At 45.2% G+C, this 143,554-nt stretch overlaps 5 protein-coding genes across 10 annotated transcripts; 1 reads left to right on the top strand and 4 right to left on the bottom strand.

Moving 5' to 3' along the window:
• Positions 1-16,579: 16,579 nt before the first annotated feature.
• Positions 16,580-21,172, bottom strand: LOC115502279 (zinc finger protein OZF-like). Its single transcript, XM_030297519.1, has 2 exons — positions 20,412-21,172; positions 16,580-19,115 (listed from the first exon to the last, which is right to left on the bottom strand). Exons 1-2 carry the CDS (start codon positions 20,596-20,598, stop codon positions 17,632-17,634), a joined length of 1,671 nt encoding a protein of 556 aa, XP_030153379.1. The 5' UTR covers positions 20,599-21,172; the 3' UTR covers positions 16,580-17,631.
• Positions 21,173-33,310: 12,138 nt separating this feature from the next.
• Positions 33,311-39,964, top strand: LOC115502286 (zinc finger protein 154-like). 2 transcript variants are annotated; one of them, XM_030297538.1, is made up of 3 exons: positions 33,311-33,477; positions 36,352-36,473; positions 37,797-39,964. In XM_030297538.1, the coding sequence occupies exons 2-3, from the start codon at positions 36,440-36,442 to the stop codon at positions 39,182-39,184; spliced, it is 1,422 nt and encodes a 473-aa protein (XP_030153398.1). In that variant the 5' UTR covers positions 33,311-33,477; positions 36,352-36,439; the 3' UTR covers positions 39,185-39,964. The 2 variants fall into 2 exon arrangements, with proteins under 2 accessions (XP_030153398.1, XP_030153397.1); XM_030297537.1 differs by having other exon boundaries at positions 36,347-36,473.
• A 13,049-nt stretch (positions 39,965-53,013) lies between these two features.
• On the bottom strand, positions 53,014-92,433 carry LOC115502274 (zinc finger protein 154-like). Of its 5 annotated transcripts, XM_030297504.1 has the most exons (5): positions 92,429-92,433; positions 86,629-86,665; positions 83,642-83,768; positions 80,827-82,318; positions 79,941-80,616 (listed from the first exon to the last, which is right to left on the bottom strand). In XM_030297504.1, the coding sequence occupies exons 2-4, from the start codon at positions 86,659-86,661 to the stop codon at positions 80,931-80,933; spliced, it is 1,548 nt and encodes a 515-aa protein (XP_030153364.1). In that variant the 5' UTR covers positions 86,662-86,665; positions 92,429-92,433; the 3' UTR covers positions 79,941-80,616; positions 80,827-80,930. The 5 variants fall into 5 exon arrangements, with proteins under 5 accessions (XP_030153361.1, XP_030153364.1, XP_030153363.1 ...); XM_030297503.2 differs by lacking the exon at positions 92,429-92,433 and having other exon boundaries at positions 86,629-86,888; XM_030297505.1 differs by lacking the exon at positions 92,429-92,433 and having other exon boundaries at positions 83,642-83,763; positions 86,629-86,873.
• Positions 92,434-97,077: 4,644 nt separating this feature from the next.
• LOC115502298 (zinc finger and SCAN domain-containing protein 4-like) lies at positions 97,078-99,280 on the bottom strand. Its single transcript, XM_030297564.1, has 3 exons — positions 98,821-99,280; positions 98,135-98,300; positions 97,078-98,043 (listed from the first exon to the last, which is right to left on the bottom strand). The coding sequence occupies exons 1-3, from the start codon at positions 99,211-99,213 to the stop codon at positions 97,301-97,303; spliced, it is 1,302 nt and encodes a 433-aa protein (XP_030153424.1). The 5' UTR covers positions 99,214-99,280; the 3' UTR covers positions 97,078-97,300.
• Positions 99,281-116,928: 17,648 nt separating this feature from the next.
• Positions 116,929-128,182, bottom strand: LOC115502280 (zinc finger protein 211-like). The gene is made up of 4 exons (XM_030297522.2): positions 127,892-128,182; positions 127,311-127,349; positions 126,584-126,710; positions 116,929-119,142 (listed from the first exon to the last, which is right to left on the bottom strand). Exons 1-4 carry the CDS (start codon positions 127,922-127,924, stop codon positions 117,674-117,676), a joined length of 1,668 nt encoding a protein of 555 aa, XP_030153382.1. The 5' UTR covers positions 127,925-128,182; the 3' UTR covers positions 116,929-117,673.
• Between the last annotated feature and the right edge of the window lie 15,372 nt (positions 128,183-143,554).

The raw sequence follows: 143,554 nt of genomic DNA, 5'->3' as shown, positions 1-143,554 counted from the left end.
AGAGGAAGTGGGAGACAGACAGGGTGGGGAGTGGGGAGAGGGAGACAGGTAAATTTATTACGGCATTCAGAGCACATTGCCAGAGGAAATCTAAACCAGAAGTAACTCAAAATGGCAGCTCAAATTCCAGCTTCTATAGCATCAACAAAGAATGAAAATGCTGTAGTGAAATGGTGAGAGAAAAAGGAGCAGTCTTAGGGTTCCAGGGCTGGCATTTGTGAGAAAGGAAACATGGGAGGAGACTAATGTAGTGAAGTCTTGTGGGTAGGTGTTCTGGTGCCTTCTCTAGGTCGATGAGAACGTCTTCTTTCTTCCTGGTCCAGAGAGGGCACCTTCTGCGTGGGAGTTTTACCTTCTTTCAGGGAATTAACAGAAGGGTCAGTGTCCTTGTGCCCATTGTTTCTTAAGTGCTTTGAATGAAAAATAATCAATATACCAGGGCGCCTGGGTGGCTTGGTCGGTTAAGTGTCAGACTTCAGCTCATGTCATGATCTCATGGTTCATGGGTCTGAGCCCCACTTCAGGCTCTGTGCTGACAACCTGCTTCGGATTCTGTGTCTCCCTCTCTCTCTGCCCCTCCCCCACTCACACTTTGTCTCTTCCCTCAAAAATAAAGAAAACGTTAGAAGAATTTTAAAAAATTCAATATGCCAAAGTGGCTTGTTTTAGGGTGAAACACTTTGGTTCCCTCCTTCGACAGGGAAAATGGTTCTTTCCTTATTATATAAAAATACATTATGTGTTCATGCTCTGCTTCATTGATGTTGTGTCTTTGGGTCTCATGGCCTGGGCTAGTGGCTCCATGGCGAGCCCCACTATCGGCACAAGAGGCAAGAATAAAGTATTCATGCCACCTGACACTCCCCTGACACCACAGCCAACCAAACCATCTGGATGCTGGCGTGCATCTCTGTCACCTTCCCCCTTTCTTCCATCTTGGTAGTTTATAAGGGGCTATTTGATAACCCAAAGTTTGGTTGAAAAACACCACTGCACTTAAGGAAACATGTTCCTCCACATGGTTAGCCTCTTTGTGCTCATCAGGAACAACAACCCTGGCTGTTCCCTGCTGGGGCAAAAGGCAATTTCTCTACATTTCTCATGAGGTCCGGTGGTTTGGATTCTCTGCAACACATGCATATGTCCATTCACCCATTATGTAAGGCTAAGTCTCTACTGTGAACAGGGACTTCTAGGTAATTCAATGGTGCAATACATTTGACTGACCAGGGGCCCCAGTCTTTCCAGGGGTTGACATACATTGCAATGATCTTAGGACACACACATAGTCTAACAACTCAGAAATTGGGCTGCATCATATACCAAATAGCATCTTGCACTTGTGGCTGAGTTTTGACTCAGTCCTTTGCTTCATGTGAGACACATGACAAAGGGAGAAATTGTCAAGTCCTTAAAAAAGTAAGCAATCTGAAAGTAACGTTAGACTGTAGCTGATTTCTGCATTAGTAAAACTATCATGAAGACACCTCATCACAGCAATTTTCTTTCTGAGTTTCCTATAAAATAATGGTCTCTTTTATAATTGGTGGCATCTGAGCCCCGGATTAATTAAAACAATTTTTTAGCAATCCCTATCAAAATAACACCAGCATTCTTCACAGAGCTAAAAGGAACAATCCTAAAATTTGTATGGAATTACAAAAGACCCCAAATAGCCAAAGTAATCTTGAAAAAGAAAACCAAAGCAGGAGGCATCACAATCCGGAACTTCAAGCTGTAGTACAAAGCTATGATCATCAAGACAGTATGGTACAGGCACAAAAAAAGACAGATCAACGGAACAGAATAGAGAACCCAGAATTGGACCCACAATTGGATGGCCAACTCATCTTTGACAAAGCACGAAAGAATATCCAATAGAATAAAGACAGTCTCTTCAGCAAATGGTGCTGGGAAAACTGGACAGTGACATGCAGAAAAATGAACACGGACCGTTTTCTTATACCACACACACACACACACACACACACACCCCTCAAAATCAATGAAAGACCTAAACATAAGACAGGAAGCCATCAAAATCCTAGAGGAGAAAACAGGCAACAACCTCTTTGATCTTGGCCACAGCAATTTCTTACTCAACACATCTCTGGAGGCAAGGGAAACAAAAGCAAAAATCAACTATTGGGACCTCATCAAGATAAAATTTTCTGCACAGCAAAGAAAACAATCAGCACAACTAAAGGGCAACAGACAGAGTGGGAGAAGATACTTGCAAATGACATATCAGATAAAGGGTTAATCTCCAAAATCTATAAAGAACTTATCAAACTCAACACCCAAAAAACAAATAATCCAGTGAATAAATGGGCAAAAGACATGAATAGACACTTCTCCAAAGAAGACATCCAGATAGTCAACAGACACATGAAAAATGCTCAACATCACTCATCATCCAGGAAATACAAATCAAAACCACAATGAAATACCACCTTACACCTGTAAGAATGGCTAACATTAACAACTCAGGCAACAACAAATGTTGGTGAGGATGCGGAGAAAAAGGATCTCATTTGCACTGCTGGTGAGAATGCAAACAGGTGCAGCCACTCTGCAAAACAGTATGGAGGTTCCTCAAAAAATTAAAAATAGAACTATCCTACAACCCAGCAATTGCACTACTAGATATTTATCCACAGGATACAAGTGTGCTGTTTCAAAGGGGCACATACACCCCCATGTTTATAGCAGCATTATCAACAATAGCCAAAGTATGGAAAGAACCCATATATCCATCGACAAATGAGTGAATAAAGAAGATGTAGTATATATATACAATGGAGTATTACACGGCAATCAAAAAGGATGAAATCTTGCCATTTGCAACCACATGGATGGAGGTGGAGGTATTATGCTAAGCTAAATTAGTCAGAGAAAGACTAATATCATATGATTTCATTCACATGAGGAGTTTAAGATACAAAACAGGTGAACATAAGGGAAGCGAAGCAAAAATAATATAAAAACAGGGAGGGGGACAAAACATAAGAGAGTCTTAAATATAGAGAACAAACAGAGGGTTACTGGAGGGGTTGCGGGAGGGGGAATGGGCTAAGTGGGTAAGGGGCATTAAGGAATCTACTCCTGAAATCATTGCTGTACTATACGCTAACTAACTCGGATGTATATTAGTAGATAAATTAAAAATAAATACATTAAAAAATTTTTAAACATTTTCTTCATTTATTTTAAGTAATTTATACACCCAATATGGGGCTCGAACTCACAACCCTGATATCAAGAGTCACATGCTCCACTGACTGAGCCAGCATGGCATCCCTGTATTAATTTTTAAAATGATAGTTTAAATCTTAACCAAGTATGAAAGTGCAACACGAGTGGGCCAAGATGGCGGAGCAGTGTGGAACTTGTTTTTGCATCTCTCCTCCCCGAAATGCAACTAGATCCACACCAAACCATCTTGCACACCTACAAAACTGATGTGAGGATTAACACAACTTGCACAACTTGAATTCAACAGGTACGTGGTGTGGAGAGGTGAACTGGGGGAGAGAGAAGCCGCGGAGGGTAGGGAGCTATTTTTGTGGAGAGAGGACAGAGACAGGGAGGGAGTACAGGAAAAGCACTCCCCCCCCAAAAAAGCAGGTGGACGGAAAGAGAAAGAGTGGACTGAAAAAAAAAAAAAAGAGAGAGAGAGAAAGGAGAAAGGGACTGCAAGGGACTGAAGCAAAAAAGGAGAAAGGAGAGGGCTTAAATTCCATTAAGATGCTATAAACAGGGGAGCAGAGTGAAACTCATCAGCTCGTTACCTGGCGGTGTTCTGGTGGGAAGGGTGAATCCCCAGGAGCAGAGTGAGATCCAGGAGGGTCCTCAGGCCACATGGGAGACGTTTCCCCTGCTGGAAGCACTCCCCACAGGCAAAGGTGCCTGCAGACCGGGGAGAACAGCCACATTTGCTGGTGCTGCAACAAGGCCGTTAAGGGTGAATGAAGCCTGGTGCCAGGTGTGTGTTGTAAGTTCCCATAGTCCCTGAAACGTTGCTGCTGCACAAGCACGGCAACTTTTTCTGGGGTGGCCTGGCACCAGGCCACAGTCTCTGGGCATTGGCAGTGGCACGGTCCCCCGAATGTTCTTGGGTGTGGCCGGCACTGGCCATTGCTCGGTGAGACGCTCCCCCAGAAGGTTTGAGCGGTCAAAGCCACAGTCCCTCAGAAGTGAGGGGTCGGGAAAAAGCTGCATCTGAGATAAAACTCAGGAGGGAAGTACCGCCTGGCAGCCTGATGGCTTGGTCACGGACAACGTAAAAGCGGGCAGCGGACGGATGCAGGAAACAAAGGAGTACTTAATTGCCAGGAGGCGAAAGCACAGACTTCTGATACTAGAGACTGGAAATCTGGTAATGCCATTTTCGCCCCTCCCGGGCATGCGCGCGGATGCGCGCACGCACACGCCTAGGTCCGCCACAAAAATCAGCTAAGCAGCGCCATCTAGTGGGGAGAATGAAGCTGTTACACTCAGCCCCACCCAATTGGGCCAACCGAGCTCTTCAAGAACACGAGTCTCGGGGCGCCTGGGTGGCGCAGTCGGTTAAGCGTCCGACTTCAGCCAGGTCACGATCTCACAGTCTGTGAGTTCGAGCCCCGCGCCGGGATCTGGGCTGATGGCTCAGAGCCTGGAGCCTGTTTCCGATTCTGTGTCTCCCTCTCTCTCTGCCCCTCCCCCGTTCATGCTCTGTCTCTCTCTGTCCCAAAAATAAATAAAAACGTTGAAAAAAAAAATTTAAAAAAAAAAGAACACGAGTCTCTCCACCTGCTTAGTTTACAGACTATAAAGTACTTCACAGTTTGACTTCTAGGAGAAATCGATGTAATTTCAATGGTATTTCAGTCTGTTCACTGGTCCATCTATTCAATTTTTTTCTTTTCCTTTTCTTATTCTTGAATACATAAAGAGAAAAATTTTATTTTCATCGTCTATTTTTATTTAAAAAAGACATAATTTTTCCTACTATATTTTTAAACTTGTTTGTAAATGTTTTAAATTCTATTTTAGTTTCATAATTACATTTTATTGTTTTTATTGTATTCATTTTTAAAATTTTTCAAACCTTTTCCTTTTTTTCCTCTTTTCCACCCTTTTCTTTTCTTTCCCTTTTTTCTCTACTCTATCAAGCTTCCTTCAACAACCAGACCAAAACACACCTGAGAGCTAGTATCCTTTATTTGATTTTTTTTGTGTGTTTTGTTTTTAACTTTCATTTTTTAAAAATTCTTTATCTTCCTTCAAAATGATGAAATGATGGAATTCACCCCAAAAGAAACAATAGGAAGAAATCACAGCCAGGGACTTAATCAAAACAGATACATGCAAGGTGTCTGAACCAGAATTTAGAATCATGATAATAAGAATACTAGCTGGGGTTGGAAAAAAAAGCATAGAATCCCTCTCTGTGGATATATGAGAAGTAAAATCTACTCAGGATAAAATTAAAAATACTATAATGGCATGGCGGCTTGATCGATGAAGCAGGGCAGTCAATCAGTGACATAGAGGACAAAATTATGGAGAATAATGAAGCAGAAAAAAGAAGCAAAAGAGCACAATATAAGAATTGGAGATGGGGCGCCTGGGTGGCGCAGTCGGTTAAGCGTCTGACTTCAGCCAGGTCACGATCTCGCGGTCCGTGAGTTCGAGCCCCGCGTCGGGCTCTGGGCTGATGGCTCAGAGCCTGGAGCCTGTTTCTGATTCTGTGTCTCCCTCTCTCTCTGCCCCTCCCCCGTTCATGCTCTGTCTCTCTCTGTCCCAAAAATAAATAAACGTTGAAAAAAAAAATTAAAAAAAAAAAGAATTGGAGAACTCGGTGACTCATTAAAAAAGGAATAACATCCAAATCATAGGGGTCCCAGAAGATGAAAAGAGAGAAAAAGGGGTAGAAGGTTTATGTGAGCAAATCATAGCAGAAAACTTTCCTAACCTGGGGAAAGACACAGACATCAAAATCCAGGAAGCACAGACAACTCCCATTAGATTCAACAAAACCCAACCACCAACAAGGCATATCATAGTCAAATTCACAAAATACTCAGGCAAGGAAAGAATCATGAAAGCAGCAAGGGGAAAAAAAGTCCTTAAACTACAAGGGAAGACAGATCAGGTTCAGAGCAGACATACCCACAGACACTTGCAGGCCAGAAAGGGAGTGGCAGGATATATTAAAGGTGTTGAATTGGAAAAATCTGCAGTCAAGAATTCTTTATCCAGCAAGGCTGTTATTCAAAATAGGAGAGATTAAAATTTTCCCAAACAAAAACTAAAGGAGTTCATGACCACTAAACCAGCCCTGCAAGAAATGTTAAGGGGAACTCTCAGAGGGGAGAAAAGAAAAAGAATTAAAAGACCAAAAGCAACGAAGACTAGAAAGGACCAGAAAACACCACCAGAAACTCCAACTCTACAAGGATCATAATGGCAATAAATTCTTATCTTTCAGTACTCACTATATGTGTTAATGGACTAAACATTCTAATAAAAAGACACAGCATAACAGAATGGACAAGAAAACAAGACCCAGCTATATGCTGTTTACAAGAGACCTATTTTAGACCTAAAGACACCTTTAGATTGAAAGTAAGGGGATGGAGGACCATCTATCATGCTAATAGTCATCAAAGAAAGCTGGAGTAGACATATCAGACAACCTAGATGTTAAAATATAGACTGTAACAAGAGATGAAGAATGGCATTATATCACACTTAAGGGGTCTATCCACCAAAAAGATCTAACAACTGTAAACATTTATGCTCCAAACGTGTAACACCCAAATATATAAATCAATTAGTCACAAACATACAGAAACTCATTGACAATAATATCATGATAGTGGGGGACTTCAACACCCCACTTACAGCAATAGACAGATCATCTAAACAGAAAATCGACAAGGAAACAACGGCCTTGAATGACACACAGGACCGGATGGACTTAATAGATACATTCAGAACATTTCACCCTAAAGCAGCAGAATACACATTCTTCTCCAGTGCATATGGAACATTCTCCAGAACTGATCACATAGTGGGACACAAATTGAGTGAGTGGCCCTCAACAAGTACAAAAAGAATGAGATCATACCGTGCACGTTTTCAGACCACAATGCTATGAAACTCAGAATTAACCAGAAGAAAAACTTTGCAAAGATAACAAATACTTGGAAACTAAAGAACATCCTATTAGAAAACGAATGGGCTAACCAAGAGTTAAAGAGGAAATTAAAAAGTCCATGGAAGCTAATGAAAATGATAAAACCACAGCCCCAAACCTCTGGGACACAGCAAAGGCAGTCATAAGACAGAAGTATATAGCAATCCAGGCCTTCCTAAACAAAGAAAAAAGATCTCAGATACACAACCCAACCTTACATCTTAAAGAACTGGAAAAAAAAAACAGCAAATAAAACCCAAACCAGCAGAAGACAGGAAATAATAAAGATTAGAGCAGAAATCAATGTGATCGAAAATAAGCAAGCAAACAAACAAAAACAAGAACAGTATGACATATCAATGAAACCAGGAGCTGGTTCTTTGAAAGAATTAACAAAATTGATGACCCCCCTAGCCAGTTTGATCAAAAAGAAGAAGGAAAGGACCCAAATAAATAAAATCAAGAATGAAAGTGGAGAGATCACAACCAACACTGCAGAAATACAAACAATAATAAGAGAATATTATGAGCAATTACATGCCAATAAATTGGGCAATCTGGAAGAAATGGACAAATTCCTAGAAACAAATAAACTACCAGAACTGAGACAATAAGACATAGAAAATTTGAACAGACCCATAACCAGTAAAGAAATCACATTAGTAATGAAAAAATCTCCCAAAAAACAAGAATCCAGGGTTGGATGGCTTTCTGGGGGAATTCTACCAGACATTTAAAGAAGATTTAACACCTATGTTTTGAAGCTGTTCCAAAAAATAGAAATGGAAGGAAAACTTCCAAACTCACTCTATGAGGCCAGCCTAACCTTGATTCCAAAACTAGACAAAGACCCCACTGAAAAAGAGAACTACAGACCAATTTCCCTGATGAACATGGATGTAAAAATCCTCAACAAGATACTAGCCAACCGAATCCAACAATACATTAAAAGAATTATTCACCATGACCAAGTGGGATTTATACTCAGGATGCAGGATTGTTTCAATATCCATAAAATAATCAATGTGATACATCACATCAATAAAAGAAAGGAAAAGAATCACAAGATCCTCTCAATAGATGAGAGAAATCATTTGACAAAATACAGCATCGTTTTTGGTTAAAAACCCTCAAGCAAGTAGGCATAGAAGGATCGTAGCTCAAGATGATAAAAGCCATATATGAAAGACCCACCGCTCATATCATCCTCAAGGGGGAAAAACTGAGAGCTTTCCTCCTAGTTCAGGAAGACGACAGGGATGTCCACTCTCACCACTGTTGTTTAACATAGTATTGGAAGTCCTAGCCTCAGCAATCAGAGAACACAAGGGAATAAAAGGCATCCAAATTGTCAAGTTGAAAGGCAAACTTTGACTCTTTGCAGACAACATGATACTTTATATGGAAAACCCAAAACATTCATCCCAAACGACTCCTAGAACTGATCCATGAACTCAGCAAAGTCACAGGATATCCAGTCAATGCACAGAAATCAGTTGCATTCCTATACACCAGTAATAAAGCAACAGAAAAAGAAATCAAGGAATTGATCGCATTTACAATTGCACCAAAAACCACAAAATACCTAGGAATGAACCTAACCAAAGAGGTGAAAAATCTATGTACTGAAAACTACAGAAACTTATGAAAGAAATTGAAGAAGACACAAAAAAATGGAAAAATATCCCATCCTCATGGGTGCGAAGAACAAATATTGTTAAAATGTCGATACTACCCAAAGCAATCTACATATTCAATGCACTCCCTATCAAAATAACACCAGCATTCTTTACAGAGCTAGAACAAATAATCTGAAAATTTGTATAGAACCAGAAATGACCCCAAATAGCCAAAGCAATCTTGAAAAAGAAAACCAAAGCAGGAGGCATCAGATTCCTGGACTTCAAGCTATACTACAAAGCTGTAATCATCAAGACGGTATGGTACTGGCACAAGAACAGACACTCAGATCAGTGGAACAGAATAGAGAACCCAGAAATGGACCTACAGCCATATGGCCAACTCATCTTTGACAAAACAGGAAAGAATATCCGGTGGAATAAAGACAGTCCCTTCAGCAAGTGGTGCTGGGAAAACTGGACAGTGACATGCAGAAGAATGAACCCGGACCACTTTCTTACACCATACACAAAAATAAACTCAAAATGGATGAAAGACCTAAATGGAAGACAGGAAGCCATCAAAATCCTAGAGGAGAAAACAGGCAACAACCTCAATGACCTCGGCTGCAGCAACTTCTTACTCAACACATTTCCTAAGACAAGGGAAACAAAAGCAAAAATTAACTATTGGGACCTCACCAAGACAAAAAGCTTCTGCACAGTGAAGGAAACAATCAGCAAAACTAAAAGGCAACCAATAGAATGGGAGAAGATATTTACAAATGGCATATCAGATAGAGGGTTAGTATCCAAAATCTATAAAGAATTTATCAAACTCAACACCCAAAAACCAAGTAATCCAGTGACGAAATGGGCTAAAGACATGAATAGACACTTCTCCAAAGAAGACATCCATATGGCCAACTGACACATGAAAAAATGCTCAACATTACTCATCATCAGGGAAATACAAATCAAAACCACAGTGAGATATCACCTCACACCTGTCAGAATGGCTAACATTAACAACTCAGGCAACAACAGATGTTGGTGAGGATGCAGAGAGAGAGGATCTCTTTTGCATTGCTGGTGGGAATGCAAACGGGTGCAGCCACTCTGGAAAACAGTATGGAGGTTCCTCAAAAAACTAAAAATAGAACTACCCTACGACCCAGCAATTGCTGTACTAGGCATTTATCCACGGGATACAGGTGTGCTGTTTTGAAGGGGCACATACACCCCATGTTTTATAGCAGCACTATCAACAATAGCCAAAGTATGGAAAGAGCCCAAATGTCCATCAATGGATGAATGGATAAAGAAGATGTGATATATATATACACACACACACACACACACACACACACACACAATGGAGTATTACTCGGCAATCGAAAGGAATGAAAGATTGCCTTTTGCAACTACATGGATGGAACTAGAGGGTATTATGCTAACGAAATTAGTCAGAGAAAGACAATGTCATATGACTTCACTCATATGAGGAATTTAAGATACAAAACAGATGAACATAAGGGAAGCGAAGCAAAAATAATATAAAAACAGGGAGGGGGACAAAACATAAGAGACTCTTAAATACAGAGAACAAAGTGAGGGTTGCTGGAGGGGTTTTCAGTGGGGGATTGGCTAAATGGGTAAGGGCCTTAGGGAGGACACTTGTTGGGATGAGCACTGAGTATTATACATAGGGGATGAATCACTGGAATGTACTCCTGAAGTCATTATAGCACTATATGCTAACTAATTTGGATGTAAATTAAAAAATAAAACAAACAAAAAAGATAGTTTAGCTAGTACACAGTCTATACGCATACATCAATACAAAATTTAAATTACTATGAATGCTGGAAGGTCAACTAGGTGAATATGATAAAGTACAACCGGTGTACTCGACTTAGTCTGAGGGCTCAAGGAAACATTCCTTGAGGATATATTTTTATGACTGGAATGATTATTATGCAGTGATTTACTAAGTGTAGAGTGTTGGGAAGAGTATTCCAGGAGTGTCTGACCAGGAATGGTCCTGGGAATCCATGTGAGGAAATGTTTTCCATGTTTTCCATTCAGGAAACAGAAAAGCCTGAACAGAATGAAGTATACTTCATCTGCAGACACTGAACTGGAAGGATAGAATACTTTGTGAGAATGATAACTTATTGACTCCTAAACCCAGTGGATGTAATTTATATATTTGAAATCATTAGGAATTAAACTTTATCTTATTATAGATTGCAATACAGTGACACTTTTTACCTGGTAAAAATCAGTGAAAAGATGTAGTTCCTTTTCTTTTTTTTTTTAAGTTTATTTATTTTTAAAGAGAGAGAACATGGGGGAGAAGCAGAGAGAATGAGAGAGAGAACCCCAACCAAGCTCCATTGTCAGCACAGAGCCCAATGTGGGGCTTGAATTCATGAACCGTGAGATCATGACCCAAGCCAAAGTCAGATGCTTAACCGACTGAGCCATCTAGGCGCCCCATGTAGTTCCTTTTCTAAAAATAAAAATTTTAAATCAGTTTAATTGATTCAAAAAGTCAAATTGATATGGATATATGAACTTTAAAAAAAAATTTTTTTAACATTTATTTATTTTTTGAGAGACAGAGAGAGACAGAGCACGAGCAGGGGAGGTGCAGAGAGAGGGGGAGACCCAGAATCGAAAGCAGACTCCAGGCTCTGAGCTGTCAGCACAGAGCCCGATGCAGGGCTCGAACTTAGGAATCGTGAGATCATAGCTGAGCCGAAGTTGGTCGCTTAACCGACTGAGCCACCCAGGCGCCCCTGAACTTTTAAAAATATATAATTTGTAAACATCTACATACATTAACCAATGTATAAAATCACTTGATATTATACAAAGGCTCTTAGGGTCTCCTGTTTCTTATTTGGTAACTTAGGGGTCAAGGTCATTATTCAAAATCACAATTTAGCAATTTTTTTTTAAAAACTGCTTTGAGCATGGTTATGTTTAGTAATATAAAGAGCCAACCATTTTCAAAACATTAGAAGATTAATATTTATCTTTCCTTTATGCTACATTTGCACAATAATTTTCTCTTACATTATCAAGTATCCTTTGTAAAGGTTTCAAAACATTTTCAGTTCTTTTGTTTTTTAAACAATAAAATTTCATTAATCTTGAAATATTTTTAACTCAGGTCTACTGGCCTCTTTCCAACCAGTTTTTGCATCTCTTGGCTCAATCAAAAGATAGTCTGATTCCTGGAGAATGTTTACACAGGAGAAGAATAAATGACTTAGAAACTTTTCTTTTCCCATCTGGGATTTGGGAAGTCTTTGCCAATGCCACAGATTTCAACACAACCAGGTCGAATGTATTTTCCAGAAACGTCTCTCCTCTACAAGGAAGTTACAAACTCCAGGGATACAAAGGCATTTCAGCCAACTCAGAATACTGTGGAGGGAAGGAAAAGAAAGGAAAGAAGGGCTAAAAATAGGGCAAAGAGGGACAGGGTTAAGGAGGATTCACCAGTGAGGAAGTTTTAAGCTTATCATAAATTACCCAATGCCGGAGTTCTTAAGGGGACCCTGCAGTACTGTTTATTTGCAGGACAAAAAGGAAGTACAGTTCTGATTTACCAATGACCCTCTTTCTATACTTGATATGGAGAGGCTCTAAAGTGATTTAGACTGGAACTTGCTTCCCTGAGAGGTGTTTAGATATGGGTATCTTCTTAGGCAAACCCATCAATTGCTGTAATGTCAATAACCTAAGATGGGAAATGAAATGCAACAAGTAAACTTAACACTAGAACTAATAAATCCTTGTAAAATCACACAAAATTATTTCAAATCAATTTAAAACACAGCAGTTTAAAGAAGACATCCTAAGAGCTGTGGAAATAGATGAAGACCAGCCAAATGAGAATACTCAAAGGTCGTCTATTCAGATCTTGCTGCAACAAGGTTGTCAGACACCATCACTCACATTTTGGCATATTCTCAAAGGCAGGCAGAGGAGTTGTAAAGCCTTACAGTCTAAAAAGGCAAGACTTCAGCATGGCCCAGAGGTTTTATCATGATGGGATGGTGATGAATGCCAAATCCGGCAGTAAAACTGAGGACAGTAGCTACTTTTAGGGATAATCTATTATCGGTGTTAGAATGAGTATGTTCTGGCCTAACGCTTATAATAGGAAGGAAGAAATGAGTAAAAGGGCCATTAATGGTGATGACAACAAGGGTCTGTAGAAAATGAGAAGTGGAACAATTACAGGCAAGCAGATTAAAAAAACAAAACAGGAATTTGGCAGATATCTTGCTCTGAGGTCTTGAGTGGAAGATGTCATTTGTTTGTTCTGAAGGTCTTGGGTCACCTGTCTGCTTCTGAAGATCAGCTTAAAATCCTGTTTGAGGTCGCAGATTGTAGTAGCCTTCCAATTGTGTGGAATTCTGGATTTCTTCTTTAGTTGTGAAACTTAAACCAGAGTGACTCCCTGGAGTTTCACTGCTCTATTTTTTTTTAAGTTTATTTATTTGAGAGAGAAAGAGAGAGAATGTGCATGTGTGTGTGGGGGCGGGGGGAAGGGCAGAAAGAGAGGGAGAGAGAATCCCAAGCAGGCACTATGCTGTCAGCATGGAGCCCGACCCGGGGCTTGAACCCACAAACTGTAAGATCATGACCTGAACTGAAACCAAGAATCAGATGCTTAATGGACTGAGCCATCCAATCACCCCTAATTGCTGTATTTGTTGCTAACAGCACCTGATAGGTTCCTTCCAATGAGATTCAAGAACTGTTACTCTCTGAGGTCTATTCCAATAGATGGAATCTATTAGTTGAAGATCATGAAAAAGCTGTTTAAAACATATCTTCAGATGGTGGCCTTAATGAGTTGGTGATAAGTCTGGATATAGTACCTGAGTCCCTGGTAATATTTTGGCGTGTCTGCAAATAGCAGAGCGGCAACCAGTGATGGAAGTGAAATCCCTAAACATATGGGTCTTCTAGTTAGTCATTCATAGGGAGATAAGTGAGTGAGCGGACTACATGGCCCTAAGGGCTACAGGGAATACCTCTGGCAAGGGAGCTCAAAGGTTCTGAAAGTTTTGCTGACGTTAACAATGCTAGTGGTCCTTTAACTTTTCCAGATTGTGAGTGATAAAGACTGTTGTTTCTGAGTCAGGGTTGCCTTACAGAGTTCTTGTATAATGGTTCCTGTAAAGTGTGTGACATGATCCAGGGTTGGAAACAAAATCTATCAGCTTTTCAGCAAAGAAATGCTTTAACCCACCCTGCAAATAGACAGAATAACTAAAACATATTCAAGTCCCACAGAGGGTAGAAGCTGACTAAAATCCACTTGAAGGTGTTCAAAGGGCCCTTCAGGTGTGGCTACCACTTATCTAGGACCCCACGGTGATGTTTGCGTGTCCCTATTTGTCCCCAGTGGCTTAGGACCATCTAGTAGGGATCAGAGCTTCAAGGAGAGCCAGGTGGGAACCTCACCTACTCCTTCACCTCAACCTCAGCCCCTGCAAGGCCCCTCAGTTATAAATTGCCCAACTTTCTCCCGCAGTGGTCTGCTGCCCCTCTCTCCAAAGGCACTGTTGCCTCTGCTCCCCACCCCTTAGGACAGTCATCACTCTAACAGATTCTCCATCTGAGCCCTTTCCCTAGGCCATGAGTTCTCTACATCCTCAAATAGCCCCTGAGGCAGGTCTGCTCACTGTTCCCATTTTACCTGGCTGGAAACTGAACCTAGGGGGAGGCTGGACAGAAAGTTTCTCTTTATGACCTCCAGTGAAAGGTGGGGATGGAGGAATTCGCAGCCCATGGCACAGCGTCTCAGGAAGTCTGGCCGCCGGCACCCTCCTTGCTTCCTGGCCTAGTTCCAACCCAAGCACACCCCTCCCTCTGGTTCCAACCACTCTAAGGATCCTAATCCACCTCCTCCCTCTGTCCTTAGGGCACAGAACTGCAGACCCTTTCCTTCTGAGATGCTGATGGACCCCATAAGACTTTTCTAAAGCCTCCATAACACATTACTTCAGACTGAGTGGCTTAAACAATAGAAATGTATTTTTTCACAAATCTGGAGGCTAGATATCTGAGATCAAGGTGTCAGCAGCATTGATTTCTCCTGAGACCTCTCTCCTTAGCTTAGAGGTGGCATTTTCTCCGTGTCTTCACATGGTATTCCCCCTGTGTACTAATTACACCAGTCTTAATGACACCATCGCACTGAATTAGTGTCCACGTATTGCCTTTATTTTACCTTTTTTTAAAAGACCTATTTCCAAACACAATGACATTCTGAGGTACTGGAAGTTAGGACTTCAACATGAACTTCGGAGCATACAATTCAGCCCATAACTAACACATCTTTTCATCGGGAGCTAACACTTAGGAGTTCTCCTGAGAATGACCACATTTAACAGCCCCAAAATCACAGCCCTGTAACTCACACATTGCATTCTGAGGTATTATCACAAGAGAAATGAAACATACTGTATAAAGAATCATAACTGTAAGAATCAAACAAATGTCTATAACAACCGATAAAGCCAAAAACTGGAAACAACTCAAATATCTAAAACAGATGAATGAATAAAGAAATAGTGGTTTGTCCACTGAACATTACATTTCTTGACCCTTAAAAGAAAAAACTAATTACACAGACCCACTGACAAATCTCAAAATAAATATACCAAATGAGGACACCCAGAGGAAAAAATGTAAACATTTTATTCTCAATCACATAAAATACAGAAAATACAAATGAATCTATTGTAAAAGAAAGTAAAAACCAATGTTTGCCTGGAGGAGAGAGAGAGATAATTAAAGGACATGAATGAATATGGGGTGATGCATATGTACAATGTTATGATTGTGATGATGGTTTCATGGGTACCAAGTGGTACCCTTTAAATATGGACAATTGTTTATTAACCATAACTAAAAGGCATTAACAGTATAATAAAAAAATTCCTTTCTGTTTTCCAAAAATAAAATTTGGCCAACCTATACTGACCCCATCATATCCCTTGTAATGCCTTGGGATCAGCACCTTGTCTCAGTGGCAACATATATAAGTGAGCAATGAAAGCCATTTCCACCTGAGTGATCGGGAATGCAGGCTGGGTACCAAAGCCCACAATGCTGGACTGAGATCTTCCTTCTTTCTATTCTTGTTTTCCCTCCTGTGCAGCAATGGCCTTAAGGTGAACAATGCAGACAAACTACAGGAATCTGTAAAACCATTAGATTATTTTCTGACAAGGCCCTCAGCTACACAAGACTCATAGTTCAGGAGGATCTGAGAATTTTTTTTCTTTTTCTTTCTTTCTTTTTCTTTTCTTTTTTTTTTTTTTAAGTTTATCTATTTTGAGGGAGCACAGAAGGGCAGAGAGAGAGAGAGGAGAGAGAATCTCAAACAGGCTCTGCACCAGCAACACAGAGCCCAGTGTGGAGCTTGAACCCACGAACCACGAGATCATGACCTAAGCGGAAACCAAGAGTTGGACGCTTAACTGACTGAGCCACCCAGGTGCTCCTACCCGGGGAGGATCTGAGAATTTCTGTTCCTGTTCATCCTTCACAGCCTTACCAACTGGAATGATGGCAGGCACCCTTTTATTTTTTCATGTTTTTGTTTTTGAGAGAGAGAGAGAGAGAGAGAGAGAGAGAGAGAGAGAGAGAGAGAGAGAGAGAATCACAAGCAGGCTCCCTGCTGTCAGCACACAGCCTGACACGGGGCTCAATCTCATGAACCATGAAATCATGACCTGAGCCGAAATCAAGAGTCAGACGCTTAACTGAGTGAGCCACCCAGGCGCCCCTGGAACAATGGCAGGTGCCCTTTTAAAAGAGGCTCATTCCAACCAGATGTTGCAGTCTCTTGCACTCTTCTATTTACCCACTGTTCGTATACAATGATAATTTCCCCATAGTCTTTCAGCCAGTGACACTACCACACAGAATTCTGGACATCAGCGTACATCACTCGTTTGCAGGACCTGGGTACAGAATTCCTGCACCAGTGCTGAGCACGATACAGTATCCCCTGCAAAGCAGAGAAGAATTTTATGTGGTTCCAAGAAGTACCAGAGGTTGTCACAACTGCCCCCTCTTCAGGGTGAGCTCCAACGCCACAAAATGTCCTGTATCTAGGCTACAATTCAGCCACAAAACCTGACATAATTTCCCTACAGGCCTTGGGCAGCAATGCAAACAAGGACCAAACTAGAGAGAGGACTACCATCATCCCATCCCCCTGAAGTGCACAAACATTCCACTGTTCTGAAACCACCCCATAAGAGTGAGTCTAACCCTCAAGATAAAGGCGACTCAAACAATAAGGCCTTTGTTATAGCACAAACCAGAATGACGGAGGCAGGCTGTTCCTGGGTTGGTGACTTGGAGGCTAAAAATTCCACAAGAGTCCCCAGACCAACAACATCCCTAAAAAGGTGACTTGGAAAGTCAGATGGAGTCCTCTGGGCCACAACTGGGTCATCAGACAGAAAGGAATGAGTACTTTGGCTTCTCACATATTTACCACAAATGGGAAAACAGGAAGGTTTACTTCTCTGAACGTGTCAAGATGGAGAAATGATACACGTGTGGCACCTGCCATGTGGCAGAGGTGAATGGCTGCTGCTACAGAATCAACAGTAATAAAAACCTGACACGGGCCTACGCTGAAACATGCAATGCAGCTCCCACACACCTGCCATTTATTCTGATGTCTGGATGCATGAGGCTCAACAGGCAGATGGCCCCCTCCAAAGAGATCGCCTCGAGTGCTGTTACACTGAACAAGGAAACACATTTGCTACACAACTAAGTTGTCTTTGCCATGTGCACTTTGTGGTAATCAATGAGGTAAGGCCTTTGGCTAATGGCTTTCTCATTCAAGACACTCATAAGGCCCAATCCAGTATGAACTCTCTGGTGTCGAGTGAGGCCAGAGCTTTTACTAAAGGATTTCTCACACTGGTTGCACTTATATGGCCTTTCTCCAGTGTGAACCCTTCGATGGTCACTGAAGTTGGAGCTTCGCCTAAAGGACTTCCCACATTCACGGCACTCATATGGCCTTTCTCCAGTGTGAACTCTCTGGTGTTTAAGGAGCGCAGAGCTTTGGCTAAAAGATTTCCCACATTTGCTGCACTCATAAGGCCTTTCTCCAGTGTGAACTCTCAGATGTAGAACAAGGCTGCAATTTTGGCTAAAAGATTTCCTACATTCACTACACTCATAAGGCTTTGATCCAGTGTGGACCTTCTGGTGTTTTAAGAGACTGGAACTGTAGGTAAAGGATTTCCCACATTCACTGCACTCATAGGGTCTTTCTCCAGTGTGAACAGTATGGTGTTGCAAGAGTGCAGAGCTTTGATTAAAGGACTTCCCACATTCACTGCACTCATAAGGCTTTTCTCCAGTGTGAATTCTCCGATGCTGAATGAGGTTGGATCTTTGACTAAATGATTTGCCACATTCTCCACACTCAAAAGGCCTTTCTCCGGTGTGAACTTTCCGATGGTTATTCAGGCTGTAACTTTGGCTAAAAGATTTCCCACATTCACTGCACTCATAGGGCCTTTCTCCAGTGTGAACTCTCCGATGTTGAAAGAGGTTGGAGCTTTGACTAAAGGATTTCCCACATTCCCCACACGCATAAGGCCTTTCTCCGGTGTGAACTCTCTGGTGTTTAATGAGGCTAGAGTTATGGCTAAAAGATTTCCCACACTCACTGCACATGTAACATCTTTCCCCGGGGAGGACTCTCTGGTGATGAACAAATGTGTGTTGGTTGCTGAGAGCTTCTGTGCAGTCTCCCCAGTGGTGTTGAGTTTTTCCCTTGTGGAAGGCTGCCCCACACTCAGTTCCATTGTTTGACTTCTCCCCAGTGTGTGTGGCCTGTTGCTGGAGGAATCCCGAGCTGACCAGGAAGTCCTTCTCAGTCTCCCCACAGATGAAGGCCTTCCCTGACACATGCCGTCTGCAGCTCTTTGCCACCGAAGCTCCACTCGCGCTGCTTCTGAAGGGCTGATCTCCAGTGTGCTCCTTCTGCTGCTGCTGAAGGTTTCCGCTGAAATAGACTCTTTTCCCATGTGTCCCACCAGTGTACACTTTCTCATCGAACTGGGTTTCCTGGTGCTCAGCCAACTGGAAACTGTCTTTCAAGACTGGAGCACACACCTCACAGGGGCTGGCCTTCTGGGGAGAAAGACCTGCCTTGGGAGTCCTGACATGTGACGCTCCTTCTACAGAAACGCCCTGCTCAGAAGGTGCCTCCTCATTCTCTGCTCCATGCTGACAACCTGAAAGCAGGAAATGCTGGTGAAGCGCACAGTGACTTTTGTGGGTGGGCAGCCCCACACATGTGTGTGTCTAACAAACCCAGACACGAGCCCATGAGATTGCTTATAGGACAAGAGGTTCAAGTGCAGGCTGAGGATGAGGCCGCTTAGCAGTACCGGGCCACTAATGATCACAAAATGGGGGTGGGGGGGGGGCCTCATGAGGTGACATAAACAACACTGAGGACAGGCAGGGTCTACAAATAACTTTCAACAGGACCTAGTCTGCTGGGCAAAAGGGTGTGTTCAGGCCCAGGAAAATTCAACAGTGAAAGAGAAGCTGGTATGCAAGGGCTGTTGAAGAATCTATGTGCACCTCAGGACACGGTACACAGGAATCGATATGGAAAGCACCCCAAATAGAGCAGTGACAAAACCGGTCAAGATGAGGAGTCTAGAGAGGAACAGATGAGCCCAGGGTGGGAAGCAAGAGTATAGTGCTGAGTAGCAGTTGACCAGTCACCTCAGTGTGAAGAATGGGGAAGAAAAGGCACATATGAAGTGTGGGTGCCACTGTCATTACCAACGAAAGACCAGTCCCACGGAATAAGTTTCTGGTATGACATGTACACAGCCCTGGGGTCCTGTCCTTTCCCAGGTGTGTCACTGTTCACAGCCAGGCTCCCTCTGAGCCCATCCTGCTTTAGTTGGGTTCATATCTCTTCTGTGAACCACAACAGGCTCTCCCACCCCTCCCCCGCCCCGAGATGGGCAACTATGTGGCACCTGGATGATGCAAGTACTGAGGGGAAGACAGGAGGTGAGCAGCCGGCGCTGACCAAGCACAGCTCAGTGCACAGCAGCACAAGGGAAAGAAAAGTTAAGTGTCATAAAGAGAACCTCCAAGGAGGGTCCTGCAAGAACAGACCGTGGTCTACGTAACAGTGATGAGGTCAGTGATGGCAACCTCTGGCCCAAGCAGGAATGAGGAAATGTTAGCCAGAAGAAAAAGGCAGAACCTGGGATTCTCAGGTGCTTTGTAACTAGAAGAGTCACCTGGCAGGGAGAGGGCAAGCAAAGTGACTGGAACACTCCTGACCCTGGTTCTTTCCCTGAGAGGCTTGGCAGTAGCAGGTGTTGGGGCTGCTCAAGGAGTAGGCAGTGCACATACCTCAGCCCAGCCAACCACACTGCCTACTCAAGAAAGTGGGGAAGGAAGCAGCGGTCATGGTCCTGATGGGAGGGCAGACCTGCCCTTGGGGGAAAAAGGGAAAGGGAGAGGCTAGCTCAGGGCAGAGGTGGGTGTGCAGACCTTACCCAGGGAGGTTACAAGTGCCAAGTTCTCCAGCATCACATCCTGGTACAGGCGTCTCTGAGCCTCCTCAAGGAGACCCCATTCCTCCCTGGAGAAGTACACGGCCACATCCTCAAAGGTCACAGTGCCCTGGCAAGATGGAGACAGATGAAACCATGAACAGCCTCTCCCCCAAAGATGGCAATCCATCCCCTACACATCTACCCCTCACCCATCTTCCTCCCAAGCATCCAACACAGAAGAGAAGCCAGGCCCCAGCACCGCTGGTGCCACTGTCTCCTCACAGGCCCAGTGATTACAGGCACCAGCGATGAGCAGATGAGGATAAAAAAGTAGCAAACAAGGGTCTGGCACAGAAGCATTCACTCATTTCTGCTAAGCAGTCCCCTGATACGGACAAATCATGTAATTCTCAATACCAGGGCCCCGGGGCACCAGGCATACACGCTCTGCAAGTACACATCACTCTCGAGGCTGCACATCCCTCACATTCCCAGACACAGCCACCACCAGCTTGCTGCCCCACACACCTTAGGCATCTCTTTGGCCTCACTACTGTGTGTTACGGTATCTCCACCACCTCTTCCTCACCCCGCTGGTGAGAGTGGGGTTGTGTGCTAGGGTTATGGGGATGGCAAACACAGGGCGCCTACCACCGGACAGATGACATCTACAGTTTTCTAACCATATACAGTCACAGTCTGGGAGAGGGGGACGCCACACGCTGTAAGGGTTAAATTGTACTGTAGGGCTAATGCTTAGCTTGAAAAATAACAGCTTTGTGTTGACACTGAAGGTTAAGAGATAACAGCCTTGCTTTGCTCTGGTAAACTACGCCTCATACTCTTGTAAATTAGGCTTCACCAATTAAGGAAACAAAAGTTCAAAGAAAAGAGCATCAGAGGCAGGGTCAAGGAGATCCACCGGTTGCAACTTAGAGGCAGAAAGTCTAAAGTAAACACCTCATTAGGCAACTGTTTCTAACTCATCTGGAACCTGTTTCTTCGTTCTGTTCCCAGGTGATGATAAAACGATGTGATCGGTTATAAAAACTCTGTACCCCGGCTGTTCGGGGCCGCACTCTTAGCAAGAGTGTTGGTCCCGATCGGTCGGCCTTGCCTCTCATTGCAGTAAACTTTGTTGTGACTGTCGCTGGTGCCCGTAGCATTCTGTTTCAGGAGTCGTGTGAATGCAACAACGCGACACAGGGCCACACGGGGGCTGCACTCTGGGAAAGAGCCAACAGCCAGTGGTTGTGAGATCCAAGCTTTGTTACAGCAGTAGAAAGAGGTGCCCTGTTTCCTGCGGGAAGAGGTCACTGACTGATTTGAGTGACTCCACGGGCAGGTAGGGAACTGAAACCAACTAGAGGGCTACACAGGAACTGCTCCTGATCCCTGGATAAAAAGGCTGTTTGGTTGGGAGATCTTACTTGTGGGAGCAGAGTGGGGAGGGGAAGCAGCACGCTGGCCGTCTGAGGCCCCCATGGTTCCCGGACATGGGTGCAGCACACAGTATTGGATCCTAGATTCAGGCCTTGCACCACAGCCGACGACAGCATCCACGGGATGTTCTGCAAATTCAAACAGGACTGAATACTGCTATTGACTTCCCAGGACCCGCACAAAGTCACAGGCCCTAATCCTCCTATGACGGCTTCACTGCTTGGGTCTGTTCCTGGCCTCAGACTTGGGGATCTCAGATACCCACAGCCCCATTCCACTAGGTGCTGCACTTCCTGTCCCCAAAGCAACCACAACCTTCCTGGGTCCACCTAACCCTCATCCAAAGCCCAGCTCCATCAGTGGCCCACCTTACTGACCCTCACAAATGACCACATTTGCCCTTGACCTTATCCTCCGGGCTGAATGAAGCACCCCAGGCCCCAACAAAGTCCTCACAAAACCCTGGCGAGTGCACAGAGTGGTGAATGAACACCTGCTCTAGTCTGCGTGACATCTTGCCTCGCTTATCTATCCCTTGTCTCTGCATCCACCTCATGTCCACCATTGCCTTGGAAGCCTTAGCCACCTGCCAGACTATCCTGTCCCCGACATGTACTGCTCCCAGGACCACTTACCTGCCTCATTTGTGTTTGTGAAGCCTTAACCTATCGCCCAGGTACCCAAGCAAGAGACTCACCCATGGCCCCCACCCTCCTCTACCTGGTCCCCTAGCAGCTTTGCAGTCATAACCTGAAGATTACCCGTCCTTTTATTTCTTATTTTTTGAGGCGGGGGGCATATGCGTGCATGTGCACGAGGGGGGCGGGGCAGGGGCAGAAAGAGAGAGAGAACCCTAAGCAGGCTCCACACCCAGCACAGAGCCCAACAGGGGGCTCGATCCCACGACCCTGAGACCATGACCTGAGCTGAAATCAAGAGTTGGACGCTCAACCGACTGACCCACCCAGGTCGACCGAAGATCACTCCCCTTAAACGTGACCATGGCTCACACACCTGTACCCACCTCATTTTGGATGCCTCCATCCTGAACCCTTCCCCTGATTTTTAGACCTATGCGCACATCTGCCCACATCACGCATCCATTCGGTGGGCTCTGAAACACCCCAGACTCTCAACATACCTAAATCAAATACTTCCTGATACTCCCCTCCCCGCAGCGAATATTACTTCTGCTGCATTCTTCATCTTAGACCATGGACCTTCCACTCCTACAGCTGCTAAGGCCTAAAACACTGGGTCATCCCCGAGTCCTGTATTTCACTCCTTCTCCCTCATTAGAGAATTCAGTTGCCCCTTTTCAAACATGCATCCAGAGTCCAACCACTTTTCCTAAGCCACAACCCTGGTCTGTTAACCTTCACCTGGACGTTGGCATATCCTGCAGCCCCATCTTCCCTCCTGCTCCTTCGGTCCCACAGTCCGCTCTCCACTCTGCAGCCAGATGGAGTCTGGGAAGGCCTTATTAAGATCGCTTTCGGGGCGCCTGGGTGGCGCAGTCGGTTAAGCGTCCGACTTCAGTCAGGTCACGATCTCGCGGTCCGTGCGTTCGAGCCCCGCGTCGGGCTCTGGGCTGACGGCTCGGAGCCTGGAGCCTGCTTCCGATTCTGTGTCTCCCTCTCTCTCTGCCCCTCCCCCGTTCATGCTCTGTCTCTCTCTGTCCCAAAAATAAACGTTGAAAAAAAAATTAAAAAAAAAAGATCGCTTTCTGCCTCTGATTCACACCTCCTCATCACCTCCAGAATATACACCCAACTTCTCCGTTGTTCCAGCCGTGACTCCTGTCCCCCTGCTCTTGTTCCCACTTAGAAGGACAGCTGTGGTTTTCTGAACACCCTCAGCCGGTTAGACCCCTAAGCGCCTGCATATCTTAGAACCGGTTCCTGGCAGAACTCTCCACACCTGTTTAGGTCAGGTGCCACAGATGGAAACGCTTCTACATAAAGGCCGACAAGGACTTAGGATCCTCTGCTGGGGGTTTCCCCAGGGCCCCCAGACCCAAGCCTGGGGGAATGACACTTGAGAGCCCCAGGACACCACATCCAGAGAATATGGAGGTGGGGGGTCAGGGCCAGCGAAGGGCTGAAATACCCCCCAGTGACCTGCGTAAGGTCCACAGCGCTTCTGCCGCAACGGGAAACTGTGCAGAGAGGCTGGAAATAGAGGAAAGAGAAATACAGAAAAATAGAATCCACGGCTGGGTTCGACGGGCTCACTCTTCCCGTACACGCTGGCCCTGAAGTCGACTGACTTCATGCTGGCTGTCTAACGTCTGTGCCTCAATGCTGTGTCCCCTCTTGCCAGCTGTGTCACCTGAACTAAGATCCAACCTCCCGATGCCTCGATGTCCTCATCACTCCCGTCCGGCCCGCTCTTCCTTTGAACCGCCTTTGGGAAACTGTTAAATCCCAAACGGAGGTTGTGTCCCTCCTTTGGCCAGAACTCTCCTTGGCGTCTAGGGCAACCCTCCAGACCGCCAGTACCCCCGTGACCCCGCCGCACACCCTCTGTTCCCAGAGAGCAGAAGGCGGACCCCACATCCCCGATTCCACCCCCTTGAGACCCCCCTGCAGCCCTGCACCATCCGACCCCTCCTCTGCAGCCCGCTCCCGCACCCCGTCATGCCGGCGCTCAGATACGGGGTCCCCACCCGCGAGCGCCTCCCCGGCCTGGACACCGGGACCTGGGCCGCAGGGACGTGAGCAGGCGCCCCGCGCTCGGGCCTCGAGGGTCTGGGTGGCGGAGGGCGGGGAGGGCCCTTGGGGCCGCGCGTTTACCTCACTCGGGTCCCTGCGCGCGGCCGCCGCCATCGGACCCCCTGGGAGAACGGACACCCGGGCCCGCGGTCCTTGTCCCGACCCCGGAACGGGGCAGCCCGGACGGCGTCGCCGACTCGTGGAGCCGTCTGCGAGGCGGGGACACCGCTTCTCCTCGGGCTTTGTCAGCTAGTCGCCTCGGTCCCGAACATTAGCGGGTGAAGACTAATGAAAAGAGGCAAAAATACCGCCAGGGGGATGAAACCGGAAGTCCCGCCCCGACGTTAGGCGCACACCCAGAAACGACTCTCTTTTCTGTCTTCATTGGTCAGAGATGCCGTCCATCGACGCGCGCTCTTCTGGGTAATGTAGTTCACAGGCACCCAGCGCCAGGATTAAAACACTCCTGTGGACCTCCCAGAGGAAAGGCCGCTCCCCGTCGAGGGCTCAGGAAATCGGGGTCTTACGTCCCAGGCCAGAGGGGCTCCGCTGCTTCTTAAAGGGTCCATACCCAGATTTCTGGAGAGTGACGTCTGCAACTGATCACCCAAGTGTTTGGAGACGTTATTTCAGATTCCCTGATGCTCCGCATGGTCCCAAAACTAAAAACAATATTTCATATGTTCCCAAAGGCTACAGATCCAAATGCACGTAATATTCCCTAGAGTCAGTTAGATGCAAAATACGTCGCTGGAAGCAGAACCTAGTAAACCTTATCATCCTACAAGTCAAATACTTACACCCGGAACCATTACAGACAGTTTTGTCAATCTGTATGTTTGGTCATGGACAAGGTAAAAATATTCCATATAGGGCCATGACAGAGAAGACACAGGATGGATGTGAGGCCACTGTGAAGTAAGAGATTTTTTTGTTTGTTTGTTTTGAGAGAGAGACAGAGAGCGCGAGCTTGAGCGGGAGTGAGCAGGGGAGGTGCAGAGGGAGAGAGAGAACCTTAAGCAGGCTCCACACTCAGCAGGGAGTCCCACACAGGATCCACTGAACAACCATGAGGTCATGACCTGAGCCAAAATCAAGAGACTGTTGCTCAACGGAATCAGCCACCCAGGCGCCCTGAAATAAGAGTTTTTTGTTTTGTTTTGGTTTGGTTTGGTTTTTTGTTTTTAATGCATCCATAGAAAACACCTCTCTAGTCTGATCATTAATTTTTTTGTGTCCAATTCATTGAACAATACTTTTATCATTTAATATCTTCATATCCGGGCATAAACCCAGTTCCTTTTAGGAATCTAACATCTTCAAAAGAGGACAATGTAATAAATGTTATTTTGGGAGGGGACAGTGGCTGCAGTCCTCAAAGATGGAGCATGTAGGCAAAGGCTGTTCTCCACCATGAGGTACCTGGGTACTTAAAACCACGATTTCACCTCGTTGTTGGGAAGTGATTATCATTTCTCTTGCAGAGATTGTTCTGTATGGGGATTTGGTATTATCTCAGAATCATAGCTGCAAAATGCAAATTACAAAAAGTTTTTAACCAATGACTATGTAGTAATTAGGGGTGGTGGCAGACAGAACTCTGGTGAAACATCAGTGGATGGGGAAAAAGTTAAGCCCTCAGAGAAGATTTTTTTTTTTTTTAATTAGAGAGAGAGAGCATGCGCGTGAGTGGGGCAGAGGAGAGAGAGAGAGAGCGTGAGAATTCCAAGCGGGCTCCATGCCCAGTGTGGAGCCCAATGTGGAGATCCATCTCACGACTGCGGGATCATGACCTGAGCCAAAATCAAGAGTCAGATGCTTACCCGACTGAGCCACTCAGGCGCCCCAAGACCTTAGGGAAGATTCAGCATTTGTGTCTGAGAACAGGAATAATTAGGTTGAAAACATAACCAGAATGGTCACTCTGAAGGTTTTCTCCAAAATGAACTCTTTCTTCATTCTTGAAAACATTGTACATTATCAGTGCAAGAAAGAGACAATGTAGACAGAATTGTAAAAATGACCAGAGAAGCTGAGGCTCACTGTATAGTGTTATCCTTTTAGAATTGTGTCTGCTCATATGTGTGTCATTCTGTTGGCATCCGTGGATTCAAAGTGGTTTCTATAAACGGTGTTTGTTGTGGTAAAACTAAAAATATATTTTACAGTCAAATGCTCTACCCCTGAGCTCCACCCCCCTAAAAACATATTTTGTATACACATTTGCACTATGCTTTTCTCACTTAACTAAATATCTTGGACAACCTAAAGCCACTTCCTCATTTGACACCCACTGCTTCTTATTTCCACATTTACTAGACCTAAGCCTGATTCTTTTTTTTAATGTTTCTTTATTTTTGACACACACACACACACACACAAACAGAGTGGGTGAGGGGCAGAGAGAGAGGGAGACACAGAACCGAAGCAGGCCCCAGGCTCTCAGCTGTCAGCACAGAGCCCGACGCGGGGCTCAAACTCACAAACTGTGAGGTCATGCCCTAAGCTGAAGTCAGACGCTTAACCACCTGAGCCACCCAGGTGCCCTGTAAACCTGATTCTTTTTAAAGATTGCTGTGCACTTCATTGTCCTCCTGCTCCATGGCTGACTGGCTGGCCCAGCCTACAGATCTCTCCTATGTGCCCCCAGTGCCCTTCCTCCAAGCCCACAGAAAACTGTAGAGACTTCTAGGGCAGTCCCTTGTCCGCCCGGCCACTCTCAGGAGTCCCCTGTACTGAGAACTGGTCCCGGGCATTAAGGCCAGGAGGCTGGTGACACTGACACAGACTTAGGGTCCAGATCCCTGTGGTTGGGGTGCTGTGGGGTCTTGGCGCCCTCCTCAGAGTCCAGAAGGCAGAAGCAAGGGCCACATCATGCTGGCTGCCTCCTGTCCGTAAGAGGGTGTAGCTGAACCACGGGAGGGTTCGTCTGCCAGATGCACAGCAAGCCAGAGAGGACTAGCACCCGGCTTTCAAAGTGAAGAAAGATGGGCTGTTTATTGGTGTGGCAGCGCCCAGAAACACAGGGAGCTACTGCTCAAAGTCCTGCACTTCCTAACGGGGCAAGGGACCTCTGGAAAAGGTGGATGCTATTGATTGAGAGTCCACGAAGTCATGTTAACAGCGGTTACTTCCTTCCGGTGCCCTTTCATCCGGTCCCACGGAGGCCTGTTCTATCTCATGAGATTTAAAATCTAGAAAATGGATTCATTTCTTACGTTACAGATTTCATCAGGTACATCCGGTGATTACGTGTTTAGGATAGTGCTGATCAGCTGCTCGTACTTGCCTGAACTAACTACTTGTTCGTGCGTAAGCTAGTGTGGTTGCATCCCCTTGTGTTCCTTTGAGTGGTAAGCAGACGTTCCTATGTCTTGGGCCTGCATCTATGTGTTCCATGGCCAGTCCAGCTGCGCACGGGCACAATATGAGCTGCACCATTCCTTCTTTCGTCAGAAAGATGGATGCTGACTTCAACCAAGATTGTCCCCCTACATGCAGGGTCATTGTCCAGGTGGCAAAGGTTGGGAGTTAGCCTCGAGTGAGAAGTGAGGACTCAGCCTCTGGAAGAGGAGCATGGGATTCAGTGGATGGTATCACCTGTCTGCACCTGACCTCTGCTGGGAAAGAGTGATGCTCTCTGCTTCTGGGGTGACGGGGACCTAAAGAGCCCAGACTGAGGCCATAGATCAGCCTTGTCCAGGGAGATCCCCTCCCCTAAGGTCTAAGCAGCAGGATTTCCTGTTGCCTTCATATCCTTCGGCCTAGACCTCTGTTTCCTCCACCCTCTGCTCTCTGGGCTCCACATCCATGTGTAGCTTTGGGTAGTGCCCTGAAAGGAAGATGGAAGGATGTGCAACCTCATGTTCCATGCTTCCCCTCTGCCAGAGCCCTCTCTTTTAATTACATTTTAGCTATTACCCACAGCAATAAACAAGGGATTGCATATTTTTATTTTTTTTAATTTGTTTCCACTTTTTTGTACCTCTACAAAACCAAGTTTCCAAGAGTTGGACCCATTTTTTTTAAAACGTTTATATATTTTTGAGAGACAGAGATAGAGCACAAGTCTCTGTGCAGGGAGGGGGAGACACAGAACCCGAAGCAGCCTTCAGGCTCTGAGCCGTCAGCACAGAGCCCGACATGGAGCTCGAACTCACAAACTATGAGATCATGACCTGAGCCGAAGTTGGACGCTTAAGTGACTGAGCCACCCAGGCGCCCCTAGAGTTGGATCCATTTGTCAATTCCACTGGTAGCTTTTACGCTTAGTTATTGAGCAGAACACGGCTGCTGCCCCATACCATGGGTAACCAGGTGGCCCCGAGGAATCAGTTTCCTGACCTCTGCCCTTACATCTTTGATTTCCCCAAACCACATGTTTCTGTGAGCCAGAGCTATTCTCACAAATCCCACTTCTCTAGCAACAAGGAACGACCCTAAGCGCCTGCACAAAGTTTTCCATGGCCTTTGAGGAGGGACTTTGGAAGGACCGAGGGGCGATCAGTAGGTAGGCCCAGCTCCTCCAGTGCAGCTGGCCAGCCACGGAGCGTGCAGACAATGAAAGGCAACCGGTTTTTTAAGAGGCAGCTTCAGGTCTACTAAGTGTGGCCTTTAGGAGGTATCAGGTATAAAAGCCTGAAGTAGCTTTAGGTTGTCCAAGATACATTGTTTTTTTTTTTTTTTTAAGCGATTATTTTTTTTAAACTTTTTAAATGTTTTTATTATTTTTGAGACAGAGAGAGACTGAGCATGAGCAGGGGAGGGGCAGAGAGAGGGGGAGACACACAGAATCTGAAGTGGGCTCCAGGCTCTGAGCTGTCAGCACAGAGCCCGACGCAGGGCTCGAACTCACAGAGGGTGAGATCATGACCTGAGCTGAAGTCAGACGCTCAACCGACTAAGCCACCCAGGCACCCTAAAAGCAATTATTTTTTTAATTTTATTTATTTTTGAGAGAGACAGACCATGAGCAAGTGAAGGGCAGGGAGAGAGGGAGACACAGAATGCAAAGCAGGCTCCAGGCTCTGAGCTGTCAGCACAGAGCCAGACACGGGACTCAAATTCACAGACTGTGAGATCATGACCTGAGCCGAAGTCGGACCCTTCACTGACTAAGCAACCCAGGCGCCCCAATCCAAGATACATTGTTAAGGGAGACAACAAAGTACTGATCTATCACAAAACATGACTTTATTTTTACTAAGGAAAGCAGCTTGTACATATTTTAACATACAGACATACACAGAGGAATCCATGTGCACAAGCCATTCTAAAAGGATACTATACTTCAAACATTTTTCGCTCCGGAAGATTTAATTATCTGAGACTTTTGACATACTACTTTATAATTATATATGGTATAGGGCTCCTTCAATAAAAGATAGAAAATATTTTATGCTTTCTTGTATTAGGAAAACAAATATGTACATATCCGGTTTTTTGTTTTTTTTTTCTCTTTGTTTTTGCCAGCTTCAGTTTCTTTTTTTTAAGTTTTTGTAATGTTTACTTATTTTGAGAAAGAGAGAGACTGTGCGTGACTGGGGGAGGGGCAGAGAGAGGGACACAGAGGATCCAAAGCAGGCTCTTTGCGCTGTCAGCGCAGAGCCCGATGTGGGGCTTGAATTCATGAACCATGAGATCATGGCCTGTGCCAGAGTCAGATGCTTTACCGACTGAGCCATCCAGGCACCCCACCAACTTCAGTTTAAAAGGCCTACAGATGTAGACAGAATGTCTGTTAATGAGGAGAAATGTAGGTACATATTCTGGCAGAACACACAGCAGAATGGTGGAAATGTCTTCAATATGTATCAGAATCACTTGGAAGCTTGTTAAAACACACATTCCTGGGGCACCTGGGTGCCTCAGTCGGTAAAGCATCTAATTCTTGGTTTCCGCTCAGGTCATGATCTCGTGGTTTCGTGAGTTCAAGCCCAGCTGCTTGGGATTCTCTCTCTCTCCCCCTCTCTATTCTCCCCACTTCTGTTTTGCTGTTTCTCACAAAATAAATAAATAAACTTAAAAAAAAAACAACAACCCATCAACACACACACACACACACACACACACACATTCTTGAGCCTGATCCACAGGGTGCCTGATTCAGTAGATGTGGATTCAGGATTCAGAATGTGCATTTCAAACGAGATCGTAGGTGACACTGTGGGTGAAGTCCAGGGATCAAACTCTGAAAACCAGAGGTCTAGGAAAAGTGGCATTGACTGGTTCCAGGCCCCAGTCCACCACGATGGAGATTTGCAGGTTCGGAGAGGGAGAGCCAAGATTTCTCACCCACACGCCCTGAGTGTGTCTGTAGTGAGCCAAGTAAAGGAATGGCCAGCTGGGCATGAGTCCCAGGCCCTCCACTGCTGAGATCTACGAAGCCTGCACTGACTGAACTATCCAACAACTGCTTATTCTGCCTAGAACTGATCGCAAACATATCCATACAGTTCATCCCTCACAATTCCAAGTGTTTTCTCCTCTTATTAAGGAAGCCTCCCTTACTGGGCTGAGTAATATTACATTCTACATTCTAACGTAGTACCTATTTCCAAAGTTACTCGTTTTGTTCCTGGTCTTTCTTTCTTGAATACAACACGGCTCCCGTGACTGCAAGGGTCTTTATCTATCTTACGACGTAATATCTCCCATGAAACTAAAATAAGTGCCTAAAACCAAATATTTGTTCACAGATCATGAAGGAGACAAGGGAATAAACATGACATCTCAATTTCCCTGTATATTTGTTACAGTTCTGGTTACTCTAAATGCCCCCCTTTAACTTTTTTCCATGCTTGGTACTGCTCAAATTTTTCAAGAGCGGAGATTTCTATTTTGGAGACAAAATTTCAGAGTGACCATCCTGATCCCATGCTCAGCTTGATTCGTTCGGTTTTGAGACATCACTGCTAAAATTTCTCTGAGACATTACCTTTTCTGACCTTCAACGGATGTTTCAACAGGGCTATTTCTGCCACCCCTGTTGAGTCACTACACACACATTAATAATAGCTCTTTGTAATTTGAATTTTATAAATGTTCTCCTGAGATCATATCAATTCTTCAAACAAAACAGTCCTCGCATCACAAAAGATATGATCACACTTTTCAGCAGTGAAATCATGGATTTAAGGTACTCCCAGTATCTTCAGGTTTGCATACAAGCTCCAGCTTGGAACACTGCAGCCACTGTACCAAATCAAAGTAGCATTTTCTCTCATGGATCTCTGTTTGAGATTGATGTTAGACTCCTAAAAGGAAGTGAATGTATTCAGGATATCAAATAAGACATATGAAGTGGATAAAAGTGTTTCTCAGTGAATGGGACAGAACAGTTGATTCTACAGGCAGGAGAGATGCTTTCTTGGGAATACACAGATCTGTTAAAGAAGAATTATTCAGACACTTGTTGAAACAGTAATATAAACTTCAGTCAGGACAATTCCCACAGGTGTAGGGACAATGGGAACTTGCAGTAAAGGCAAGAGAGATTGGACTCAACTTCACATTTTTTAAAAAGTTGGTATTTACGCCAAAGAGCATGGTTCAGGTGTGTGTGGGAGGGTGAGTGATAGAAAATCACTAGATTAAGGGGCGCCTTGGTGGCTCAGTCGATTAAGCGCCCGACTTTGGCTCAGGTCATGATCTCGTGGTCCGTGAGTTTGAGCCCCGCGTCGGGCTCTGTGCTGACAGCTCAGAGCCTGGAGCCTGTTCAGATTCTGTGTCTCCTTCTCTCTCTGACCCTCCCCCGTTCATGCTCTGTCTCTCTCCGTCTCAAAAATAAAATAAACATTTAAAAAAAAATCACTAGATTAGGGAAATTCCTCCTAAACTGACCTAAAAGATACTAGCTGAAAGCAGGTCACTATAATGAGAGATCACCTGTGTGATGCCGAGGATCGAGGAAATTTAATCAGGTATCAATGGTGATCAGATATTCAGGAGGGAGATTCTTGCCAAACCAACTGAAGAGGATTCTCGTTCCTGCCAAGGCCTGGATCTAGTAAAAAAAAAAAAAAAAAAAAAAAAAAAAAAAAAAAAGTGTACAGTGTCCTAACTAAATACTATGCAACGAGAGACAGTCACATCTGTGTACTTGGGATTCCGGCGGCTCAACATCCTTCCTCTTATCTTTACTAATGTGGCACAATCTGGAGTATTTTCTCTCTTGACCAAGGGAACTTAATGCTCTGGAGCGCACACAATTGAACTAAGATACTGTTTACTACCTTCCACTAGGCGTGGACACATTTTGTGTCTAAAACACTCAATAGAACGATGTGTTTCTTTGCTTTGTAGCCTTTGGGAGCATCACCAACAATATTCTCAGCCTCAGGGAGCATGCTGCCCTTTTCTGGGTCTGAAATAAGTCTCCAAGCACTTGGGTGATCAGCGGCAAAGAGCCATGCACACGTACATGGTTACATTCTGTCAAATGGGAGGGGAGCCTGCCCGTGTGTGCCTTTTCCCTTCGGCCCTCCAAGCAGACCTTGGCTCCTTACTGCAAGAGGCCCCTGTCCGCCGCAACGGAATTGTGGAGACTACTTGATCCAGAAAGCCCTGAGCCGAGGGGCTGCGTCGTCCTCCAGTGAGAGCTAGAGGACAACCTTCCGTGTAGACAATACCGAGGGGCGACACGTGGCGACTGTCTCCTGAGGGCGGCCATGTTGGCGCTCTTAGTTTTGCTCACCTGGTAACAGGTTCCGGAGTTCCGCTTCCGCACTGACATAACGGGACCGAGAAGGTGCGAGGGGAGGCGCCAACCCTGCTGAACCGTTAGGGGTCGGGGTCGCCACGTCTCCCGGGCTGCCCCGACCCGAGACGGACAGGGACCGCCCGTCCGGGTGACCACCGCCCACCCACAGAGTCCGATGGCGGTGGCCGCGCCCAGGGACCCGGCTGAGGTAACCGCGCGGCCCCAAGGGCCCTCCCCGCCCTCCCCCACCCAGACCCTCGAGGCCCGAGCGCGGGGCGCCTGCTCGCGTCCCTGCGGCCCAGGTCCGGTGTCCGGGCCGGGGAAGCGCTCGCGGGCGGGGGCCCCGTGTCTCAGCGCCGGCGTGACGGGGTGCGGGAGCGGGCTGCAGGGGAGGGGCACGTGGTGAGGGGCGATGCAGAGCACGGAGGCACAGGGGCTGAACTGCCAGCCGAGTCGAGTCGTAGTCTTCAGGGCCGGCAAGAGTTCGGGGAGCCTTGATCCCTGGAACCCGCCGTGGCCTCCCGCGTCCACGGCTGGACACGCCCCCACTTCCCGGGGCTGCAGGGGCGTTTTTGGAACCGACACGAACAGGTGGGCGGGGCCCCAGTCCCTCATTGGCCCCGACCCCCACCCCCTTGTCCTGCATTGTTGTGTCCCCGGGACTCTTAGGTGCCATTCCGCAAGTTTGGGGTCTGGAGACCCTGGAGAAACCCCAGGCCCGTGCCAGGAGTTACATGAAGGTGTTTCCGTTTGTGGTAATCGGTGTGGGGACGGTTGTCCCAGGACCTGGTAGCGAGGTGTGCACACGCTGGAGTTAACACCCAGCCGGAACTATTCAGGAAACGAGCGGTGCCTTTGTTTCGGTTGGGAACAAGGAGCAGGGGCACAGCAGTCAGGACCGGAACGACTGCCTGAGAAGTTGGGTGTCTCTTGTGGTGGGAGTGGGAAGCTTGGATGTGAGCAGGGACGTGACATTACCAAGGGCCTCATGGGATCCACCCCGCTATAGCATGAAGTGTAGACTGCAGGCTCAGGGAGGAGGCTACTGTCATAGTCTCGGTGAGGGTTATTGGACCAGGGCCCTGGCTTACAGGTCGTTGGAGTCGGGATGTGTGTTTTAAGAAGTGACAACTCTATTTTCTAATGTTTCACCCTGTCACGGGGTGAAACGAGGATTCAGGGATACTTCCAGGGTTTTGTTCACACGCACATGGGGATGAAGCTCAGTCAACGGAGATGAGGAAGTTGGTGGTTTGAGTGATGTGTGGGCAGGAGATGTTTTGGGAGCACTGAGTGGACGCATTAAGTAGGCAGCCAACACACAGCTCCGGAAATCTGGGGAGGGGTTCAGAAGGGAGACCTCTAAAAATATCGTGGCTGCTGTGTGGCCCAGGCGAGTGAGCTGGGGGTCACATCTGCGAGGAGCAGTCTTCTGGTTATGCTGGTAAAGCGATTATGGTGCCAGGAAGAAGGGGGGAGAAAGGGAGTTCGGGCTCGATACTTGGGTGATGGTGTGACTTGAGAGATGAGGGATGTAATGGCCATGAAGGGAGAGTGTGTGGGGACAGGATGTGCGGGCAGGTGGCCACGGTTTCTGGCAGAACAGTAGACGCGAGAGGGATGCAGAGGCTGAGGAGTGACAAGAGCAAGAGGACGACAGTCAGGCCAGAGCCTGTGGAGCTTCTCCACTCTGCGAACCCTGCCAGGATGTGTGAGGACTTTGGTGCAGCCGGGGCGAGGGGGGAGGGTTCGTTCATGCTGGAGGGTAAGGTCGCCTGTGACCTGCTGACCTGGTCACCTGTGACAGACACTAGGTCCTGCCGGTCTGAGGCAGGGTGGCCTGCACAGAAGGATCTTGGGGCTGCCACCACTAGTGGAAACCACGGCAGGTCTAGAGTGGCGTTGGATCCTGTTTGTCTCTACCGAGCACACTCTGGAAGCTGGTGCTCACTGTGGTGTGAGGCCAAGAGCGAAGACCCCTGTGGTGCCCTATCTCTGTGTGTGCCACACAGCCTTCCGGGCCACACGGCCTTCTCCTCGAAGGTGCGTGTGCTGCTTAGCCCTTCGTGTGGGTTTCAGTTCCCTGCCAGCCCGTGGAGTGACTCAGACGGGCCGATCACATCCTCTGACAAAGCAGGAGACACCCCACCCTCTCTATCCAATGAAGCCTGCATCCTCCGGCTCCTGGTTGTTCGCTCTTTTTTCTTTTTTTTTTTTTAACTTTTTTTAACGTTTTTTATTTTATTTTTGAGACAGGGAGGGACAGAGCATGAACAGGGGAGGGTCAGAGAGAGGGAGACACAGAATCTGAAACAGGCTCCAGACTCTGAGCTGTCAGCACAGAGCCCGGCGCGGGGCTCGAACTCAGGAACCGCGAGATCATGACCTGAGCCGAAGTCGGCCGCTCACCTGACTGAGCCACCCAGGCGCCCCATGTTCGCTCTTTCAGAACACAACAACCACACTCTCGGCCTTTCTGGGTGCAGTGTCCTCCTCTCCCAGGTGGTGAATACCTGTGGGTAATAAAGTGCTGTCCGTCTCCTCTGTACGGGGTCGGGTGCCATGTGTTTAGTCATCCCATTGCCCTAAGATGGGACGCCCGCCCTCACCAGTGGGATGAAGAGGAAGTGATTACAGTACAAGTCACATATGGGGAGGCCGGAGACCTTTCTGCCGCGTGGGACAGTGAGGCAGTGTTGACCATAGGCATGTGGTTGTGAGATCGAGTTTCCAGAATTGTGTGTAGTTAGGGAGGGAATGTGCCTGATGGCCTGGGGACCTGGTACTGAGACTTATGTGACCGTGGCCGCCACAGAAGAATAGCCTGGCATGAGTGGGTGGAACCTCTGTGCCAGGTCCACAACTTGGATACGTACTTGTCCACGTGCCTCTTGTGTCGGCAGAACCCTGTGATCAGTGGGCCCATGAGGAGGGAAGAGCGCCTTGGCTCCCAGCACTGGGGCCTGGTTCCTCCTCTGAGTCGGGAGGATGGGCATGGATTAGGGGTGGGTGGGGGAAGGGATTGTGGATCTTGGGAAAGGGGCTTTTTGTGGTTTCATCTGTCACCATCATGCCAGGGCAGGGTGACCTTCGAAGACGTGGCCGTGTACTTCTCCGGGGAGGAATGGGGTCTCCTGGACGAGGCCCAGAGATGTCTGTACCAGGATGTGATGCTGGAGACCTTGGCCCATATAACCTCCTTGGGTAAGCCCCTCCAACCCACCCCTGTGCCCTGGGCTAGTCTCTGCCCTCCCCATGTCCCCAGCAGCAGTCTGTCTTTACTTTGGGAGCACGAGCACTGCTTCCTTCCCCAGTTCCCCGGGTGGGTGCTGTCGTAGGTAAGGCTGGGGTCTGTGCACTGCCCTCCTTCCTGGAGTGGGACCGGCTTTCCTGCTGACGTGCAGGGAAGAGGGTGGAGTCTCGCGGTGGACCTAACGGACACCAGCTTCACTACCCTCTTCCTGCCCGGGTGACTTCGTCCACGCGCAAGGCATCTGCATGCTCCAGGTCAGCTGCCTTCTCTAGCAGACGCTTCGCCGTGCCTGCCCGTGCCCGCAATTGCTTTCTCCGCCAGAGTTACTGCTTCCGCGGACCATGGGCTGTTCTCACGAGACCCCCTTCCAGAGTTGTCCGGGGACTCTTTAGTTCTCTTTCCCATAGGCTGTCATGCGCTGGGCTGTTCTAGGCTGCCGGTGGCCACTCGTCTGTCCGCTCCTTCTCCTTAGTGCCTGTATCACGAAGGTGCCATATCCTTGCTCGTGGTGGGAGTGGGGCTGGATCGGGGAGCCTGTGGTGGTTCACAGTAGGTCCGGTGACCCACCCAGAGGATGGCTCAGAGGCAGCCAGGCCCTGCAGAGTGGCACCTGGAGGAAGACGACGTCAGTGTTGGCTTCAGATTGCCCCCAAAGCCTATTCTCTTTGACTAGTACTTTGAAGCCAGTGGCCGTACTTCATTTCTGTCCTTCCTTGCCCTTTTATGGCGCTTTGCCGAATGTCATCCCTGTTACTTGTCAGTTCTACTCTACCTTCCGGCCCGGGGTGAGCGTCACAGCTCTGGGCTCCATATGGCACCGGTTTTTCTCACCACTCCACCTGCAGCACTCTGCACAGTGGCCGCTGTGTATCCTGTCATGAGGTGTGGCCGTGTTCTTAAGCCGTCCCTGAACACCACCTGCCCTGTCACGGTCCTGTTTCCTTGAGCCTTGACACACCCTTCTGCACGGCATTCGTGTCACCACGATAAGTTCCTTTGGAAAGCTGTTTGCAGAGGACTGAATTGTAGACCTTTTGCCTCCTCTCTGTCCCGCCTCATGCTTGGCCTTCACCTCGGAAGGCCTCTCTCATGCAGTGTTCTTTGTACCCCACTACTGCTGAGCAGCCCCATCCTCAACCTCAGCCAACTCTCTGGTCCTGCAGACAGGCCCGTGCACGGGTTCCCGGGTTTGTTGGCCACACATTTGTAGCTCGTGTACTAGCCTCCCTCCCGTCAAAGTCAGCCCGCGCTTCACCAGCATTTCCTGCTTTCAGGCTGCTGGCATGGAGCAGGGGACGAGGAGGCACCCGAGCAGAGCGTGTCTGTACAAGGAGTGTCACGGGGCAGGACTTCCAAGGCGGCTGTGTCCTCCCAGAAGGCCCCCCCTCGTGAGGTGTGTGTCCCGGACTTGAGGGAACTTTTACATTCGACCGAGCACCACGCGACACCTGGTGGACAGAAACTGCACAAGATGGGGGCGTGTGACAAGCAGGTGTATTTCGACACAGACCTTGCGCACCAGCAGCAGCGCACTGGAGAGAAATGCTTCGGGAGCAACAGGGGCGGAGCCTCTTCTTGGAAGGACTACACATTCTGTGTGTCCGGGAAGCCCTTTTCCTGTGGCGAGGTTGTGAGGGACTTGTTGGCGAGCTCGAGATTCCTCCAGGATCGGCCCACACACGCCAGGGAGAAGTCAGACAGGAGAGCTGAGTGCGGGGCGGCCTCTCACGGAAGGAGAACTCCGTGCACCTCGGGAGAGGGCGCCAAGGACCTCACTTGCAGACACACCCTTGTTCGTCACCAGAGACACCTCAGCAGAGAGAGATGCTTCATGTGCAGTGAATGTGGGAAATCTTTTAGCAAAAGCTACAGCCTCAGTGACCACTGGAGAGTGCACACTGGGGAAAAGCCTTATGAGTGTGGGCAATGTGGGAAGTCCTTTAGGCAAAGCTCCAGCCTCATTCAACACCGGAGGGTTCACACTGGAGCAAGGCCTCACGAGTGTGACGAATGTGGGAAATTATTTAGCAACAAGTCCAACCTCATTAAACATCGGAGAATTCACACTGGAGAACGGCCGTACGAGTGCAGCGAATGCGGGAAGTCCTTCAGCGAGAGCTCTGCGCTCCTTCAACACCGGGGTGTGCACACTGGAGAGAGGCCTTATGAGTGCAGCGAATGCGGGAAGTTCTTTACCTACCACTCCAGCCTCATAAAACACCAGAGAGTTCACTCAGGATCAAGGCCCTACGAGTGCAGCGAATGCGGAAAATCCTTTACTCAGAATTCCAGCCTCATCGAACACCGAAGAGTCCACAGCGGAGAAAGGCCTTATAAGTGCAGCGAATGTGAGAAATCCTTTAGCCAAAGCTCTGCGCTTCTTCAACATCGGAGGGTTCACACTGGAGAGAGGCCTTATGAGTGCAGCGAATGTGGGAAATTCTTTACTTACAGTTCCAGTCTCCTAAAACACCAGAGAGTACACACTGGATCGAGGCCTTACGAGTGCGCCGAATGTGGAAAATCCTTTACTCAGAACTCTAGCCTCATTAAACACAGGAGAGTGCACACTGGAGAAAGGCCTTATGAGTGCAGCGAATGTGGGAAGTCCTTTAGCCATAGCTCCAGCCTCATTAAGCACCGGAAAGTGCACACCGGGTAAGGGCTTGAGGAGTACGGTGAATTTGGGAAATGTTTACCCGTGTCTGCCATTTCAGTGACCGTTCAAATATTCACACCAGGAAAAAGGCTTTATGAGTTTTGAAGGTGGGAAATATTAACGTCCGTGTCCAAGCTCCTAAAACACCACAATGTCACATCAGAAGAAGGCTCGGGAATGTGGCCTATGGGAGAAGGGGCTGACTGAAGTCTAGCCTCGGTGCACTCCAGAGAACTCACACTGAAGAATGGCCTTAGAAATGCAGTGACTGTGAGGAAGCCTTCAGCCAAAGGACTTACCTCATCGGAGATGACAAATTTCAAATGGGAGACCTACCTGAAATGTGCAGGTATACAGCATTTAGGTGTTCAGTGTGACAGCGCTGGAGGAGAGCCTTTCGGAAGGTGCCATTTGCCTGTGTTGAACCTCATACATCTTAACATCCCCAGAAACCCCAGGGATGTGGCAGCTGCAGTGCACTTTGTGAACCTGCCCAGGGCCATGCTCCAGTGTCAGGGCAGGTCCCAGATGACCATGAACAGCCCCAGTATTGCTCCTTCCCCACTTTTCCTCCCTGAGGAGGTAGGGCATGGATCTCACCCAGTTTTGGCCTAGAGGACTGTTGGTGCATTGAAAAGGTGGACTGCATGTCTCAGGGCTGTTATTGTCTTCGTGACTCTAGAGATGGAAATCCCAGCCTCCCAAGTCACCAACCCAGCAGTCACCCTCCCATTGCTCTTGTTTGTACCATAATAAAGGTCTTACTGTTTAAGTCACTGTTAATCGTGGGGATTCCATTCACTGTGTGCGTGCATGAAGTTAACTGTGTTTGCTAGCATGAGCATGTGAACAGATTCGTGTGCCTTAGAAGGGACAGTGTGACGGCAGAAGGTAGCTCTCCAGTCAGAGTTTAGTTTGTATGGCTGCTTGAAGACTTTAAGGGAAGGCTGAAAGGCTCTGTGATCCTAATTTATAGTTGGATGCCAGGATATTTTGTAGGGTCAGAGTTTCAACCCGAAGAGCGGCAGTTGTTGGCTGTTAGGACAACCTTCAGGGCTTCTAAGCAACATAAAGTTGTTGTCTTGTTCACAAGGGATATTGATGGTATAGTGAGTGCCCGGTGCTCTTGAAGGAAACCTATTCCCCAGGCCTGGCAGCACAGCCACAGGCCTTGACGTCCTGAATTCTGTAGGTAGCATCACTGGTTTTAAGACTATAAGGGCCATGGGCATGATCACTGGACACAAATTGGATTAATAGAGAGTGCGAGAGACCAACAAACTGGAGTGATCCTCTCTGAAAAGGGCATCCACAGTATTTAGGCACTATGACCTTGAAGGATGAGCAGGTACAGAAAATCTCAGGACCTCCAGAAGGGTCTGTCTTGTGTAGCTGAGGGCCTGTCAGAAAAAATAAACTCAAGGTTTTGTGGATTCCTGGGTCCCCTCTGGGCTGTTCACCAAAGTCTGGTATAGATGGCAGCAAAATGAGGACAGAGACAGGAGAGAGCTCTTAGTTCAACAGTGAGGCCTTTTTGACCCAGCCAGTGTCTTTGTTGAATGACACGGAAACACCTTCATTGCTCACCTAGTTTTCCTGCCGCTGACACCTATGTCTTCTGATGAGGACACACATGGTGGAGTCAGTATGGTGGCCCAACGTGATATCTGAAGTGTAGGCCATCCAGACTTTTTTTTTTCTTTTCTTTCCTCTACTTTATTTTTTTAATTTTATTTTTATTTTTGAAAATATACATCCAAATTAGGTAGCACATAGTGCAACAATGATTTCAGGAGTAGATTCCTTAGTGCCCCTTACCCATCTAACCCATCCCCTTTCCCACAACCTCTCCAGCAACCCTCCGTTTGTTCTCCATATTTAGGAGTCTCTTCTGTTTTGCCCCGCTCCCTGTTTTTATATTATTTTTGTTTCCCTTCCCTTATGTTCATGTGTTTTGTCTCTTAAAGTTCTCATATGAGTGAACTCATATGATTTTTGTCTTTCTCTGACTAATTTCACTTAGCATAATACCCTCCAGTTTCATCCACGTAGTTGCAAATGGCAAGATTTCATTCCTTTTGATTGCCAAGTAATACTCCATTGTGTATATACACCACATCTTCTTTATCCATTCATCCATCGATGGACATTTGGGCTCTTTCCATACTTTGGCTATTGTTGATAGTGCTGCTATAAACATGGGGGTGCATGTGCCCCCTTCGAAACAGCACACCTGTATCCCGTGGATAAATGCCTAGTAGGGCAATCGCTGGGTCATAGGGTAGTTCTATTTTTATTTTTTTGAGGAACCTCCATACTGTTTTCCAGAGTGGCTGCACCCGTTTGCATTCCCACCAGCAGCGCAAAAGAGATCCTCTTTCTCTGCATCCTCGCCAACATCTGTCATTGCCTGAGTTGTTAATGTTAGCCATTCTGACAGGTGTGAGGTGGTATCTCATGGTGGTTTTGCTTTGTATTTCCCTGATGATGAGTGATGTTGAGCATTTTTTCATGTGTCGGTTGGCCATCTGGATGTCTTCCTTGGAGAAGTGTCTATTCATGTCTTTTGCCCATTTCTTCACTGGATTATTTGTTTTTGGGTGTTGAGTTTGATAAGTTCTTTGTAGATTTTGGATACTAACCCTTTATCTGATATGTCATTTCCAAATATCTTCTCCCATTCTGTCAGTTGCCTTTCAGTTTTGCTGACTGTTTCCTTCACTGTGCAGAAGCTTTTTATTTTCATGAGGTCCCAGTAGTTCGTGGCAATCCAGACTTTTAATGTGAACCTTATTGTTAAAGCTTCAGTCAGGTACAAATGACATGCAGTTTCCATCATTAAATTATGCAGTTTGATGTTTTGACATTCATGTAACCCATGAAGCCATCGATCATGACCATAAACCTTCCCACACCCCCATATTTATTTGTGTTCCCTGATAATCCATCCTCGAGGCAGCCATTGACTTGTCATTATAATAGATGAGTTTGCATTTTCTAGAATTTGTATGATTGAAGTCTTAGAGTCTTTAGTCCATTTCCTCGGGTGCCCTCATGTGGCACTTATTTTGGAATTCATCAGTGGTGCCTGTACGAGCAGTTCATTTTTATATCGCTGAGAAGAGTGTCCTATCGATACGACGCTATTTACTTATTTATTCCTGTTAATGGATATTTGTTTCCAGGTTCAGCTGCTGCAAGTAAAAATGCTGCAGAAATTGGATACAGTTCTTCGTACTGACAGGGTCCTCTCTGTTGTGTTAATCCTGGAGTCAGCGTGTGGGTGAATGTAGGGCCTCTAAGGAACCCCAGATTGTCATCTAAAATGATCCTTCCTCTTGTATTCCCACTAGCAGTGTATGAGAGTTCCATTTCTCTGGTATCTCTGATAGGAGTGGGTACGGTTAGTCTTTTTAAATGTGAACCCAGTTGGTACACGTGTAGCAGTATCTCACCGTGGTATAGGTACGTTTCCCTCATGTTGCATGATGTTGAGCAAAGCTCTTGGACTCGAAATACAAAATACGGGAGGAGGCTGGGCATGGAGTCAAAAAGCCGCATCTACACTGTAGCAAATTCGAATAGACAAAAGGCCGAGCACTTTATCAAGTGAACAATAAAAGCTAACAAATGGTCGTGGTACATATAGGTTAGAAGCCTTGCAGATTTACCTAATACTTGCCTAAGGCTAAATTTTCCATCCTGATTGGAACCAATCTGCATTAAATAAGGAGCACAACTGACAAAACCCAGCACTTAAAATGATATATCATAGGTTCAAATATTTTGAATGTGTGTAATAAAGTTTTTGGAGTCATACAAGAGCATTTCCATCTTAGAAACACATTCTGAAGGGATTAGGTGAGTAACGACATCACGTCTGGGATCAAATTTAAACTCCTAAGTGGATGGGGGTAGATGAGTGAAGAATGACCATAAAATGATAGCCTTCTCCGTTTGGGGAATATATTTGGAAATGCCATTATAATGGGTAGAATATGTCATGTGATGAGTAATATCATATGGTGAGGAGGATAAACTCAAAAGGACAGAGGAAGCTTTTAATACCGTAAGCATGAAAAGGACAAAACATACGTTCTAGATATGAGCAGTTGAGGACAGTTATGCCTGAATTAAATTGTTTAAAAGATATTTAAAACATAAAACTTTCTTGCCTTTTTAAGTAGCCATTATTAATGTGTGTGTTATTCCATTTTATTTGATCTAGTAGACAAATCCTACAAAGATTGAGATAGCCCTTTGTAGCTTTAAAGAAACAATTGGTATTACCACAGAAAGAGGGAACGCAAAAAAGCCTTGAAAAAAACACAAGGCCCACTTCCTTCCTTTGCAGATAATTAAATTAGGGCCCAAGAAGCGGAAGTGACTTGCAGGATGGGAAGTAAAATCCAGGGCTACTAACTCTCACTTCAATGTTTTGTTTCATGTTTACTTGTTTTTGTTTTTGTTTTTAATGTAAAAACTTTAGGGGCACCTGGGTGGCTCAGTCAGTTAACTGTCTGACTCTTGATTTCGGCTCCAGTCATGACCTCACTGTCGTGAGACTGAGCCTTGCCTCCGGCTCCGTGCTCGGGGTGGAGCCTGCTTAAGATTCTCTCCCTCTGTCCCTCTCCCCTGCTCACGTGCTCTTTCTCTCAAAATAAGTAAATGCAAACACATAACTGTATTTTTACTGGTGCCTGGCTGGCTCAGTTGGAAGAGCACGTGACTAGATTTCAGGTTCCTGTATTTGAGCCTCACATTGAGTGTAGAGATTACTTAAAAACATAAGTAACTTCCAAAAAAGCTTTAATTTGTTTAGAGCGCTTCTAGGTTTATAGGAAAATTAGGAGGAGGGTAGGCACCTCCCGCGTATCCCCTGCCCCCACACACACGCAGCGCCTTTCCTCCTCCATTATCAAGGTCCCCCACCAGAGTGATACATTTGTTATCTTTGATTATCATTATCACCCAGAGTCCATTGTGCATATGAGGGTTCACTCTTGGTGTGTACATTGGAGTCTGAACAACTCGTAATATATAACACAGTATCACATAGAATATTTTCACTGCCCTAAAAATTCTCTGATTCCTTCTATCCATCCCTCTCTTGCTCACACATTGCCCAGGAACCACTGATCCTTTATTCTGTCAATAATGTTGCCCTTTTCACAATGCCATATAGCTAGAATCCTACAGTATGAATCCTCTTTAATTATTTTTAATGTTTTTTAAATTTATTTTTGAGAGAGAGAGAGAGCGCGTGTGCGTGAACGGGGGAGGGGCAGAAAGAGAGTGAGACACAGAATCTGAAGCAGGCTCCAGGCTCTGAGCTGTCAGCACGGAGTCTCACAGTGGGGCTTGAACCCACGAACTGTGAGATCATGACCTGAGCTGAAATCAGACTCTCCATCAACTCAGCCACCCAGGCGCCCCCAGTATGAAGCCTCTTCAGATGTCTGTTTTCACTTACGCACTTAATATGCACTTTAAGATCCCTCCATGTCTTTTCATGGCATGATAGTTTATTGCTTTTCATAACTAGATAATATCCTTGTCTGCACATATCAATGTGATCCATTCACCCACTAAGGAGACATCTTGATTGCTTCCAAGTTTTGGCAATTTTGAATAAGATGCTAGAAACCATTACTGGCAGATATTTGAGTGGCCCTGTTTTCTTTTTTTTTTCTTTAATTTATTTAAATGTTTATTTATTTTTGAGACCGAGAAAGACAGAGCGTGAACGGGGGAGGGGCAGAGAGAGAGGGAGACACAGAATCCGAAGCAGCTCCAGGCTCTGAGCTGTCAGCACAGAGCCCCACATGGGGCCCGAACTCACGGACTGCGAGATCATGACCTGAGCTGAAGTCGGAAGCTCAACCAACTGAGCTACCCAGGCGCCCCGAGTGGTCCTGTTCTCAACTCCATTGGGTAAATACGAAGGAGCACAGTTGCCAGGTTGTATGGTAAGAGTAACTTTAGTTCTGAAAGAAACCGCCCAAGTGTCTTACAAAGTGGCTGTGCCGTTGTCACCAGCAAGAAATGAGAGCTCACGGTGTCCCCCATCCTCACCGGCATGTGCTGTCATCAGCATTCCCGTTCCTCACTCTAACAGGTGTGTGGTGGCATCCCGGTGAGGATTTTTGCATCTGTCCTCATGAGAGACTGGGTCTATAGTTTTCTTCGTTGTCACAGCTTTGTTTGGTTTGGGTACTGGGGCAATGCTAGCCTCTGAGGAGTTGGGGCTCATTCCCTCTGCCTCTCCCTCTGAAGAGATTGTAGAGAATTGGTACAATTTCTTCTTTAAATACTGAGGAGAGAGCATCAGTGAAGCCATTTTAGGGTGCTACGTTCTGTTTTGGAAAAAATTCCAAAAGGAGACTGATTCAGTTTCAAGACTGATGCAATTTGGATTCAATTGAAATTCTTGATTCAGTTTCTTCTGTCCTGTATCTCTTTGTTCTATTATTCCTGGAACTGGTAATTGACAGCTTCTGTGGTTGTCCTACAGCTGTGTCATCTGTTTTCTCTTCCAGGCTTTTCTGTTTGTTTTTTCCCAGTTTTGGAGGTTTTTCTGAGATATCTTCAAGTCAGATTCTTGGTGAGCTACGTGCAGTCTACTGATAAGCCCACCAGAGCATTCTTCATTTCTGTTACACTTTTGATCTCTAGTATTTGTTTTTGGGGGTGGGGGTGGGAGGGTTGTTCGTTTGGAATTTCCATCTCAGTTTACATAACCCATCTGTTCTTGCATGCTGTCTAATTTATCCAGTACAGCCCTTAGCATCTTAATCACAATTGTTTTAAACTCCTAGTCTCCTGGGGCGCCTGGGTGGCTCAGTCGGTTAAGTGTCCGACTTTGGCTCAGGTCATGATCTCGCGGTTTGTGAGTTGGGGTCCCGCGTCGGGCTCTGCGCTGACAGCTCAGAGCCTGGAGCCTGCTTCGGATTCTGTGTGTCCCTCTCTCTCTGCCCCTCCCCTGCTCATGCTCTGTCTCTCTCTGTCTCAACAACAACAACAACAACAACAACAACAACAACATTAAATTCCTAGTCTCCCACTTCCACATCCCTGTCTAGTGTGAGCCTGGTTCGAAGGCTTGCTTGGTCTCTGCAGACTTTTTACATTCATCACGCCTTGTGATATTGTCTTGAGGTCTATATGTGAAGTACTCCATGAACGGGACTGGTGTAGACAGGAGCGGCGTTAGTGTGGGGAGAAGGGGACTGTTACGTCGTCTGTGACTAGGGGTCTGTTTGGTTTTGTCTTGTTTTATGCCTGGAACAGTGTTGTGATTTGTTTGGTACAGAAATTTCCTCTTTAACCTTTGAGTTCCTTATGAGTGGATCGTCACAGTTTCTGAGATTAAGAGGTTTTGTTTGTAGGTTAAAGATTTATTTTATTATTTTTAAAAAATTTTTAATGTTTATTTATTTTTGAGAAACAGAGAGACACAGCATGAGCATGGAACGAGCAGAGAGAGCGTAGAAGCAGTCTCCAGGCTCTGAGCTGTCAGCCCAGAGCCTGACGTGGGGCTCGAACTCACAAGCCATGAGATACTGACCTGAGCCAAAGTCAGAGGCTTAACAACTGAGCCCTCCAAGTGCCCCAAAGATTTATTTTCTTTTATGGAATGAATTACTGACATAAAATAGAGGTCTCAATCATATAGTGAGTTTGTGCTTCCGCACTGTGCCTTGTCAGTGTCCCCCCACACCTTGGCTGGGACAGGATGGATCAAGTGGCCTGGAGGTAGGTATATTTCCCTTCCCTCTGTTCACCTAGGCTCTGGTACATCCTGAGCAACTTAGGCTCTGCTCAAATAGTGTGCATATTGGTTTGGTATGATTGAGAGCCATTCGTTGATGACGAAAATGAATCTGTTTTTAGAAGTAACATGTTTTGACAAAAGAATGAGGCTACTTGCATCAAGACGTCATCAACTCATCTCTTCTCACCAATAATAACTCAGTAGCCCAGGTGCTGAGGGTTCCTGCCGGGACTTCGCAATAAAAACATAGGAAGGAGCAAATATGGCTAAGGGCCATTTAGACCAAAACTCCTGAGAGTTGGAGAAGACCATCCCAGAGTGCTGGGTTGGGCAAGGCTAACTGCTCATCTGAATAGCTCTCCAAAGACCTTAGGGCATTAGCTCCTGCCACAGTAAAGGCCACTCTTTTACACCAGTGGGGAAGACCACAGTGGCCCTGGAAGGAGATCCGCTAGCCCATCAACACTGGCATCATCGTTCCCGAGCAACATGTTCTAGGAACAGGGGACTTCCCTTTGCGCTGGCGGCTGGACATCAGCTATGGGTTTGCCGTCTCTCCATAGAACTAACTCAGAACAAGTTTTGCCTCCACTCCATGTGGACGTTACTCCTTTCATCTCCTTCTGCCTGCTACAATAGTGTGATTAATTGACTTGATTTGGATATGTTATTTTCTTCCTTGGCTTATTAAGAGATTACCTCGTATGTCACTAGCTTGTGAAATTCCCACCGTGAACCTCTGTTAAATAAAGACAAATTCAGTCTCGGAGCATTAATTTGCCTCAAATCAAAACAAACAGTTTTTTCTGCAAGCAGACTTTGCAGAGAACCATGCTTTGGCATATTTGAAAATGGTTTCTTTGGGGGAATCTGGCTGGCTTCGTCAGTAGAGCACGTGGCTCTCGATCTCAGGCTCATGAGCTCAAGCCCACCTGGGACACAGGGCTTACTTAAAAAAGCAAACAAACAAACAAACAAAGAAAACAGGTAACATTCAAAGAAAAAGAAGAAGAAAATGGTTTCTTTTCCTTTCTGCTGTTGGAGCACAGGATCTTCTCCTGTCACAGAAGATCACAGAACATCACGGGATGCTCACTGCGAGAATCAGGTAGAACTCTACAAGTGTGTGGGAGCTCTCCACAGGGCTGGGTTCCCCAGGAAGCCCTGGCCCCACCATGCTGGCACCGTGGTCTCCAACATCCAGTCTCCAAGACTGTGAGAAATAAATTATGTTGTGTATAAGCTACCCCGTCTGTGAAAATTTCTTACAGCAGTCTGAACAGACCAAGCCACATTTTATCATTTCTTCTGGCGATATGCAACCATACACCAAACAGGAAAACACTGTGTAATGAAGCAAAATGAAGCTTCCCCAGTCTTCCACCATTACTTATCATTTCATAGCCCTTTTTGTATGATCTGTCCTCACATACACCGGTACGTTACTTAGACATTACACTTAATGCAGAAGAACTCATGGAGGATGTATTTTCAACAGGTTCATAGTCCCAACAGCCATCAGACAACACATTTTTTTAAATCTGGCAAATATGTTCTTGGGGCGCCTGGGTGGGTCAGTCAGTTAAGCGTCTGACTTTGGCTCAGGTCGTGATCTCACAGTTCATGAGTTCAAGCCCCACATCGGGCTCTGTGCTGACAGCTCGGAGCCAGAGCCTGCTTCGGATTCTGTGTGTGTGTCTCTCTCTCCCTGCCCCTCCCCCGCTCACACTCTGTCTCTCTCTCTGTCTCTCTCAAAAATAAATAAAACATTTTTAAAAATCTGACATATTCCTAATGGTCAATTTCCTCAATTGCGTCACAAATATTGTTTCTTAAGCCATATTTATTGTAGCTAGGACCCAGAACGTATCCTGATGCCCTGCAGTCGCTCTCTCAAAAGTTATGTTAACCCACAGGTCCCACTTGCCTTCTTATTAATTGTTGAAGTTGCTGAGGGATTTGTTCATTAGAGTTTGCCATCTCCTGGGTGCAGCCTAGTGAGTCTCTGACGCTGTCCAACCGGTCACACTGGCCCATAATCGTGCACACTAGCTAGATAGTGGTGACACAGGTGATGAGGCTTTTCTCCTGCAGGCATGTGTGATGGTGACTGGTGGGGACATACAACAATCTTCCCCCGCCTACAGATCCACTCCGCACTCGTATTTGATATGTGTATTCATCAACACTGCCAAGGAATTAATTCTGTCTCTATCTAGCTGAAGATTTTACCAGATCCCACAGGACTGTGCCTTTCAGATGCCAGTCTCAAATCCAGGTTGTCACCTGTGCTTCACAGTGACTGGCTGTAAATGAGCAGATCCCCTGACCCCTCCTCTTGCTGGATTGTCTTGCCAGGGTGGCTCACAGAACTCAGGGAAATATGTTTAGAGGCAGATGAAGAACATAGGGGGACCCAGAACGTATCCCGATGTCCTATAGTCGCTCTAGGGGGACTCATAGGGGAGGTGCAGTAGGGTCCCCAGTGCAGGAGCTTTTGTCCTCATGGAACTGAGGTGTGCCCCCCTCCAGGCATGTTTACAGACCTGGAGGCTCCTCACGTCTCCTTTTCAAGAGTTTTTACAGACCTCTATATGGAAAAGGATATACAGATCTTTTTTATCCTCCAGCACACTCTCCTGGAGATTGGTGGGTGGGGCTGCAAGTTCTAACCCTCTAATTCTCGTTTCTGATGACCATTCCCCATCCTGACTGTATTTAGGGCCCCCACCCCAAGTCTTTAGCATAAATTAAGGGGTGTTCACAAGGGGGCTCCGTTATGAATGACACAAGATACTTGTATTACTAAGGAGATAACAAGTGTTGTAGGAGCTCTGTGTCAGGAACAGTGTGCAGGGAACCAAGACCAAATAGATTTCTTCATATACCACATTACTGAGTAATGTGTTTAATACTTTAAACTGGAATGTGATGTGCACCAGGAGTAATCAGCTACAAAATATGCAAAGACTTGCAGAAAAAATCTCAATGTCATACGGAGAAGCAGACAGAACCCATTACATACATGTTTTCAAGGTAAATAGAACTCGTCTTCACGTAAGGGCACTTGACAGCACCATTTGTTACATATAGTTTGTCCTAACTTTACCTTTGTAGTTGGGGTAAACATCTGTGTTTGTTTCTTGACTTCACCAGAGGAAAAACAAACTTGTTTGTATGACAGGAAGTTCTTTTTAAAATTAAATAATATAAGTCAGGAATGCAGGTATGAGGGAGTCCAGGTGGTAAAAGGCCTGTGTGGTCCTCAAAGGGATGGGTTGTTGGGATGACGTAGTTCTTACAAGTTCTCTAAGCTAGATGCTATGAGAAAAGGGAAGGGGAGAGTGTCTCCACATTTTCAACAGGGAGAATTATGCCTCTTCTATCTAATCTGTATTTCAGACACCTGAAATCACAAGAATTCTAGCAACTGATGGATCTACCTAAAAAAGATACCGTACCTAAATAATCATTCAGGGAGGCAACATAAGAGTCTAAATTGTACTAGGATATTTGTTCATAATAAGTATAGAAAGGTTATTCACTAAGCAATATTTTATTTCCTTTCTGTCTTGTATATAAACAGTTTTGAAAGGTCCCCTTTGAACTCTGACATTAGGTACTTTATGATAAGCTTAAAACTTCCTCCCTGGCATATCCTTCTCAACCCTGTCCCTCAGTATCCTATTTGTAGACCTCCTTTCTTTACTTTTTCTTCCATCAGCAGAATTCTAAGCTGGCTAAAATTCCTCAGTGTTCCTGGAGTTTATAGATTTTTGTGCAGGAGATACACTTCTGGAAAATAGACATTCAACCTGGCTTTGTTAAAGTCTGTGGCACTGTCAGGGCGCCTGGGTGGCTCAGTCGGTTGAGCCTCTGACTTCGGCTCAGGTCATGATCTCACAGTTCATAAGTTCGACCCTGACACTGGGCTCGCTGCTGTCAGCACCAAAGGTGTCAGTGTGGAGCCAGCTTCAGATCCTCTGTTCCCCCCGCCCCCCTGCAAAATAAACGAACATTAGGAGAAAGCAGAACCCTATTGAAGTGTTGGTTGGAATGAAAACTAGTGCAGCCACTCTGGAAAACTGTGGATGTTCCTCAAAAAATAAAACCAGAACCACCCTACAACCCAGAAACTGCGCTACTAGGGATTTATCCAAAGGATATAAAAATGCTGATTTGAAGGGGCACATACACTATATCCTTTATAGCAGCAGTATCAACAACAGCCAAAGTATGGAAAGAGCCCAACTGTCCATCAACCGATGACAGTTTTGTCTACTCTGTGACAAAAAAGAAAGAAATCTTGCCATTTGCAATGTGGATGGAAGTGGAGGGTATTATACTAAGTGAAATAAGTCAATCAGAGAAAGACAAATATCATATGATTTCACTCATGTAGAATTTGAGAAACTTAACAGATGAACATAAGGGAAGGGAAGGAAGGAAAAATAAAAAAAGAGGGAGGCAAACCATAAAACTCTTAAATACAGAGAAGAAACAGGGGTGATGGGGTGGGTGGACTGGATTAAATGGGTAATGAGCATTAAGAAGGGCACTTGCTGGGATGAGCACTGGGTGTTATATGTAAGTGTTGAATCACTGGTTTCTACTCCTGAAGCCAAAACTACACTGTATGTTAACTAACTTGAGAATAAAAAATAAATAGGGGTGCCTGGGAAGTGGCCGACATCAGCTCAGGTCATGACCTCGCAGTTCACGTGTTCAAGCCCTGTGCTAACAGCTCAGAGCCTGGAGCCCACTTCGGATTCTGTGTCTCCCTCTCTCTCTGCCCCTCCCCTGCTTGTGCTGTGTCTCTCTTACTCTCAAAAATAAATAAAACATTTTAAAATAATAATAATAAAAAAAACATTAAAAGAAATCTGTGGCATTGTCAATGACTTCTCAAATACCAGTTTGTAAATCATTCATTCTTGTGCTCTACACACATACTACAGAATCAATCTCTGCATCTTAGATTGAACCAAGAGATGCAAAAACATGGTTGGAATAAATTTAAAGACCTGATCTGAAAAGGATATAAAAATATGGAAAATTTAAGGCTTAAGAAGAAATGAAGACTATAATACATTTCAAAAGTCTGCTTACTGATACTATAGGATATAAAAGAAATGATTTGTCTTAACATAGCGTAACAGAAAGGGAAGTATTAATTTTGTCATGCTTTACAAGGGATGAGCTCTTTACCCTGACAAACAGAATCATGCTCATAGTTGTTTTACCAAAAACAAACCAACAAACAAACAAACAAACAAAACCCCAAAATTGTTAAACTGTGATTCTGAACCATGGCCTTGACCTTGACTTCTAGGTCTAGACAAGCATGATCCCTTCTCACCTACTTTCTCTTTGGAATATTCTTCCCAACACTCTACACTTAGTAAGTCACTGCACAGTATTCATTCCAGACATAAAAATATATTCTCAAGGAATGTTTCCTTGAGCTTTGAGACCTGGTCTTCCACTGGGTGTACTTTATCATATTCACCCAGTCGACCTTCCAGCAGTTATATTAATTTACATTTTGTAATAATTTGTATAGATGTATGCTTACAGGCTCTGTACTAGATAAACTATTTTTTCAAATTATGCCAAAGCTACGATGTACCTGGGATAGATTTTTAAATTTTTTAACGTTTATTTATTTTTGAGAGACAGAGAGTGACAGAGAACGAGCAGGGGAGGGGCAGAGAGAGAGGGAGACACAGAATCTAAAGCATGCTCGAGGCTCTGAGCTGTCAGCACAGAGCCTGACACGGGGCTTGACCCCATGAACTGTGAGATCATGACCTGGGCCAAAGTTGGACGCTTAACCGACTGAGTCACCCAAGTGCCCCTTATCTTTTTTTTTTTTTAATGTTTATTTACTTTTGAGAGACAGAGACAGAGTGCGAGCGGGGGAGGGGCAGAGAGAGAGGGAGACACAGAATCCGAAACAGGCTCCAGGCTCCAAGCTGTCAGCACAGAGCCTGGCACAGGGCTCGAACTCATGAACCAGGAGATCATGACCTGAGCTGAAGTCAGAGGCTTAGCCGACTGAGTCACCCAGGTGTCCCTACAACATGCACTTTTTTAATGTGGTGACATTCTGTATTTTGTGACTGGGATTCCAGTAGGAACTGGCATAACTTCAGTGAATGTATTCATTGGTGAAGCTGAGTTAGCAGGAAATCCAAAAGGCTGTATTATAACACTGGCAATAGTTTAACCCATCAAGATGAACGGCCCACTTTCTTTGATGGTCATGAAAATTATAAAAAGACAATGGCTACACTTCAAATTAAGGCCAAAAGGATTGGACTATAGTTAAAAGAGCTGGTAAGATTAGTGTGTTCCTGATGGTCCCTGGCAGCAATATCTGACCCTTATATTCTAAAGGAATATAGAAACTCACAATAATCTTTTATGTCTCCAAACACAGTGTGTTGTCTTCAGAGAAAAATTAATAAACATATTCTGTATTTTTGTTCCATGTGATGAATTAAAAGATCCTCTTCCATTGCTCTATTTCTCAATGTTAGTTCAGATAAGGCTTTTTGCATGATTTCAATCTTTTATTATTTTTTTTTTTACCTGTATAGAAGTACAACTGGCAAATAAAATTATATTTAAAGTGATGATCTGATATATGTACACACTGACAAGGGAAGACTGAGGCTTTTGATTTGCAGATTTCAACTTCCTATTAGAAAAGTTAAAAATTTTTAAAAACAGAGACATGTGAATTTGTAAACTGCTGAAGAAATAACTTTGAAACAATGTTTTGACAGATGGAAGTTAGAGAAGTCTAATTGTGTTAAGCATCAAGAAGTATAGTTTATATACATGTCTGTACTGTACACATCTGGATTATTCAAGGGCAACTCATGATTTTTAATTATAGAAGTAATATTAAACTATATAAAAATATTAACACCGTGACTAATTTTTCAGCAAACAAAAGAGGTTAAGTGAACAGACTTAAAAAAACACATGTAATAAAAGCCATAATATCCTAACTGCATTCAAACTGCCTTCAATAACTCAATTAATAAAATTCAGTATTAACATATATATTCAAAAATATGTTTTGTGTATTCAAGTTATCAGAGTCATGAGAGTCCTTAGATTTGGGAAATTCTTAAGAGGTTATGCACTGACTTGTTAGGATTACAAGTAAAATAACCCACTAGTATGCATGGGGATAAATAGAAGAACGACCATGAAAATGATAAATAATGATGGAGGATTGTGACAGGTTTAATGGGACTTAACAGTCTTATCCATGGACATATTGTAAACAGCCATTTACAATGGGATGTAAGTACGTATGAAAATATCAAAATGTACATTTAAAATATGTGCAGTTTAAGTTAATCATACTTAAACTCTTTTTGCAAAACATGTGTTTAAAACTTGCCACTTACTAGTCATTCTTATTGTTTTATTACCTATGTTCCTGAAGAGATTAGTGGGTACTGTATCAGTACTTTGGGAACAGAATATAATGAGAGGTTACTAGGAATATCTTACCAACTCCATGTTCAGTGACACCACTTTGGCGATTTGCATTTACCATAACGGGAGTGTCTATGCCAGGGATTGCCAAAGACTAAAACCTAGGCTTGATTTAATGTGTCGCTGAGTTAAGAAAGCAGAGATGTATTAATGCAGATTAAACGTATAAATCTAGTGCATGTGGCTTTTCAATTATGAGGACAAAAAGTTGAGGGAGAAAAATCTGGTATTCAAAAACAATTGTTCCATGTAATAAATACATAAGTACATGAAAAGAAAATAGGTTAAGAGGTTACAAGCACACATTTTACCAAAGAAGATAAACAGATGATAAAAAGAATGCATGACAAATGTTCAACATCATGAAATACTTTGGGAAATGGAATTAAAACCAAAGTGGCTTATGGCTACACACTTATCTCAAGGGCTAAAATTTAAAAAGATAGACCATATCTAGTGTCAAGGTTCCCAGAGAACTAGAATTCTCATGTACTACTGGCGGGAAGGCAAAAGAGAGTAACCATTACAGATCACGGTTTCACATTTCTTAAAACACGAAGCGTTCACCTACACGGTAACAGTTTTAGTTACTATAACAAGAGTTATAACAAGAGAAAACATATATCCACATAAAGAACTGAATGTAAATATTCATAGCAGCGTTTTTTGTAAACACCCCACGCCCAGAAATAACCTATCTGTCCAGAACAGATAAATGGATAAAGTCATTATTCATAGAACAGAACGCTACTCAACAATAAGAAATAAGCATCATTGTTGAATTTCCATAAGTATGCAGAATGAAGGAAACTAGTACAAAAAATATGCATATACTTAATAATGCCTATTTAAATTATAGAAAATACAAACTAACCTAATGTAAAGGAAAGAGAATTGATGGTTGCCTGGAAGGCTGGATAAGGCAGGGAGAGACACTATATGAGCACAAAGTAAATATATCATGACAAATATGTGCATTTTCATGAGTAATATGGTTTCATTACTTTATACATATGTCAGAGTTTACCAAATTGATAACATTAGATAAGTGTATTTTTTTGAGTGTCAACTATACAAATTATACCTTAACAGAGCTTTAAGAAGTGGTCCAAAATACAAGCCCAGATATCCTTTTTTAGGAAATTAGGTTGGCAACCCTATATGGACTCCACCATCTGTACCCTCATGCCTGGGGAGGGGCAGCCTTCCCTCAGTGGTAGCAAATATTGGCAGCATGAAGACTGCTCCCACCTGAATCTACAAGAATGATGGCTGGGTCACGAAAGACACATCCTTGGACAGCAGGTTCAGCCTTCTCTCTATCCTTGTTTTTCTGACTCTAGAGCAATGACCTGTTGAACAGCCCAGAGAGGCTATGAGAATCCACAAAACCTTTAGAATATTTAGTTCATCAATGACCTTGGCTACAAGAAATAGTTATGGAGGTCCTGAGAATTTCTGTACACATCAATCATATAAGTCACAGTTCTGGAATGTTTAGAAATGAACTTTTAGGTAAGGCACATTCCATCTAATTTACTGCAGTCTCCTTTATGCCCTATGAATCCATGTTTTTGTTCCAATTACAGTTCCACCTGTATTTCTAGTCTTACAGCAAATGACACTGAAATTTTGTACATCGTGGCACATGGCTCCTTTGCAGGACCTGAGGAAGAAGTCCCCTGAATATTGGTGGGAATTATGTGATATATACAGCAAACAAGAGAATATAATTTATGTTGTTCAAAGAAGCACAGGGAGGTTGTTACCACAAAGGTCTCCTCTTTCAGGTGACCCCTGACCTCCCCCCAAATCTCGGCACCAAGTTGCTAAGCACCACAAAGTCCTGCAGTCTTTCTTTCAAAGCACTGGGCACCAATGCAAACTAGACCAATATTGGACAACTGCTATTTTCCACCATCATACCGTCCTTCCTGAAACACAGGAAGTATGGGATCCCCACAAAATTTGCTGGTCTCTACCTGCTGATAGATCACAATTCTGCTTTCAAATCACCTCACACAGTGAATACAACCACCAAAATCAAAGGTGCAGAAACAAAGACCTTGACCAAAAGAACATAAACCAACCCAATGTGTAGCAAGCAGTTCCCATGCTGGTGAATTAGAACCGGGAAGAATTCATCACAAGCATAATGTGAGAACAGCGTTCCTGAAAAGAAATAGGTCCTTCTTAACAAGGTGAGGATGGGTCCTCTGGACCAAAACTGGGTCAGGTCCACTCCTTAAAGTCAGAGAGAAAGGAATGAGGCTCTCCCTAAGCGCTCAGGCTATTCACAGTTTCCTCAGGCAAATGGGAAAACGGAAGAGGCTAGCTTCTCTGCGTACTCTGGATGATGACTGACCTACATTGTGCAGATGGGCCAGGTAGTAGAGGTGAATGCCCTCGGCCACAGAAGCTGGCGGTGACATAAATACGGCAGTAGCGCTGGACAGGTGAAACCGTACAATGCATCCTCCTAAAGTCTTGCATGTACCTTAGACTTAGGAATCTCACAAAGTTTATGTTGAGATAAAAGATGTTTAAATTCAGGAAAATGTCTCTCACACACAGTCTCCTTTAGTGTTGTACACTGAATGAAGAAATAAAACATAACCAGCACAATTAAGGGTTTTCTCCAGTATGCACTCTCCGGTGTCTAAGGAGGTTAGATTTGCGGCTAAATGATTTCCCACATTCATTGCATTCATAAGGCCTTTCTCCAGTGTGAACTCTCTGATGTTGAATGAGGTCAGATTTGTGGGTAAAGGGTTTCCTACATTCATTGCACTCATAAGGCCTTTCACCAGTGTGACCTCTCTGGTGTTGAATGAGGCTAGAGCTTTGGCTAAAGGTTTTCCCACATTCGATACACACATAAGGCTTCTCTCCAGTGTGAACTCTCTGGTGCTGAATAAGGCTTGCACTTTGGCTAAAGGATTTCCCACATTCCCCACACTCATATGGCTTTTCTCCAGAATGAACTCTCCGGTGTTGAATAAGACCAGAGCGTTGCCTAAAAGATTTCTCACATTCATTGCACTCGTAAGGTCTTGTGCCAGTATGAATCCTCTGATGTTGAATGAGGTCAGATTTGCGGGTAAAGGATTTTCCACATTCACTGCACTCATAAGGTCTTTCTCCAGTGTGAACTCTCTGATGTTGAATAAGGATAAATTTGCGGCTAAAGGATTTCCCACAAACACTGCACCCATAAGGCCTTTCTCCAGTATGAACACTCCGGTGTCGAATGAGGTTAGAAAACTGTCTAAAGGACTTCCCACATTCACTGCACTCATAAGGTCTTTCTCCACTGTGAATTCTCTGATGTTGAACGAGTTCAGATTTGCAGCTAAAAGATTTCCCACAGTCACTACACTCATAAGGCATTTCTCTAGTGTGAACTCTCCTATGCCGAATGAGGTTAAAGATTTGTCTAAAGGATTTCCCGCATTTGCTGCAATTATATGGTTTTTCTCCAGTGTGAACTCTCTGGTGTCGGAAAAGGCTAGAGCTTTGTCTAAAGGATTTCCCACATTCACTGCATTTATAAGGCCTTTCTCTAGTGTGAACTCTATGGTGCTCGATGAAGTTGGATTTGTAGCTAAACGATTTCCCACATTCACCACACCCATAATGTATTCCTCTAGTGTGCAGTCTCTGGTGGTGAATGAGTTTGGATTTGTGGATAAAGACTTTTCCACATTCACTGCATTCATAAGTCCTTTCTCCAGTGTGAATTCTCCAGTGTTTCCTGAGACTGAAGTTATGGGTAATTAGTTGTCCACATTCTCTGCATCCATAAGGCTTTGTACCACTGTGAATTCTCCAGTCTTTAATGAGGTCAGAAGTCTGGCTAAAGCATTTCCCACATTCACCACACTCATATGGCCTTTGTCCACTGTCAATTTGTTGGTGCCGCACCAATCTGTAGTTGCAGCTGAAGGTTTTCCCACATCTGCCACACTCATACAGCCCTTCTCCAGAGCAGACACTCTGATGCTGACCCAGTGCATGGTTGTGGCGGACAGCTTTTTCACATTCACAACAGCTGTAGTGACTTTTTCCACTGTGAAAGGCCTGCCCGCTCTGGTTGCCCCTGTGTGGCTCCTCACTGTTGGGAGTGGTCTGGTGCTGCAGAAGTCCCGAGGTGGCTGGGAAGTCCTCGCCCACCTTCCTACAGGTGAAAGGCTGTCTTGACACAAAGATGTTGCAGCTCTTCAAACACGAGGCTCTGTCCACATCCCTTTTCCAGGGCTTCTCCCCACTGCCATGCCTCTGTTGCTGGTGAAGGTCTGCATGGAAAGAGAAACATCTCACACACGTGCCACCCAAGCATGGCTTCTGCCAAGGACATCTTGCTTGGGGCTCAGCATGGTGCAAGATATCCTTCGAGGCTGGGATACACATCTCACGGGGGTGGATCTTCTGGGTGGACGGACCTGCCTGAGAAGCCCTGAACTGGGACTCTCCTACAGACACAGTCTGCTCAGAAGGGGCCCCTTCATCTTCCGTCCCATGCCGACAACCTGAAAGCACAGAGGTGCTGACGAGATGCTGACTTGGTGAGAGGAGAGAGCTCCATTACCAAGGTGTACCAGACACAACTTGGGTCCATGAAATTGCTGTGAGAACAAGGGAGCTGGAGGCAGGCCGAGGTAGGGGCGGCTTGACAGTACTGGGCCTCTGAAGAAACCTGAACAGAAGAAACCTCAACAGACAAAGCACAGAAGCATAGGGTGCACCACATGGAGGAGAAACTCCTGCCTCCTCACTCCTCCTTCAGTAGGACCTTGTCTGCTCGAGACGTGGGCATGCTGTGTGGGAAGGCTGGTTGTGTCCTGTCCCCCGCAAAATTCAACTGGAACTAAGTAGCTGGTTCAAGGACTATGTAAGGATATGTGCACACCTCATGACACCATGTGCAGGTCAATGTTGGAGAATATTGTAGAGGGAGCAGTGCAGAGGAACTGGTGGCCCATGGAGGCCACAAAGGTGGAAGGAGCCACGAGCCAGAAGTCTCAGATGAAATGACAAGTCAGCAAAGTGTTAAGTATGTAGAAGAAAAGGTAGAAACAATATGTGGCTAGTGGTACTTGCACCAAAACACCATTGAACACATGGCAGGTTCCTGATATGATCTGAACACAGCCCTGAGGTCATGCCCACCTCCGGATGCCACACACCAGGGCCAGGCCTCTTGTGAGACCATCTTGCCATGTCCACCCTGTGAAACAAGCAGTGTTTTTCCTGCACTCTCCACTGTATAACTCCTTAGAACCTGAATGATGCAAGTCTTAATGAAAGACACACGGTGGGTGGCCACCACTGGCCCCAGGCAACTTGTCATGCAGTAATATTCAGGAGAAAAATACTACAAAATACAGCTGAAGGAGGGTCTTAGCCCATGGTTCATGTAACCAAGAATAGCCCATGGTTCATGTAACGGCCATGACCTGGCACAGGCAGTCACACAGAACTGTTAGCTAGAGAAAGGGGGCAAAACTGGAGGCCATGGATCTGGAAACAGTCACCTGCCAGGGACAGGACAAGCAAGGTGGAATCCATTAAGTTAACTGCAAGACTCCAGACTCCCAGACCCTCCTCTGCACTTTCTGAGGCAACAGGTGTGAGGGATGATTAGGGAGTCCATTGCTCTGGTCACTATACACAGCTCAGCGCTGGCACCCACCACACACATAACAAGAAAGTGTGGAAATCAGATCCCATGATCCAGCTGTGGGAAAGACAGAGCTAACTCTGGCGGGGGGGGGGGGGGGGGAGGCACGACATCACCTCAGAACACCAGGAGCAACGTAACAGTCTTACCCAGAGATGCTACAAGTGCAAAGGTCTCCAGCATCACGTCGCAGTACAGGAGTCTCTGAGTCTCGTCAAGGAGCCCCCATTCCTCCTGGGAGAAGTCAATGGCCACATCCTCAAAGTTCACATCCTGTCATAATGTGGACAGTTCACTCAATGATCAACATCTCTCCTAGGAGTCCAAGTTCATCATGCCCCCTGCCCTCCACATCCATCCTTGGCTCACTCTACTCCACGCCTCAGAGGAAGTATCAGGCCTCTCCTCACGTTCCCACTGATACTATGTCTTCTCACGACAACAGGCAGATGGGCAGAGGGAGGATATCTGAACTGTGGACCTGGCATCGTAGCCACCTTGCCTCTTGTCAAAGTAGTTGGTGTCAAATGAACACAGGTCAGGGAGAGGAGTTGGCTATACAAGGAGGGTGTGAATGCTGTGACTCTGGTCTTATCAGGCAATACCGCTAAAGTCCTCTGGATCATCCCTCCAAGACAGAAAAATTGTGGCATTATCCTTCATCCTTACGACCTCAATTCCAGGCCCTGGGGTCATGCGTCCACACTCCCTCTCCATGTGCACGTCACTCTTGGCACACCTCTCACAACTGCACTCCCACAACTCCTACCCATCACTATAGTCATCTCCTTGGCCTCTACTTGTCACTCAGCATATGTGGGCCAGTTTCAAACAGGATCAAATACTACTCCAGACTCTGATGGTCCCCACTGACAGACACAGCCTTGAGTCCTACTGCGAAGGCCTCCCTCCCTGTTCCTTGCTCCAACCCCACTACCTAAAAATGAAAGCAGATTTCAGATACCCATGGCTCTCCCCCACTTGTCCTGCATGCGCTTTATGTCCCCTCTCCAGTCACATGTTTCTTCTCTCCGTCTAACCTGCGTTCAAGACTCAGCTGCCCAGTGAGTCTCATAAATGACCACTTGTGCTCCTAAGCAAATACACCAGCCTCACCTGAACACCTAAGCCCCCACCAGACACAACAAAATCCTGGTGAGTCTGCAGACGTGAATAAGCACCAGCCCCCATCTCAATGTCACCTTGTTTGAATTACTCCTATGCCTCCACATCTATCTCATGTCCACTTTTCCCCTGGAGTCCCTGGCCACATCCCAAACCATGCAGTCTCCCCTGCCCTCTCTATGATCGCTTCTCTCCCCATCTGTGTTGTGGCACCCACATCCCACAACCAGTGAGCCAGGCAGGAAACCTGGTCCTCAGGCCTACCCTCTGCTTCCTGGGCTCCTATTACCACTGTCATCCTGACCAGGAATCCCCATATTTTTTTTTAATGATTTTTAAATTTATTTTTGAGAGAGAGACAGAGACAGAGCGCTGGGGGGGAGGGGCAGAGAGAGAGGGAGACACAGAATGCGAAGCAGGCTCCAGGCTCTGAGCCATCAGCACAGAGCCCGACACAGAGCTTGAACCCACGAACCGTGAGATCATGACCTGAGCCGAAGTCAGGTGCTTAACCGACTGAGTCACCCGGGTGCCCCAGGATTCCTCCTATTAAGTAACCTACAGCTCCTCCCTGGTCCGCACTCTCCACCACCTTTTGGAGAAGCCTACATCCTGACCTGTCCTGAAACATCTCATACCCTTAACAGACCGAAAAGAAATCTTCTGATGTCCCCAATGAAAATTACTCTTCCTAGCTTCCCCATCTCAGCCGACGGAGCTTCCATTCTCCCAGCTGCCAAAGCCAAAACTTCATCACCTCTGAGCCCTACCTCTCTGTCCGTACCTCAAAATTAGAAAACCCAGGCAGCCACACCTCAAACACTGACACAGAATCCAACCACTTCTCCCACCTCCACAGCCACCACCCTGCTCTGGCTACCATCACACCGGCCCAGACTACTGCAGTAGCCTCCTCCCTTACCTTCCCAGCACCACCATCACAACTGCACTCCTCTCCACGCTGCAGCCGCAGGGAGATCACCTGCCTTCACTGCTCCAATCCCTCCCACAGCATCGGACACCTGGCTGTCCAGACCTGACTCCTCCCAGCTCCCCTGAGGAACAAAGGTTACCCGCAGGTTCCCGAACTCTCCAAGCCTTTGCACGTCCTAGTACCTATGCCCGGGACCCCTTCCATATCTCACTGCACTGGTTGCCAAAAATAGGAACCACTCTGTAACTCTGGGCCTGGAGTTAGGACCCTGCGCTTGATGTCTCCTCCAAGTTCCCAGACCCGGCGACCGGAGGACTGGCAGAAGAGTCACAGCACACCATTATCCCAAAGCACGTGCGGGGGTGGGGTCTAGGGACGCCCTAGAATAAGCTCCACAACCCAGCACGCCTAAGCCAGGATCCAGGGGCTCAGGCGGCTAAGTACCTTGGCCCAGCGCAGGACCCGGAGACAAGACGAACGCGCTACTTCTGGGCTCCTGTTCTCAGTGCACTGTCGCCACTTAGGCGATCTTTACAGAACTCAACTTTCCTGCTCCTATCATCACCCCTCTTCCCGTCTGTCCCTCCTGTGAGCAGTTGCAGGAAACCTGTTAGAACCCGATCTCGGGCACCGTCCCTCTATTGTCCCCAACTCTTCGTGGCTCCCAGCGTCCCGAGAAAGAAGGTACAACTCCTAAGGCCTTCGCCTCACACTCTGTTGCCTGTAGACACAAAACAGAGCCTGGGCTTCCCCAGTGCTCCCGGCCCGGTCGCACCTCTAAGTCTCTGCACCGAGCGGCCCCTCCCCTTCAGCCCGCTCCCGCACCCCGTCACGCAGGCGCTCAGACCGACCCGGGGTCCCCGCCCGCGAGAGCCTCCCGGCGCGGACACCGGGACCTGGGCCGCTGGGACGCGACCAGGCGCCCCGCGCTCGGTGGGGGAGGGCGGAGAGGGCCCGGGGATCGCGCGTTTACCTCAGCCGGGTCCCTACGCGCGGCCGCCGCCATCGGACTCTGTAGGCGGAGCGCAGCTGTGGGGCGCGGAGATCTCGATCCCAGGCCGTTGCGGGTCACCCCGTGGCCGCCGCCTCCAAGGCTCAGAGCCGCGTCTCTGCAGCCGGGAGAACGTCTTCCTTGCCTCATGGGGCGCCGACCCAGTTCTCCGGAGCCTCTGAGTGAACTGACTCGAAGGAACCCAAAATGACCGCCAAGAGGCAGACGCCGGAAGTCCCGCCCTAATCTGATGCGTCGCACGGAAATGCACCTGTTCTGGGCTTTCATTGGGTCAACTCCGCAACTCTTGTGCGCATTGCCGTTTGGGTAATGGAGTTTCCTCAGCTCGAGGGTCTAGTTCTTGACCTCCGCCAGTAAAGTTTTCCCGGTACCACGAGTGTCTCAGAAATAAGAGGACTTTAGCCTTCAGGGAACGGAAGCTGTTTATTCCTTTAAATTTTTGTTTTGTTTTGTTGTTTGTTTCTTTTGAGAGAGAGCAGAAGAGGGGCAGAGAGAGGGAAAGAGAGAATCCCAAGGAGGCTCTGCACTGTGAGGGCAGAGCCCGAGAAGAGGCTTCAACCCACCAACCCTGAGATCCTGACCTGATCTCAACCTTTCAATTATTCTCAAATGCTACAGATTTAAATATACACAGTCTCTTTCAGACTCAAAATGCATCCACTCTTAGCAACAATGTAATAAACATTTTCTTGCTATTCAAACGCATGTAGTCAGAAGGATTAGGCGATTTTGTAACTATGTATCTATAGTCAGGGCCATGACTTAGAAAGAAACAGTGATGTTTAGGCCGCCCTGGAAGTAGGGGACAAGGAGTTATTTCTGCAACTGGTTCCCACAGAGAACATCTTTCCTGCCTGTATTTTCAGTGATTGTGTGCAAATCACAAAGCAACAGTGTTTATCCATTTAGTATTTCTTCATTTCTTAAGATATAGTCAAATCCTTTACTACTCTGACATCTATCTCAAAGGGAGTGTAACTTATTTTTTTTTCCTTTTGTTATTCACATTTTTATTTATTTATTTATTTATTGAAATTAGAAATTGCTTTTATTAGAAATTTCTTTTTTTTATATATATATATGAAATTTATTGACAAATTGGTGGGAGTGTAACTTATTAAATTCTGTTTTGTTATGTGACAGTTGTTATAGCATTCTCAGAGTGCATATGCAAAGGAAGGATCTGATTAAAAAAAAAAAAAAGAGTTAAGCTGAACCCAATCTTGGCATCATGATTCTTTTTAATCAGTTTTGTCTTGGTGGACTGTAGTCTTTCTCATTGTAGTTTTAAATTATAATTTCATAATGACTAGAGTTGCATAACTTTTCTAGGCTTAATGACCATTGATATATGTTCTTTAATGAATATGTTGTTCAAATATGTTGCCTATTTTATTTTTTGTCTTTTTTTCTAATTAATTTCTATGATTTCTTTTGTGTATAGTCCTTCAGGTTAGATATTCACAAACTTGTTTCTACCACTCTGTGTTGCATTTTTTAAATTTGCATCCAAGTTAGTTAGCATATGGTGCAATAATGATTTTAGGAGTAGAATCCAATGATTCATCCCCTGCATACAACACCCAGTGCTCATCCGAACAAGTGTCTTCCTTAATGCCCCTTGGCCATTTAGCCCATCCCTCCACCCACAATCCCTCCAGCAACCCTCAGTTTGTTGTCTATATTTAAGAGTCTCTTATATTTTGTTCCCCTCCCTGTTTTTTATATATATTTTTGCTTCCTTTCCCTTCAGTTCATTTGTTTTGTATCTTAAATTCCACATATATGTCATATGATACTTGTCTTTCTCTGACTAATTTCGTTTTGCATAATACACTCTAGTTCCATCCACATTTTTGCAAATGGCAAAATTTCATTCTTTTTGATTGCCGAGTAATACTCCATTGTGTATATACACTACATCTTCTTTATCCATTCATCTGTCAATGGACATTTGGGCTCTTTCCATACTTTGCCTATTGTTGATAGTGCTACCATAAACATTGGGGTGCATGTGCCCCTTTGAAACAGCATTCCTGTATCCTTTGGGTAAATACCTAGTAGTGCAATTACTGGGATGTAGGGTAGTTCTATTTTTAATTATTTGAGGAAGTTCCATACTGTTTTCCAGAGTGACTGCACCAGTTTGAATTCTCACAAGCAATGCAAAAGGGTTCCTCTTTGGGGCGCCTGGGCAGCTTAGTCGGTTAAGCATTCAACTTTGGCTCAGGTCATGATCTCGCAGTTCATGAGTTCGGGCCCTGCCTCGGGCTCTGTGCTGATGGCTCAGAGCCTGGAGCCTGCTTCGGATTGTGTCTCCCTTTCTCTCTGCCCCTCCCCAGCTCGCTCTCTCTCAAAAATAAATAAACGTTTAAAAAAAAAAATGTTCCTCTTTCTCTGCATCCTCACCAGCATCTCTCATTACCTGTGTTGTTAATGTTAGCCGTTCTGACAGCTGTGAGGTGGTATCTAATTGTGGTTTTGATTTGTATTTCCCTGATGATGAGTGATGTTGAGCATTTTTATTTTGAATTATTCCAGTGTTTTTAGGGTTGTCTTTACTTTTCCTAGCAATTCCTCAATACTCCAATGTCTTGGTTAATAATCCTTTTATTAAATTTTCCCTATTCAAATTAATGTGGAGGTTATTTCCCTTGATTGAATCCTAACTATTAATGAATTGGTTCTGTCAGTAGCCCTAGTAGATAAACCCATGAGGATGCAATTTGGGAGTTGGTTTGGCCAAGCCCTTGGGCTTGAATGAAGTGCTGAACACCTAGCCAGTAGGAAATGGGATGCTAATGACCCGTGGTGTGCAGTGACATCATCATGAATCCATTACCTAGTGTTGATTATGACGAAGAGGCAGCACATGCCTTGCAGCACATGCCTTGAGATCAAGTGGGTGCTGCAATGAGTATTAAGGCAGTGATCGTAACTACAAAGACTATGATCTGGGAAGGATTCAAGTTCATGTTATTGCTTACAAAGAGAAAATGGTAAACTCAAGACCATTATCTCTCAACTCAATTCCCAATATGAGAAAGAGAAAATTTTTAGGGTAGCCCGAAAAGAAGCCCCGATTTCTGTAGCTGCAGCATTCCTATTGCTGAAAATCAAAGTATTAAATTAAGGGCTTGCTGAATTACAATGACTTTTGAATACACAGTTTCACAATGTTTCTCATGTGAAAGTTAGGTCATTGATTGATAAAGTGGGATTCTGACTCTTGGAACGGGGCCATCTGGTTGGATGCAAAGAAACCAACAATTTGGAACTCTAAGTCAATCTGAGTCTCTTTTACCAGGTGTGTGAAGAGACTAGCCTTCCTCTGTTAATATCACCTGGGCAGATGCCTATAAAGGAATGCCAAATCTCTACAAGACTCACCACAACAACCTAAAACTAGTATCAACTGAGCACGATCCAGGGAAATAAGAGGAAATAATGGACCAAGATGGATTGTGATATTTTGCTAGTATATACTATCAGAAACCTGGGGATCAAGTGTGGGTATGGGTTCTAGGACTATTTGACCAAGGGGGGTAGAATATATGAACAGATTGGACCAAAGTCATTGATATGGTGCAGTTACTAGAGATTCTGGATTTAGTGTGCTACCTCTTGCAGCTGGAGGTGACTCTAATATCCTACTTGTTGGATTGACTGGCTTGGATTCAGTGGTAGCCTATAGTTAAGGAGGCTGAGATGCTTGAGTTAGTCTGGCATGATATACAAGACAAAATTGAAAGGTTTAGGGATAGGACTGGATAGATCATGTGGAAGATATACATCTACATCTATATTAATCATGTTCTTTTTATTTTCTGTGTTTTATAATGTCGACAACTTAAGAGCCCTACACACTTGGAAGAGACTGCCTCTCCTAAGGATAGCTAATTCCTAGAGATACGAGAAACAACCTGTTCGAGAGCATGCCTTTCATATGCAAACCAACCAGTCCAAAGTCATAGCCCCAACCACTTCCTTTATCTAACTCTCAAACATCACACCAATACTTCCCTTGCTCTGTATCAATGCAAGGCCAGGTAACAGACAATTAGGGACTACCCCTGTGCCCCAAAGCCTGATAGAATTATTCAAACTAGCCAATCCTAAGTGATTCACCGTATCCTGCCTTGCCTTTCGCATGGAAACCAAAGGAGAGGTTTGCGCCCATGTTCTGTCTTCACGCCTTTGTTCCTTTTGACCAACACTGTTGCTACCCCATGTGGCCATGTGTGGCATGGCATGTTCCTGCTCTTGAGAATTTCTTTTTCAAGTAGGCTTCAGGCCCAGCGCGGAGCCCAATGTGGGGCTTGAACTCATGGCCCTGAGATAATGACGTGAGCTGAAATCAACAGCCATACGCTTAATCGACTGAGCCACCCAAGTGCCCCTCCTGCTCGAGAATTATAACTTCTTACAGAGGCATTAACCTATGTGTGTCACCATCCCATCACTCCTATAAATTAAAACCCTGTGGGTATAATGGAACAGTGTGGGGAGAGTGGTGACTGATTCAGTGTTTCACAGAGGAGCACACCAAGGAGTAATTGTCCTTGGGTTACTAACTGGACCATCAAACAGCCTGCAGTGCCTGGAAAGGAATGTCTGGCTGGTGACCCACTTGCACTTTGGCTGCCAGTTCTTTTTTTCATCATTCTACTCTCAAATTTGATTAATGCTTTAGTTTGTGCATCATTGAAAACAAAGTAAATAATTTAATTTTTTCTTTCGTTTTTAAAAAATGTTTATTTTTGAGAGAGAGAGAGTGCAGGAGCAGGGGAGGGGAGGATACACAGGGGGACAGAGGATCTGAAGTGGGCTCTGAGTTAACAGCAGAGAGCCTGATGTGGGGCTCGAGCCCACGAACTGTGAGATCATGACCTGAGCCGAAATCAAGAGTCAGATACTCAACCCACTGAACCACCCAGGCGCTCCCCTTCCTTCCTTCTTTTAAATCTGTTTTGCTGGAACTTTTTGTAAAGAATTTTAGATTGGAATTTTAATAGCCTTTCTAAAGTCAAGAACCAAGCCAAATATTTGCCATCAGATTCACCTGCAATACCTGTAGGTTTGGGTGAATTCCTCTCTTCTTGAGGTCACCCAAATTTCTTGAGGTCCCTGCATCTGCCAGGAAGTGGCATTCTTTACTCATCTGGTAAGGCTGTTAGGAATTCTATAAGCAAGGTATCAGACCAACATTCCCAAGAAGATTCATTGGCTCCATAAGGCCAATCTGAGTTTCTTAAAGCTGTCTGGTCATACTTGAGTCTATGTGTGTCTCTCTTAAAGATGACATTCCCGGAGCACCTGGCTGGTTCAGTCAGTAGAGCACACCAGTCTTGATCTCGGGGTTATGAGTGCGAACCCCACATTGGTTGTAGAGATGACTTAAAAACAATAGCTTAAAAAACTGACATTCCAGTCAAGGCTTTGACATTCCAGTCCAAGCCTTGGTAATATAACCAATCTTTCCAATGGTGTCTTGTTACAAGAACAGATTCTCATTGAACTTACGCAAATAATTTATAATTGCCATAAAAGAAAGAATACTCACTGAGAGCTTCTGAATTCTGGAGGGTTACAGGTAGGGAGGAAAAGATAAATATGTTAATTTGATTACAAATTTCTGTAAGTTGTGGATCTCTTAAGAGAAAAAGTTTCCTTAAATCTGGGAAAGCAAACATTAGAGAACCAGCAATGCTTTGAGCAAGAGTCATTAAAAAAGATCATCATTTTCCTTAATTGATTAAGTTCCATGCTGTTACTTTTTGTTCTGTTTAAAAGTAGCTTTTTCATTAGTTCTGGAAATTCATAGTTTAGTCTGATGATCTTAAGGTTACCAGAAACCTGTATTTCTCAAAAGTCCTTTTCCTGAATCTCCTTGAAGCTGAAACATATTTTGCAAGAGCGTCAGAACAACAACTGTAAATGACACGAGGCAAAAATGGACATGGCTAAAGACCTGATGAGAGCTCAGGTATAATGTAGTTGATAAGAAATTTTGATTATTTTTGTGACACACAGCATTTTAACAATTTGAACGTCAGGTGATGACAATGTACCAAGACATATTAAAACTTTAGGAATTGCCTATAATTTCCTTGAACACTTACAGTTATATTACCCACATAATATTACCTAAAGAGGTTTATCATTAGTTGTTTGACAATGCTTATAAACCAAATAAACCAAATAAACTAGATTAGTCAGTCAAAACACTTTATTTGGGATTTGAATTTCTGAGAATCTGTTAAAAATAAATGAATGAAGGAATGAACACACAGAAAGCCCCAGGATTGTCTTTCCTCAGCATGTGGGAGCCATTTCTTTAAAATGGAAAGATCTTGGAGCTCCTGGCTGCCTCAGTCAGTAGAGCGTGCAACTCTATATCTTGGGGTCATGAGTTCGGGCCCCACCTTGGGCATGGAGCCTACTTAAAAAAAAAAAAGGAAAGATCTTGAGAGCTGTCATTTTGAAATGCAGACATCAAGGGAGATATTTGGCCTATCTCTCAGTTCCCGGAAAAAAGAGGACCCTAACCTTGGTGGGTGCCTTGTTACATTTCAAAAACTACTTCTTGTCATACAGATAAAACAAAGTTTGTTTTTCCTCTGCATAAACTCAACAAACTAACATACACGGTCACTCAAACTACAAAGGCAAAGTTGGGATAAACTATGGGCCAAATGATGCTGTCAAGTGCCCTTACTTGAGGACCAGAACTGTTTATCTTGAAAACATGCATGTGATGACAACATGCAATGATCAGAGGGGTTCTGTCTGCTTGTCGCTATAACAGAGTAAGATTTTTTCTACATGTCTTTGCAATTCTTAAGCTGATTTCTTGTGGTGCACATCACATTCCAGTTTAATACTTATTCAATAATGTGGTATATGAAGAAATCTATTTGGTCTTGGTTCCCTGCGCACTGTTCCTGGCACAGAGCTCCTACAACACTTGTTATCTCCTTAGTAATAGAACTATCTTGTGTCATTCATAACGGAGCCCCCTTGTGAACACCCCTTAATTTATGCTAAAGACTTGTGTTGGGGTGGGGGCCCTAAATACAGTCAGAATGGGGAATGGTCATCAGAAACGAGAATTAGAGGGATAGAACTTGCAGCCCCACCCACCAATCTCCAGGAGAGTGTGCTGGAGGATAAAAAAGATCTATATATCCTTTTCGACATAGAGGTCTGTAAAAACTCTTGAAAAGGAGACGTGAGGAGCCATCCATGAGGACAAAAGCTCCTGCACTGGGGACCCTACTGCACCTCCCCTATGAGTCCCCCTAGAGCGACTATAGCACATCGGGATACGTTCTGGGTCCCCCTATGTTCTTCATCTGCCTCTAAACATATTTCCCTGAGTTCTGTGAGCCACCCTGGCAAGACAATCCAGCAAGAGGAGGGGTCAGGGGATCTGCTCATTTACAGCCAGTCACTGTGAAGCACAGGTGACAACCTGGATTTGAGACTGGCATCTGAAAGGCACAGTCCTGTGGGATCTGGTAAAATCTTCAGCTAGATAGAGACAGAATTAATTCCTTGGCAGTGTTGATGAATACACATATCAAATACGAGTGCGGAGTGGATCTGTAGGCGGGGGAAGATTGTTGTATGTCCCCACCAGTCACCATCACACATGCCTGCAGGAGAAAAGCCTCATCACCTGTGTCACCACTATCTAGCTAGTGTGCATGATTATGGGTCAGTGTGACCAGTTGGACAGCGTCAGAGACTCACTAGGCTGCACCCAGGAGATGGCAAACTCTAATGAACAAACCCCTCAGCAACTTCAACAATTAATAAGAAGGCAAGTGGGACCTGTGGGTTAACATAACTTTTGAGAGAGCGACTGTAGGGCATCAGGATACGTTCTGGGTCCTAGCTACAATAAATATGGCTTAAGAAACAACATTTGTGACGCAATTGAGGAAATTGACCATTAGGAATATGTCAGATTTTTAAAAATGTTTTATTTATTTTTGAGAGAGACAGAGAGAGAGAGAGACACACACACAGAATCCGAAGCAGGCTCTGGCTCCGAGCTGTCAGCACAGAGCCCGATGTGGGGCTTGAACTCATGAACTGTGAGATCACGACCTGAGCCAAAGTCAGACGCTTAACTGACTGACCCACCCAGGCGCCCCAAGAACATATTTGCCAGATTTAAAAAAATGTGTTGTCTGATGGCTGTTGGGACTATGAACCTGTTGAAAATACATCCTCCATGAGTTCTTCTGCATTAAGTGTAATGTCTAAGTAACGTACCGGTGTATGTGAGGACAGATCATACAAAAAGGGCTATGAAATGATAAGTAATGGTGGAAGACTGGGGAAGCTTCATTTTGCTTCATTACACAGTGTTTTCCTGTTTGGTGTATGGTTGCATATCGCCAGAAGAAATGATAAAATGTGGCTTGGTCTGTTCAGACTGCTGTAAGAAATTTTCACAGACGGGGTAGCTTATACACAACATAATTTATTTCTCACAGTCTTGGAGACTGGATGTTGGAGACCACGGTGCCAGCATGGTGGGGCCAGGGCTTCCTGGGGAACCCAGCCCTGTGGAGAGCTCCCACACACTTGTAGAGTTCTACCTGATTCTCGCAGTGAGCATCCCGTGATGTTCTGTGATCTTCTGTGACAGGAGAAGATCCTGTGCTCCAACAGCAGAAAGGAAAAGAAACCATTTTCTTCTTCTTTTTCTTTGAATGTTACCTGTTTTCTTTGTTTGTTTGTTTGTTTGCTTTTTTAAGTAAGCCCTGTGTCCCAGGTGGGCTTGAGCTCATGAGCCTGAGATCGAGAGCCACGTGCTCTACTGACGAAGCCAGCCAGATTCCCCCAAAGAAACCATTTTCAAATATGCCAAAGCATGGTTCTCTGCAAAGTCTGCTTGCAGAAAAAACTGTTTGTTTTGATTTGAGGCAAATTAATGCTCCGAGACTGAATTTGTCTTTATTTAACAGAGGTTCACGGTGGGAATTTCACAAGCTAGTGACATACGAGGTAATCTCTTAATAAGCCAAGGAAGAAAATAACATATCCAAATCAATAGTCAATTAATCACACTATTGTAGCAGGCAGAAGGAGATGAAAGGAGTAACGTCCACATGGAGTGGAGGCAAAACTTGTTCTGAGTTAGTTCTATGGAGAGACGGCAAACCCATAGCTGATGTCCAGCCGCCAGCGCAAAGGGAAGTCCCCTGTTCCTAGAACATGTTGCTCGGGAACGATGATGCCAGTGTTGATGGGCTAGCGGATCTCCTTCCAGGGCCACTGTGGTCTTCCCCACTGGTGTAAAAGAGTGGCCTTTACTATGGCAGGAGCTAATGCCCTAAGGTCTTTGGAGAGCTATTCAGATGAGCAGTTAGCCTTGCCCAACCCAGCACTCTGGGATGGTCTTCTCCAACTCTCAGGAGTTTTGGTCTAAATGGCCCTTAGCCATATTTGCTCCTTCCTATGTTTTTATTGCGAAGTCCCGGCAGGAACCCTCAGCACCTGGGCTACTGAGTTGTTATTGGTGAGAAGAGATGAGTTGATGACGTCTTGATGCAAGTAACCTCATTCTTTTGTCAAAACACGTTACTTCTAAAAACAGATTCATTTTCGTCATCAACGAATGGCTCTCAATCATACCAAACCAATATGCACACTATTTGAGCAGAGCCTAAGTTGCTCAGGATGTACCAGAGCCTAGGTGAACAGAGGGAAGGGAAATATACCTACCTCCAGGCCACTTGATCCATCCTGTCCCAGCCAAGGTGTGGGGGGACACTGACAAGGCACAGTGCGGAAGCACAAACTCACTATATGATTGAGACCTCTATTTTATGTCAGTAATTCATTCCATAAAAGAAAATAAATCTTTGGGGCACTTGGGTGGCTCAGTAGTTAAGCTTCCGACTTCAGCTCAGGTCAGTATCTCATAGCTTGTGAGTTCGAGCCCCATGTCAGGCTCTGGGCTGACAGCTCAGAGCCAGGAGACTGCTTCTAAATCTGTGTCCTCCGCTCTCTCTGCTCGTTCCATGCTCATGCTGTGTCTCTCTGTTTCTCAAAAATAAATAAGCATTAAACATTTTTTAAAAATAATAAAATGAATCTTTAACCTACAAACAAAACCTCTTAATCTCAGAAACTGTGACGATCCACTCATAAGGAACTCAAAGGTTAAAGAGGAAATTTCTGTACCAAACAAATCACAACACTGTTCCAGGCATAAAACAAGACAAAACCAAACAGACCCCTAGTCACAGACGACGTAACAGTCCCCTTCTCCCCACACTAGCGCCGCTCCTGTCTACACCAGTCCCGTTCATGGAGTACTTCACATATAGACCTCAAGACAATATCACAAGGCGTGATGAATGTAAAAAGTCTGCAGAGACCAAGCAAGCCTTCGAACCAGGCTCACACTAGACAGGGATGTGGAAGTGGGAGACTAGGAATTTAATGTTGTTGTTGTTGTTGTTGTTGTTGAGACAGAGAGACAGAGCATGAGCAGGGGAGGGGCAGAGAGAGAGGGACACACAGAATCCGAAGCAGGCTCCAGGCTCTGAGCTGTCAGCGCAGAGCCCGACGCGGGACCCCAACTCACAAACCGCGAGATCATGACCTGAGCCGAAGTCGGACACTTAACCGACTGAGCCACCCAGGCGCCCCAGGAGACTAGGAGTTTAAAACAATTGTGATTAAGATGCTAAGGGCTGTACTGGATAAATTAGACAGCATGCAAGAACAGAAGGGTTATGTAAACTGAGATGGAAATTCCAAACGAACAACCCTCCCACCCCCACCCCCAAAAACAAATACTAGAGATCAAAAGTGTAACAGAAATGAAGAATGCTCTGGTGGGCTTATCAGTAGACTGCACGTAGCTCACCAAGAATCTGACTTGAAGATATCTCAGAAAAACCTCCAAAACTGGGAAAAAACAAACAGAAAAGCCTGGAAGAGAAAACAGATGACACAGCTGTAGGACAACCACAGAAGCTGTCAATTACCAGTTCCAGGAATAATAGAACAAAGAGATACAGGACAGAAGAAACTGAATCAAGAATTTCAATTGAATCCAAATTGCATCAGTCTTGAAACTGAATCAGTCTCCTTTTGGAATTTTTTCCAAAACAGAACGTAGCACCCTAAAATGGCTTCACTGATGCTCTCTCCTCAGTATTTAAAGAAGAAATTGTACCAATTCTCTACAATCTCTTCAGAGGGAGAGGCAGAGGGAATGAGCCCCAACTCCTCAGAGGCTAGCATTGCCCCAGTACCCAAACCAAACAAAGCTGTGACAACGAAGAAAACTATAGACCCAGTCTCTCATGAGGACAGATGCAAAAATCCTCACCGGGATGCCACCACACACCTGTTAGAGTGAGGAACGGGAATGCTGATGACAGCACATGCCGGTGAGGATGGGGGACACCGTGAGCTCTCATTTCTTGCTGGTGACAACGGCACAGCCACTTTGTAAGACACTTGGGCGGTTTCTTTCAGAACTAAAGTTACTCTTACCATACAACCTGGCAACTGTGCTCCTTCGTATTTACCCAATGGAGTTGAGAACAGGACCACTCGGGGCGCCTGGGTAGCTCAGTTGGTTGAGCTTCCGACTTCAGCTCAGGTCATGATCTCGCAGTCCGTGAGTTCGGGCCCCATGTGGGGCTCTGTGCTGACAGCTCAGAGCCTGGAGCTGCTTCGGATTCTGTGTCTCCCTCTCTCTCTGCCCCTCCCCCGTTCACGCTCTGTCTTTCTCGGTCTCAAAAATAAATAAACATTTAAATAAATTAAAGAAAAAAAAAAAGAAAACAGGGCCACTCAAATATCTGCCAGTAATGGTTTCTAGCATCTTATTCAAAATTGCCAAAACTTGGAAGCAATCAAGATGTCTCCTTAGTGGGTGAATGGATCACATTGATATGTGCAGACAAGGATATTATCTAGTTATGAAAAGCAATAAACTATCATGCCATGAAAAGACATGGAGGGATCTTAAAGTGCATATTAAGTGCGTAAGTGAAAACAGACATCTGAAGAGGCTTCATACTGGGGGTGCCTGGGTGGCTGAGTTGATGGAGAGTCTGATTTCAGCTCAGGTCATGATCTCACAGTTCGTGGGTTCAAGCCCCACTGTGAGGCTCCGTGCTGACAGCTCAGAGCCTGGAGCCTGCTTCAGATTCTGTGTCTCACTCTCTTTCTGCCCCTCCCCCGTTCACGCACACGCGCTCTCTCTCTCTCTCAAAAATAAATTTAAAAAACATTAAAAATAATTAAAGAGGATTCATACTGTAGGATTCTAGCTATATGGCATTGTGAAAAGGGCAACATTATTGACAGAATAAAGGATCAGTGGTTCCTGGGCAATGTGTGAGCAAGAGAGGGATGGATAGAAGGAATCAGAGAATTTTTAGGGCAGTGAAAATATTCTATGTGATACTGTTATATATTACGAGTTGTTCAGACTCCAATGTACACACCAAGAGTGAACCCTCATATGCACAATGGACTCTGGGTGATAATGATAATCAAAGATAACAAATGTATCACTCTGGTGGGGGACCTTGATAATGGAGGAGGAAAGGCGCTGCGTGTGTGTGGGGGCAGGGGATACGCGGGAGGTGCCTACCCTCCTCCTAATTTTCCTATAAACCTAGAAGCGCTCTAAACAAATTAAAGCTTTTTTGGAAGTTACTTATGTTTTTAAGTAATCTCTACACTCAATGTGAGGCTCAAATACAGGAACCTGAAATCTAGTCACGTGCTCTTCCAACTGAGCCAGCCAGGCACCAGTAAAAATACAGTTATGTGTTTGCATTTACTTATTTTGAGAGAAAGAGCACGTGAGCAGGGGAGAGGGACAGAGGGAGAGAATCTTAAGCAGGCTCCACCCCGAGCACGGAGCCGGAGGCAAGGCTCAGTCTCACGACAGTGAGGTCATGACTGGAGCCGAAATCAAGAGTCAGACAGTTAACTGACTGAGCCACCCAGGTGCCCCTAAAGTTTTTACATTAAAAACAAAAACAAAAACAAGTAAACATGAAACAAAACATTGAAGTGAGAGTTAGTAGCCCTGGATTTTACTTCCCATCCTGCAAGTCACTTCCGCTTCTTGGGCCCTAATTTAATTATCTGCAAAGGAAGGAAGTGGGCCTTGTGTTTTTTTCAAGGCTTTTTTGCGTTCCCTCTTTCTGTGGTAATACCAATTGTTTCTTTAAAGCTACAAAGGGCTATCTCAATCTTTGTAGGATTTGTCTACTAGATCAAATAAAATGGAATAACACACACATTAATAATGGCTACTTAAAAAGGCAAGAAAGTTTTATGTTTTAAATATCTTTTAAACAATTTAATTCAGGCATAACTGTCCTCAACTGCTCATATCTAGAACGTATGTTTTGTCCTTTTCATGCTTACGGTATTAAAAGCTTCCTCTGTCCTTTTGAGTTTATCCTCCTCACCATATGATATTACTCATCACATGACATATTCTACCCATTATAATGGCATTTCCAAATATATTCCCCAAACGGAGAAGGCTATCATTTTATGGTCATTCTTCACTCATCTACCCCCATCCACTTAGGAGTTTAAATTTGATCCCAGACGTGATGTCGTTACTCACCTAATCCCTTCAGAATGTGTTTCTAAGATGGAAATGCTCTTGTATGACTCCAAAAACTTTATTACACACATTCAAAATATTTGAACCTATGATATATCATTTTAAGTGCTGGGTTTTGTCAGTTGTGCTCCTTATTTAATGCAGATTGGTTCCAATCAGGATGGAAAATTTAGCCTTAGGCAAGTATTAGGTAAATCTGCAAGGCTTCTAACCTATATGTACCACGACCATTTGTTAGCTTTTATTGTTCACTTGATAAAGTGCTCGGCCTTTTGTCTATTCGAATTTGCTACAGTGTAGATGCGGCTTTTTGACTCCATGCCCAGCCTCCTCCCGTATTTTGTATTTCGAGTCCAAGAGCTTTGCTCAACATCATGCAACATGAGGGAAACGTACCTATACCACGGTGAGATACTGCTACACGTGTACCAACTGGGTTCACATTTAAAAAGACTAACCGTACCCACTCCTATCAGAGATACCAGAGAAATGGAACTCTCATACACTGCTAGTGGGAATACAAGAGGAAGGATCATTTTAGATGACAATCTGGGGTTCCTTAGAGGCCCTACATTCACCCACACGCTGACTCCAGGATTAACACAACAGAGAGGACCCTGTCAGTACGAAGAACTGTATCCAATTTCTGCAGCATTTTTACTTGCAGCAGCTGAACCTGGAAACAAATATCCATTAACAGGAATAAATAAGTAAATAGCGTCGTATCGATAGGACACTCTTCTCAGCGATATAAAAATGGACTGCTCGTACAGGCACCACTGATGAATTCCAAAATAAGTGCCACATGAGGGCACCCGAGGAAATGGACTAAAGACTCTAAGACTTCAATCATACAAATTCTAGAAAATGCAAACTCATCTATTATAATGACAAGTCAATGGCTGCCTCGAGGATGGATTATCAGGGAACACAAATAAATATGGGGGTGTGGGAAGGTTTATGGTCATGATTGATGGCTTCATGGGTTACATGAATGTCAAAACATCAAACTGCATAATTTAATGATGGAAACTGCATGTCATTTGTACCTGACTGAAGCTTTAACAATAAGGTTCACATTAAAAGTCTGGATTGCCACGAACTACTGGGACCTCATGAAAATAAAAAGCTTCTGCACAGTGAAGGAAACAGTCAGCAAAACTGAAAGGCAACTGACAGAATGGGAGAAGATATTTGGAAATGACATATCAGATAAAGGGTTAGTATCCAAAATCTACAAAGAACTTATCAAACTCAACACCCAAAAACAAATAATCCAGTGAAGAAATGGGCAAAAGACATGAATAGACACTTCTCCAAGGAAGACATCCAGATGGCCAACCGACACATGAAAAAATGCTCAACATCACTCATCATCAGGGAAATACAAAGCAAAACCACCATGAGATACCACCTCACACCTGCCAGAATGGCTAACATTAACAACGCAGGCAATGACAGATGTTGGCGAGGATGCAGAGAAAGAGGATCTCTTTTGCATTGCTGGTGGGAATGCAAACGGGTGCAGCCACTCTGGAAAACAGTATGGAGGTTCCTCAAAAAAATAAAAATAGAACTACCCTATGACCCAGCAATGGCCCTACTAGGCATTTATCCACGGGATACAGGTGTGCTGTTTCGAAGGGGCACATACACCCCATGGTTTATAGCATCACTATCAACAATAGCCAAAGTATGGAAAGAGCCCAAATGTCCATCGATGGATGAATGGATAAAGAAGATGTGGTGTATATATACAATGGAGTATTACTTGGCAATCAAAAGGAATGAAATCTTGCCATTTGCAACTACGTGGATGAAACTGGAGGGTATTATGCTAAGTGAAATTAGTCAGAGAAAGACAAAAATCATATGAGTTCACTCATATGAGAACTTTAAGAGACAAAACACATGAACATAAGGGAAGGGAAACAAAAATAATATAAAAACAGGGAGGGGGCAAAACAGAAGAGAGTCCTAAATATGGAGAACAAACGGAGGGTTCCTGGAGAGGTTGTGGGAGGGAGGGTGGGCTAGATAGGTAAGGGGCACTAAGGAATCTACTCCTGAAATCATTGTTGCACTATGTGCTACCTAATTTGGATGTAAATTTTTAAAAATAAAAATAAAACTAAAAAAATAAAATAAAGAAGAGGAAAGAAAGAAAAAAAAAAGTCTGGATGGCCTACACTTCAGATATCAAGTTGGGCCACCATACTGACTCCACCATGTGTGTCCTCATCAGAAGACATAGGTGTCAGCGGCAGGAAAACTAGGTGAGCAATGAAGGTGTTTCCGTGTCATTCAACAAAGACACTGGCTGGGTCAAAAAGGCCTCACTGTTGAACTAAGAGTTCTCTCCTGTCTCTGTCCATGTTTTGCTGCCATCTATACCAGACTTTGGTGAACAGCCCAGAGGGGACCCAGGAATCCACAAAACCTTGAGTTTATTTTTTCTGACAGGCCCTCAGCTACACAAGACAGACCCTTCTGGAGGTCCTGAGATTTTCTGTACCTGCTCATCCTTCAAGGTCATAGTGCCTAAATACTGTGGATGCCCTTTTCAGAGAGGATCACTCCAGTTTGTTGGTCTCCTGCACTCTCTATTAATCCAATTTGTGTCCAGTGATCATGCCCATGGCCCTTATAGTCTTAAAACCAGTGATGCTACCTACAGAATTCAGGACGTCAAGGCCTGTGGCTGTGCTGCCAGGCCTGGGGAATAGGTTTCCTTCAAGAGCACTGGGCACTCACTATACCATCAATATCCCTTGTGAACAAGACAACAACTTTATGTTGCTTAGAAGCCCTGAAGGTTGTCCTAACAGCCAACAACTGCCGCTCTTCGGGTTGAAACTCTGACCCTACAAAATATCCTGGCATCCAACTATAAATTAGGATCACAGAGCCTTTCAGCCTTCCCTTAAAGTCTTCAAGCAGCCATACAAACTAAACTCTGACTGGAGAGCTACCTTCTGCCGTCACACTGTCCCTTCTAAGGCACACGAATCTGTTCACATGCTCATGCTAGCAAACACAGTTAACTTCATGCACGCACACAGTGAATGGAATCCCCACGATTAACAGTGACTTAAACAGTAAGACCTTTATTATGGTACAAACAAGAGCAATGGGAGGGTGACTGCTGGGTTGGTGACTTGGGAGGCTGGGATTTCCATCTCTAGAGTCACGAGGACAATAACAGCCCTGAGACATGCAGTCCACCTTTTCAATGCACCAACAGTGCTCTAGGCCAAAACTGGGTGAGATCCATGCCCTACCTCCTCAGGGAGGAAAAGTGGGGAAGGAGCAATACTGGGGCTGTTCATGGTCATCTGGGACCTGCCCTGACACTGGAGCATGGCCCTGGGCAGGTTCACAAAGTGCACTGCAGCTGCCACATCCCTGGGGTTTCTGGGGATGTTAAGATGTATGAGGTTCAACACAGGCAAATGGCACCTTCCGAAAGGCTCTCCTCCAGCGCTGTCACACTGAACACCTAAATGCTGTATACCTGCACATTTCAGGTAGGTCTCCCATTTGAAATTTGTCATCTCCGATGAGGTAAGTCCTTTGGCTGAAGGCTTCCTCACAGTCACTGCATTTCTAAGGCCATTCTTCAGTGTGAGTTCTCTGGAGTGCACCGAGGCTAGACTTCAGTCAGCCCCTTCTCCCATAGGCCACAATCCCGAGCCTTCTTCTGATGTGACATTGTGGTGTTTTAGGAGCTTGGACACGGACGTTAATATTTCCCACCTTCCGACTTCAGCCAGGTCACGATCTCGCGGTCCGTGAGTTCGAGCCCCGCGTCAGGCTCTGGGCTGATGGCTCGGAGCCTGGAGCCTGTTTCCGATTCTGTGTCTCCCTCTCTCTTTGCCCCTCCCCTATTCATGCTCTGTCTCTCTCTGTCCCAAAAATAAATAAACGTTGAAAAAAAAAAATATTAAAAAAAAAAATATTTCCCACCTTCAAAACTCATAAAGCCTTTTTCCTGGTGTGAATATTTGAACGGTCACTGAAATGGCAGACACGGGTAAACATTTCCCAAATTCACCGTACTCCTCAAGCCCTTACCCGGTGTGCACTTTCCGGTGCTTAATGAGGCTGGAGCTATGGCTAAAGGACTTCCCACATTCGCTGCACTCATAAGGCCTTTCTCCAGTGTGCACTCTCCTGTGTTTAATGAGGCTAGAGTTCTGAGTAAAGGATTTTCCACATTCGGCGCACTCGTAAGGCCTCGATCCAGTGTGTACTCTCTGGTGTTTTAGGAGACTGGAACTGTAAGTAAAGAATTTCCCACATTCGCTGCACTCATAAGGCCTCTCTCCAGTGTGAACCCTCCGATGTTGAAGAAGCGCAGAGCTTTGGCTAAAGGATTTCTCACATTCGCTGCACTTATAAGGCCTTTCTCCGCTGTGGACTCTTCGGTGTTCGATGAGGCTGGAATTCTGAGTAAAGGATTTTCCGCATTCGCTGCACTCGTAGGGCCTTGATCCTGAGTGAACTCTCTGGTGTTTTATGAGGCTGGAGTGGTAGGTAAAGAACTTCCCACATTCGCTGCACTCATAAGGCCTCTCTCCAGTGTGCACACTCCGGTGTTGAAGGAGCGCAGAGCTCTCGCTGAAGGACTTCCCGCATTCGCTGCACTCGTACGGCCGTTCTCCAGTGTGAATTCTCCGATGTTTAATGAGGTTGGACTTGTTGCTAAATAATTTCCCACATTCGTCACACTCGTGAGGCCTTGCTCCAGTGTGAACCCTCCGGTGTTGAATGAGGCTGGAGCTTTGCCTAAAGGACTTCCCACATTGCCCACACTCATAAGGCTTTTCCCCAGTGTGCACTCTCCAGTGGTCACTGAGGCTGTAGCTTTTGCTAAAAGATTTCCCACATTCACTGCACATGAAGCATCTCTCTCTGCTGAGGTGTCTCTGGTGACGAACAAGGGTGTGTCTGCAAGTGAGGTCCTTGGCGCCCTCTCCCGAGGTGCACGGAGTTCTCCTTCCGTGAGAGGCCGCCCCGCACTCAGCTCTCCTGTCTGACTTCTCCCTGGCGTGTGTGGCCCGATCCTGGAGGAATCTCGAGCTCGCCAACAAGTCCCTCACAACCTCGCCACAGGAAAAGGGCTTCCCGGACACACAGAATGTGTAGTCCTTCCAAGAAGAGGCTCCGCCCCTGTTGCTCCCGAAGCATTTCTCTCCAGTGCGCTGCTGCTGGTGCGCAAGGTCTGTGTCGAAATACACCTGCTTGTCACACGCCCCCATCTTGTGCAGTTTCTGTCCACCAGGTGTCGCGTGGTGCTCGGTCGAATGTAAAAGTTCCCTCAAGTCCGGGACACACACCTCACGAGGGGGGGCCTTCTGGGAGGACACAGCCGCCTTGGAAGTCCTGCCCCGTGACACTCCTTGTACAGACACGCTCTGCTCGGGTGCCTCCTCGTCCCCTGCTCCATGCCAGCAGCCTGAAAGCAGGAAATGCTGGTGAAGCGCGGGCTGACTTTGACGGGAGGGAGGCTAGTACACGAGCTACAAATGTGTGGCCAACAAACCCGGGAACCCGTGCACGGGCCTGTCTGCAGGACCAGAGAGTTGGCTGAGGTTGAGGATGGGGCTGCTCAGCAGTAGTGGGGTACAAAGAACACTGCATGAGAGAGGCCTTCCGAGATGAAGGCCAAGCATGAGGCGGGACAGAGAGGAGGCAAAAGGTCTACAATTCAGTCCTCTGCAAACAGCTTTCCAAAGGAACTTATCGTGGTGACACGAATGCCGTGCAGAAGGGTGTGTCAAGGCTCAAGGAAACAGGACCGTGACAGGGCAGGTGGTGTTCAGGGACGGCTTAAGAACACGGCCACACCTCATGACAGGATACACAGCGGCCACTGTGCAGAGTGCTGCAGGTGGAGTGGTGAGAAAAACCGGTGCCATATGGAGCCCAGAGCTGTGACGCTCACCCCGGGCCGGAAGGTAGAGTAGAACTGACAAGTAACAGGGATGACATTCGGCAAAGCGCCATAAAAGGGCAAGGAAGGACAGAAATGAAGTACGGCCACTGGCTTCAAAGTACTAGTCAAAGAGAATAGGCTTTGGGGGCAATCTGAAGCCAACACTGACGTCGTCTTCCTCCAGGTGCCACTCTGCAGGGCCTGGCTGCCTCTGAGCCATCCTCTGGGTGGGTCACCGGACCTACTGTGAACCACCACAGGCTCCCCGATCCAGCCCCACTCCCACCACGAGCAAGGATATGGCACCTTCGTGATACAGGCACTAAGGAGAAGGAGCGGACAGATGAGTGGCCACCGGCAGCCTAGAACAGCCCAGCGCATGACAGCCTATGGGAAAGAGAACTAAAGAGTCCCCGGACAACTCTGGAAGGGGGTCTCGTGAGAACAGCCCATGGTCCGTGGAAGCAGTAACTCTGGCGGAGAAAGCAATTGCGGGCACGGGCAGGCACGGCGAAGCGTCAGCTAGAGAAGGCAGCTGACCTGGAGCATGCAGATGCCTTGCGCGTGGACGAAGTCACCCGGGCAGGAAGAGGGTAGTGAAGCTGGTGTCCGTTAGGTCCACCGCGAGACTCCACCCTCTTCCCTGCACGTCAGCAGGAAAGCCGGTCCCACTCCAGGAAGGAGGGCAGTGCACAGACCCCAGCCTTACCTACGACAGCACCCACCCGGGGAACTGGGGAAGGAAGCAGTGCTCGTGCTCCCAAAGTAAAGACAGACTGCTGCTGGGGACATGGGGAGGGCAGAGACTAGCCCAGGGCACAGGGGTGGGTTGGAGGGGCTTACCCAAGGAGGTTATATGGGCCAAGGTCTCCAGCATCACATCCTGGTACAGACATCTCTGGGCCTCGTCCAGGAGACCCCATTCCTCCCCGGAGAAGTACACGGCCACGTCTTCGAAGGTCACCCTGCCCTGGCATGATGGTGACAGATGAAACCACACAAAGCCCCTTTCCCAAGATCCACAATCCCTTCCCCCACCCACCCCTAATCCATGCCCATCCTCCCAACTCAGAGGAGGAACCAGGCCCCAGTGCTGGGAGCCAAGGCGCTCTTCCCTCCTCATGGGCCCACTGATCACAGGGTTCTGCCGACACAAGAGGCACGTGGACAAGTACGTATCCAAGTTGTGGACCTGGCACAGAGGTTCCACCCACTCATGCCAGGCTATTCTTCTGTGGCGGCCACGGTCACATAAGTCTCAGTACCAGGTCCCCAGGCCATCAGGCACATTCCCTCCCTAACTACACACAGTTCTGGAAACTCGATCTCACAACCACATGCCTATGGTCAACACTGCCTCACTGTCCCACGCTGCAGAAAGGTCTCCGGCCTCCCCATATGTGACTTGTAATCACTTCCTCTTCATCCCACTGGTGAGGGCGGGCATCCCATCTTAGGGCAATGGGATGACTAAACACATGGCACCCGACCCCGTACAGAGGAGACGGACAGCACTTTATTACCCACAGGTATTCACCACCTGGGAGAGGAGGACACTGCACCCAGACGGGCCCAGAGCGTGGTTGTTGTGTTCTGAAAGAGCGAACATGGGGCGCCTGGGTGGCTCAGTCAGGTGAGCGTCCGACTTCGGCTCAGGTCATGATCTCGCGGTCCCTGAGTTCGAGCCCCGCGTCGGGCTCTGTGCTGACAGCTCAGAGTCTGGAGCCTGTTTCAGATTCTGTGTCTCCCTCTCTCTGACCCTCCCCTGTTCATGCTCTGTCCCTCCCTGTCTCAAAAATAAATAAAAAACGTTAAAAAAAGTTAAAAAAAAAGAAAAAAGAGCGAACAACCAGGAGCCGGAGGATGCAGGCTTCATTGGATAGAGAGGGTGGGGTGTCTCCTGCTTTGTCAGAGGATGTGATCGGCCCGTCTGAGTCACTCCACGGGCTGGCAGGGAACTGAAACCCACACGAAGGGCTAAGCAGCACACGCACCTTCGAGGAGAAGGCCGTGTGGCCCGGAAGGCTGTGTGGCACACACAGAGATAGGGCACCACAGGGGTCTTCGCTCTTGGCCTCACACCACAGTGAGCACCAGCTTCCAGAGTGTGCTCGGTAGAGACAAACAGGATCCAACGCCACTCTAGACCTGCTGTGGTTTCCACTAGTGGTGGCAGCCCCAAGATCCTTCTGTGCAGGCCACCCTGCCTCAGACCGGCAGGACCTAGTGTCTGTCACAGGTGACCAGGTCAGCAGGTCACAGGCGACCTTACCCTCCAGCATGAACGAGCCCTCCCCCCTCGCCCCGGCTGCACCAAAGTCCTCACACATCCTGGCAGGGTTCGCAGAGTGGAGAAGCTCCACAGGCTCTGGCCTGACTGTCGTCCTCTTGCTCTTGTCACTCCTCAGCCTCTGCATCCCTCTCGCGTCTACTGTTCTGCCAGAAACCGTGGCCACCTGCCCGCACATCCTGTCCCCACACACTCTCCCTTCATGGCCATTACATCCCTCATCTCTCAAGTCACACCATCACCCAAGTATCGAGCCCGAACTCCCTTTCTCCCCCCTTCTTCCTGGCACCATAATCGCTTTACCAGCATAACCAGAAGACTGCTCCTCGCAGATGTGACCCCCAGCTCACTCGCCTGGGCCCACACAGCAGCCACGATATTTTTAGAGGTCTCCCTTCTGAACCCCTCCCCAGATTTCCGGAGCTGTGTGTTGGCTGCCTACTTAATGCGTCCACTCAGTGCTCCCAAAACATCTCCTGCCCACACATCACTCAAACCACCAACTTCCTCATCTCCGTTGACTGAGCTTCATCCCCATGTGCGTGTGAACAAAACCCTGGAAGTATCCCTGAATCCTCGTTTCACCCCGTGACAGGGTGAAACATTAGAAAATAGAGTTGTCACTTCTTAAAACACACATCCCGACTCCAACGACCTGTAAGCCAGGGCCCTGGTCCAATAACCCTCACCGAGACTATGACAGTAGCCTCCTCCCTGAACCCGCAGTCTACACTTCATGCTATAGCGGGGTGGATCCCATGAGGCCCTTGGTAATGTCACGTCCCTGCTCACATCCAAGCTTCCCACTCCCACCACAAGAGACACCCAACTTCTCAGGCAGTCGTTCCGGTCCTGACTGCTGTGCCCCTGCTCCTTGTTCCCAACCGAAACAAAGGCACCGCTCGTTTCCTGAATAGTTCCGGCTGGGTGTTAACTCCAGCGTGTGCACACCTCGCTACCAGGTCCTGGGACAACCGTCCCCACACCGATTACCACAAACGGAAACACCTTCATGTAACTCCTGGCACGGGCCTGGGGTTTCTCCAGGGTCTCCAGACCCCAAACTTGCGGAATGGCACCTAAGAGTCCCGGGGACACAACAATGCAGGACAAGGGGGTGGGGGTCGGGGCCAATGAGGGACTGGGGCCCCGCCCACCTGTTCGTGTCGGTTCCAAAAACGCCCCTGCAGCCCCGGGAAGTGGGGGCGTGTCCAGCCGTGGACGCGGGAGGCCACGGCGGGTTCCAGGGATCAAGGCTCCCCGAACTCTTGCCGGCCCTGAAGACTACGACTCGACTCGGCTGGCAGTTCAGCCCCTGTGCCTCCGTGCTCTGCATCGCCCCTCACCACGTGCCCCTCCCCTGCAGCCCGCTCCCGCACCCCGTCACGCCGGCGCTGAGACACGGGGCCCCCGCCCGCGAGCGCTTCCCCGGCCCGGACACCGGACCTGGGCCGCAGGGACGCGAGCAGGCGCCCCGCGCTCGGGCCTCGAGGGTCTGGGTGGGGGAGGGCGGGGAGGGCCCTTGGGGCCGCGCGGTTACCTCAGCCGGGTCCCTGGGCGCGGCCACCGCCATCGGACTCTGTGGGTGGGCGGTGGTCACCCGGACGGGCGGTCCCTGTCCGTCTCGGGTCGGGGCAGCCCGGGAGACGTGGCGACCCCGACCCCTAACGGTTCAGCAGGGTTGGCGCCTCCCCTCGCACCTTCTCGGTCCCGTTATGTCACTGTGGAAGCGGAACTCCGGAACCTGTTACCAGGTGAGCAAAACTAAGAGCGCCAACATGGCCGCCCTCAGCGACAGCCGGAAGTCCCGCCCCGCCGAACGGGCTACACGGGAAGTCTCCTGTATTGAAGCTCTCATTGGAGACGACGCTGCCGCTTAGGCTCTGGGCTTTCTGGGTAGAGTAGTCTCCACAATTCCGAGGCCGCGGATCAAGGGCCTCTTAGGGAAAGAGCCACCAAGGTGTGCTTGGAGGGGCGAAGGGGAAAGGCACATTCTGGTCGGCTTCTCTTCTCCTTTGAGAGAATGTAATCGTATATCTGCATAGGGCTCTCTGCCGCTGACCACCTAAGTGTCTGGACACAATTTTCACACCCAGCGAAGCTCAGCCGGCTCCCGGAGCCTAATACATCCTTGCTGATGTTTCGAGGGCTACAAGGAAAATAAACAAGTTGTTCCATGGAGTCTTTGCGATGAAAGATGTGTGCACGACCAGTGGAAGCTAATAAACATTATCCTATTTTAATTCACTGTCTCATAATGGTCCCACTGTTCGTTGTATTACCCCTGAACAATAGGCACGTGAGCAGACCCTAAGCTCTTGACCTGCCATGCATGGCCACAACAACCCATGACCATGGAGTTGCTCAGATCACTTTTACGAGACACTACCATACATGGCTCAGTCTTACTCTTATGAAGGCCCTGGGGTCATGCGTTCCACACTCCCTCTCCATGTGCACATCACTCTTTTTGCCACATGTCTCACAACTGTGCTGCCACACTACAGCCCCATCCTACCCATTACCATAGTCATCTTCTTGGCCTCTCTACTTGTTACTCAGCATATGTGGCCCAGAAAATGCTTGGCAGTTTGAAAGAGGATCCCAGACTATTAGGGTCCCCACTGACAGAGGCAGCCTTGATTCCTATTATGAAGGCCTCCCTCCCTGTTCCTTGCTTCAACCTTATTACCAACAGTTAAATCAGAGTTCAGATACCTGTGGCTCTCCTCCAGTTGCACTGCACTCGATGTCAGCGCAGATCCCTACAGGGGGCTCAGGGCTCAATCTCATGAACCATGAGATCATGACCGGAGCTGAAATCAAGAGTCAGAAGCCCAAGTGAGCCATCCAGGCCCCCCTCTTGTTTTTGCTGCTTCTTAATTGCCTTAGTTCAAAATAATTCCATGTTGAGTGATTTTGTGGAGTGATGGGAAGAGGACCTCTAGTTCCACTGGTGGAGTCAGAGCTCCACAAAAGAACTACATAAATGGTGAAGAGAATGTCAAAGAGCCCTAGGGACCCTGAAAACAAAAAGCAGAGGGAAGACACTAGGATTTGGGGCAACTTTAGATTAGGCAACCCAGAAAGGGCTCTAAGAGGAGGGGATAATGCAGTGAATCTGGAATAAAGTTCAGGAGGGGCCATGTGGACAACAAATGAATAAAACATTCAAATCTTGACAGTGATTAGCGCCACAATGAGAGAAAACACAGGGCCTCTTGGGTATTTACATCCAAAAGGACACCTCATTTCTGCAATTATCATGGCCAAACAGTTTAACGGATGCACTTTCCAAAATTAACTAATTGCCTTAACCAGAGAAATGGATTGTCATGTACTGGTTGGGTGCAATTTCAAATCCAACTGCTTTTGACTAAGTGAAGTTGCTGCACCAGCCCTGGCTCGCATGTGTACAAAGACCTAGTCATATTGAAATCAGGCTGTGCCTGCGCATAATCGTTACCTTAGAGTACGTGCAATGATACGTAGAGTTTTTGGAAATCCACGCACATTCCCAGAACCTCACTTGAATATTTAGTGCCCAAATTATAACCACCTTTCAGAATCAGAGCTCCATATACACCCGGCGGGACTCCGGTCCTCCTGACTGCACATGCTCTCCCTCGTCCTTGAGGTGGTACTTTTCACCTTGCAATAAAACTTTTTCTGCTGTTTACTCTGACTCACCCTTGAATTCTTTCTTGCCAGGAAGTCAAGAGCCCGGCACCAGCTGGTGCTTGAGGTTTTAGGGCCCGAGAACTCGACACCCAGGGAGGGAGATTGCTAGCATTCCCAATAAAATAGACAGCAAGGGCAGTGAGGGGACCTGCTTCAGGTCACAGCCCTGGTGAAGGGCTCAGGTGGATTGCACACTGAGGTCTCTGATCTCTGCAGCTGTGTGCTTCTCTGCGGTTCCCTTCATGCAGATGACACAGGGACAGTGGGGTTGGGAGAAACTGCACTTCATACTTCCACACTGTGTCCCATTGGATTCCTCACTGGGAACTTAGCACATGATCTCTGGCCTGGATTCAGGACTTTAGGTTGGGAGTGACCCTCCAGGGCCCTCAGACTTAACGGTTAGAGGAAGATGAAGTTTCCAGGAAAAACCCTCCTCTATATTAGGACACTAAATACATGAGGGTAGGGTTGGGGTCTAGTGGAAAATGGCCCTGGAAACCCTCCACTTGCCTGCCCCGATGTATCAGTGCCACTGCAGCCACAGGAACTAGTGGTCAGAGGGGCCAACCAGAACAGGTGGCACAGCCTGAGCAGAATCCAACCCAGGTCCTACAAAAGGATAGAGACTGGTTTCTTCTTCCTCACTCTCCTTTCCAGCTCACTCTCAAAGAGCATCCTCATTGGGTCACAATACAACAGGAGATGGGATGACTCAAAAATTTTGTCCCAAGCAGCCAGAAGGTTGGGTTTGCTCTTGGCTGAGATGTTGAGACTGAGTATAGAGGAGGTTTGGAGGAACTATCAGGACTTTAGAAAAATATATATTCCCTTTTATATATCTATTAGACCATGGGTTAAATTTCAATACAATTAAGAAATAGAGCGGGGGGGCATCTGAGTGGCTCAGTTGGTTAAGCATTTGGCTTCATCTCAGGTCATGATCTCATGGTTCCTGGGTTCCGGCCCTGTAACAGTCTCAGTGCTGTCAGCACAGAACCTGCTTCGGATCTTCTCTGCCCCTCCTTAGTCTCCCACTGCTCGTTCTCTCTCTCTCTCAACTAAATAAATAAATAACTTAAAAAAAGTTTTAAAGAGAAATGGAGGGGCGCTAGGAATTGATATCAGATATCAGATATCAAATCAGGGATTGATATCAGTTATTAATTAGTTGGGGAAATTTTTTTTTCATAAGAGTATTACAATATTTGGAGATTTCACTGAAAACATTAAAGGAAAATTTCAGCTCCCATCTTAGAGCTTAATATAAAGTAGAAACATTTTTAGCTCTTGGAACTAGTAAATAATGATTCAAATGTGAGGAAAAACAAATCTCCAATATAAATGTATTATAGTAGGTTTTTATAATCTTGAACTGAACAAATCATCAGGAAGTGTGAATAGGAATAGGGGCACTGGGGTGACTTGGTCAGCTAAGCTTCCAACTATGGCTCAGGTCATGATCTCAAGGCTCATGAGTTTGGGCCTGAGTCGGGCTCTGTGCTGACAGCCCAGCCTGGAGCCTGCTTCGGATTCTGTGTCTCCCTCTCTCTCTGCCCCTCCCTGCTCATGGTCTTTCTCTCTCTCTCAAAAATAAACATGAAAATTTTTCTAAGTGTGAATAGGAAGACATAATAATAATTGGCATATTCAAATCCATAAAAGTAAAAATTTGCTTAAAAGCGGAATATAACAAAACATAACAAAAACAAATTAAAAATAAAAATGTAAAAAAAATTATGTGTGAGATCACCTGGGTAGCTCAGTCATTTACACATCCGACTCTTGATTTCTGCCAAGGTCATTATCTCACTGCTTGTGAGATAGAGCCACTTGTTGGGTTCCTTGCGCTGACAGTGTGGAACCTGCTTGGGATTCTCTCTCCCTCTCTCTCTGCCCCTGCCCTGCTCATGCTCTCTCTCTCTCTCTCTTGATCTGTCTCTCTCTCTCTCACTCTCTGTCAAAATAAATAAATAAAATGTATGCGTGAGAGGTCAGAACAGACTGTGTTATCTCAGAGCTGTAACTAATCACATTGGTAAAACACCAAATAAGACTGGCAATGTATGTGGATGGTAAATCTTTTTTCTTTTTTCTTTTTTTTTTTTTTTTTTTTGAGAGAGAGAGAGAGTGAGCAAGAGTGTGAGCAGGGGAGAGGGGTAGAGGAAGAGAGAGAATCTTAAGCAGTCTCCACGCCCAGCATAGAGCCCAACTCAGGGCTGGATCCCACAGTCCTAGGAATAACGAATGACCTGAGCTGAAATCAAGAGTCAGAGGCTTGGGGTGCCTGGGTGGCTCAGTCAGTTAAGTGTCTGACTCTTGATAGTAGCTCAGGTGGTGATCTTAAAGTCATGGGATTGAGCCCAGTATCAGGCTGTGCAGAGTGGAGCCTGCTTGGGATTCTCTCTCTCTCTCTCTCTCTCTCTCTCCCTCTCTCTCTGCCCCTCCCCCCCCAATAAAGAAATAAACTTAAAAGTCAGAGGCTCAACCTGATGGGGTTTGGGGGTGATGGCGGGGCTCAGAGCCGATGGCCAAGAAAGAATTCTTGAAAACGTCCTTGGTGCAAAAAGGTGATTTTATTAAAACACGGCGACAGGACCCGTGGGCCAGAAGAGCTGCACTGGGACTGTGCAGAGTGCTTATATACTGTAGAGTTGGGGGAGGTAAAGCCAAGAGGGAGTTTCTTAAAGGTATTTCCATATGCTAAAGAGGATTTACAGATTAGGGGAAGCCCAGCTATTGTCAAGCTAAGATTGTTTTCCCTTCTAGCAAAGCATTATCATTAAGACAGTAGGGAGTTCCTAGAGATTAGGCCATTGATGAGATATTTGTAAACTGATGGAGACTCTATCGGTTTAAGCGTTTGTTTTGTGTTCTTTCCTTTCTTCTTGGGCAGCCAGGACGGCCTGAGGAATGTCACACATATCCTACCTGGGAGTGGGGGTGGGGTTGTGCTAGCTTGTACTTGGCCTTCAGCTTGCCTTATGGTCCCTCATCAAACCGACCAAGCCATCCAGGTGTGCCCTGTGAATGGTAATGCTTAGAGGAAAAATAATGATAAACACATGAAAAATGTCTAAGAAATGCTAACTAGAGTGAAAATAACATTGTGTGTTTTATTTTTTTCCTTTTTTTAAAAAATTTTTTAACGTTTATTTTTGAGACAGAGAGAGACAGAGCATGAATGGGGGAGGGTCAGAGAAAGAGGGAGACACAGAATCTGAAACGGGCTCCAGGCTCTGAGCTGTCAGCACAGAGCCTGACGCGAGGCTCGAACTCACAGACCGTGAGATCATGACCTGAGCCGAAGTCGGACGCTCAACCAACTGAGCCACCCAGGCGCCCCACATTGTATGTTTTAAATATAACATGTATCACTTACTGAAATTCTATTAAAGGTAAGTTTCCTCTGAAAGAAATTGTGCACAAACTCATTCTTGCCTCAAAAATAAAGGAACAACAATTCATCACATATAATCTGTAATTTGCAGTACTAAAAGTGGCCAGAAAATTTAAAGGTGCTTGAAAAACACTCAGAGAGCAGAGTATATAAAGATACATACAATATAATTACCTAATCTTATGTTATTGTCCTTTTTAAACTCAGTAACATTAAGAAAAAATTTTTTTTACATTTATTTTTTTTGAGAGATAGAGACAGAGCACAAGTGGGGGAGAGGCAGAGAGAAAAGGCAACACAGAATCCGAAGCAGGCTCCAAGCTCCAAGCTGTCAGCACAGAGCCTGACACAGGGCTTGAACTCACAAACCATGAGATCATGACGTGAGCCGACGTTGGACGCTCAACCGACTGAGCCACCCAGGCACCCCAGACTCAGTAACATTTTAAACATGTTTTTCCAGGATATTAAATTTAGAAATAATTGAAACAAAGCACTAGGGGTTTCTTGAACTTATATTTCAATTATTTTCAGTAAATTATATGTAATAAATAACTAAAATAAAGAGACTGTGTCTTTTGATAAGTAACCATGGGAACAGAATTGTAAATATGGCAGAACATATCCCACTAGCAAATGACCTTCCATATACCGTGCATATTGACTAGTAAGATTTTTAAAAATTTTTTTTTTTCAACGTTTATTTATTTTTGGGACAGCAAGAGACAGAGCATGAATGGGGGAGGGGCAGAGAGAGAGGGAGACACAGAATCGGAAACAGGCTCCAGGCTCTGAGCCATCAGCCCAGAGCCCCACGCGGGGCTCGAACTCACGGACCGCGAGATCGTGACCTGGCTGAAGTCGGACGCTTAACCGACTGCGCCACCCAGGCGCCCCGACTAGTAAGATTTTTAAAACATGGAACCAATAATCAATCCAGCAAACAGGTTAGATAAAGGCAAGTCAATGGATATTTCGCTGAATATTTTTTTAAAGAGTTGATGTTTTTTAAAGTTTATTTCTTTATTTTGAGAGAAAGAGAGAGAGAGAGAGCAAGCAGGGGAGGGGCAGAGAGAGAGAGGGAGAGAATCTCAAGTAGGCTCTGTGCTTTCAGTGCAGAGCCTGACTCAGGGCTCCATCCTGAGAACTGTGAGATCATGACCTGAGCCGAGATCAAGAGTTGTAGTCTTAACTGACTGAGCCACCCAGGAGCCCCAATTTTACTGAATATTTATAAATATTTATAAATTTATAACTGAGGGTGAAATGTGTCTTATGGATCCTTACAAATTTAGAAGTGTCCATTCCCTTGGGTTGGAAGGTTGAAGGGAGGAGTGGGTGAGTATACCAGAGGGAACTGTTAAGAAAAGAGACAAGGAGGGGCGCCTGGGTGGCTCAGTCGGTTAAGCGGCTGACTTCAGCTCAGGTCATGATCTCGAGGTCCGTGAGGGCTGTGAGTTCAAGCCCTGCGTCGGGCTCTGTGCTGACAGCTCAGAGCCTGGAGCCTGTTTCAGATTCTGTGTCTCCCTCTCTCTGACCCTCCCCTGTTCATGCTCTGTCTCTCTCTGTCTCAAAAATAAATAAATGTTAAAAAAATTTTTTTTAAAAAGAAAAGAGACAAGGAGCCCCAAATAGAGTCACTTGTCCTAAGCCCGTGTCATCAAACTAACACTTAATACCTAACTCAATTTTGGTTTCAACCTCTCCCAGGTGTGGAATCTTAAGCTGGTCAATCTGGAATTACCTGGTCGGCACTAGTGAGGTAATCTGCCTGATAGAGCTCTACTGTCCCCCAAAGGAAGGTAAGCTTGCCTGAAACAATCTATTTTTGGTAGTAACTTCCTTGTCCTATCCCTTCTGCCTATAAAAGTCTTCCAGTTTGTACAGCTCCTTGGAGCTCCTTTCTATTTACTGGATGGGATCCTGCCTGACTCATGAATCATTGGATAAAGCCAGTAAAATCTTTAAAACTTACTCAGTTGAATTTTGTTATGTAACAGATCAAAACCTCAAAGCTATACACGAATGAATTTGTCTAACATTTTATAAACCCACTTAAGATTGAAATGAGTCATTGAAGAAATCATGAGTGGAATGAAATATGTAATAGACTAGAAGAGTGAAGCAAAATAAAAGAAGGGGAAAGGGAAATTGGAGGACCAAGTTGGAAATGAAATCATAGAATGAATTGAAATAACGAGAGAAATCGGCAGATGTGGTATGGAAATTATGAAAGTTCATTTGATTCAGAGAGCACATTATGATGTTGCCAGACTGGGGTCCTTGGACACAGCAATGGTAGAAGCAAAGCTGGACCCACAATTTAAAAGCACAGAGAGGGTTCCTGGGCAGCTCCGTCGGTTAAGCATTACACCCTTGATTTCAGCTCAGGTCGTGATGTCACGTGTTGCGAGTTCGAGCCCTGAGTCGGGCTCTCTGCTGGCAGAGCAGAGCCTGCTTGAGACGCTTTCCACCCGAGGCTTTCTAGGTCATCGGTGTCCCTGCGGGCCACCTTGGCCCCTCACCATCATCAGTAACGATTTCTCCCCTCAGAGGGAGAAAGCCTAAATATGGCTTCTGGGCGACACTTCCACTCTGTGCCCCCATATGAGCTGTCACCCGGTTATCATTGTCAGTATTGTGGAGGTTGTGAGGCCTTGAAGGACTGAGAGCCGCCGCTGAAGCCTTCGTACCTCCCTGCCCGTAGCTCTTGCCGGAGACCTTAGCCCTGATAGCTCCTCCTCACCATTGTTAGTAAATTGCAAATCGTCCAAACGATGACTGCTGACCCGCTAGAAAGTTCCCACCCCTCCTGTAAAGCCCGCAACTCTCCCACCTTCCTGTCCCAGCTGGAGTGAGGCTTCTCGGCCCTGGGGGCAAGCATTTCTGTGTAAAGACTTCTAGGCCCCAGCTGGTTTCTCCCTGACCACCTGTGAGTCTTCACGTCTGTGTGGGACTCCGGGCTGTACCAAGGTGTGCACCCAACTTTCTGTTCTTCCACCAGTGCATCGTCACATCTGCAGAGATGGGATAGGTTGTTTTCTTGAAGCCAGACTCTCTTCACACCCATCCCCCTCATCACACTTGGTCCTGGGGGACTGTGCAGTCCTGTATGTTGTTTGGGAGTCCCTAGGACATGCCTGTCTCTTGAGTCTCTGTGAGTACCGGTGCATCTGTAAGCTGCCAGGCTGTGGCGAGATCTAGAAGGGTCCCCAGCATAGGAGGTCCTGTCCCCATGGACTTGGGGGTACACCAGCTTCCTGGTACGTGGCTGTTCACCAAGTTCCCCAAACTTTGTGTGGCACGATTGATCATTAACTCAATCTCTAGCCCCTCTCCACGTCTGGAGGATGGGGTAGAAAGTTCCCAGCTTCTACACATGGCTTGGTCTTTTTGGTGACCATGCCCCATCCTGAAGCTACTCAGGAGTTGCATCACTGAAATGAAAGACACTCCTATCACCAAGGAAATTCCACAGGATTTAGGGGTTCTGTATCAGGAACCAGGGTCAAAGACCAAATATTAGAACAAAAGGTGCTTCTAGTGCTGTCATCACTTAAGAAATTACAAGGATGGGGCACCTGGGTGACTCGGTCGGTTAAGCATCCAACTTGGGCTCAGGTCACGATCTCATGGTTCATGAGTTCGAACCCCTCATTGGCCTCTCTGCTGTCAGTGTAGACCCTGCTTCAGACCCTCTGCCCCCCTCTCTCTGCCCCTCCCCCCTTCTCATGTGCACGCTCTCTCTCTCAAAAATAAATGGAAACATTTTAAAAATTAAAGACAAAAAAATAAATAACAAGGGTTTTAGGAGCTCTGTGCCAGGAACTGGGGGGCAAAGACAAACATATATATTTTCAATATTCTTTTTTTTAAACCTAGGTTCTTCTTTTTTTAATGTTTATTTATTTTGAGAGAGAGAGAGAGAACATGTACGCCCGAGTGGGAGAGGGGCAGAGAGGGAAGGGAAAAGAGAGAGAATCCTGAGCAGGCCCCACGCTGTCAGCACAGAACCTGACAGTGGGCTTGATTTTACGAACTGTGAGACCATGAGCTGAAATCAAGAGTTGGCCACGTAACCCAGGCACCCCCCCAGCATATATATTTTGTATTATTTCATAACCCGCCTCACAGAGGTCTTCCCGAACAAAAGCTTTCCCTTGCACCAAGAGGTATGTGCAAGAATATTGACAATAGCAAACCCATGGAGACAGCCCGGGAAAGAGGATGGGTGAATGGGCTTCCCACACAGCAGACCACTATCTGTGGCCATGTAGCTTTCTGTGCTATAGATGCACCGAGAGAAATGTCACAGTTTACCCCACAGAGTACCCCCTTCCATGATTCAAGCCCTTTCCGCATGTACCTTCTAGTTTCTCAGTGCGATGGAGCCCCAATACCTGGTCGAAACCGGCTCACGAGTATATTCCAAATAACCAGTAAATGTGCTTTTGCCTCAGCTGTGCCCGGAATCTTTTCTTCTCCCCAAACTGCCCTTTCAAACTAGTTCTGCAAACAGACTCCCCATCCCCCCCATACCTTCCATCTCTGGAAAAAAGGAATGCAAAGTAGTTGACTTTTTTGGTAGTGATTTGTCAATAAAAGAGCATTCGGCAACTTTCCATCACCAATCATATCAGGTCAGCTTAGCCGTTAATGTTCCCAGTGAATTAAAGGAATCTATCATTTGAACATAAAGTTTCTCTTTCAAAGCCTCAGTTCGATTTCTGAGTTTCTGCCTCTGCTCTCCACCTTTTTAGGTACGTGCGGCCCACTGAAGGTGAAGGGTGTGGACAGAGGACAGGGGAGCAGAAGGAAAGCCTCACATGACCTCTGGGAACTGCCGTTTGTGTCATAGGGCTGGACGTTCCCGGATTTTAAGGAATAAACACCAACATTACACCTTTATTAATTAATTCAACAGATTACTTACTGGTCATTAGAAATGTGGCAGCCATTTTTCTAGGTACCAGAAATACTTCAGTGAACAAACAAATTCCCTGACCTCCTTAAAGTTATATTTTAATGGAGTAAGACAGGAAATGGAGAATATGATCAGGAAATTAGGAATTATCTTCCAAACAGAGAAGTATGATGGAAATATACATACTTGCATATACATTTATGTACATTACATTGGGGCTGCAGTTGAGGAAGCTTCTGGTGTGGAAGGAGCACTTCTGAAGGCCATTTTCTGGTGAGTCCTCAGGTGGCGGTGATAGGTGGATGACTGGCGGTAGCTTCTCCGGCAAAGGGAACACGCGTAGGGCTTCTCTCCTGTGTGGATTCTCTCATGAGCCTTGAGGTTGGTTTTGTGGCTGAAGGACTTTTCACACGTGCTGCACGTGAAAGGCTTCTCTCTTGCGTGAATCATCTGGTGCACGTGTAGGTCTGATGCTTGGAAGAAGCCTTTGTTACACTCGGCACAAATAAATGTCCTCTCATTATTGTGTCTTCTCTGATGGGCTTTTAGCTGAGAGAAATACCTAAAGATCTTGGGACACTTTTCACATCTATATGGTTTGGAGGCTTCATGGGATCTTTCTTGGAGTCCCTCACATGTGGCGATTCCCTCATTCTGGTGGGTAGGAACAGGCTCAGGGGTGACCTTGACTGGCTGAGAGAGAAACCCTGGTCCCACCTCCATAAGGATATCTTGATAAGGGGGTCCTTTTGGACACCCCTCCTGGGACCCGGAGATAGCTAGACCTGCTCTTCCAGAGCTGACTGGATTCTTCAAAGAAACACTGTCGTCTTCAGGCCTAGGACAGCCCTCTTCCTGGATAATGAGTAGGGAAGGGCTTTCATTGCCTTGACTAGTAATACCATCATTTACTTGGTCAATGTTGCCACCATTTTCTTTATTTTCATCTCCTGTGAGGGGAAAAATGTGACTCAGTGAAGTTGTAGCCAGGAGGAAGTCCACATAGAATATCCCTCCGGTACCTTGGCCTGCCCCACTCACCTCGTCCCGTTGCCAGGGAAGTATCCTGGGGAGTACAGGACGGTGTCCCCATGTTCTCTCCTGTTGGGGTTCCTGCTGACAACTGTTTGGTGAAATGAACAATGACTTCTCTTAAGGGCATATTCTCAGAAAAGAGGGCTTCCTGTCCCTGCATGTGGACGTGGACCTATAAACAAAGCCTGATTACTGTGGGGAAATAGATCTCATGGAAGACCTGCACTCATCCAGTTTCCCAGGATCCCTCTACTGTGTGCTGCCACACCCACTGCTCTGCTGTTATCTCTGCCGGCCTTAAATTTCATGGTAATTTCTTGCTACTGTGCCTTTCCCAATGAGAAAAGCCTAATACCAAGGCTTTCTGAGGGGAGAGCAAGCTTGTGTTAAGGTGCTTCTCCCCATTCTTGAGGTTTCTGCTCTATCGTCAACTTCTTAGCGAGCCTTCCTACCATCTCACTGGCTCTAATCAATTTAGATAGTGGCTCTTATATGTCCTCCTGACTAGATGCCTATAAAACATCTGCTTTCATTTTTGCTTTCTTAGCAATGGTAAAGTGTCTCTTTGGTGAGAACTAGTAAGTGGGTCTACAATGACTCTCCTGTCTCTACTTCCAGGCAACTCCAACAGGTTGTACTTAATCCTTACACACCTCTGCCCCTCACCCCAGGAGTCAAAACCCTTTACTCACTAATCCAGGTGGTTTCATGCCATCGTCAGTTAGATTTTCCATGAATTTCTCCATGTTTCTGCCACTTGTATTCCATTTCTCTTTCAACACGGACCTGTCACTGCAGTGGCCATTGATCATAAACTGTTCCAGGACCAAACGAGAAATAATTTCATCCTTGCTGTGTTTTTCTGGCTGCAGCCATGAGTGAAATAAGTTGTAGAGATTTTGCAGTTCCTCCCTTGCGCATGAGTTATTACTGTTTTGAAATAACCTGAGCTGAGTGCTGGGGAACTCATAGATCTCTGCCCCCTGAATGGCTGGTCCTTGGCTGGGCTTATGCTCTAGGTCTTCTGACCCAGGGACATCCCTAGATGGTTCTCCCTGACATGAAATTCTGAGATCTAAAGCCATTCTTCACAAGAATTCTGAGAGAGATTCAACTTTGGATATTCAATTCGTACTGACTTGTTTCTCTGAAGATCTGTTTCACCAACTGGTAGATACTTGAAGAGTGCCAGCTAGAAATAGAAGAGGTATATAATTAATTTCAGCACTGCCATAATTAAAAAAAAATTCAGTTTCAGAGGAGTTTATGGATGAATTCTACTAGACATTTAAGAGAGAAAGAAGTCTAATCCTACACAGACTCTCCCAGAGCATAAAAAAGTGAGAACACTCCCCTTTTAGTTAATAAGTTCAGCAGCTCCCTGATAACAAAATTTTACAAGTGCATTAAAGAAAACTACACTACAGATCAGGATATCTCACGGAAAACAAAGTTTGTAAATCAAATTCAGTGACATATAAAGAGAATAATAGATCACAAAACAAGTGGGGTTAACTTTCTAAACGAAAAGTTGGGTTAAACTAAAAAAATATTGATGTAACTTACCACATGAATAGAATTTAGGAAAATACAATATAATCATCTTCTTGGGTACATTAAAAGTGCTTCATAAAAGTCAGTGCTCATTACCAAAAAAAACATTTAGTAAGCTAGGAAGGAAGAGAACATCCCTGATATCATAAAGTTCTACAAAATACAGCAAAAATTATCCTTAAAAGTTTTTTCCTTGAAATTGAGAGGTGGAGGGCCACTTTCAACTCTATGCAACATTGGAATACTCTTTTACCGGTAAAAAAGGCAAGAAAATGTATCAAATATCATTATTTATACATTTCCTGATTTTCTTTCCAACAAAGGATCAAATATTCTACAAATCTTAGACAATTTTTGCAAAATGAATTTTTGCAAAATGTCTGATACAAGACCAATTTACCAAAATCGATTGGATTGTATAATAACACAAGCAGCTTAAAATAAAAAAAAAACCTCAATGATATATATTACCATTAAACATGAAATATCGAAGAAAAACTCCAGTGAAAATGTACAAGTCCTCTACAGAAATACACAATATCAATAAATATCATAGGCATAAAGGACAACTATGTTCACAGATGGCAAGACCCAATTCCAATTGGGAAACATCAATTATCCCCAAGTTTCTCTGTGAACTCAATGCTATACCATTGGAAATCCAGCAAGTGGCTTGTGTTTGTGTGTATGTGTGAGAAAATTGACAGCTGATTCTAAAATTAGACATAAACAGGCTAAAAATAGCCCAGACAATTCTGAAGAATAATAATATTTCAGGATTTACATAACCACAAAACAAAACTGATTATGAGATTATATTCATTAAGACTGTGATCATGGCACAAAGATAGACAGATAAGGAAACAGAACAGAATGTTATCCTGATATGATCGACATCTATACTGTCACTTGCTTTCTATACAACACGACACTGAAATGCATGTGCAGAGAGGAAAGCCTTTTTTTTCTTCAATAAATGGTGTTAGGTCAACTGAATATTCAGAAAGGGGAAAATTAATCTTGACCCCCGTCCTACCCCATTTACAAAAATTAGTTCTAGATGAGTTTTTTAAATCTCTGAAATGTAAAATAAAGCTTCTAGAAGACCACCTGGTAGAATATATTTAAGAACCTGTAGTAAAAAAATATTTTTAATACAATACAGTAAGAACTCAGCAGGAAAGCTTGGGATTCTCTCTCTTCCTCTCCCTCTGCCCCTCCCCACCTCACACACATGCTCTCTCTCAAAAACAAATAAACTTAAAAAAAAAAACTACAATAACACTCTAAGAAATATCTGCCAGAATGAGAAAAATCATTCTGTCAGCATGGATTGGAATGCCTAGAAGTCTCAATCTCTACTGGTGAGTACTCACTGTGGACATGTTTTGACTGGTATCTACAAAATGTGCATTTATGTATTCTCCATGATAGAGCTCACCAGTATTACTCCAGGGCATATATTCAACAGAAAAATCTACTCGTGTGCATCAAAGACATATATGAGAGTGTTTATGTCATCATAATTCACAATATTCCCATGTTGTAAACAATCTAAGTGTCCAACATTAAAGAGGATAGATTATCATTAAATTGCAGAGTTATATTTGATAGCGATGTAAATGAATGCAACAGAATAACCACAACCATAATGTTGAATGAAATAATGCAGAAATGAAAAAATTCATTTTGTTTATTCCCATTTATGTTATTTCAAAAGCATACAAGGGGTGCCTAGCTGGCTCAGTCAGTAGAGTATGAAGCCCTTGATCTCAGGGTCATGAGTTCAAGCCCCACATTGAGTGTAGAGTTTACTTTAAAAAACAAAACAAAACAGGGGCGCCTGGGTGGCGCAGTCGGTTAAGCGTCCGACTTCAGCCAGGTCACGATCTCGTGGTTCGTGAGTTCGAGCCCCGCGTCAGGCTCTGGGCTGATGGCTCGGAGCCTGGAGCCTTGTTTCCGATTCTGTGTCTCCCTCTCTCTCTGCCCCTCCCCCGTTCATGCTCTGTCTCTCTCTGTCCCAAAAATAAATAAACGTTGAAAAAAAAATTAAAAAAAAAATAAAAATAAAAAAACAAAACAAAACAAAACAATTGGTGCCCTGGGTGGCTCAGTGGGTTAAACTGCCAATTTCGGCTCAGGTCACAATCTCACAGTTTGTGGGTTCAAGCACCGCATCAGGCTGTGTGCTGACAGCTCAGAGCCTGGAGCCTGCTTTGGATTCTGTGTCTCCTTCTCTCACTGCTCCTCTCCTGCTTGCACTCTGCCTCTCTCTCACTCTCTCAAAAATAAATAAACATTTTTTTTAATTTTTTTTCAACGTTTATTTATTTTGGGACAGAGAGAGACAGAGCATGAACGGGGGAGGGGCAGAGAGAGAGGGAGACACAGAATCGGAAACAGGCTCCAGGCTCCGAGCCATCAGCCCAGAGCCCGACGCGGGGCTCGAACTCACGGACCGCGAGATCGCGACCTGGCTGAAGTCGGACGCTTAACCGACTGCGCCACCCAGGCGCCCCAATAAATAAACATTTAAAAAAAAACCCACAAAGGGCACCTGGTTGGCTCAGTCGGTTTAAGCATCCAGCTTGGGCTCAGGTCATGATCTCACGGTTTGTGAGTTCAAACCCGGTGTCTGGCTCTGCACTTGGAGTGCGGAGCCTGCTTGGGATTCTTTCTCTTTCTCCTTCTTTGTCTGCATCTTCCCCGCTCACTCTCTCTCTCTCTCTCTCTCTCTCTCTCTCTCTCTCTCTCTCAAAAATAAATAAATAAACTAAAAACAAAACAAAAAAAGCATAATACTATCAATATTATTTAGGATGTCGGTTACTTTGGGGAACCACAGTAGATACTGGGATAGGTACACACATGGAGGGCTGCATAGGAGGACCCCATCCCAGAACTAAACAGAATTGTGAGATGTTCTACTCGCAGTTTCCGCTGGCAGTATTCCACCTCTTGGTCTGTTTTTTTTTTTTTTTTTTTTTTAAGTAGGTTCCAAACCCTACTTGGGGCTTGAACTCATGACCTTGAAATTAGGGTCACACATTCTATCGACTGCACCAGGTAGGCGCCCCTCCACCTCTTGATCTTGGAGGTCGTTTATGCAGGAGAGTTTCTCTTTAAAAATCCACCAAGCTATCTACTTCCACTTTTTCATTTTTCTGTATGTGCATTACACTTCAATAAAAATGTTCAATTTTAGGGGCACCTGGACGGCTCAGTCAGTTAAGCATTCGACCTGATTTCGGCTCAGGTCATGATCTCACGGTTTGTGGGATCGATCCCTCCTTGGGCTCTACACTGACAGCACAGAGCCTGCTTGGGATTCTCTCTCTCCCTCTCTCTCTGCTCCTCCTCTGCCTGTTCTCTCTCTCTCTCAGAATAAATAACAAAATATTAGAAAAAGTTGAGAATAAAGCGAATGAAATAGAAGAGATAGGAATCCATACAAATGATCTCATCCTGTGTTGGAAACTCCTCTTACATCAGACACAGACATTTGCACAACCCACTCACCCACCCTCTCCACCTCCTTCCCTCCAGGTATCCCCTCTGTGTCAGTCCAAAGATACATTCCTTAGGAAACTTTCTCTTTACTGGTTTTTTTCCCTATCAATGATTCCCCTTCCTTATGAAAAACATTCCTTCCTTCACTGCTTTTCTCAGAGCTACAATTTTATGTTGATCTATTTCTGATTCCTGTTCTCTTCCACCCAAGGTAGGATCCAGCAGAGATGAAATTGAGTTTGCATTTCTCCATATTGATTTCTGGCTACAAATCACATTATCTGGGTAACTGTAGCCACACCATTGGGATGCTGAATGAATGAAAGATTTAATTCTATGTCCATATTGTTCCTCTATTTTTGTGTCCTCCCATTTTATGGATAGTTAAAATTTCAAAGACTTGTATTTTTATATTTTTTAAAAAGTTTACTTATTTATTTTGAGAGAGACAGAGACAGTGCAGGTGAGGGAGGGGCAGAGAGAGGGGGAGAGAGAGAGAATCCCAAGCAGGCTCTGTGCTGCCAGCTCAGAGCTCAATCTCACAAAACCTTGTGATCATGACCGGAAAGGAAGTCGGACGCTTAACCGACCAGGCAACCAGCCTGACCAGTCAGACGCTCAGCCACCAGGTGACCCCCCCCCAAATTTGTATTTTTTTAAAACAGCAAATTTCACGCCACAAATTCAGAAAATGAGTGGTAGGGTTGGTATGTGGGCACACAAAGACCTGATTAATTTCTGTTCGTTGATGCCATTTTGTGCTTTTGTGTCAAGCTCTAATCAGACTAGCCACCCTGATCCTGTCAGTTAATGAGGCCAGGAGGATTCTGGGGAAAACCCCATAGAACGGTGAATACATTCTTGTCTTTTCTTAATCCGTTTATCACAAAGCTTCTAGTCAACTTTTATTAAATGCCCATATGCTCAGGTCACACTCCACCTGACTCCTTCTATGCCTACCTGTTGCATTCAGGAAAAGTACCAAGTCCTTCCTGGTCTCAGGAGGCCTTGCCTGGGCCATCTCACCCTCCAGCCCCACCTTAGGTGTGGTGGCTGGTTCTCTGTACCCAGGTACACTGGCCTCCCTCCCTCTCTCTTTTTTTTCCTGTAGAATCCATGCCCCCTTCTTCTTCTGGGCCTCCCCACAAGTTTCATTTCCGGATTATCCCAGGCACACACGGACCACACACTCACACTTGTAGACATGCACTCAATCCTGCACAGACACAGCTGTGGAACACTACTATGGCTAAGACTTTGGAATTAAAACCCTGACTGCCATGTTAAAAGTTCTCATCATAAGAGAAAAAATTGACACTATGGAAGGGGATGGATGTTAACAAGACTTATTGTGGTGATCATTTTGCAGTGTATGCAAATATCGAATATTATGTTGTACACCTGAAACTAACATAATGTTATACATCAATTATATCTCAAAACAAAACAAACTCCAGCCTGCCAGGGGTCTTTTTTTTTTTTAATGTTTTCTTTGTTTTTGAGAGAGAGAGAGAGAGAGAGAGAGAGAGAGACAGAGCATGAGCGGTGGGGAGGGGCAGACAGAGAGGGAAACACAGAATCCGGAGCAGGCTCCAGGCTCTGAGCTGTCAGCACAGAGGGGCTTCAATTCACAAACCGGGAGATCATGACCTGAGCTGAAGTCAGATGCTTAACTGACTGAGCCACCCAGGTGCTCATCCTGCCAGGGTTCTTAATCTGGAATCGGGCATTTACAAGCTGTATGACCCCAGACATATTACCCATCAGGTTCTCGTCTGTGTCATGAGGACTCTGATCTCTGATAATACCCAGCACCCAGATTGCCACGGGAGCTAAAAGAGTTAATACGTAATAGAGCATTTGCTGGCATACGATAAGCACTCAGTAAAAGTCTGCTAAATACCTAGTACCCACCCTTTACTTTTTTTTTAAGTAGGTGCCACGCCCAGTGCGGAGCCCAACTCAGGGCTCAGACTCGTGACCCTGAGATCAAGACCTGAGCGGAGATCAAGAGATGGCCACTTAACTGACTGAGCCACCCAGGAACCCTATGACACCCATCCTTTAAATTTCAGCTCCAACCTATTCATCCCAATCTGCTGTGAGCCAACACGTTCACAAGATGCAATAAAAGTAAATTACCAAGAAACATAAAATTAACAAGATAACAGAGCCACACAAAAAGACTTTCCCATGAGGGGCGCCTGGGTGGCTCCCCGTCGGTTAAGCATCCAACTCTCGATTTTGGTGCAGGTCATGATCTCAAGATTTGTGGGTTCGAGCCCCTCAGCAGGCTCTGCACTGACAGCATGGAGCCTACTTGGGATTCTCTCTCTCCCAGTCTCTCTCTCTCTCTCTCTCTCTCTCTGCCCTTCCCCCGCTCATGCTTGAGCTTTTCCTCTCTCTCTCTCAAAAATAAATAAACTTAAAAAAAAAAAAAAGACTTTCCCAGGAGAAGTCTCGTGCAATCCACCCAGGTTTTTTTTTTTTTATTGTTTATTTTTGAGAGCGAGAGAGACAGAGCATGAGTGGGGGAGGGGCAGAGAGAGAGATACAGACAGACAGACAGACAGACAGACAGAATCTGAAGCACCAAACTCTGAGCTGTCAGCACAGAGCCGGACACGGGGCTCGAACTCAGTCAACCACAAGATCATGACCTGAGCCGAAGTCACATGCCCAACCGACTGAGCCACCCAGGCGCCCCAATCCACCCAGGTTTATACACAGAACTGTTGAAACAATAGACCATCCCTCACACTTGAGGGACCCCCATAACTTTGCACCTAGGAATGTTCCCCCCAGCCCCCAAGCTATGCCTACGTACACATACGTGCACACACACACACACAAAATCAGAAAATTTCCTTCTGTTCTGAAAACTCACCTCAGGAAGACTGAACTTCAAACCGGGCGAGCCTGGGCTAAACGCTGAGTTGCGGTGTGACTCACACTCTGCACAGGGCTCATCTGACGGGCCTTCCGGAGGCTCCTCCCTCTTATAGGGTCTGGGGTCAGTGATGCATTTACAGATGTGATTGGATAAAATCTGCCTGCCGATGGAATCCCGCCCCAGCTCCAGCTCTCTGATACGTTATTAGGTTACACCCCTGGGGCTGGGACAACCAGCCACAATCAAATCCTAGTATTTCTGCAGTGAAATGTAACAACACACACTGAGTGGGGAATGCAAAGATTAACGTTAGTCTCACATAAATTCCCCGCCAAGTTTTGTCTTAAGCGAGTCTCACACAAAGTTGCTGATGCTTTCTAATTGTCTAGATTTGTGGATTGCAAGTATGGCAGAGAACAAGGTTAATGTTCTCTCTTCCTGTGTCAATCCCAGGCAGTGAGTCGGAGAGTGCCCCAGGACCCCAGAGGAGAGGTTCCTAGTTCAGCAAAAAGACCACAGGGACTGAAACAAACATTATTTTAGCGGGAAGGGAGCTGGGTTCTTATTTTATGTTGAGAAAGCACAGCATGGCTGAGACTCACCGTCAGAGAGGGCGGAGTTAACAATAGTGACAGGCCCCTGGTTTGAAATGTGGCTGGGAAGGGCACCGTGTACCCACTGGGGGGCAGGGGGAGGGGAGAGTGGCAGCAATAGATTTTGGGAAACTGGGCTCTTCTGTGTCCCAACTCTTTGTAGAGGAAGCGACCACCCCGTACAAGATGAGAGAGACTCGGGGAAGCAGATGGAATGGATTTTTGACAGAAGGTACCTGTCAGGCAGTCCAAACATCGTCCGTCTGTCCTCCACTTTCAAGTCATTTCCGGAGTCAAACCACTTCGACTGCTGCACAGCCCCCATCACGCCTCACTGGCGGGGATCGGCTCCTGTCTGGCCTCCTCTCCACCTGCCAGTTTTCCCTCCTCAAAGCAGCTGTTCCGGGGACCTCTATAACCACCTGACCATGTCCCCCCTCTGCTGAAGCTCCCCGATGGCTTCCAGAATCAATCTGCCAGGGTACAGACTGCCCTCGGTGAAGGTAAAAGACCTCCCCACGCCCCAACATGTCACAGACCCACCGTTTCACTAAATGCAAGAAAAATGAATTAACAGAAATGCGAAACCAACACGAAAACAAAGGCACACGAAATACAGGGGCTTTTATGTCATCAGATTCAACAGACAGAAAACGTGTGTCACCTCGCCCTGAGTTTATACACTTACTCTCTTGCGTAGACAGGAGCCCAAGACAGGAGCCAGTGTGGAGGACGGCGGCACCCTCAGACCGCACTCTGAGGGTCACGGACACAGTGTGACCGGCGTCCTGACAGTGGCCTGGAGACCCTGTCGTTCTGGCTCCAGTGGCCTGTCTGCCCCTTTGCTTGCTCTGCCGAAGCCTCACAGGCCCCCACAGTTCCAGGACCTGGTGGCCTCACTCCCACGGTGGGTCTTTCATTGTCCCCTCCCTCTGCCCCTTGGGAGAGGGACCCACAGCTCTCCGCTCTTCTCTCCCAGGCTGCGCTGGACACGTTTCCTCACGTCTCGGGACCCCCTCCCACCAGGCGGTCTTTGGTCACCCCTCTGCTTCAGTTTTCTCCATAGCAACGATCTCCAGCAGGCAAACTATACCCTTCCCACTTGTCTTCTTATCTGTCACTCTGGAATTGAACCAACTCACAGACAGAATTTTTTTTTTTTTCCTGCACTGCATCCTGAGTGGTTTATGTAGAGCTGGACACTTGTAAGTTCTCATTAATTATGCATCTGTCTGAAATGAATATTCCAGGTGAGAGAGGATGTGAGCTAAACTGACCCGGCAGCCGAAGGGAGGACAGAGTCAAATGAACCACAGAAGGGTTTATAGAGCAGACACGTCAAGACAGCCTCAGGGGCCAGGAGAGGTGGGGACCTTGCAAGGGCTGCTGCCCTCCCCCCAAATCGAGGTAGAGAAATGAGAAGTTAGAGGGAAGCACAGAGAACAGCAACTTTCACAGTCCTGTTCCACAACATGGGGAGATCAAGCACAGAGCTGCAGGGATGACGAGTTAAAGAAAAGCGTTTTTGGGGTGCCTGGGTTAATGAAATCAACAATATATATGAAATAAGGTGTCTTTAGGGGCGCCTGTGGGGCTCAGTCAGTTAAGCATCTGACTTCGGCTCAAATCATGATCTCACGGTTCATGGGTTCAAGCCCCACATTGGGCCCTGCGCTGACAGCATGGAGCCTGCTTGGGATTCTCTCTCTCCCTCTCTCTCTTTGTCCCTCCCCTGCTCTCTCTCTCTCAAAAATAAACATTAAAAAAAAAAAGAAACAAAAGTGGTTTCCTTTCCCACCTTCATGGCCTCGGGATAGCCATTACCTTCCTGTACCAGCTTCCCTCTGTGGTGCTGGAATAGGCACTGATACCAGGCAAGAGGATTTAAGGAGCCGTCAGTCAGGCTGGCCAGCTGTCCCTGTGCTGTTGTCCATCCTCTCTCATTCCCCTAACCTTTGGGATGACAGTTTGGATGATGCCTCCACCCTGGCCGGGTTGAGATGCAGACGCCTGGTTGCCTAGTGTAGCGGGAGCTGGGCTCCCTTCCCTGACCCCGTCCCCTTGTTTCGTACTCCCTGCATCAGCACACGGACCTTGGCCTTTCCTCCAGACACACGTGAGACAGGGCAATGCACACATCCTGGGAAAAGTAATTAGATATGGAAAAATCACAAAAATCACAAAGATCATAGTCAACGACGTATGACATCTGGAAAACAGTGATGGAAGAGAAGTACAAAGAAATTCAAATAAGAAGGTAAAATAATCAAGGACATGAGGAAAGACAAAGGCCACAGGAAGAAGATATGCTAACAAAAATTGGGAAAATGTCAGTCATGGAAAATGTTTATAAAGATAGGACTGGGTAGAATAAATAGGAGAATGAGATATTGAAAGAATTAGTGAGTCAGATGACAGACTGAAGATGACATCTGAAAGACAAAGGATCCAAGAATGCAGTAGGAAGCATAAAAGAGCTGAGGTCGTGACCCGCCTGTAGGCAAGGATATGCTTCTGCTTCATGTTTCTGAAACTGTGACTAACACATAATGCCACTAAACATCATTATCGAATACATGAAGAAAATGAACGTAGGGTATCAAGATCTAGATACAAGTACAGTATGCTTGGTTGCCGAGCATAATTCGTTCTGGAAACACGCTTGTAATCCAAAGCACCCAAATGTCAAAGCGAATCTCAAGAACCATCAGCGCAGTTGTGATCATGTAATGTTCAGTGTCATGGACTACTCATACTGCAAGACATCACTCGTTTATCAAGTTAGAATTTCTTAGACATGTTGGCTCATCTTGTGGAACATTTGCAGGACAAGTTACTTGCAATCCAAGGTTTTCCTGTAGTCCCCAAAGAGGGGAAATCTATGTGATGACCCAGCAGGAGATGCATGGGTGGCAGCTTCAGCGGCCTCAGTCAGGCATGGACATGAGATCCTGAAGTTACTGGGCTCTGAGGCATGTGACAGGAGGTGGCAGGTGAAGTTCAGGGATGAGGCGGGAAGATACACACAGGGGTAAGTCAAGGGACAAGAAGAAGGATGCACAGGTGACCACTGTTGGGGGAACCAACAATGTGACCGGAGGGCAGATGTATGGAGGCTGGTAGGAGCTTCGAAGAAAGGCCAGAATTTCCTTACCAGGAAATGGTGAAGCTCATTTAAAGTGAAGCAGACGGGGCAGGGTCTGGGACAGGACAGGTGGGAAAAGGAGATTGATTCTTCAATTTGGCTCTTTATCCTCTTATCTCCTTCCAGGTCACATGTGAAGAGGGGTAAGGTGGGCAAGTAGCTAAGTGCTTGACTCGGGACAGACCAAGACTCTAAATCATCTAAGCTGTGCCCATTACCAACTGGCTGACCTTGGTCATGTCCACTGTCCCCAGGCTTCAGGATGCATGTCTGCAAAAGTGGAAAAATGGGCATTAAACTGTACAGCACAGAAAGGGAAGCAGACACTAAGTAACAGATGATATTATGGAGCCCAGTAAAGATCCCATCCAGGTGCAAAGATGAGGAAAAATTCCTGGCAAGGAGAAAAGCATGTACATGACCCTGAGGCTAGTGAGAGCTTGGCTTGGTGGTGGAATCAGGTGAAGGCCAGTAGGGCCAGTAAAGGAAGAGAGTGATGGATGGAGGGATGAGGGGAAAGGGGCAGATAAACATGGTTTTGTAGGCTATGACTAGAAATTTGGATTTTATTCTGACTATTCTGGGAAGTTGTGGGAGGGATTCAGCAAGACAAACACATGATTTTTTTAAATGTTTTATTTTGAAATAATTATAGATTTACGAGAAGTCGCAAACACAGTGCAGAGTACCTTTTGCTTAGTTTCCCCCTGGTAACATCTGACATGATCTTTATGTCAAACCCAGGAACTGGACATTGGTTCAATCTTCAGACCTTTTTCAGAGTTATCATTTTACATGTATGTGTGTGTGTGTGTGTGTGTGTTTCTGTGTGATTTTATCACATGGGTAGATTAGTGTAACTACAACCACAATCAAGACCCAGAACATTTTTTTCGGAAGAAGGTCAAAAGGTGATGTTTAGCCCCCAAATGGTGATGGGGCAGGTCAAATTAAGAGAAGTCTGAGGTGGAGTAAATATGCCTACAGAAGTGAGGCGTATTTGGAAAAATGGTCCTTGGGGCTACAATCTTGGTCTTAGCATTTGACCTGAGAACCAAGAATTTCTATGCTGTCAGGAAGCATTTTGGTCGGGACATTATAGTGATCACCCTGACTAGTTGGGAGTTGTTTCTTTTCTTTTCTTTTTTTTTTTTTTTTTACATTTATTTATTTATTTTTGAGAGAGAGGGAGAGAGCAAGCAAGCACAAGTGGGAGGGAGGGAGGGAGGGAGGGGGAGAGAGAGAGAGAGAGAGAGAGAGAGAGAGAGAGAGAATCCCAAGCAGGATCCATGCTGTCAGTGTAGAGCCTGACACAGAGCATGACTTGAGCCAAAATCAAGTTGGACACTTAACCAACTGAGCCACCCAGGCGTCCTTGGAGTTAGTTTTTAAAGGGAAGGCCAGGAGAACAATTGAGGTTTAGATTTGGAAATGTGTCCAGCCAAATAGGTCAACAGGTTGTGGATAGTGCTATTGGCAAAGTTTCTTTAAGATCATCTGAATAGGCTTCAACATGGCCAGGCAGTTGAGAGGGAAACTTATGACATGTCCTGCTATACAGAATTTTGCCAGTGTGATGGGAACAAAATTATGGTGCTAACTAGTGGTTGGCTATGGCAGTGGTGTTTAAAAGGCCATTTAACTATGGGTGTCAGTGTGCCAAAATATAGCTAGATGGCTGTTGCATTGCCAGATGGAGTCTGCTCATGGCCTGCAGTGTTCCAGGGACATGCTATTATGTATCCCAAGTAGGTATAGCCAAACTATGAGAAGCCAGAAGGCCAGGCAATAGCATTTGTTCTGTGCGAGTGCTGTAATTAAAGGCATTGAGAGCACACGGACCACATTGGCTTAGTGTGGACTGGGTGACTGTGTGGTTGGAGGGAACCTGCATTCCTTAGTGGAATTTCTTGTCAGGTAAGTCCAGTTTTAGTCTTTCTCGGCCACTCTGCTATTCACACTGTTGTAGGTGTAAGTCCTGGAGCCACGATCTCTCTACTTTGAGTGAGAGTATCACAGGCATTAGAAATTAAGTATCCTTTATAGCCAGGAATATTTGGCAAAGCTTGTGGTGTAGGCTAAGCAAATCAACATTTATCAAGGTACCAAATAACTCTGACAGATAGCCAGAGGGGCATTTGATGGTGAGATGATCATTTGTCACAATAAAAACTCGAGCCTTGACCTGGCCTCCATCCCAATCAGGGTTGGGGCAAGACCGACAAGGACGGATGAAAGAAGAGGAACAAGGAATGCCTAAAGGCATTCCTAGGTTTCACTAGGTTTGGCTTGAGACTGATCCAAACTGACAAAATTGGGAGTTGCCTTATAACTATGTCAGGAAGAGAGTGGCTCTTAGGCACACTAGATGAATCCAGGACTTCCACTGAGGTGGCATGACCCTGAACTTTATGGGGGAGGGCAACAGCCCATCTACTTCTGTAAGTGCAACAATGATTATTTGCATGTCCTGTGTTTCTAGTATGCTCCCTCACAGGAGCAGGTCGTCAGTGTAGTGCTATAAATGGGTGCCTGGGGACAGCCGAGTCCAATTAGAGTTCTGCCAGTATTGGTGATGTGTGATGGTTGAACTTCTAAGATATCCCATGGGCAACTGAGTAAAGGTGTATTGTGCTCCTTTGAAAGTGATTAACTGTTGAATCCACCTTTCTGGGTGGATGTGATTGAAAGGTTGTTGAAATAGACACTGAATAGGATATATAGAACGGCAAAACATTTGCCAGTGGACAACTGAATGGCTTCATTCATTTCAATTACATGAGTATAGGGGCTTTAATGGATGGGACCAAGGTAGCAGTAACCTACCATGAGCTGCCATTCCTCTGATCATTCTTTTTTTTTACAGTAGGCTTCATGCCCAGTGCTGAGTCCGACGCAGGGCTTGAACTCATGACCCTGAGATCAAGACCTGAGTGGAGATCAAATCAGATGTTTAACTGACTAAGCCACCCAGATGCCCTACCTTTGAGGATTCTTTTATAATTTATAATTTATTATTTTTTAACATTTATTCATTTTTGAGAGACAGAGAGAGACAGAGTGTGAGTGGGGGAGGGTCAGAGAGACAGGGAGACACAGAATCTGAAACAGGCTCCAAGCTCTGAGCTGTCAGCACAGAGCCTGACATGGGGCTCGAAGCCACGAACTGTGAGATCATGACCTGAGCCGAAGTCAGACATTTAACCAACTGAGCCACCCAGGCACCCCTGAACTACACTTTGAACAGGCTTTTTTTTTTTTTTTTTTTTTTGGTGTGAATTATATCTGAATTTATTTTTATTAATTAAAACAAAGTTAATGTTTAGTTTGAGAGAGAGAGACAGAGAGAGAGAATCTGAAGCAGGCTCCAGGCTGTCAGCACAGAGCCTGATGCGGGGCCCAAACCCACATACTGCAAGATCATGACCAAGCTGAAGTTAGACGCCTAACTGACTGAGCCACCCAGGAGCCCCCCTTTTTTTTTTTTTCCAACGTTTATTTATTTTTGGGACAGAGAGAGACAGAGCATGAACGGGCGAGGGGCAGAGAGAGAGGGAGACACAGAATCGGAAACAGGCTCCAGGCTCTGAGCCATCAGCCCAGAGCCCGACGCGGGGCTCGAACTCACGGACCGCGAGATCGTGACCTGGCTGAAGTCGGACGCTTAACCGACTGCGCCACCCAGGCGCCCCCAGGAGCCCCTTTTTAACGTTTATTTTTGAAGAGAGAGAGAGAGGACGAACTAGTGAGCATGAATGGGGAAGGGGCAGACAGCGAGGGAGACCAAGGATTTAAAGCAGGTTCTGCGCTGACAGCACAGAGCCTGATGTGGGTCTCAAACTCACAAACCCTGAGATCATGACCTGAGCCAAAGTCAGACCCTCGGCCGACTGAGCTACCCTGCCCCCCCACCCCTGAGGACTCTTAAGTATCTACTGTGCTTTCTCAGATGTAAACAAAATTGGTTACTTCCTACTCCAAGTCAATGAACCGTATCTAATTTGTATATTAAACATATTTTTTGATAGATCTTCAAAATGATTTCTGGCCCCTTACCAGTTTATTTTCTCTTATTTAGTTGATTCAATTGTTGTTTTGCCTATTGACTCTTGTCTACCCCTTCCTTTCGTTATTTCATCTTTGAACTTACTTTAAAATTTTCATTCAAATACATGAGGATCATCACACAAATACATTTCACCCCTGCCAGATGCCTGCAGAGAGCCGTGATTACAGCTAGAAAGATCTGTTCCCTGAGCTCCACCCCTGTGCCGGAGGTAAGGGGACAACAGACTATTATCTTCTCCAAACATCAGTGCTACTTTACTTCTTCTTGTTACAAAACATACCAAATTTAGACAACTGAAACGTGAGAGACTGCAATAAACCTTAAGTTTATATGCACTGTAAAACTTTAGAAATTAGGGGCTAAGGTCTGCTCCTCAGTTAAATATGGGTGATAATATCGAGAATGTGGGGAGCATAGTTAACACTTTAAACTATAAACATTTCCTCTGAATGTTTTCAAATTTGTTGAAATTCTCCAATCATTTTATAGAACCCGAAGCTGAGAATTACATTGGATTACTTACAGTTTTTCTGTCAACAAGAACATACAAACTTCCAGAGGGTTTAGAATAAAAACAGGCTTTGACCCTGAAATAAACCGTTGGCAAATTGCATCTCAACTGTTAATTTGCATTCTTTCTGATCCTTTGTGAGAAAACATTTTCGAAGTTTGACTTTTTTCCAAGAATTTCCTGTACTTCAAATATCTTTCCTGCTTTGTTTTGTTTCTTGAACAACTGAAGTATCTAACTGCACTATTGTCAATATGATACATCTTCTGTTATGTTTCCAATAAAATGTTTGGTTTTAGGGATGTTAAGCATGTATCAAAACATTAAAGTATATTCTGAACTATGTGCGGTTTATGTGTTGCCAATGACACCTCTATTAAACAAGTCTTCCAAACTTGTCGCTTCCTAAATCATTTTACTGTGTTTTATTATCATCAGTGCTCTACAGGTTACATGCGGCCGCTGGCTCAGGATGGCGGAAACAATGCTGCGCCTCTAGCAACTCTCCCCGACTGTGCTCGGTGACATCACACTGGTGGTCTGAAATCAGCCACAGTGGGAGTACTTACCCCAGAGAACTTGAAAGACACTGTGAGCCAGGACTACGCTGTATTATTGAAAGCCTAGACTGAAGAATACGTTGGAGAATATGTAAATAATGCAGATTAAACTTAAAAAGTGTGTGTGGGGGGGGGGGGTGGTCATTACATTGTATACAGCAGGAAAGCACCCAAGGAACAAAAACAAGCAAAAGATACAAACAGACATTTTATCAAGAAGATCTACAGATTGCAAATAAATACAAGAGAAAAATGTTCAACATCATAAATCCTTAAGGAAATGCAATTAAAATGACTGCTTGCTTATTAAATGGGTAAATTCCAAAGACTGAACGAAAAGACTGATACCACGTACTGGCAAGGATGTGAAAGAACTGGGACTCTCATGCACTCCTGGTGGGTATGCAAAAGCAAACGATCATTTTAGATCAGTCTGGCGGTTTCTTTAGAAGTTAAACATTCACTTACCCTATGACTCAGGCATTTTACTTTGAGTGACTAACACAAGAGAAGTGAAAAATACATACATACGTACAAATGTTCCAGCAGTTTTATTTTCAATAGCTAAAACGAGGTACCTAAAAGACTCCTGAAAGATGAATGGATAAACAAATGGTATATCCATAGAAAAGATGTTACACAGCAATAAAAAGAGTGAAATACTTATATAAACATCACTGAAGAATCTCAAAATAATTACAAATCATAAATCAAACAAGAAAAAAAACATTTTATGACTCAGATAATAGAAAATCCTAGAAAATACAAACTAATTTATTATAAATGAAGGGAAGTCAGTGGTTGCCTGGACAGGGGAAAGACAGATCAGAAACATGAGGTACATTAGGGGTGATGGACATGTTCATTATGATTATGATGAGGTTCTGTGGGTTTATGCGTATGTTAAAACTTAACTGTACACCTCAAATAGGTGCAATATATTGCATGTCAACTATACCTGAATAAAGTTCTACAAGAGTTTAAAAAAAAAAACAACACCCTTAGATCTTCCACTTTTTTCATAAAATTAGGTTTGGCGGCCCTATGTTGACTCTATCTCTTGCCTGATGACCTTGGAAAAGCAGACTTGCCTTTAGTGGTAGCAAATATTTATGAGCAGTTAAATCTATTCCACCTGAGTCAACAAGAATGCTGGCTCAGTCACAGAGCCACATCAACAGATTAAGGGATCTCCTTTCTCTGTATGCCTATTTTCCTACCTGCGTAGAAATGGCCTTTAGGTGAACGTACCAGAACACCTATGGGAATCCACAAAACCAATAGATTTTCTTTGACAAAGACCTCAGCTGCAAAGATGCGTGTACCTGGAGGTCCTGAGGATTTGTGCACACTAACACTGCAGATTCACAGTCATCGGAACATTCTGATACAATTTTAGAAGGGGCATGTCCTGTCTACTTAGCTGCAGTCCCCTCCACTGCAGTGTTTCTGTACCAATTACAGTTGCCCCAGGGCCCTGTATTCTTACCATGACACTAGCCTAGTGAATTCTGGGTATCAGGGCACATGGATCCTTTGTAGGACTGGGGCAGAGAATTCCATCAACACTGAGCATTATGGGATATCCACCGTGAAAAAGAAAAGCAATTCATGTTGTTCTCAGAAGCACTGGATGCTGTGAACTTCCTGACTCTTCAGTGTTCTGAGCCCACCAAAAAATCCTGATACCCAGTCCCCAAATTAAGACAAGGCCCTGCAGTCTTTCCTAGGAGACCTTGGGCAACAGCATAAATTAGGCCAAAGCTGGAAAGAGAGCTATATTCTTTCATCAAACTGTCATCTCTGAGGCACACAAAGTACTGGGAACCCCATGAAAGTGGTTCACTCCTTAATGCTGGCAGAGCCCAGGTGTTTTCAAATCACCTCACGCAGTGCATAGAACCCCAAGATCAAAGGTGGCTTAAGCAATAGTGTCTTTTTTTTTTTAATGTTTTATTTAGTTTTGAGACATAAGAGAGACAGAGCATGAGCAGGGGAGGGGCAGAGAAAGAGGGAGACACAGAATCCGAAGCAGGCTCCAGGCTCTGAACTGTCAGGCTCTGAACTGCCTGATGTGGGGCTCGAACTCACAAACCGCGAGATCATGACCTGAGTCGAAGTCGGACGCTTAACCAACTGAGCCACCCAGGCGCCCCAGCAATAATGTCTTCATTATTGCAAAATCCAAAGCAGTATGAGGCAGGGAATTCCCAGGTTGGTGACTTGGAAGATAGGAAAATCCAAGGTGAGTGTCACACAAAACTAACACATTGAAAATGCAGTCCTTCTCGGCAAGTTACTGGCAGAACTCAGATTGGGTCCACTGGGCCCAAACTGGGTCAGGGCCGTGCCCTAACTTCTACAAGAGAAGAGAATGAAGACCCTATAAGGGCTAAGACTAATCATGATTTCCTCCAGCAAAGGGGGGAGCTTCCCTGAGCACACTGTGGTGGTAACTGATGCACACTGTGTGAACCTGCTGAGTGGTAGAGAGGACAAAACTCTCCCACAGAAACCGGCAGTGACATAAATCTGGCAAAAGCCCTGGACAGGTTAGAAAGTGTAACACAGCTCCTTATAGATTCTCACATACTTGGATCTCCTCACTATGAATTTTCAGACATATAGGCTAAAATTTGCCAGATGGCTTCTTCACAACTTCCCTCTTCCAGTGTAATTATCTAAAAGGAAACCACATGTCCCTGTACACCTAAGGCCTTTCTCTAGTATGGAATCTCTGGTGTTGAATGAAGTCAGATTTGGAGCTAAATGATTTCCCACATTCTCTGCACTCAGTAGGCCTCTTGCCAGTGTGAACTCTCCGGTGTTGAATGAGACTGGAGCTTTGGCTAAAGGATTTTCCGCATTCCCCACACTCATAAGGCCTTTCTCCAGTGTGAACTCTCAGGTGTTTGACAAGGTTAGATTTACAGCTAAAGGACTTTCCACATTCACTGCACTCAATAGGCCTTTCTCCAGTGTGAACTCTCCAGTGGTTCTTCAGGTTGGAGCTATGGCTAAAAGATTTTCCACATTCCCCACACTCATAAGGCCTTTCTCCTGTGTGGACTTTCCGATGTGAACTGAAGCTGGAACTTTGCTTAAAGGATTTCCCACATTTAGTGCACTCATAAGGCCTTTCTCCAGTGTGAAGTCTCCTGTGGTGAATGAGGCTGGAGCTTCGGCTAAAGGATTTCCCACATTCGCCGCACTGATGAGGCCTTTCTCCAGTGTGAACTCTCCTGTGGTAGATGAGACTGAAGTTTTGGCTAAAGGACTTCCCACATTCACTGCACTCATAAGGCCTTTCTCCAGTGTGAACTCTCTGATGTTGAATGAGGTTGGACCTTTGACTGAAGGATTTTCCACATTCCCTGCACTCATAAGGTTTCTCTCCAGTGTGAACTTTCCTATGGCTATTGAGGCTGTAGCTTTGGCTAAAGGATTTCCCACATTCACTGCACTCATAGGGCCTTTCTCCGGTGTGAACCCTCCGATGTATAATGAAACTGGAGTAGTAGGTAAAGAATTTCCCACATTCACTGCATTCATAAGGTCTTTCTCCAGTGTGGACTTTCTGGTGCTGGATGAGGTTACATCTTCGGGTACAGGCTTTTCCACATTTGCCACATTCATAAAGCCCTTCTCTAGTGAGGACTCTCTGATCCTGAGCAAGTGTGTCTGTGCAGCTGAAGGCTTTCTTGCATTCTCCACAGTGGTGACGACTTTTTCCATTGTGAAAGATAGCCTCGCACTCATTGTTCAGCTTCTCCCCAGTGTGAGTGACCTGTTGTTGGAGAAATCCCATGCTGGTTAAGAAGTCCTTCCCTGTCTCCTCACAGGTAAGGGGCTTCTCTGACACATGGACTGTACAGCTCTTTATAAACGAGGCTCTGTCCACACAACTTCTGAAGGGAACCTCTCTAGTGTGCTGCCCCTCGTACTGTTGAAGGCTGGCAGCCAAACAGAATTGCTTCCCACACGTATATGGTTTCTCCCCAGGATAAGTTTCCTGGTGCTCAGCCAGGCGCAGACTGTTTCTCAAGATCGGGCCATGCATCTCAAAGGGCTGGGCCTTCTGGGGAGATGAATCTGCCTCAAGAGTCCTGATCTGTGACACTCCTACAGAAATGCTCTCTTCCAAAGGTACATCCTCATCGTCCACTCCGTGCCCACAACCTGAAAGCACAGAAGTGTTCTGATGAAGTACAAGTTGACATTACTGGGAAGGAGGGAGACCCATCACAAAGGTACATCTGACACACTAAAGAACCAGAATATAGAACTCTTTTCAGGCAAAGGAAGTTGGGATTAGGTTTTGGACACGGCTGCTTTGCACTACTGGAATGCCAAGGTCGCAGAATTGGGAAGGCCTCACTAGGCACAGCATATAAGGAAAGGGTTGGGCCAGGGGTGAAACACGTTCTACAACTTGTTCTACTGTCAATGTCTTTTAGCTGGATTACATCTAGTGGGGACATGTGATGCTGTGCAGAGGTCTATGTCCACATGTAGGAAAATATGACTGTAAGAAAGTAACTGGTTTTCAAGAATTATTAAAAGATATGTGCATACTTTAGAATACGACAATGCTGGAAAGCACTGTGGAGAGACGAGTGTGAAGAATGAGAAAAAAGGTCCAGAGAAGCAGGCATTAGTCCAGGACTGAAGAAAGAATAAAAATGACATCAGCAGGGGCGCCTGGGTGGCTCAGTCAGTCTGACTTCAGTTCAGGTCATGATCTCACAGCTCGTGAGTTCGAGCCCCACGTCGGGCTCTATGCTGACAGCTGGGACCCTGGAGTCTGCTTTGGATTCTGTGTCTCCCTCTCTCTCTGCCCCTCCCCCACTCGCACTCTGTCTCTCTCGCTCTCAAAAATAAATAAAACATTTTTAAAAATGACATCAGCGAAGGTCAAGAATGGAGATGGTAAGATGGAAGTGAGTTGTGGCCACCAGCAATGGCACCAAAACACAAGTCAAATATGATAGGTTCCTGGTGTCATCTGAACACAGCTCTGATATCACACTCTCCCCCAGCTGTCATTCAACTGAGTCAGGCCCTCTCTGGACCCATCTCATGGAGACTGGAGCTATGTCCATCCTGGGGAGCACAGAGGACTCCTCCCCTAGCCCCAGCTGAGTAAGAGACCTGGAAGATCCAAATCCTAAGGGAAAGACAGGACGGGTCAGAGGCCAATACTGGCCTGGAACAACTCGGCACACAACCGGTCACAGGAAAGATACTACAAAAAGTACCTGCAGGCCCAGCTAGAGGGAAGATGGTGGCACAACAAGCACCAGGAACCTGTCTCTTCACTGGACCACAAAGGCACTGACAGAATCAATCTGATATAACTATATTGGAACTCTAGAGTCTACTGAAGGCTTACGATATGCTAAGTTGCTTTAATTGCTCAATCTCAGCTCTTAGCATTGTATAGGTTATCCACCTCCCAACTCCTCCAGCTCTGAGCCCCAGAGCAGGCAGCCATACACATATTCTGCAGCAGCTTGCTAGAGCCAGGGTGGGCAATAGGGACCCCTTCCTCCAGGCACCACAGATCTGTGCCCAAACTGCTTCTAATGACTGGAGGTGCGACGACAGATGGGCAGCCATTGTTGCAAAGCCTCTCCCTCACTGGCTAAAATGATTTTACAGGGGATTTAAAGGTCAGACATCTATCCCCTCTACTCCCCTCCCTTCATCATGTTTCTCTTATTCCCCTGTTGGGAAGCAAATATTCATGGACTAGGATGTTCAAAATCAATCACATATATGGGGGAATACAGAAAATCATCATACATGCCCAGGGAAAGGCAAAGTCTCAGAAAAAAACAGAGAAGACCTTAAGTTTATACCTCAGACTGATCTCCAGCACAGCACCCCACAACCATTAAACAAACAAAAAGCAACCTCCAAATGTCCAGTTTTTAACAATAACAAATCACATGACATACAAAGCAACAGGAAAGTTTAGCACATTCTAAGGGAAAAAAAATTCAAGAGAAATTGTCCTTGAGAAAGACCACATTGTGTACTTATTAGACAAAGACTTTAATTTTTTTTTGATGTTTTTATTATTTACTTTTGACAGAGAGAGAGAGAGAGAGAGAGAGAGAGAGAGCAAGCACACACAAGCAGGGGAAAGGTAGAGAAAGATGGAGACACAGAATCCAAAGCAGGCTCCAGGCTCTGAACTGTCAGCACAGCGCCTGACACAGAGCTTGAGCCCACGAACCACAAGATCATGACCTGAGCCAAAGTCGGATGCTTAACCGACTGAGCCACTCAGGTGCCGCAATTAGACAAAGACTTCAAAACAACTGTCTAAAAGATGCTCAAAGAGCTAAAAAAAAAATGTGGACAACGTCAAGAAAATGTTGCATGACCAAAACAGAAATATTAATAGAGATAGGAAACATAAAAAACAATCAAAAAGATATTCTGGGACTTAAAAGTAGAATAACTGAATGAAAGAAGTCACTAGAGGGATACAAAAGCAGCTCTGAGTAGGCAGAAGAAACAATCAGTGAACCTGAAGATAGTGAATCTGAGGAAAAGAAAGAAAAAGCATCGACCAGGAGTGAACAGAACAAAAGAACCTGTGGGATGCCATCACTAGACCAATATATGCAATGCATTAGTCTAGAAGAAAAAGAGAGAAACGAAAGGACACAGAGCTTATTTGAGGAAATAATCCCTGAAAACTTCCCAAATCTGATGGAAGAGACAAATATTAACATCTGAGAGGCTCAGTGAACTCCGACCAGGATAAACTCTAAGGCTCACACTTGGCTCATTATAAACAAAGTGTCAAAAGCCAAAGGCAAAGAGAGAATCTTAAAAGCAGCAATATAGAAGTGATTATCACATACAAGGGATCGCCAATAAGATGATCAAATTTCTAATCAGAATCCACTGAGGCCAGAGGCAGTGGGTTGCTATATTCAAGTGTTGAAATAAAAAAATGGTCAACCAGAATTCTATAACCAGCAAAACATCCTCCAAAAATGACATAGTAATTGAGACCTTGCAGATACATAAAAGCCAAGGGAGTTCTTTACTACTAGATGTGTCCTGCAAGAAATGCTAGAGGTGGTCCTTCAGGTTGAAATGAAAGGACACTAGATGGTAACTCAAAGCCATCTGACCAAATCAAGATCTCTGTTAAATTAAATACAGACAATTACAAGACCTAATTGTGTTGTAACTTAACATTTAAGAGATTAATCCATACATAATAATTACTGGTCTAAATTTTTGGACATACAACATATAAAGATGTAATTCTGTGACATCAACAACTACCAAGGACAAATCTGTATAGAAGAAGAATTTTAAAAAATATGATTGAAGCTAAGCTGACATAAATTCATACTCTGTGTTATAATTTTAGCACATTAGATATAACCCCATGGTTAACTAAAAGAGAGAGAGAGAGAGAGAGAGAGAGGTCCAGAAAGTACACACACACACACAAAACACCCAAATTAAAATATTTCACTACAAAAATATCATCTGAACAGAAAAGAGAGTAATGCAGGAAATGAGGGACAAAAAAGCTATAAGGCATACAGAAAACAAACAGCAGAATGACAGAGGTCCCTCCTCATCAGTAATTACTATAAATCTAAATAGATTACACTCTGCAAACAAAAGACAAAATTGGTAGAATGGATAAGAACATGATCCAACTATATGCTGCTCGTAAGACACCCACTTTACACCCAAAGACATGAATAAAAGTTGAAAGTGAAACCCTGGAAAAACACATTCCATGTGAACAGTAATCCAAAGACAGTAGGGGTGGCTATACCAATACCAGAAATAGAGACTTTACATCGAAAATGGTTATAAGACAAAGAAAGACACTGTATTAATAAAAGATTCAATATGTAAGAAAATATAATAGGGGCTCCTGGGTGGTTCAGTTGGTTAAGCGTCTGACTTCGGCTCAGGTCATGATCTCACGGTCTGTGAGTTCGAGCCACGTGTCAGCACAGAGCTGCTGCCTGCTGAGATGCAGCACAGAGCACGAAGCCTGCTCCAGATTCTGTCTCCCTCTCTCTGCCCCTCCCCCACTCACACCTCTGTCTCTTTCTCTCTCTCAAAAGTAAGTAAACATTAAAAAAAAATTTTTAAAGAAAATAAAACACAGATATGTAACAATTATAAACATTTATGTACCTATGACCAAATAAAGATCTCTGCTAAATTACAGACCATCAAAACCTATGAAGCAAAAACTGACACTTGACAAGAGAAATAGACAGTTCTAAAATAATAGTTGGAGACATTAATGCCCACTCTCGATAATACAGAATAAACACACAGAAGTAAGGAGATAGAGGACGTGAACAACACCATAAACCAACTAGATCTAGCAGAATATACAGAATGCACTACCCAAGAGCGATAGAATATACATTCTTCTCAACTGCACAGGGGGCATTTTCCAGGATAAACCATATGCTCAGCTGCAAATTAAGTGTCACTGGATTTAAAAAGACAGAAATCACACAAAGCATCTTTTCAACCACAATGGGATAAAGTTAGAAATCAAAAACTGAAGTAAAACTGGAAAATTCACTAACCTATGGAAATTAAATCATTTTTAAACAACCAATGGGTCAAAGAAGAATCACAAGGGAAATCAGAAAATATGCAGAGACAAATGAAAATGGAAACACAGTATTAGCAAAAATTATGTGAAGCAGCAAAAGCAGCACTAAGAGGGAAATTTATAGCTACAAACACTTATATTAAAAAAGCAGAGGGGCGCCTGGGTGGCGCAGTCAGTTGAGCGTCCGACTTCAGCCAGGTCACGATCTCGCGGTCCATGGGTTCGAGCCCCGCGTTGGGCTCTGGGCTGATGGCTCAGAGCCTGGAGCCTGTTTCCGATTCTGTGTCTCCCTCTCTCTCTCTGCCCCTCCCCTGTTCATGCTCTGTCTCTCTCTGTCCCAAAAATAAATAAACGTTGGAAAAAAAAAAAAAAAAAAAAGCAGAGAGGGGCACCTGGGTGGCTCAGTTGGTTAAGCATCCATCCCACTTTGGCTCAGGTCGTGATCTCACAGCTTGTGGGTTCAAGCCCTGTGTCAGGTTCTGTGCTGACAACTCGGAGCCTGGAGCCTGCTTCTGACTCTGTCTCTCTCTCTCTCCTTCTCTCTCTGCCCCTCCCCCACTAGCTCACATGCTCTCTCTCTCTCTCTCTCTCTCAAAAAAATACACTTAAAAAAAAAAAGATCTCAAATCAACAGCCTAACTTTACAACTTAAAGATCTACAAAAAGAGCAAAGAAACCCAATGCTAGCAGAAAAAAAATAATAAAGATTAGGGCTGAGATAAATAGAGATAAGAAACACACGAAAGAAAAAAAATTGACAAAACCGAAAGCTGGTTCTTTCAAAATGCTATCAAAATTGACAAACGGGGCACGTGGCTGGCTCAGGTGGAGCAAGTGACTCTTGACCTCAGGGTTGTGAGTTTGAGCTCCATGCTCGGTTTAGAGATTACTTAAAAATAAAATCTAAGGGGCGCCTGGGTGGGTCAGTTGGTTAAGCATCTGACTCTTGATTTTGGCTCAGGTCCTGATCTCATAGTTCATGAGATCAAGCCCCGCAATGGGCTCTGTACTGATAACAAGAAACCTGCTTGGGATTTTTTCTCTCCCTCGCTCTCCACCCCTCCCCCACTCTCTCTCTCAAAATAAATAAATAAACTTAAAAAAATAACTAATAAATAAAATCTTTAAAAGTTGACAAACTTTACCCTAGAATGGCAAAAAAGAAAGAAAAAAAAAAGGAAGACTGAAAATAGTAAAATAAAAAATTATCATGGGGACATTATTACCAGTTCAACAGGAATAGATTATAAAAGAGTACTAGTAAGGAGACTGAATCACTAAGCAAAAACCTCCTGACAAAAAAAAGTCCTGGACTTGATGGCTTCACTGGTGAGTTCTACCAACCACACTTAATGAAGAAATAACACCTATCTTTATCAAAAACAGACAAAGTCACTACAGGGAAACTACAGACCAATATAATTGATTCATCAATGCAAAAAAAATCATTAACAAAATACTAGCAAACTGAATTCAGCAGCACAGTAAAGGATTATACACCACAACCTACTGGGACTTATTTCTAGAATGCAAGGATGGTTCAACATACGAAAATTAATCATTAAAATACATCCTATTACAGAATGAGGAAAAAATTATATGATCATCTCAACTGATGCACAAAAAGCATCTATCAAAATTTTAACACCCTTTGACGATGCAAACAGTCAGCAAACTAAGAACAGAAGAAAACTACCTTACCATAATAAAAGAAAAAGATTAAAACCCATGGCTAATATGGTGAACGCTTTTCCTCCAAGATCAGGAAGAAGAAAATTATACAAAATGGTATTGGAAGTTCTAGACAGAAGGGGAAAAAAAAGAGGAAAGTCATCCAAAAGGAAAGGAAGAAGTAAAATTATCTTTGCTTATGAGTACATGACACACAGAAAACTAGGCCTAAAGGTTTAAAAAATGTTCAGAATAAATGAATTTAACAAAACAACAGGACACAAATAGAACATAAAAAAATCCAGCTGTATTTCTATACACTAACAATAAACAATCTAAAAAGGATACTAAGAAAACAATTCCACTTATAATAGTATCAAAAGAATAACATACTTAGAAATTAAACCAAGGAAGTAAAAAATTTGAACACAATAAAGTACAAAACACTGGTAAAAGAAATTAAAGAAAGTATTAATAAATGGGAATACATCCATATTTATGGATTAAAGACTTAATACTGTTAAGATGTCAAATACTACTCAAAACCATCTACAGAGTCAATGCAATCCCTATCAAAATTCCAATTTTTTTTGTAGTAATGGAAAAATTCACATGGAGCGATGCCTGGGTGGCTCAGTTAAGTTTCTGACTCTTGATTTCAGCTCAGGTCATGATCTCACGGTTTGTGACTTTGAGCCCGGCACGGGACTCTGTGCTGACAGCACGGAGCTTACTTGGGATTCTCTCTCCCCCTCTCTCTGCCCCTCCCCCACTCACACCCTAACTCTCTCTCTCTCAAATAAATAAATAAAAACTTTTCAAAAGAAAAAAGAAAAAAAAATCTCAAGGACACCAAACAGCCAAAACAATCTTAAAAAAGACTAAAGCTGGCAGAGTCATACTTCTTAATTAAAATTTTACTGCATAGCTACAGTAGTCAAAACAGTGTGATACTGGCATAAAGGCAAATACAGTCCAATGGAATAAACACTCCAGAGATAAACTCTTGCACATATGGTCAACCGATTTTCCACAAGGAGGCCAAGGCCATTCTAGACCATTCAGTGGGGAAGATCCATGAGGCTACCATCAAAACTACTGATCCTGAATCCTTCCCTGTGAGGGTTTAAAGCAGCAGGTATTGGGGCAATAAAGGAAGAGAAATGGGTATGCACTCAGTCCAGCTCCAGTAACCAAAGCACCCAGCCAGGGGACCGGGAAGGCCCAGTACCCATCGTTCAGATGCGAGACCAAGCTGCTGCGCTTGGAAGGGAGAAAGGCAGGGCCCCGCCTACGGCACAGGGGTGGGCGTGAGGGCCTTACCTAGTGAGGATGTGAGCGCAAAGTTCTCCAGCATCACATCGTGGTACAGGCATCTCTGATCCTCATCCAGGAGATCCCACTCCTCCCAGGAGAAATATAGGGCCACGTCCTCAAAAGTAACACTTCCCTGCCAAGACAGAGACAGATGAACCACAAACGGCCTCACTCCTGAAGACCCGTAATCTCCATCCCAACACATTTATCCCATGTTCACCCTCCTCCCAAGATCCACAATGAGACGAGATACCAGACTCCGGGATCACTGCTGTCTGCTTCTCCCTTATACTCCCACTAATCGCTGTGTTCACTCTGCGCCCCACTCTGCAGCCAGCTGGAGTGTGTTAAGACCTAGATTAGACGCCGGACCTCCCATCTCCTCCAGATAGATGTCTAACTTCGCAGGCAGTCATTCCAAGCTTGACTGGCGGCCGGCCACGCTTGGCTCTCACCAGAAAGAAAGGAGGAGCCTAATTCCCCGAGCCTCACCTCCAAGCAGTTCCACATCATGACACCTGTTTCGTAAAGAGCTTCCGCATCTCTTTCCTTGGATGGCCCCGTATGGGAATCTCACCATATAAACCCCGGCCTAGGCGCCACCCTGAGCTAGAATTCTTCAGGGTCCCCAGCCCAAGGGCTGGGGGAATGGCAGGTGAAGAGTCACAGGACACCACAGATCTGGACCAAATGTGCGGCAGGGCCAGTGAGGGACTGATACACCTGCACTTACCTGTGGAGGCTCCCAAAGCACGTCTGCAACCACGGAAACCTGTGGGAAGAGGCGAGTCTTTGAGGGACGGAACCCTGGCGATTTTCCAGGGGGGCGCTTCCTATCCCGGGCTGACTGGTCGGCTTCTGGGCCGGCTCTCGCCGGCTCTGTGTCCTCGGAAAAAGACCTCCCTCTGCCTCAGTGCCCTCCTCGCCCCCTACAACCCGTTCTACTGAGCAGACGTTGGAGAACATCTCGAACCCACGTCTCTCTTTTCCTCGCGATTCTCCATTGCTCTCAGGGCTCTAGCAAAGGAGCTTCAACCCCACAGCCCGCCACTCAACCCAAACCGTCTCCTGCGGCAGCAGGATGGACCCCAGGTTTCCGGGTGTTTCCGTTCAAACCCCCTGCAGCCCTTCCCCGGCAGCCCGCTCCCGCACCCCGTCACGCCGGCGCTCAGACACGGGGCCCCCGCCCGCGAGCGCCTCCCCCGCCCGGACACGGGGACCCGGGCCGCAGGGACGAGAGCAGGAGCCCCGCGCTCGGGCCTGGAGGGTCTGGGTTGGGGGGGGCGGGGGAGGGTCCGGGGGCCGCGCGTTTACCTCAGCCGGGTCCCTGCGCGCGGCCGCCGCCATCGGACTCTGGGCGAAGTGAAGAGATGACAGCTGAGCGACCCGGACGGTCACGGGCTCCGCAGTGTCCAGGCCGGGCTCGCAGGCAGCGAAGTCCCCGACCCCAGACCAGCCTCCGTACAGCGGGGACGAAGCCTCCTCTCGTGCCTCCTGTGTCGGTCGCCCGGGTCCCAAGCCGGTGTTCCGCACCTTCCGACCGAGCCCGGAGACCCCAGAACCGCTAAAACGACCGCCACGGAAAAGGCGGAAGCCCCGCCTCAAGACGCTACGCCCTGCCGGAAGTGTCCCTTTTCTGGACTTTCATTGGGCTATTGCCCCTGCCGTTCAAAGCAGAGTTTTCAGGGTAATGTAGTCCCAACGGCAGGGGTTGCCGAACCCCAGAAAGTCTCGGAGAAGGGGTCGAGCGGCGTCGCGAGGCCTCTGGGAAGTGACACCCCCCCCATACTTCTAAGATCGAGGAGCGACTTCATTTCTTCTTAACAGTGGCAGGCCAATTCCTGGGAGTGTGAACTGCACTTTAAGGTCAGGGCTACCGATCCCTGAAGTGTTTCCACGTTATTTCAGACTCTATGAAGGCGACTCTAGTGATCATCGCTGGTAGCTGGAAGCGAGTAAACATTATCTTACTGCTCTTTACATGCCTGCAGCCTGAGGTGGGAAGGTCATTTTTCTGAGCTTCACTGGCTTGGGTCAGGGACAAAAAACAAAAAGACACACAGGACCAGGACAGAGAAAATAGAGGAAGGGTACTGGGCAGCTCTGAAGCCGGTTATCCTAGTGGGCTCTGGGCCTCTGGTCCTTGGTCCCTTCTTCCTGTTAGTCAGTGCTTGTGCCCAACTCAATGAGAAACACTTTTATCTACAAAACATAAAACTTTTATACATGCACATTTCCCCCAATACACATTTACATTATTAATGCATAAAATAAAAAATTAACTATTGTTTATTAAGGAGCACTACTGTATGTACATTTATAAAATAAAAGTGGAAAGTCTATGATAATTCCACCTCCCGGAGAAACGCAATGTTTGCAGGATGGTATCCTTTTAGAATTTTGTTTGCACATAGATACACCCCTCTGTGTGCCTTTGCATTCCTATGTATTCCTACAAGTTGTCATACTTTGTGCATAAACCTGAGGCATGCTTTGCTTAGTTAACAAGTTGTTCTTGTTCACCATTATATCATTGATTCTAGAAGAATACTTTGTACCTGATAATCACCTAATGATATAGATATAGATATAGATATAGATATAGATATAGATATAGATATAGATAGATATAATCGATCCACTTGCAGAAGTCAGAACAGAAGAGTTTAACTGGATTAGGAAAAAATTTTCTGGTGCAAAAGTCAAAGAAGAACAGAGAGACCTGGGTGTCACTGCTAATGAGCACAAAGGGGCTGAATGCTGGGAAACATAAAGCTGTCGGCACAGAGGTGTCCACCAGCCACTGCTTTGGATTCACAATTAAAGTCAAAATGGAAGAAAGACAATAAAAGCCACTCAGAAGGCGGGTCATTCTGAGAGAAACCCCTCTGGACACTCTGTAAATAGAACACAGGTTTACATCCAGCATCACCCAGGAAATATTTCAATCCAAAAGCTGCCATTGTCTGTGAGATCCTTCTGGAGAAAAGAGGCAGTCTTTGGTTCTTAGTCTTGTTGGCTAAGACTAGTTGGTTGACAGTCTGAGCTGTGGTCTCAACTTGTATCCAGTGAGCAAAGTGAAGTTATAAAGGCAAAGGAGAGGGGACGCCTGGGTGGCGCAGTCGGTTGAGCGTCCGACTTCAGCCAGGTCACGATCTCGCGGTCCATGAGTTCGAGCCCCGCGTCGGGCTCTGGGCTGATGGCTCGGAGCCTGGAGCCTGTTTCCGATTCTGTGTCTCCCTCTCTCTCTGCCCCTCCCCCGTTCATGCTCTGTCTCTCTCTGTCCCAAAAATAAATAAAAACGTTGAAAAAAAAATTAAAAAAAAAATAAAAAAAAATAAAGGCAAAGGAGGGCAGAACTTCCCAGCATCCCAGCTCCAGTCTGAGGAAGATAATTCCCATCTCCAAGTTGGCATGTCCAGCACCTTCATATCCAGTAGATACTGATTTTAATTTGAGACAGAAATGAATGGATAAAGATAAAACAATAACAACAACAACAAACATGTTTCTGCTCAGCTGTATCTACTGTTTTACTATGTAACACACACATTTCCCCTCTTTCAGTAATACATTTTCTTACTTTAAATGGATTTTGAGAATATGTGCTTATGGGTGTGGTGGTTAAGGTTTATAGTAGAATCAGTTTAAATGTCCCTATAAAGGAGGCCGTTTGAATAAATGAACCATTCATACAATATATTTCCTTAGAGCCGTAAATCAAATGAAGATTATTTCCACCATGTCTGAAGTTACCTGCAGGACATATTTGTAAGGGAAAAAGGGCAGGTGGGTTAGAGGGTTTTTAGTATTCTACAATTGTTTTGATGACTGTGAAGGAATAAGAATATAAATAAGTATATACACATTATTTATACAACTGCATTAAAACTTAAAGAATGAATTAGAAACATAAGAATGATGATATAGAGGGGCAGAGATGAAATAGTATGAAGGGACATAAATCAAAACTAGACATAACTGAATTTAGTTATAGGTTTGACTTTTGGACGAATACAAATACTTTTACATATTATATCAAAATGAAATTGAAACAATCAAATTCAATGACAAATGTGAGACAAGATACATAAAGCAGACCATGTAATAAATTTATAATCCATCTGAACAAAATATTAATACTTCAAGTACATTAAAAAGTACATTTTAGGGGCACCTGGGTGGCTCAGTCGGTTAAGCGTCCGACTTCGGCTCAGGTCATGATCTCACAGTCCGTGAGTTCGAGCCCCGCGTCGGGCTCTGTGCTGACAGCTCGGAGCCTGGAGCCTGCTTCCGATTCTGTGTCTCCCTCTCTCTCTGACCCTCCCCTGTTCATGCTCTGTCTCTCTCTGTCTCAAAAATAAATAAAAAAAAAAATTTAAAAAAAATTCAAAAAAAAAGTACACTTTAAAAAATGTTTATTGGGGCACCTGGGTGGCTCAGTCCATTAAGCAACCAGCTTTGGCTCAGGTCATGATCTCACAGTTTGTGAGTTCAAGCCCCGCCTCGGGCTCTGTGCTGACAGCTCAGAGCCTGGAGCCTGCTTCAGACTCTGTGTCTCCCTTCTCTCTGCCCCTCCCCCGCTCATGCTCTGTCTTTCTCTCTCAAAAATAAATAAACATTAAAAACAATTTTTTTAAGTTTATTTATTTACTTTGGTGGGGGGGGGGTGCAGAGAGAGAGGGGAACAAAGGATCCAAAGCAGGCTCTGAGCTGACAACAGCATGCCCTATGCGGGGCTTGAACTCATGAACGATGAGATCATGACCTGAGCCAAAGTCAGACACTCAATTGATTGAGCCATCCAGGTGCCCCTCATAATCATACTTTAATAAAATATTGATATTCATATTTATATTAATAAGTAAGCATATTATTTAAGACAGAACTGATGCTTTGATCAAAGAGGGAAAATAAATTAAAAGGAAAGTAATTTAGGTAAAAATTATGTGATTTTAAATTTGTTTGGAAGAGTAAACATTAAGTGGCCCGATATTTGATTCAAACCATGTTTGGATATTCTATCTCTTTTCATTAAACAGATCTACAGATGAGTAGAGTAATCTTTCCTGAGTAATTAGCATCCCAGTTACTTAAGCTATGTTCTCCAAATGCAGTTCCTCACTAAAAGATTAGTGTCTATTTAAAAATTGCCAATTCCAGATTTAGGGCAGGAACTGTTTGAGATGGAACGTCTGTTCAACCAGGACATAAGGAAATTCTCTCATATGACCAGAGTCACGTTAAGGTGAGGATGACACGGGATTCAACTTGAAAAGAATCCCACTCCACACAAATTAAGCAAATCCCACACATTAAGCATAGAAGAAAAGTACCTCGACAAGATTTAAACACAGCAAGTATTTTAAATATCCACCTACTTCCAATGATAGAAAGCCACAGTGGTTAAGCTTTGAGAAAGTTAAGGAATTGACTAGTTATTCGGTGAGCCGGAAAAAAAGGGAGGGGAAATACGAATCATTTCTCCTATCCTTTCAGTACGAATTGTCCCAGGGTAATCAAAGAGAGGATGAGGAAGAATTCTTTGTGGAGAATTCTAAATGAAAATGATTAAGGAGTGCACTTACTGTGATGAGCACCGGGTGTTATAGGAAGTGTTGAATCACTGTATCGTACACCTGAAACTAATATTACATTGTATAATAACTGACTGGAGTTTGAATAAAAACTTAAAAAAAATAAATGAAAATGCAGAAGTAGTAATAGGATATTAACATTTTCCTTCTTCTAATATGGTAATAGATCTGCGGAATGATCACCAGATAGCAGCTGAAGCCAATGGATGCCAGGCTGGCGGGAAATTGACATTGACAGTTGCTTATACACATGGACATGTTCATCAATCCTTACGTCACAGAAGGGGTTACAGCTTGTCATAATGGCACCCAGTTGTGGACAATGAGGACACTGCACCGCCCTGCAAGTATCCTTGAGGAAAAGCTGAACCTGAATTTGATTATCCTCTAGAGCTAATTATGCATTTATTGGCAATTTAAGAAAATATGTTAGACAAAATCAAATTGGCACAATTAGCTAGAATGATGCAAATGATTCTAAACAGATGATCCATATTCTTCATAAAAATGAAAAAGTAAGGAAAATAAAAGAGGGAGAGATATTAATTAAGAGAGGCCTAAAAGACAAAACAGGTAAATGCCTTTCAGGGACAAAGTTGAAATCCTGATTCGAATGGTCTAAATCTTTAAAACATATTTCTTTTGACAAAATTGGGAAAGTGTGAAATGTGACTGTGTATTTGATGTTATTGTTATTTTTGCAGGTGTTAAAATCATATACATATTCTGCTCAGGAATGAATTCCATGTTTTAAAGATATATTAATAATTATTTATTATTGTGTATAATGACATGCCTGGGATTTTCCATAATCCATCAGAGGAACATGGGTGAGATATAGATTAAATGGGAAGGCTATGAGTCAGTATTTCATTTTTGAGCCTCATAATTCTTTTATGGGGTTTATTACGCTCTTCTCTCCTTGAGTATAAGAGACATTTTGCACCATAAAACGGCTATATAAAGCAGCTTTCATAAATTTTTCCTGCCAACAATAATTTCATGAATTTTTCCCACTCATGTTTCATTCTAAGACAGTACATTTTAATTCATTGTTTTTCTTGTTCCAGTATTTTATTCTTAAAATATTTGTAAGTGTTTTATTAAATTTTGGAGTCACAGATTCAAGTGAGTTCCATATTCAGAAATACAGAGACATAGGCACTGTGCCATCTGGAGACAGTAACTCCCGCCTAATCTACAGGCCCTTCTAAGCTCAGCCAGTTATTCAGATATGTTTTTTAGATAACCACATCTTCCAAAATAAGAGAAGAATCTATCTTGTTACAAAAAAGTCCCAATATTGAAATGTGGAAAGTCTACCTTAATGAAACTCTGGGGGCGCCTGGGTGACTCAGTCAGTTAAGCACCGACTCTTGATTTTGGCTCAGGTCATGACCTCACGGTTTGGGAGATCGAGCCCTGCGTCAGGCTTTGCGCTCAGAGCACAGAACCTGCTTGGGATTCTCTCTCTCTCCCTTTCTCTCTGCCCCTCCCCCTCTGACACTTTCTCTCTCTCTCAAAATAAATAAACATTAAAAAAAGAAAAAAAGAAAACTCTCTGTGTGGCACACAAAACTGCTCTGCTTTGGAGGAGATCTAAGGATGGCCAGTGTGTTACATCAAATAAAAGCATCTTTAGTCAATGATAAAAATGCATACATACAAAAGAAAATAAGAAAATAGTAAATTTAACAATATTTAAGGAGAGATCCTCTTGAAGAACATTTCTTTCTCTCAGAAATGCACAGATAGTTCAGTACTGAATGTTGAAATATAGTGATATTCTCAAGTGGACTGGGGACAGACCAGCATGCCAGCTACCAGTAAGCCGACTTGCTAATTTCTTATTGTGATATTTCCATGTTGAAATGAGAGTAACTGCGAGATGATGTTACTGTAAATGAAAACTTTAAGTGTTCATGTCAAGATTTGAGATGATTGTGTAATCCAGAAAAAGTATAGAATTATAGAAAACATTAGATTTAATAGCATAGCCTATGATACACATACTCGCTAGAAAAAATCAGAAATCAACAGATTTCATGTCTACAGGAATATTATCTTTTTTTTAAGTTTATTTATTTTGAGAGAGACAGAGACAGCACAAGTAGGGGAGGGGCATAGGGAGAGAGAGAGAGAGAGAGAGAGAGAGAGAGAGAGAGAGAGAGAGAGAATCCCAAGCAGGCTCCGTGCTGCCAGGGCAGAGCCCAATGTGGGGCTTGAACTCACAAACCGCGAGATCATGACCTGAGCTGAAACCAATATTTGGATTCTTAACTGACTGAGCCACCCAGGCATCTCAGGAATATTATCTTTAAAACAAGAATGGAGGTTATTGTGAATATGAGTAATTACAACTTCGCAAAGTAGCACTAAAATTAAAGAATTGTGTGGAATGATGAGACAAAAGTAAAAATTCTTAATATATTAAGATCAAACTGCAGTGCCTGGGTGGCTCAGTTGGTTGGGCATGTGACTCTTGATTTCGGCTCAGGCCATGATCTCATGATTCATGAGATCGAGTCCAACGTCAGCTCTGTCCTGACACAGTGGAGCCTTCTTGGGATTCCCTCTCTCTCTCTCTCTCTCTTTCTCTCTCTCTCTCTGCGCCACTCTCCTGCTCATGCTCTCTCTCTCTCTCAAAATAAATAAATATACATAAAAAACCAACCAGGGGTGCCTGGGTGGCTCCGTAGGTTAAGTGTCTGACTTCGGCTCAGGTCATGATCTTGTGGTCCGAGGGCTGGAGAGCCCCGTGTGGGGTTCTGTGCTGACAGCTCAGAGCCTGGAGCCTGCTTCAGATTATGTGTCTCTCTCTCTGCTCCTCCCCTGCTCGCGCTCTCCCTCTCTCTCAAAAGTAAATAAACATTAGGGGCGCCTGGGTGGCGCAGTCGGTTAAGCGACCGACTTCAGCCAGGTCACGATCTCGCGGTCCGTGAGTTCGAGCCCCGCATCAGGCTCTGGGCTGATGGCTCGGAGCCTGGAGCCTGTTTCCGATTCTGTGTCTCCCTCTCTCTCTGCCCCTCCCCCGTTCATGCTCTGTCTCTCTCTGTCCCAAAAATAAATAAAAAAACGTTGAAAAAAAAAATTAAAAAAAAAAAAAGTAAATAAACATTTAAAAAAAATATATCAAACTAAAATAGCAGAGACTGTAGATTGAGAGAGAAAACTGAAAACTGTAAACAATCTGATTCATAAAGCATGTATCTTATTTATACAATACCCATTAAACAGTAATCTAAATTCTAATAATTTCATGGCATTTGGGCAATAAAAATGAGTATGTTTAAATCATGCAATGCAGAGAATTTTCTCTCACAAAGATAAATTGTATTAGCAGCACCTTTCAGTGATATAGAAATCTATAGTTAGTTCAACAAAACATAGCAGGATATTTATAAACCCTCATGCACACACATGAACAAACACACATAAGGTCAACTAAAATTTAATTATTTGTGAAGATAACTTATTATATCAATTACAAAATTGGAGGTTTGGTTGGTAAAATAGAGGTAAACATTGACCTCACACATCAGAGAGCTTTAAAGACAAGATCCTAAATTAAAGAATGCCAAATACTGTAAGTCAAATAATTATGTGTATATTTTTAATATTTTTGGATAGGGAGAATCATGACCACATATGGCACAGATCAGAAGCCATTGTATTTCATATAAATGAATTAAAAATTTAACTAAAATTAAAATTAAACCAGAATATAGTAAGTAAATATGTAGAATTGGAAAATAATTAATAACTCAGTATTGATATTAATCAGTTGGATAAATGATGAAAAAATGCCAACCTATGAAAAAGTAGAAGTTAATAAAAGATTTGTCTCACAAATGATCACAAATGTAATGAAATCGAAATAATATTCTATTATTTTAAATTATGACGTATATTCACTTGTCTGAGTTTTATTATGAGTCAAATTTCTCCAATAGGAGTTTTACATTTTTACCTTTTCTACCATAAGGTATAATTAACAAAACCACAAATAACCAAATAATTGGAAGGCCTTTAAAATCACCTGAATGTTGGGGTGCCTGTGTGGCTTAGTCGGTTAAGCATCCAACTCTCGGTTTTGGCTCAGGTCATGACCTCAGAGTTCATGAATTTGAGTCCCACACTGGGCTCTGCACTAACAGAGCAGAGCCTGCTTGGGATTCTCTCTCTCCCTCTTTCTGACTCTCTCTGTCTCAACAAAAATAAATAAACTTAAAATAAAATAAAATACAAAATATATAACAAAACAAAACAAAACAGCCTTAATGTTTAATAATGTTGAAAATCTGGGGCCCCTGGGTGGCTCAGTCAGTTAAGCATTCGACTCTTGATTTAGGCTCAGACCATAATCTCACAGTTCATGGGTTCGAGCCCCACGTTGGGCTCTGCGCTCAAATTGCAGAGCCTGCCTGAGATTCTCTTTGTCTCTCTGCCCCTTCCCCGTGCTCCCTCTCTCTCTTAAAAATAAATGCACAAACATTTTAAAAAATAAATAAATAATACAAAATATTTAAAAAATAAAAATGTTGAAAATCTGAGTATAGACTAATCATAGATTTCTATATTTAATCTTGTAGAGATTTATCATCCATTTTTACCTCAATGGCATTTAACAGCCAACGATTTTTAGCTTAAAAGGCATTTAATTTGGCACTTTAGAAAAAAGGATTGTCTCTCACAATCATATTTCAGTAGTTTCGATTACATTGTCAACAATGTAATTATAATAGAGGACAATGAGCATTGTGGTTCAGGGGAAGAAACCGTCCCCTCATAACCATGCTCGTGGGCCCGTGGGAGTGTCAGTGCCGGGCAGGGGACGAGCTGACCCCACCAGCACTCATCCCCTGTGGTCCATGGACATGAACTCTCAGGTGTAACAAAAATATATCACAGAACTGGAGATAAGAGCAGGGGGAAGGGGAAAGACTGGGACTCATTTTGAAGAGAAATCATAAAATGGATGTGAAGCACGAAATGCAGGTCAATCGCCCTGGGATGGAATGACCCGTTTCCTTAAGCCACAGAGACCACATCGCTGTGGTTATCGAGCCTGCAGCCCCTGAAGAACTGTGGTGATTCACAGGCGACCATGCCTCAGTTTCCCCTGATCACAGGAGTTCTGTGGAGACACAGGGAGGATTCAGTTAAGTGCCTCCTGTTCTCAAGGGCAGGTAGAAGAACTTGCCTGTCAGTCAAGGTCTCCGGTCAAAATTTTTTTATGGAAAAAGAAATTTCCTAAACTAGGTAAGTGTGGGAGTGGCAGAGAGAGGAGAGGGAAGAGAAAGAGAGAGATTGATTCCGAAATTTGGAGGCTTCAGTGACAACGGCAAGGTATTTAAAAATGTAATTGAGAGGGACGTGTTTTAAACTTCCTGATTGTTCCTTACCACGATCTTTAGCAGTATTTTACTTTTATGTGTGATTTGAATGCCTATAAACAGGAGACCAAGTGAGACTTTCATTCCTCTGAATGGCAGGGTCATGTGAACAGCCTCTACCCAGGAGAGAAAGGCAGAGACATGTTATTACAGACTTCCTTCAGCCCAACATCCTCTGCCACCGTAAGAAATGCACACAACAGCCTGAAACTCAGGCACCAGGCCTCTGCTCAGCGGCTGGCAGTCCCCTTCCTTATGTTGCTACTCCCCACTTGCCTGTGGTGCGAAGCTGGTGGGTCCAGGCGTGCGGGCAGGGAAAAGGAAGAGAAGATTACAAAGAGGGTATCGCCAGGACGAGAGAGGGGGTGTTGAGCAGTGCCAGGGCCGGCGGACGAGAGTGGAGGCCGGCTTCTGGTTCTCTCAGCAAACATCTTTCCTAAATATGTAAGAAATGTGTATTCTCTGACCCCAGAAAGCAGAAATATTCTACAGAGAATAGTTATTTCTGGATTTCCTGATACAAAATACTTCTAAGAATGTTGCTTATCTGCCAAGAATTGCTACCTCCCCAGCTGGCATCTGTGGTCAGGACAGTGGATGTCTGTTCGGGAACAGAACCTCAGGATAAAGGTTGGGGAGGCCACGATCGCGTCTCCTTGCTGGGAAGGGATTATCATTTCACCTGTGGTTGCAGGTGACAGTTGTGACTGTCTGCAAGGGGAGAGGAAATTATCTGTGAAAACACTCGTGAATTGTGTATACAGAACCACACACTATTAACATTTAATAACAGAGATTGCCAACAGATGTGGCAAAATATCCGCGAAAGGTATTACCTGGGAAATACGGGGGGAGGGGAGTAAAAAGGGACGGCAAGGCAGACGCACAGCGAACGCTGAAATCTATTAAAGGAGAGAATGCGGTGGAGCAAATTTCTCTGTTGGATCCTTCATCACTCAGAAGGTCTTGTTCTCAAAGCGTGAGTTGTCAGCCGCTTAATCGTGCTGAGCTACGATGTGGAATTCTTTTATTCTGACTGGGACTTCTCGAGCTCTTAGTTTCCAACAAGTTGGAAAAAAGTTTCAGCCCTTTTGTATTAATTTTTTTTGTTTTTTGTTTTTTTTTACCCCTCTGCTTCTGCCATCCCAAATGTGTCTATTTATATATTTCTACAAGTCATTTACAGTCTTTTTTTTTTCTCTCTCTCTCCTTCCCTGTGGTTCTTTCCCTGTAACATCCATAGCTACAGGTTCACTGATCTTTTGTTACAAGTTGTTTTATCTGCTGCCCATCCCATGCAGCATATTTTATTTTACTTAAATTTTAGTTAGTTAACATACAGTGTGTATGTTAGAGTCCACTGTCTCTTTCCATGATTTGGCTATTGTTGAGAATAAACATCAAGGTGCATGTGCCCCTCAAATCAGCAGTTTTGTGTTCTTTGGATAAATTCCCAGCAGTGCAATTGCTGGGTTGTAGGGTGGTTCTATTTTAACTTTTTGAGGAATTTTCATTCTGTTTTTTCTGCATTTCATTGTATCTATTTTTTTTTTTAGAAAGTGAAACTTTTTTTTTTAAGTTTATTTATGTATTTCGAGAGAGAGAGAAGGCACAAGTAGGGAAGGAGCAGAGACAGAGAAGGAGAGAGAGAATCCCAAGCAGGCTCTGCACTGCTAGTGCAGAGCCCAACGTGGGGCTCGGGGCAAGATCATGACCTGAGCCGAAGTTGGACGCTTAATGGACTGAGCCACCCAGGCGCCCCATCACTGTATCTAAATTTTACATCAAGAGGATAAACTGTGAATAAATATTGAGCTCTATGATATGCACGCTGGATTCTTTGGAGGGGGGGAGTGTGCAGATGCATGTAACTTACTTTGAATGTTTAAAAATTAAGATGGATTAATGCCTGCATAGAAAATCGTACGTACACAGTGGACTTATAGCTGTCCCTTGTAAAATTCATTGTTTGCTGTTTACTTGAAAACTTTCACAATAAAAAGTAATCAATTGCAGATGGATTCCATGTGGATTCTAGATGGATTTATCCTTAAAATGCGAAAGACTCTCAAGTGATAGAATTCAGATAAAGAAAAGCTCTTTGAATTTCTCAGTAATATTTAAGAGTGTAAAGTGTCCTGAGACCAAAAGTTTTGAGAACCTCTAGCCTAGAATGATATGTGATTATATGCGTCAGCATACATGGACCAGAACTTGTATAATAGCACTGTTGTAAGTGCCCCAAACTGGAAGCAATCCAAAGGCTCAACAATGGGAGAATGGCTAGATGAATTATGACAACAAAATTCTTAAGAGCACTGAAAATGAGTAGGACAGAGAGCATGAAACAATGTCGATCAATCTTACACTTATCATGCAAAAGAAGTAAGGCCAAACAGAGCCCATATGATATGATTCCAGGAAAATTTAAGCTACATGTTGGAGATTTACACATTGTAGGGAAAGCTATTGGGAAAATCCAGTAAATGATGTCCTAAAACAGGGGATTGGGGTCTCTTGTGTCTGTCTCTGGAAGCCACATTAGATGTGGAAAGTGCTGAGCGATATCCATCTGGCCATTCTGTGAAAATAGAAGGAAAGTTTATACCTACTGTCTCCCAGGAAGTATTTTGATCCAAAAGCTGCCATTGTCTGAGGGGTCCTTTTTGAGAAAATACCTGAAGGTTTGGCTGAGGCAAACTGAATAAGAATCAGATCTGTGGATCTCCCTTTGTGCCTGATGACGGTATGACATATGCTATGAACAGCTGTGCGAAATCTGGACTTTTATTTAATATAGGGGAGGAAGAGTTCATAAATTTTGTTGTCCATGTCATAGGAAACTAAAATGTAAGAGATTTTAGTGTTATTTTCAGCCCTAACCAACTTTCCATTTTGCCTCATAGTCTATCAACCTTCTTGGTCATCCCAGCCTGTGCAAAACAGCATTTTCTGCCATGTCCAGACAGCAGGACTTGTCTCAAAAAAATGCTTCTCAGGATTGGGACCCCAGCTCAGATGTGCCCTATGACCCAGCAATTGCACTACGAGGTATTTATCCAAGGGATACAGGTGTGCTGTTTTGAAGGGACACATGAACCCCCATGTTTATAGCAGCACTATCGACAACAGCGAAAGTATGGAAAGAGCCCCAATGTCCACCGATGGATGAATGGATAAAGAAGATGTGGTATACACACACACACACACACACACACACACACACACACACACACACACACACACAATGGAGTATTACTCGGCAATCAAAAAGAATGAAATCTTGCCATTTGCAACTATGTGGATGGAACTGGAGGGTATTATGCTAAGCGAAATTAGTCAGTCAGAGAAAGACAAATATCATATGACTTCACTCATATGAGGACTTTAAGACACAGAACAGATGAACACAAGGGAAGGGAAGCAAAAATAATATAAAAACAGGGAGGGGGACAAAACAGAAGAGACTCATAAATATGGAGAACAAACTGAGGGTTGCTGGAGGTGGTGTGGGAGGGGGATGGGCTAAATGGGGAAGGGGCATTAAGGAATCTACTCCTGAGATCATTGTTGCACTATATGCTAACTAATTCAGATGTAAATTAAAAAAATAAAGTTAAAAAAATTAAAACGATTTTAAAAAAAGATTCTCTCTCTCTCCCTCTGCCCCTCTGCCCCTCTCTCTGTCTCTCCGTCTCTCTCTCTCTCTCCAATAAAAAAATAAAAGCATCCTGCTCTCAGGAGAGGGGAAAGCACCCAGTTGGTTAGAATGCTGAATGCTGGAATAATAAACCCATCTGGACAGGTAGGGGGACACCCAGAGTCCCCTTTGATGATAGGGAGGCCCTCTGAGCACAGACAGGTTAACACATTGCTAAATGAATAGAAATATCAAAGCAGGGGCGCCTGGGTGGCGCAGTCGGTTAAGCGTCCGACTTCAGCCAGGTCACGATCTCGCGGTCCGGGAGTTCGAGCCCCGCGTCAGGCTCTGGGCTGATGGCTCGGAGCCTGGAGCCTGTTTCCGATTCTGTGTCTCCCTCTCTCTCTGCCCCTCCCCCGTTCATGCTCTGTCTCTCTCTGTCCCACAAATAAATAAACGTTGAAAAAAAAAATTAAAAAAAAAAAAAAAGAAATATCAAAGCACCTTTAAAAACTGCAGTCTTGGAGTCATTTTTCCTTTAAAGAGACTTATTTCTGTACGACGGAGCTGGGAGTGTATTATCGTCCGCTGAGGGTAGAAATTCCAGAGATGCTCTATTACGGACCAATCAGGCCCTGGCTCCCAGAGATGAAGAAACCAGATGCCAGCACCACCAAGTACCAGTGGGCGCCAGGCGTCTACCCAGGGGTGGGAGCTGACAAGCATTATCTCATCGCCCTTCATGTGTCTACAGAGAAGAAGATTAGAGGAAATATCTTCAGGGTCAGTGGGTTCGTCAGCAACGAGGGAGCGATTTCAGGGCGCAGAGAAGGTGGAGCGGTGATGCCAGCCAGTCGCGGAGGAGCTGGCCACGGGCAACAGCGTTTCTCGGAATCCCTCAGAACACCGCCTTCCTGCCTCTGTTCGTGTGTGTTCACACTCCGAACCCAGCAGGCAGAACTGTCGCATTCATGTACTGCTCCTACGATAAATGTGAGATGAGGAGGTGCATTGTCTTCCTTCTAAGAGTCTAACGGCTATTCGAAAAGAACAGCTACTTACCAAATTGTTGTTCGATGCCAGTGACTGCAGGGGCAGGATCCATGCAGGTGTAGAGAGGGGTCGTCCGGACACTAAGACAAAGGTTTGCGACTCGGTGAGCTCACCTCCTTGCTGGGAAGTGACCATCATTTCATCTGTAATTGCGCGGACGGTCTCTGCCGAGGGATCTGAGATTATTTCTGAAAAACATCTGTGGTTTGTGCGCAGCACTGACAGCTCTTAATGTTTATCAGTAAAGTTACCCAAGAGGGTGAGGTGAACAGAAACAACGAGAGGGAAGTCTTCCTTTAGGTGTCTCAAAGATGATGAGGCGTTCATGGGACGTCAGCAGAAGACCCTGAAGTCTGAGAAGGAAGAGAATGAAGCAGAATACGATGCTTGATTCCTGCCTTTGCGGTCTTTATTCCATTCTCCAAAATTACCACTTGTCACTAAGAAACCCACACAATGGCCTTGAGGGGAGCGAGAGGAAGCGGCAGGGACAAGTTGCCTGAGGCCACAGCCACTCACGTGTGGTTTAGCACACGTGTGGTTTAGCACACACGTGTAACTCCTCTGCGCCCGGTAGTTTTCTAAACCATCAAGATGTACAAGGAAACCAACTAGGCAAAGAATCCCTCAGAAAGCTTACATTCTGCCTGAGGATGAGACACAAACACAGGTCATTTGGTGATCATGCATTGCTGTGGACAATGAATATGGAGTGAGCGGTGAGTGCCGTAGGGAGGCGGGCATGTGCGGCCGTTGTAACTAGAATAGGAGGGGAGGCGTATCCCGGATCACACGACATCTGACAAAGACCCGGAGGTGAGGGTGAGGGGTCGAGCCAGGTGTATGCCTTGTTTCCAGGCAGAAGAAGCAACCAGCACAGACACCCAGAGAGGCCAGAGCCCATGTGGTGTGTCCAGGGAAGGGCGAGCAGGGTGATGCGGCCAAAACCAGGCCATTTCGGAGGAGAGGGTGGAGAGACCGAGTCAGAGGGGCCACACCGCTGAAGTGTGTGGGCACCTCAGGGGAAGCCACAGCCCGCACAAGGCCTTGACCGGAAGCGGTGCACAGCCACTCTGTGGGGGATGGCCGTGGAAGGGGCTGGAAGCACAGAAACCATTTAGAAGGTTCTGAGTGTGAGATGGTGAGGGTGCCAACTTGGAGGGAATGAGGTTGGTGATTAAAAGCGGTCACACCTGGGGACGCCCGGGGGCTCAGTCGGTTAAGCGTCCAACTTCGGCTCAGTTCATGATTTCCTGGCTGGTGGGTTTGAGCCCCGCATCGGGCTCTGTGC

This window comes from Lynx canadensis, chromosome E2, assembly GCF_007474595.2.
Source record: "Lynx canadensis isolate LIC74 chromosome E2, mLynCan4.pri.v2, whole genome shotgun sequence".
Lineage (NCBI taxonomy): Eukaryota > Metazoa > Chordata > Mammalia > Carnivora > Felidae > Lynx > Lynx canadensis.
The sequence above is the reverse complement of the archived record's forward strand: the minus strand, read 5'-3'. Positions and strand labels throughout refer to the sequence as shown.

Coding starts and splice junctions, on each gene's coding strand:
- LOC115502279 (XM_030297519.1), bottom strand. CDS start 20,598: ATGGATTGCCATCTTTGGGGGAGAGGCTGTTCATGGTTTCATCTGTCT. Junction 19,116..20,411: donor GGCACTTGTAACCTCCCTGG/GTAAGGTCTGCA, acceptor TCCTGCTTTCAG/GTTGTCAGCATGGAGCAGAG.
- LOC115502280 (XM_030297522.2), bottom strand. CDS start 127,924: ATGGCGGCGGCCGCGCGCAGGGACCCGGCTGAG. Junction 127,350..127,891: donor CGCGCAGGGACCCGGCTGAG/GTAAACGCGCGG, acceptor CTCTTCCCACAG/GTTTCCGTGGTTGCAGACGT. Junction 119,143..126,583: donor TGCGCTCACATCCTCACTAG/GTAAGGCCCTCA, acceptor CTGTGCTTTCAG/GTTGTGGGCACGGAGTGGAC.
- LOC115502274 (XM_030297501.1), bottom strand. CDS start 63,353: ATGAGGCAAGGAAGACGTTCTCCCGGCTGCAGAGACGCGGCTCTGAGC. Junction 60,427..63,185: donor CGCGTAGGGACCCGGCTGAG/GTAAACGCGCGA, acceptor ACATTATGACAG/GATGTGAACTTTGAGGATGT. Junction 58,769..60,302: donor TGCACTTGTAGCATCTCTGG/GTAAGACTGTTA, acceptor CTTTCCATGCAG/ACCTTCACCAGCAACAGAGG.
- LOC115502286 (XM_030297537.1), top strand. CDS start 33,445: ATGGCGGTGGCCGCGCCCAGGGACCCGGCTGAG. Junction 33,478..36,346: donor CGCCCAGGGACCCGGCTGAG/GTAACCGCGCGG, acceptor CCATCATGCCAG/GGCAGGGTGACCTTCGAAGA. Junction 36,474..37,796: donor GGCCCATATAACCTCCTTGG/GTAAGCCCCTCC, acceptor TCCTGCTTTCAG/GCTGCTGGCATGGAGCAGGG.
- LOC115502298 (XM_030297564.1), bottom strand. CDS start 99,213: ATGGCTTTAGATCTCAGAATTTCATGTCAGGGAGAACCATCTAGGGAT. Junction 98,301..98,820: donor GCATGAAACCACCTGGATTA/GTGAGTAAAGGG, acceptor CTTTGTTTATAG/GTCCACGTCCACATGCAGGG. Junction 98,044..98,134: donor TTCCCTGGCAACGGGACGAG/GTGAGTGGGGCA, acceptor TTCCCCTCACAG/GAGATGAAAATAAAGAAAAT.